General features: G+C 45.8%; 7 protein-coding genes and 1 long non-coding RNA gene across 37 annotated transcripts in view; 4 read left to right on the top strand and 4 right to left on the bottom strand.

Annotated features, from left to right (window-relative positions):
* The window catches only part of LOC120809025 (C-Maf-inducing protein), a 27,304-nt gene extending 17,814 nt beyond the window's left edge, over positions 1–9,490 (top strand). Inside the window, exons 6-21 of the mRNA XM_040162522.2 lie at positions 389–451; positions 554–634; positions 979–1,082; positions 1,398–1,502; positions 2,742–3,173; positions 3,590–3,655; positions 4,845–4,871; positions 4,973–5,021; positions 5,105–5,212; positions 5,312–5,428; positions 5,853–5,993; positions 6,280–6,327; positions 6,426–6,572; positions 6,680–6,785; positions 6,880–6,950; positions 7,074–9,490. Of these exons, the coding sequence (XP_040018456.2) occupies positions 389–451; positions 554–634; positions 979–1,082; positions 1,398–1,502; positions 2,742–3,173; positions 3,590–3,655; positions 4,845–4,871; positions 4,973–5,021; positions 5,105–5,212; positions 5,312–5,428; positions 5,853–5,993; positions 6,280–6,327; positions 6,426–6,572; positions 6,680–6,785; positions 6,880–6,950; positions 7,074–7,127 (1,719 nt within the window). The 3' untranslated portion in view covers positions 7,128–9,490. The remainder of the gene's footprint in view (positions 1–388; positions 452–553; positions 635–978; positions 1,083–1,397; positions 1,503–2,741; positions 3,174–3,589; positions 3,656–4,844; positions 4,872–4,972; positions 5,022–5,104; positions 5,213–5,311; positions 5,429–5,852; positions 5,994–6,279; positions 6,328–6,425; positions 6,573–6,679; positions 6,786–6,879; positions 6,951–7,073) is intronic.
* Positions 9,491–9,548: 58 nt separating this feature from the next.
* On the top strand, positions 9,549–13,503 carry LOC144383694 (uncharacterized). Its single transcript, XM_078082363.1, has one exon. The coding sequence runs from the start codon at positions 10,518–10,520 to the stop codon at positions 11,064–11,066; it is 549 nt and encodes a 182-aa protein (XP_077938489.1). The 5' UTR covers positions 9,549–10,517; the 3' UTR covers positions 11,067–13,503.
* Positions 13,504–13,700: 197 nt separating this feature from the next.
* Positions 13,701–31,046, bottom strand: LOC120809159 (serine/threonine-protein phosphatase 6 regulatory subunit 3). Of its 12 annotated transcripts, none has more exons than XM_078082351.1 (26): positions 30,781–31,046; positions 27,800–27,968; positions 27,463–27,694; positions 26,571–26,757; positions 26,256–26,393; positions 25,239–25,304; positions 24,664–24,776; positions 24,334–24,447; positions 23,955–24,081; positions 23,539–23,691; positions 22,268–22,417; positions 21,912–21,976; positions 20,907–21,022; positions 20,606–20,691; positions 20,305–20,391; positions 19,802–19,899; positions 17,829–17,883; positions 17,440–17,570; positions 17,181–17,296; positions 16,749–16,971; positions 16,552–16,649; positions 16,239–16,446; positions 15,690–15,707; positions 14,417–14,518; positions 14,216–14,290; positions 13,701–14,116 (listed from the first exon to the last, which is right to left on the bottom strand). In XM_078082351.1, exons 3-26 carry the CDS (start codon positions 27,687–27,689, stop codon positions 14,065–14,067), a joined length of 2,805 nt encoding a protein of 934 aa, XP_077938477.1. In that variant the 5' UTR covers positions 27,690–27,694; positions 27,800–27,968; positions 30,781–31,046; the 3' UTR covers positions 13,701–14,064. The 12 variants fall into 12 exon arrangements, with proteins under 12 accessions (XP_077938477.1, XP_077938478.1, XP_077938481.1 ...); XM_078082352.1 differs by having other exon boundaries at positions 14,216–14,287; XM_078082355.1 differs by having other exon boundaries at positions 19,802–19,881; positions 30,781–31,013.
* A 2,010-nt stretch (positions 31,047–33,056) lies between these two features.
* LOC120809405 (chaperone Ric-8A) lies at positions 33,057–44,446 on the top strand. Of its 5 annotated transcripts, none has more exons than XM_040163182.2 (14): positions 33,057–33,309; positions 34,956–35,003; positions 36,563–36,776; positions 37,670–37,818; positions 38,742–38,822; positions 39,337–39,436; positions 39,968–40,155; positions 40,268–40,362; positions 40,451–40,601; positions 40,804–40,899; positions 40,978–41,122; positions 42,523–42,667; positions 43,127–43,246; positions 43,528–44,446. In XM_040163182.2, the coding sequence occupies exons 1-14, from the start codon at positions 33,214–33,216 to the stop codon at positions 43,670–43,672; spliced, it is 1,773 nt and encodes a 590-aa protein (XP_040019116.2). In that variant the 5' UTR covers positions 33,057–33,213; the 3' UTR covers positions 43,673–44,446. The 5 variants fall into 5 exon arrangements, with proteins under 5 accessions (XP_040019116.2, XP_077938473.1, XP_077938476.1 ...); XM_078082347.1 differs by having other exon boundaries at positions 33,084–33,309; positions 40,451–40,622; XM_040163183.2 differs by having other exon boundaries at positions 33,091–33,309; positions 37,676–37,818.
* Positions 44,447–49,206: 4,760 nt separating this feature from the next.
* On the bottom strand, positions 49,207–79,694 carry LOC120809682 (uncharacterized). 8 transcript variants are annotated; one of them, XM_078082330.1, is made up of 42 exons: positions 79,367–79,694; positions 77,945–78,048; positions 77,715–77,765; positions 77,118–77,177; positions 76,189–76,310; positions 75,836–75,933; positions 75,691–75,761; positions 75,488–75,561; positions 75,060–75,135; positions 74,569–74,657; positions 74,311–74,405; positions 73,913–73,999; positions 73,488–73,597; positions 72,764–72,841; positions 72,405–72,478; positions 71,779–71,883; positions 71,243–71,312; positions 71,057–71,138; positions 70,712–70,808; positions 70,203–70,257; positions 69,908–70,080; positions 69,487–69,555; positions 69,312–69,402; positions 69,069–69,155; positions 68,654–68,782; positions 68,398–68,514; positions 66,988–67,163; positions 65,985–66,072; positions 64,918–65,007; positions 64,751–64,817; positions 62,448–62,995; positions 58,776–58,835; positions 58,420–58,523; positions 56,559–57,432; positions 56,075–56,179; positions 55,559–55,595; positions 55,210–55,278; positions 54,602–54,846; positions 52,714–52,834; positions 52,512–52,601; positions 51,696–51,809; positions 49,207–51,610 (listed from the first exon to the last, which is right to left on the bottom strand). In XM_078082330.1, exons 1-42 carry the CDS (start codon positions 79,392–79,394, stop codon positions 51,165–51,167), a joined length of 5,526 nt encoding a protein of 1,841 aa, XP_077938456.1. In that variant the 5' UTR covers positions 79,395–79,694; the 3' UTR covers positions 49,207–51,164. The 8 variants fall into 8 exon arrangements, with proteins under 8 accessions (XP_077938456.1, XP_077938458.1, XP_077938457.1 ...); XM_078082332.1 differs by having other exon boundaries at positions 54,602–54,843; XM_078082331.1 differs by having other exon boundaries at positions 68,654–68,779.
* LOC120809684 (uncharacterized) lies at positions 70,205–72,258 on the top strand. The gene is made up of 2 exons (XR_005710124.2): positions 70,205–70,409; positions 70,590–72,258. It is a non-coding gene; the product is annotated as an uncharacterized LOC120809684 (long non-coding RNA).
* A 463-nt stretch (positions 79,695–80,157) lies between the features above and the next one.
* Positions 80,158–92,784, bottom strand: LOC144382947 (transcriptional repressor CTCF-like). Of its 5 annotated transcripts, none has more exons than XM_078082345.1 (17): positions 91,223–91,411; positions 88,528–88,661; positions 88,033–88,210; positions 87,760–87,902; positions 87,512–87,631; positions 87,227–87,406; positions 86,029–86,244; positions 85,725–85,887; positions 85,312–85,482; positions 85,084–85,217; positions 84,685–84,805; positions 84,223–84,372; positions 83,971–84,131; positions 83,071–83,253; positions 82,838–82,970; positions 82,453–82,737; positions 80,158–81,982 (listed from the first exon to the last, which is right to left on the bottom strand). In XM_078082345.1, exons 2-17 carry the CDS (start codon positions 88,558–88,560, stop codon positions 81,750–81,752), a joined length of 2,604 nt encoding a protein of 867 aa, XP_077938471.1. In that variant the 5' UTR covers positions 88,561–88,661; positions 91,223–91,411; the 3' UTR covers positions 80,158–81,749. The 5 variants fall into 5 exon arrangements, with proteins under 5 accessions (XP_077938471.1, XP_077938472.1, XP_077938469.1 ...); XM_078082346.1 differs by lacking the exon at positions 91,223–91,411 and adding an exon at positions 88,938–90,452; XM_078082343.1 differs by lacking the exon at positions 91,223–91,411 and adding an exon at positions 89,387–89,514.
* Positions 92,785–92,911: 127 nt separating this feature from the next.
* On the bottom strand, positions 92,912–129,530 carry LOC120809291 (rho family-interacting cell polarization regulator 1-like). Of its 4 annotated transcripts, none has more exons than XM_078082337.1 (25): positions 129,237–129,530; positions 111,814–111,937; positions 110,388–110,540; positions 109,275–109,353; positions 109,019–109,042; positions 108,124–108,177; positions 107,078–107,227; positions 106,850–106,913; positions 106,468–106,511; positions 105,868–105,993; positions 105,550–105,698; positions 105,049–105,181; positions 104,664–104,780; positions 103,047–103,172; positions 101,800–101,960; positions 101,169–101,715; positions 99,697–99,827; positions 98,796–98,907; positions 97,700–97,832; positions 97,185–97,346; positions 96,946–97,104; positions 96,600–96,796; positions 95,408–95,491; positions 95,221–95,311; positions 92,912–95,122 (listed from the first exon to the last, which is right to left on the bottom strand). In XM_078082337.1, the coding sequence occupies exons 1-25, from the start codon at positions 129,367–129,369 to the stop codon at positions 95,025–95,027; spliced, it is 3,351 nt and encodes a 1,116-aa protein (XP_077938463.1). In that variant the 5' UTR covers positions 129,370–129,530; the 3' UTR covers positions 92,912–95,024. The 4 variants fall into 4 exon arrangements, with proteins under 4 accessions (XP_077938463.1, XP_077938464.1, XP_077938466.1 ...); XM_078082338.1 differs by lacking the exon at positions 129,237–129,530 and adding an exon at positions 121,000–121,254; XM_078082340.1 differs by lacking the exon at positions 104,664–104,780.
* Positions 129,531–142,291: the final 12,761 nt, after the last annotated feature.

Raw genomic sequence — 142,291 nt, 5'->3', positions numbered from 1 at the left:
GGCGATGTTATCGCGGGGGCTGTGACGATGTTATCGCGAGGCTGTGACGATGTTATTGCGGGGGGCTGTGACGATGTTATCGCGGGGGGCTGTGACGATGTTATCGCGGGGGGCTGTGACGATGTTATCGCGGGGGGCTGTGACGATGTTATCGCGGGGGGCTGTGACGATGTTATCGCGGGGGGCTGTGACGATGTTATCGCGGGGGCTGTGACGATGTTATCGCGAGGCTATGGCGATGTCATCGCGCGGGGCTATGACAACACCTGTGGGCTTCATCCTACAAATCTCCTGCCGCTGACAGCTCACATCAACACTGTTGGCTCCCAGCCTGGATAACTAAGCGATAGGACATGGAAATATTCATCGGTCTCTGTGTGTTGTTCAGGCCATTGCTCCTCTCCTGGAAAACAACCACCCACCACCTGACCTGTGTGAGTTCTTCTGCAAGGTGAGCACATGTGTCAAAGTAGAAGCCTGAATATCTATGGGGAGAAAGGGTTTGAAGCGTTGCACTGTGCTTCCCGGTGATGGTCGTGGCCGTGTGTTGCAGCACTGTCGGGAGCGGCCGCGGTCCATGGTGGTGATTGAAGTGTTCACTCCTGTGGTTCAGAGAATCCTCAAACACAACATGGTGAGAACGGCTGTGTCCTGAGCGGCACGGAGCAGAGAGTCATTAAAAAGAGAAATGTGTTCGCATTTGACCTGTTTGTTAAAATGCAATTTCATGTTTTAAGTCGTTTTAGGATTAAGTTGCTACATTGTCTAAGGCAATGAATGCCTTCAGTTCATCTAAAGCAGTGCATGGGAAGATGTAGTGTAACCGACCAACAGACATAAATCTTTATTGAAATCAGACATGGCAGAAGGATTAGCGCCGTGGCCGTGATTTATTACTCCATCTCAGGAAAACCGACTTTTAAACCTTTTACCTTTCTGATGTAACCCTCCAGTTCGCTCTTCTCGTTTGCCCGACAGGATTTTGGAAAGTGTCCCCGACTGCGTCTCTTCACCCAGGAGTACATCCTGGCCCTCAACGAGCTGAATGCTGGCATGGAGGTCGTCAAGAAGTTCGTCCACAGGTGCGACCGCGTCCCACCCATAGCCGAGTCAACGGGTCCCAGTAGATGGTCAATTTCCTGCTGGGTCACACGCAGACACGTTACTGGCTGCTGGTATATTACATGTTTATCTCAAACCGCATTCTTCTCAGCCCCCTAACGACACATGGAATCTCCATTATTCGCACTCGGAGCAGCACGAGGTGACTGAACTCAGAATGTTCAGGAATCAGGAAACATTCATTGCCGTGATATGTCAGACATGCCAGGGACTTGACTTGTCGGCTGGTGCGTGACAGCAGAGGTATCCAACCTGCGCCCCCGTGTGTGTTGCAGCATGCATGGGCCCACGGGGCAGTGCCCTCACCCGCGCGTCCTGCCGAACCTGGTGGCAGTGTGTCTCGCCGCCATTTACTCCTGCTACGAGGAGTTCATCAACAGGTCAGTCAGTACACACACACACACACACACACACAGTCACCATGGTCTCTACACCTGATTGGTTACAAACCGCGTCATTGGATTGGCCGGAGTGATGCGTTCACACAACTATAGAAGCCCATTTACGCACTAATGTAAGGGGATAAAAAGTCGAAATTATGACATAAAACGTTGTCAAAAAACAAACGCCCCCCTTGGGTAACCGTAGTGGAGCGTAGATGACAACCAGCTACAAGCATCATTTACCATCATTACCGGCACATTAGGAGCAATGCGTCCAGCTCGCAGACCGGTCCGTCAGTCTGAATCTGAGTATCTAATAACTTTACCGAACTATGGAGGAGCCTGCGCACATCTTACCTCATTATTTCCATTTTCCAAAAAGTCGATCCGTATTGAAAGTTGGCGAGATATTCACAGATTTGGACTTTTTTTCCGGTATTTTACAAATACGGACCGGTCTGAGACTAAGAGCCGCTTTTTCTTCATTTAAAAGAAAAATGAATCTGTTTAATATATTTTTTACATCGGCTACTTCCGTATTGTGTTGAAATGCAAGCTGCATTGGTTCCTGCATTGTTGATAGAAAATCATATTTGTGACAAAGATTTTTTTTTTCTCTTATAAAAAAATAGAGAAGGTAATTCATCTGTTGATTTTCTTTAATTATCAAATAAAGTAGGAAGTGATCAGCAACCTCTGAGTAGCAAACTCAGATCTGAGAAAATTTAGAAAATCGAGATGCATCGATAATCGTTTTATCGGTTTAGAATCGAATCGTTGACCTCCTGAATCGGAATCGAATCGTGAGGTGCCAAGAGATTCGGCCTCGCTGCTTGTGTACAAAGTGGCTTCCTCAGTCAAAGTTTGCGATGACCATAAATCCTCCAACGTGGCGCCCTGACAGAAAAAGTCTCTATTGGACATCGTTGCCGTGCTTTTCGGTTTCCTTCCACTGCGCTCCGTCGGGGGCCTTCGAACTTGTTGGCGTCATCTCCTCAGACAGCCTCACCCGGGGGAGGATACTTCTCGGTACCCTTTTCCCCGCCTGCGGCGCTCAGAGGAGCAAGTGACTCTGGTGACGCGTCTCCTGGATACTTTGTCACTTCTACGGTTCCTCAACTCGGTCCTCACTGTCGTTGCTGTCGTACTGTAACACTCCTGTGTCGAGTGTAAGATTTGGCTCTTTTCCGATTCCCTCCCTCCCTCCCTCCCCCCCTCTCCCCCCCCCCCCTGCAGTCGGGACAACTCCCCGAGCCTGAAGGAGATCAGAAACGGCTGCCAGCAGCAGAACGAGCGGAAACCTCCGATGCCGCTGCGCCTGCTGCGCCCCGAGCCGCCGCCGCCGCCGCCTCCGAACGCCATCGTCAACCCCACCCACCCTCAGCCGCCAGCCCCGGCGCCCCCGAACCCCGCCGCGTCCATCCCCTTCTCCTCCTCCCCTCCTCCTCCCCCCCCCTGCGTCGTCACCTCCAGCGAGATCCTGGTGGAGCTGGAGCGGAACAACAACTCGGCCAACGCCCGGCGGAAGGACGGCCCGGCGGCGGTGGAGCGCGAGCCCAACCTCATCGACCGCCTGCTGGTCAGCCCGGCCGCCAGCACGCTGTCCATCCAGCTGCCGGCGCAGGCCGACCGCGTGCTGGGCTGCTTCGCCCTCATCCTCAAGATGCTGTGAGTTCATGTGACCTCACGTGACCTTCTAGCTGCCGACACACAAACGCCCAGAGACCGTCTGTAAAAACACTGGCGTGCTTTCACAAACAGGCACAGCTAGCGTGACGGCGTCCTTGTGTTGGAGATGTGTTGTTTGTTCCGTCATGTGACACGCGGTTTAGATCGGAGGACCTTTGCGAGGCGAGTTGGCGAAGGTGACGTCGGGCGAGCGTCTCGACCCGCAGAGCCGATAGTGGCCGCGTGATCTCGCAACGCGTTTGTAATAAAAGCCCGCGTTGCTCAACTCTCAGAAATGTGACGCCGCTGCGGCCTGCGTCACCCTCGCCTCGCGTTGCTCCTTTATCTGTGTGCTGCACCCTCCTCTGACTCACTCCATCTCCCTTTGCTCCTCCTCCACCTCCACCTTCCGTCAGGTCGGACTACGATGACTGGAGACCCGCCCTGGCCAGCCTGCTGCAGCCCATCCCCTTCCCCAAGGAGTGAGTATCCACACACGCGCTCCTCTGCGATTGTGCACGCGTGTCTTTCTTCATATTCGCTGGTTGCGGCGGAGCTAATTGTAGCATCATTACGTAGCCCTGAGGTGATTTATCCACTTCGTCTTGTTCGTAAGTACGAGAGACTCATTTGGTCATTTGACAAACACCAGCCGTCCAATTACCCGCCCGGATTATGTCTCGTTTGCCGGTTCCGTCGGGCAGCGGTCCTCCTCAGAGCGCCGACACGCCCGCACGCGTAAACGCACACGTGCTGTTAGCGCGCAACGTCGATGTTTGTCCTGCACCTTCTACTTTGGCCGTTTGCTGGGATGTGGAAGGCGCTCTTATTAACCGCCAACATGGCTGATTGCATTGTGGCCAACGATGCTATTTATACCTGACCCAGATACACATTAGATACCGCGTGTGTGCGCGTGTGTGCGTGTGTGTGTGTCTTGTTGCTTGATTAAGGAGCCTCCGCCTGTGGAACACACAGCAGATGTGGCGCGTCGACAGTTGCAGAACTTTAAGGAGAGTTTTAGTGTCCCGTTGATCCAGAGAAAGGCGGAGTAGAGCAACACCGTCACATACTGTAACCCCCCACCCCCCCCCCCGTCCCTTACATCACTCTTTCTCTGCTGGGGCCTGGCGTCTCTGACGTCGGTGCGGTACCTGAACGCCTCTCTGGAGACTCAGGCACCGGGGGCCGCCTCCTCTTCCCCCCTCCTCCCCCCCCGAGAAGCCGCCATAATTGGCGGGTTCTTTTTTTTTCCTAATTGCCCAGCTGAGCGGGCGGACAACTTGTTGTTCCCGCTGGTAAAGAAAACACACCTGTTGCTCACCTGCGCCACTGTTGCCGCCGCCCGCCCACCCCCCGGGGGGGGGGGGGGAGGTCGATGGCGTCATTAAGAGAGACAACAATACTCCCCTGGAAATAAGGAAGGAAATAATGACTCCTGTCGGTGCACGAGGCGCACACACACACACACACACACACACACACAGGCTCTGCACACGTGCGTGCACTTGCACGTTTAAATAACTCGTTGCTCAAGAGAAGAGGCTCGGTGGTGACGGGAGGCGGTTCCGGGCTCTCGACTGGCGCTGCAGTGAAGATTAACCCGTGATGTTTAAGAAGCGGGCCGGATCGCTCACGTCTCTCCCTCTCTCTCCCCCCCCCCCGACGCAGGGCCCTCGCACACGCCAAGTTCACAAAGTAAGTAGCCAAACGCCTCCCGCTCTGATCCAGTACGCTCGCGGCGTCTCGGTCGACGAGCTAACGTCCGCCTCCCCCCGCCTTTTTTGTGTCGGAAACAGGGAGCTGAAATACGTCATTCAGCGGTTTGCCGAGGACCCGAGGCAGGAGGTGGGTCGCCCTTCTGCACGTTCCCGCGGCAGAGGGTTCTGTGCACATTGACCGATGGTGGAACGCGTGTGCTTCTTCACCAGGTACATTCCTGCTTACTCAGCGTGCGCTCGGGTAAAGACGGCTGGTTCCAGCTCTACAGCCCGGGGGGCGTGGCCTGCGATGACGACGGAGAGCTGTTTGCTAGCATGGTGAGCTAGCGTGGGGGCTACACACACACACACACACACACAGAGAGTCGACGTGGCGGGCTGATGAACCTCCCCCCCCTCTTCCTCCTCCCCATCCAGGTCCACATCCTGATGGGTTCCTGCTACAAGACCAAGAAGTTCCTGCTGTCGCTGGCTGAGAACAAGCTGGGTCCCTGCATGCTGCTGGCCCTGCGCGGGAACCAGACCATGGTGGAGGTACCGAGAAGGGTTTGGGGAGCGTGGTGGTGGACGTTGGAGCAGAAGTGGGCGTGGTTGCATCCGTTAGACGCCCCCGTTCGTTTCTCAATAGTAAACCGCGCGTTTGGTCCGGAGAAGGTCGGGGAGTCCGACGAACGGACACCGGCATGTCGGTTCTGTAGGAAAGTCAAACCGCGGTGGAGAGCGGTTCCGCCGCTCTGGTTTCAGTACGACTCCTACGTGCGCGGCGAGAGAGTAGAACGACCCATAATCCATTTTGTCCCGTCACGATGGAAGCGCGGCGACCTCACCGGGGCTTCCGCTCTCCTCCAGAGGAGACACCTGCCACGCTCAGTCTCCTCTGGCTCGGCCCCCGTAGTGCGCTTCATACTGTGTGTGTGTGTGTGTGTGTGTGTGTGTGTGTGTGTGTGTGTGTGTGCAGATCTTGTGTCTGATGCTGGAATACAACATCATCGAGAACAAGGACACCCAGCTGCAGATCATCTCCACGCTGGAGAGCACCCAGGTGGGGCTCCGCATGTACGAGCAGCTGTGCGACCGACAGAGAGAGCTCAAAGAGCTGGTGAGTTCCCCCCAACACACACACACACACACACACACACACACACACACACAGCGAGGTCTGAAGAGAACACGGTGCCGTCCTCGTAGATCCGAACCGAGAACGTCTCGTTCCAGTTCGTTCCATCTCTGCTCACCTGCAGGAGTAAGACGCGTTCTCAGTGACTTACCTCGACCTGCAGTTCCTAAGCGAAGTGAAATGAATGCAGCAGGCGCACACACACACACACACACACACACACACACACACACACACCCTCTACTTAGTTTTCTGTCCGTCTCCCCAGCAAAGGAAAGGAGGTCCCACCCGGCTGACGCTGCCCTCAAAGTCCACGGTGAGACGCCCCTCGCACTGTAACCCTTTCTGCCAACATCCACTGAGATACTTTGCATTCGCTGTTTCGACGTTTGAACGTTTCCCTTTGATGCTCAGGATGCAGACCTGGCCCGTCTGCTGAGTTCAGGTTCCTTTGGGAACTTGGAGAACCTGAGCTTGGCCTTCACCAACGTCACCAGTGCCTGTGCCGAGCAGCTCATCAAGCTGCCGTCACTCAAACAGCTCAACCTCTGGTCCACACAGGTACACGCGCGCACACACACGCACACGCACACGCGCACACGCCAGTGACCAGCCCTGATCTCGTGTCTGATGCATGTCCATGTTCTCTGCTCTCCCGCCTCCCTCAGTTTGGTGACGCGGGGTTACGGTTGCTGTCCGAGCACCTGGCGTGTCTTCAGGTTTTGAACCTGTGCGAGACGCCGGTGACCGACGCCGGCCTGCTCGCCCTCAGCTGTAAGCAAACGACGAGAGGGCGGATTAGTTGAACCCCGAAGACGAGCTCGGCGCGAACGCGGCTAACGTGAAGCCTTTATTTGCCTCTTTTCAGCCATGAAGAGTCTGTGCAGCCTGAACATGAACAGCACCAAGCTCACGGCGGACACGTACCAGGACCTCAAGGTAAAACGGAGCGGCAACTCCCGACACGACGTTTCTATTTTTAGTTTTTACGTTACGACGCGGGCGTTTGTGGCCTCAGGTCTTCGTTTAACCAGCGCGTTTCGACAATGCGTCTCTCCGCAGGCCAAGCTGCCCAACCTGAAAGACGTTGACGTCCGGTACACGGAGGCCTGGTGATCAACCACCCGGCCCTCACACACACACACACACACACACACGGAGGTGACGGAGCGATGTCGCCTCCATCGTTAGACCGCCGCCGAGGAGGAGGAGGAGGAGCCTTCGTCATCTTCAGACGGCCATCAGCAGAAAGGTTTTTTTTTTTCCTAAAACAGTCGCCTTTCACGGACCTCGTCGCTCCGCTCACATCCGTCCCCCGACGCCCCGAAGGAGCCGCGATGTTACTCTTTGTATCTTTCTCTTTCGCCCGCCGTGTTTCACTTTTGGCGTTTGTTTTCATATCCAAGTCCAAAGTCCAAAGTCCAGGTCCAGGTCCAGGTCCAGGTCTCCCTCCCGCTCATGTTGTGAGCCTCTTTTCTCTCTCTCTCTCTGCCCTCCTCCCGCCCTGAAGGCTTGGACCCAGCAGCTCACATTCCAGTTCTCCTCCGGTCCGCTCCGCTTATGTAGCTCGCTCCCGTCCCCCGTCCCCCCGGCGGTTTTCAGGGTCTCCCCCGGCTTCTGGTCTCTTTGGGGTGAGAAAGTGAGGCGCTGCCTGCGAGAGAAGAAGGGGAAGCCGTGAGACTCTTGTCGCTGCAAAAAGATTTTCTCTTTCAAAAGATTTTCTGTGTTTCTCTTCTTGCGCCGGTGAAACTTTTTTGGGACCTCGACAGGAACGAACGGCGACGTTGGTTCCTTTTTTAAAACGTGTTCTCAGTGCAGCACACTGATTATCTCCCATTTCTATCTAATAGGAAAGCTGTGTAGCAGTAGCTGGGGGGGGGGGGGGGTCGGGGACCTCCTCGTATTTATTATTTGTGTTGTTAAAGCCTCTTTTACTCTCTGGAGCCCCGACGGAAGTGAAGCACGGGTTCGCGATAACGTTTATCAGAAGAAGCCCCGATGGGATTCATATAAGACGCCGATCACCAGCTCACAGCCCTCCCGTCTTTATCAGAAAGGACACCTGCCAAACGGTTTTTTTTGGGGGGGGGGGGGGGGGGGGGGGCGTTTTTAGGCCGTCGCCATCAATGAACGGGACAAAATTATTGTACATATCGCTTCGCATTGAGCTATGAGGGACGACGAACGGGAGGAGGGGGGTCAACTTTCGGCCACGTTTACCCGTCTGCATCTCCTATAAATGTCCCATGACCACCCTGTCAGAACCCCCCGTTCCCCTCGGCCCAGCTGGGGCTGGTTTCTCTGCAGCCCGCCCGCCCGTCCCGCCGCCCCCATCGGTTTATTCGCGACCGATTCGGTTTATCGGGCGCCGTGAGAGTTTTCGTCTCTTTTGGGTCTCTTTCCAATCCTGTAGATACACAAATGTAAATAGTTCGGTCCTCCCTGAACCCCCCTGTTTTTACCCCAATCATCCTTTTCCGTAGCGCGCAGCCCGTCATCACTGGGCGCCCGGCGTTGCCTTCATCTTCTGCGTGTGGTTCTTATGTTTGTTTTTTTTACACAAAGTGCACTGTAATCTAACGTGTTTTTCATGATATCTTTATGAAAACGTCTTCGATTGGATCTCTTTAAATCAGACATTTGTTTCCTGGCGTTGTCGTTTTATTTTGCATGTACATGTTTCTGCGTCACCCGGTGTTTTTATTTTGTAATTTTTGTTTTTATAAAAAAAGGTTTGAAAATGTAATAAAAGGGTCTGATCACTATCTGACTGAGGTTAAGGACTGAAATGGGGCGTTCCCGTCCCGTGGCCGGATGGATCCTATTGGTTGAGGCCGTGAGGATTTGAGCGCTTTTGCCTGAAGGATGGACTGAAGCTGCCAACAGCTGAGCTTTAAAGTTTTTCTATTTTTGTCCTAATGCCTGACAGATAATCATATCAGAGCTGGACTTCATTGACTGAGCATTTTGATTTTACGTCCAGCTTCACTGTGGTTTGTTTTATTCCAAATGTCTGAATGTTTGAGGAGAATTTGACATTTTGGAAAGAAATGGGTTTTTTTTTTTTTTTTTTTGAACGTCCAATGAGAGGATTGGGAGCATGAACGTCCTGTGAAGTGGGCGGACCCTCACTGAACTCCTCCCACTGAGTGTTTGAGGCTCCTCCCTCTTGTCCATTGGGTTCTAGAAGGAACCGGCCTGACTATTGAATAAAAAAAAAAAAAAAACTTGATTACCCACAATTCCTTGTAGTAAAAACATGTTTGGCAGCTGGGGGGGTCGCCCATCATGTTACTCTCTTTTTTTAGTCTTTCTCCGCGTTGAATTGCTTCTCCAGCTGAGTTATTATTATTATTATTATTATTATTGCTACTGCTGCTTTGTGGCTGTTGTAATAAAAGTACAAAAGATCTTCAACAGGAAAAATAACTGATGTAAAATTATTTCAATTAAAAAATAAATTGTCTGAATTAAGTCAACTGCTTGTAGAATGTGTTTAAAAAAAAAAAAAACTTGCCAGACACACTTTTAAATTGTATTATTTCTATTTTATTTATTTTATATTGTGCGCAATTGAAATGTGTACACGTGTAAAAACATCCTCTCACCCGCAGGAAGAATTCCCTCCATCAGGGTGGACAGAAGTGTGACGGAGGTACAACACATTTAACCTCCACATCAATGAGAACTACTGTAGTACTACTGTAGTACAGCGTACTGGATTTATTTGAGTAATAACTGGATCAAACGCCAGTAGTAATACTTTAAAAACTATAAGAAATACATAACCTGCTCAGTAGGCCATGCTGATTAAATCATACAACTTAAACGTGACAAATAAAGCCCATTTTGGTTTTCTTCAGTACATTTTTATGTAATTGCTTACTATAAAAATCAGACAAGAAGGTAATAAGCAATAAACCGGATTAAAAACAACAGCTGGAGGTCATGCGCTGACTCCTTATTTCAACCAACTCGTCAAAGTCTTCTCCCCCCTCCGTTTCTATGGATGGAGAGGAACACCGGCAGCTGTCCTCTCCATGCGCCGTCCGCGGACGTCCTAATCTCACGTCTCTTCAGGACAGGAGTCCGTCGTGGAACACCGTGTCTTCAGCTGTAACCTCGTCGGAGTTCTTCATTAGCGGTCAACACCAAAAAAGGGGAACAGATCTATAAAGAGTCCCAACAACTCATGTTTGCTTTACAACTTCCAAGATAAGTCAGCATCTATTTTCATTTTCTCAGTTCTGTGTCCTCCGTCTTTCATAATATAGCAGAAAGAAAGGATGAAGACGCGTGGCTTAAAATCTACAGGAAACATTTTTGGGGTTTCTTCAGTTCTGACTGTTCCGTCAAGTCCGTCAAGCTCCTGAAGTTTGCGGATGACACCACCTTCATTGGACTGATCTCTGGTGGGGACGAGTCCGCCTACAGGTGGAGTCTGACCATCTGGTGTCCTGGTGCAGTCAGAACAACCTGGAGCTCAACGCTCTGAAGACAGTGGAGATGGTTGTGGATTTCCGGCGGAACAGCGCCCCACCCTCCTCCATCACCCTGTGTGACTCCCCCGTCACTATTGTGGATTCCTTCCGTTTCCTGGGCTCCATCATCACCCAGGACCTCAAGTGGGAGCTGAACATCAGCTCCATCACCAAGAAGGTTCAGCATAGGTTGTTCTTCCTGAGGCAGCTGAAGAAATTCAACCTGCCAAAGACGATGATGGTCCACTTCTACACGGCCATCATCGAGTCCATCCTCTGCTCTTCCATCACCGTCTGGTACGCTGCAGCCACAGCCAAGGACAAGGGCAGGCTGCAGCGTCTCATCCGCTCTGCAGAGAGGGTGATCGGCTTCAATCTGCCGTCCCTGCAGGACTTGTTCGCTTCCAGGTCTCTGAAGCGAGCTAAAAAGATGGTAGCCGACCCCTCTCACCCCGGACAAAACCTGTTTGTGCCCCTTCCATCTGGCAGGAGGCTGAGGTCCATCAGGACTAAGACCTCCTGCCACACCAACAGTTTCTTGTCGGGCTCATCAACAGAGCCGGTCCCCCACTGACTGACTATAACATTCCACCGGTCACTCCCCTTCATACTGCACACGTCACTTTGTCGTCACTCGTCACTTGTTCGATAGTGCACTTTATTTTTTAACTTTTAAAATATTTTTAACTTTAACTTTATTCTCTTATTTTATACTAACCCATAGCCTTATTCCACTAACCCATTGCATTAGCATTTCATTTTATTACTTGTGCACTGCTGTCCTGTTGTCTATTGTTTCTACTGTCACGCACCAACCGCCAAGACAAATTCCTTGTATGTTTGACATATTTTGGCAATAAATGTTTCCTGATTCCAGAAATGAAAGAAAGGGAAAGCAGGAAAATGGTGAGGGGTGGGGGGTGGGGAACAGAACTGTTTCAGATGCGACAAGATTCACAAGTTCCAGATTTTCACCAGAACAATGGACCTCAAGTCCAATTTCAACCTCAAAATAAGAAGAAAACCCATATTGAAAGTATCCCAAAACCAAATTAAATACATTTTTAAAACACCATTTAACGATGATTTTAACCTTACAAACTTTAGCAGCTTTCAACTCCGGTGAATACACACAAATCAATTTTATCCAATTACTTTTAGCTTGAATACTTTTTAAAACACACATTTCATTAAATATATAACAGTTTATCTTGCATTTGATGCCATAATTAGTCGACCACTCAAAAGCTCACCGGCTCCTCCTTCAGGCTTTATTCTTTATTCTTCCTGTGAGTGAGTGAGTTCCTCCAACCCGCCCTGATCTCCAGATCGTCTCCACCTGGTGCATCCAGATCCTCCGGCCTGGGAGACGTGACCTAAGCGTTGCCTCGACATTCACATCACGCGCACAAAAGATCCGCGATGAATAAGATGTGCGGCGTGTTCAGGAGCACGAACCCAGATGATTGTCATTAACGCGACGTCGTCGTGTGTTCGCTCCTCAGTTCGCATGGATGCTTGGCTGTGGCAGCCTCATCACGGATTACTCTGCGTCGCATTTCTGCCCATGACGACCTCGTACTTACACGCCTTTAGGTGCCATAAACCGATTTTCATATTAGTTTGACGTTGACTACTATAAGAATATAGAATTTTATGCAATTTCTGCATCTGATCAATTCTACTGAAAGTTATTCTTTCAAAGTCTAGCAAATAGTATATTTACTTTTATTCTGGTGGTACTGAAGAACCATAGTCAGGTAGCTGCGTTATGTATTTTCTTGCTTATAAATGAATATCTAGAACTAACGTTGGCATCATGTGTTTTGCCTGAAACAAAGAGGAGCGACTGACCTTCATCGGCGTGATCAAACGATGGCTGTGACTTCTGTTTGTTTAAACTGGGTTCAGACGGGAAGGATCTCAACATCCGGCCTGAAGACGAGCGACGCCGTTCGACACCAATTGTTCCAACAATTCCTGAGTCTGGAAGTGAGTTTCCTACAGGTGTGAAACGAGCGCTGAAGAACCAGCTTTTAGACCTTCGCGGCGGGACGGTGCAACCGGTCAAATAAAGCCTGAGCCGTGACAGGCTGACCCAACATTTTTAATTCAAATCAATAATGCGACAGAAAAGTGGGTTGAACCATCTGTAGAAAGCTGCTTCCCCTTCCGACGCTGGTACGGTGCAGAAAACTACATTTTCTTTTGAGACCAACCCCCCCCAACCAAGTGTGTCGTCTGTTGGTTAGAAAAAGAAAAAAAGAAAAGTTCCATTTGGCAAAGAGGGGAAAGGAAGCAAGTCCGTGGAAAGGCTACAGAGACGCATTTAAACCGCGGCCTGCAGGTCTGTGCGTCGGGTGTTCTGGAACCTCACGTGGACACTCTGCAGCCCTCAGACCAACACTGGCTTTTTTTTTTTTACTTTGGTCTCATCTAAATCAGCAAACCGCCTTCAAAAGTTCATCGCCTCTTGAAGGCAGACTTCCTAGAGGCGCCGAATCAAGGACAAAGAGGCCGCACGAGGGTTCGGACTGACAAGTCGCACCAAAAAACCAACAACCACGAGCGCGCTGGAAGGTGGCCGGGGAGTTCAGGGGTGCGCGCGGAGCTGATTGGCTGAGGCTGCGCGTTGGCAACAGTTGCAGCAACCGTTGCCTCACATTCGGTGTAATGCGTCTGAACAGAGCCTCACGCTCCAGAACCGCGGCCGAAGCACAACGAGCACCTGGACACCAGGAGCTTCTCAAAGGGGTCGCTTTGTCTTCAGCGGCCTGCTGCCAAGTGCTTCGCTTGGTCTTCAGAACTGGTTCGGCGGCGGCGGTTTAGTTGGGACTCCCGGTTCCCAGTTTGGGCTCCGATGACGTCTCACTGAATCCGTCAGAACCCACGCAGCCATGATGGAAGGAGGGACGGCGTTTTGGTACAGCGCAGTAATAAAACCATCATGTTACTTCCATAATAAATAAAAAAGAATAATAATTACACCCCATAAAAAAAAGCTTGCCATATCCTACTCAATGCAGTGGAATACATAAGAACATTTACAAATAACTGCAGCAAAAAATAAAACAGTGTGGTATTTTTTTAAAGTGTGTGAGCATGCTGCTTAAGAGACTCAGACCGATGGGATCAGAGATCTACCGTTGCATTAGGTAACAGCTGGTTGGGCTTCTGTGGGAATTCATCTTAGTTGTTCCTGTATACATTTCTTTTTATAAAATATTTTATTCATACAATCATTTCTTTAACTAAAAGCAACATTACTATTTCATTTTGAGTGGCAAGATATCAGTTGCACATCATTTCAAGAACAATAGTATATAAACAAATGCAGAAAAAAAAAAATTATTCTGTATCCATTTGAGTATGTCTCTCAGTTTGTCCCGTGTCTGTACACCTGTCTTGTCCGTCAGTGGTGAGCCAATAGGAGTATTGCTGGTCCTGGGGGAGAGGGGAGGGGGGGGGGGGGGTCGGTACAGCTCTGAACAATGGTGTCTCTGCTGGATGGTCAGCGGGAGGTCCCGTGTGTGGCAGAACAGGCTGGACGTCGGCTGGACGTCAGGAGACCCTCACGCCGGCCCGTTGACAGCCGGCTCCGAGGACACGGCGCTCTGGTCCCGTCTGGGAAGACGAGGCGGGCAAAAGACCACGTCCACTTTTTTGAGTAACGGCAGTAAAAAGGAGGAGCTTAGTGTGCCGGTGGCTGCAGTCGAGACTTACTTGGCCTCCTCGTTGGGGGACATGTCCTCCAGAGGACCGTTGGGAAGCTCGACACCAGGCCGACACTTCTCACTGCTTAAAAACAGGCGGATTAACAGATCATTTTTAATTATAATCTCTTCATTAGATTGAAAAAAGTTAATTGTGAGCAGTAAAAAGATGATTTGGTGGGTGTGTGTGTGTGTGTGTGTGTGTCCTCACCCCGTGTTGGGACAGCAGGATGCGGCTGAGCTGTTGACGCCTGCTCTCTCTGCATCCACACACTCAACGTATTTCTCTGCAGAGGCGTTCTTCTCCTCATCGCTGTAAAACACACACACATCAATACCACACAAGGTGATCACAACCAACCGCGACCCCCACAGAGACACAAAGAACACAGTGAGTGACGCATGCTGGGGGGAGGGAGCACGCAGTAAAAAAAAAAAAAAAAAAAAAAAGGGTGAAAGGGTGTCGAAATGGAGCAGCATGTCGGAGAAGCATCAAAATGTACAGCAAATGGAGAAAGTCAACGGTTTGACAGAATGCGCTTTGCAGTTTCAGAGCCAAATAGCAGGCGGTCGCCTGCCGCCCGATTTGGAGGCCGATTAGACCCAAATTGCCAGCCGTCAAGTCTCGCTTTGTGTCAGAGAACCACCAATAATCTTGATGAGGCCTCAAAGCAAAAAACGGCCACACGCACCCGAATAGAACGCAAGGCAGCGGACCAGCTGATGCTGGAAGACCAATTAAAACACATCGCGGCAGCTAGAAAGTTAATAACGGGGCCACTCTGAACCAAAGGAAAACGCTTTAAGATTAAAAAAATAAAATAAAAATTCCCAGTAAGAAGACTGGAAAGGCACGACACAAGTGCTGTCCATGTACTATATTATTGTTATTATTAATATTACATTAGTGATTTTTTACAATCAAGTTATACCTACTCATTTTTTTTCTGATTAAAAAACGATTCTGGATTATTCGAAGAAAACGTGTGTCATTAATTGTAACTGTTGCACCAATGTGACATCATATCCACTCAATTTATCGTCTGGTCAGAACAGGACGAGAATACATTTAATGCTGAGCGCACTGCTGTATAAATGCATTTACAATCAGCAGTGCTTGTGCCGGTCCAGTATTGTGACACTTTTACATTTAATTTGTGCATTTGTAACTTGGATCAACACAAAAAAACCAAAAAAAAAAAAAACCGCAATAAAACTTTTAACGCCGTTTGTTTAGGCCACTTAAGCTGCACTTCCACTGTCATCAAAATGAATAATGTGGCGTTTAATCCGTTCGGCTTGTTGACAGAAGTAAGCCATAAACTAATAAATAAGAACACATGCAGAATGGAGATAATGAAATAAAGAAACAAAAAGGAGCTGAAACCAAAAGAAGATCAAAATTGGGAAAGAAAAGTTGGTGGTTGACGTGACAACAAGACTACATCACGGCTGCAGGCTGATCTCTGATTGGCTGTACATACCGATAAGATTTCAAAACTCTGAAGAAGACCACACCCACAACGCACAGCAAGAGAGAGAGGAGGGGAAGCTCAGTTCAGACGGTTGTTACTCAGACAGACAGACAGACACAGTAGAACGCAGCGTCAACGGGGGACAGGAGGACAGCAGGAAACCTGTGGAATTATGGGAGCGTTGCTGACAGGTGCGCTTGAGTAATTAGTAGAAAGTGGAGCTCAAATGTCATAATGTCACGGCGTCGTACGGAGGAGTTTGACTTTCACTGTCAATACGGTTTAAACCAACTCTCGGTCACGCTGTTTAAGCGTATGATTATGGTTTAAATCCCTTTTCCCCCCCTGAAAGGGTTTTCATTTCTTGGGGAGTTTGTTCCTGTGCCGACGGGAGGGTTTCGGGACCGAGGACGTCGCGTGTGTACGGACTGTAAAGCTCCCGGAGGTAAATTTGTAATTAGCGATTTTGGGCAAAAGAAACACCAACGGTTGCGGCGTCTCCTCGGGGGGAAAACAGACGTGCGTTAGCGAGCCGCGGTGCGCTTGTGTCTGGCGAACCTCTTGAAGACGGCGGTCTCGGTCTTGGCGTCGACAGTGAGGCTGAGCGTCTCCTTCATGGAGCCGTTGATGACCGTCTCCGTGATGCTGCGCTGCTCACAGGGAGCGGCCTCCTCCTCCTCCTCCTCCTCTTCTTTACGTCTCCCACAATCCTTAGCTGAGGCCGAGGGGGGAGAAGCTACACTAGTACCCAGCCAACCATCACGATCTGGGATGGTCGGATTGAAACATTCCAAATTAAAACTCAAATCAGCTATTTATACACATTAGCTAGACTCACCTAAGTGTCACTAGGTCAATATAAACATCTCACCTTCAGGCTGTATGGGTGCGTTGACCCCTAGAGGGTCCATTGTCTCTATGCTGGTTTCCATGGCAACAGGGGAGTTGCACCTCAGAGGGTCTTTGGGGCTGAAAGGAGACATTTCTGCGGTCATAAAAACGTTCAAATTCATTTGTCGCCGCCGCACTCTCGGAAACTGAAAAAAAGAGTCCGTGGGGAGGCTCCACCTGACGGGAGTGAAGTTGGAGAAATCTGCCCAGCCTTCGGAGCTGGCGGTGGCAGGAGGAGTGGTGGAGCTCCACGCGGCCTCCGGGGGCTCCTCCGTAGAAGAGGAGGAGGGTGGGGGGGACAAAGCCGCGGGGGCAGCAGGGTTGCTGGGGCTGGTCGCCGGAGCGGTGGACGTACCGGTGTCCATGGGGATGTCGTCAAAGTTGGCCGTCCACACGGGCCCTAAGAAGAGATTAAGAATTATTAATAAAAACAACAACATGCAGCACCACTCCTACGTGCACAAAACGGTCATTTCAAAAACATCTTACACATCCCAAACATAATTATAAATATTGGCAACTGGGCGGAACAGCTTTAGCATCCTGAGCGCGTCTCGTTTGGCTTCCCGCGTTTTACTGCTTCGCTTGGCGTCGTGTTGCTACACCGACCTGTGTCCACCTCCATTCGGTCATCGGCGCTCGGGTTGGAGGCTTCGAACGTATCCCTCTTCACATCCTCCTCCTCGGAGTCCGTGCTTTCCTCGCTGTCCGTGCTGCCTGAACTCCTGAGATGGACACACACACACACACACACACACACACACACACACACACACACACACATCACGCGTGTTAGTGACGTCTTCATAATACTTGTCGCACTGAGGTGCAATTATCTTACGCAACACAGCAGCGCTGTCCGACTGACCTGGGGCGTCTTTGTGCCTCTGGGGCAAAGGTCACGTCCTTTTCGTCCCAGATGTCCTCCTCGTCTGAACCAGCGTCCTCGAACTGCTGGATTTTCTCCTTACAGCGCGCCTCAAACAAAGCTATATTCGCCTGGGAGCAAAACACACGGGCCGCACACTTTAGACAAACCCGACGTAGACACCAACGCGCACGGCGCCGCCTCGGGCAGCGCCGTGCGCTTTACATGTGGGAAAGTATTTGATCGAATCAGGGTTCTGCTTGAAATCTGATTTGAGCAAAAAGCCAAAACGTGCCACGTTGACAATAATGAAAAGACGTTTTCGTTCGTTGCTTTTAATTTGAACCGTTCTCATGTATGAAGTCAAGATTAATGATCATTGTACTTACACTTTCATTTGTATTCAGTGAAAAATTGATGTCTGATATTCTATCAAAGGGAATACTGCAATGTTAAAGAGAAGAGAGATTAGTTAAATTAGGGTCATTAGGCATCCACAGATATGAGAAACACACAGGCAGACAGGCTTCAGCAGAACATCGGGTCTGATACTGATCTAAAACTCTCCCTCACCCGTCTGCAGTATTAAAGAAATGTGGGTTTTGGTTTATAAACTGGCCAAAGAAAGAAGAGCCCTCATTGAAGGGGAATAGCCGCTTTCACAACGGCTAAATGTGGAAATTCTCCCAAAAAGCGTGATTTAAGTACCAGAACATTTAACATTGGATGTTGTTCATCGACAAGCAGAAGCTGAAAAACAAAGCTCCCAACAATAACGGTCAAACACTGTTAATCTGCAGGTAGCATTGAAGCAGAGACTGTAAACAACCTCCACGGTAAACGACGACTTAACGGATAAAAGATCGGCACAAAAAAAGGAGCAAACTTTTAGATCCCTGATCATGTTATTTTTTGCCGTTGATAAATGTATCTAATGTTCAGCCATTTATAGCGTTTCATCCTAAAAAGGAATAAACGCTTCCACCAAACAAATGAATCTCTCTCTCGCTGTGATTAGTCAGCTGACCGTCAGTGTCCGTTTCAAGTTAACTAAGCAGATTCTGCCAAAGTCACCAGAGATCGGTGACTAGAAAAGCACGAGTGTCAATGTCTTGATTGCGCATTTTACTGAATATTGAAACTTTATTTGATGGTGAAGGTAAACTGCAATTATTCCACGGTCCAGATGTGTGCTGTGGAAGCGATGCAAATCTTTAAGTAAACTAATATCTCATCTAAAAACGATTGTCAGAAGTTCTAAAACTGCTTGAGTGGCTTCAACTTTCCGGTGGGAAACCAGAATGAGAACGTGATGCAGTAAAAAAAACAAGCGCTAAAGACCAAGTCACATTCACACAATCACCTCCAGTCCCACCAACTCAGAAGAGCCTAACCGACCCCACCCACTGGAGCGTCTCCATCCCACCACCCTAAATTGCAGTAAGTCCATTTCATTTTGCTCTCAAACACGACAAATGGGAAGTATTTGACCTGCATGGATTGTTTTTAAGGCTCAGTCGGGTGCGTTGACATTAAAGGCCCAGTCGGATACGTTCTGAGGGGACGGACCGTCACCTTAAAGAATCAGCGGGTACATCAAACCAACGATTCCTCCAAGTAAACACGCCAACCGCTCAACAGATACTACTTCATATGATGGTGATTTAAAGAGTATCATGTAGAACGGACCAGACAGCAAGAAAAGTTCAATCTACCATTGCAACCTGTTATTAGACGGTCACTATGGAGTCAAAAGTTCAGTAAGATAGAACCTCCAGACCCATCTTTGGAAATACACACGTGCATTTTAATCTGGCAGTGTGTGCGCGCGCGAGGGAGAAATATCTGTGGTAAAACAATTACAGGAACGTTAGTATTGATGTACCGCTGGTTTCACTCGGCCAAAAGTCTCATTTTGTCCGATATTGCCCAAAAATTTAAAAAAAAACGCATGTAAAAAGAGAAAAGGGCTCTTCTTCAAACCAAACAAGACCCAAACCAGCTTGCCGTAAGGACGACAGAAAGGGACAGCACACAACCACAACGCCAAAGCTGGACATTCTGGATTCTTCAGTTTGAGCCATTTGCTCAAATGACTTCGGACGCCATATCAAAAGAGAAAATGAGGCCATCCTGAGGTAATCGCATTAGTTTTAATAGTCTAAATGTGACTTAAGATACATCTAAATTATGCTGCACAACATTGAGATTTTAATGTTGGCAAGAACGCTTTGGATAGCAGTGGTATTATTGAATGAGTGTATAGAATAACACCTTTGGCGAGTCGCAAGTGCCCTGTCCCTTCGTTTGTTACACAGCAATATTTAGACAGCAGGTACAGTCAAGCGGGATGAGTACTCACTCCACAACATCGTCCTGTTCAGCAAACTCTTCGTCATTGAAGCCGAACTGCTCAATAAAATTGGACGTCATTTGTTGCATCTGATAATCAGAAAAGGCCTGGCAAAACCCAGGACCAACGATAATGATATAGTCTTGGCTCTACACAAAAGGCGGTCATTACATTTATGTGGTTGTAAACACAAAAAGGAAAATGTTTAACATGTAGGCTAGACAGGTTAATAGCTAAGAAATAAAGAACATGCATTTGCACTCAAATGCCAAACTGCTTTTACATTAGATTTCTAAAAATATCAGACAATTCTTTTTTTATTTAAAGTCAATGTGAATGTTGTTTTTTTTTAACAACATTAGTAGTTAAGTAATCAAAAACATTTTCAAAAGAGATCTAGAGAAGGTTAGAGCTTCAGATGAAAACAGTCAGAAAGACCACAGAAGACACTTGTGGACGAGCTGGGCCCATGTGCGCGTGGATATGGCTGCATTCGAGTGTGTAGGTCTTACTTGTTGTAGAGAGGAGTCCTGGTGAAAGCCGCTGTCTTTAAAGTCCACCTCATCGTCACTGGACGAATGGATGTGGTGGGTATTCACCTACAGAGAGCAATAAGTGAGAATCCCGACAGTTTAGGAGATTGACGTGTACACAGAACACCGGCTGTGGCTTTAAAAGGTTCCTTTCGAATCCAAAACGCTGGGACAAATGAAAAGAAAAAGGGCGCACTGTCTAAGGGCGCAGCACAAACCAACATGTGTAGGGAAATAATAAAGCCTGCCGACAGGGTTAAAAGTCCATGTGGCTACTCACCAGGTCAACAGTGTTTCTCTTGTTTGTGTCGGACAGCTGGCCAGAAATAAAGGCCTCCCATTTCTCCCGGTCCTCCGCTGGGAGCTCTGTGTCACACAAACACACACCAACTGCAGCACTATACACACACACTTAATGAACGGTGCCCTTGTGTTCATTTCAGAAGCCACAAGTTACGTTGTGGAGTCATGCTACGGGAAGATCGCTGGCAACATCAGTTTATAGTCAGCGGCCTCAAACTGAAAGACAGAGGTGAAGACAGACGAGGAACGCAAGTTGCCGCAGACAGAAGAGTCCTTACCGGCGATAAGGTGTTGGATCTGTGGTCCATTGGGGCCTTTGTCGCAGTTGTGAACTATGGAGTTGGCTATTCTGGTGAGGTGACCCATGTAGCCTCGTCGGCGACCGCCTTCCGCCCTAAAACCAACGCATCAATGCAATCATCTGGACGTTCCATTATGAGCAGGAAAGCCACGCATCACAATCCTAACCATCGCGAACCTTCGACCACGCCAACGGCCTAAAACTGACGATTATTTTGATAATCAATTAATCAGTCGATTATTTCTTCAATGAATCGGATTAAACAGCATTAAAAAGCTTTAATTTTCAACCCTTTATTCTAAAACGGAACTGCAAATTCACATTGCAAAAAATACAGGTTGCTCCTTGAACATAATTTTTAAAAATTAAAAAATACAAAATCGGAAGATTTAACAGGATTTGTTTTAACGTCAGAACTAGTTCTCTATACTACACTCAAACACACCCACATGTTCACTTGAAGCTTATTCATTCAATTATTACCATCATTGTAGTGCAAGTTAAGTAAATGCATACAGCTAAAAAACAACCAAGTGCTATGAGATGAATTTCAAATTTGTAAATAAATGCATTAGAGGCTTCTTAGTTGATTTAATGGATCACTGTGTGTCTCCCTTTACAGGCATAACATCAATTACCGTATAACTCACAGTATATGCGCAAGCGCACTGGACTACCGTATATGACAGCATTAAAAAGTACAACACACACAAATATATTTGTCAACAATAACCGTTATGGGACAAAGCACAAAATATATACAAGACAACAGATTGGTCCAAAAGAGGCGAGTAAATAAAAACGTGTCATAGTCCTGCTAACTGCTTTGCTGCCGTGTATTAGCGAGCTAACGCTAGCTTGATGACGAGTAAACGGAAGGCTCGTTACGTTCCTCGCGTCCAAACGGGACAACCGGCCATAAATCTACCACGATAACATAATGATGCATAATTACACATTTGCAGCGGAGCAAAATACTCACTGATCCTTCTCATTGGAGCTCCAGGCCTCGATGATTCTCTGAATGAACTGTCCCTTTTGAAACAGCTGGTGGAATAAAACAAAAAAAATGAGGATATTAAAACAGCCATTTAAGCGTACCCACTTGCATAACATGCTCCTGCACACACAGAAATGCCTGGTGTACAGCCTTCCCTATCTAACGTATTCTCAGACTTGTGTCCTTCTACACAGTACAACGTACATTCTCGCCAACACAAATGAACGGATCACGGCAGGGATTACCCAGATTACTTGTGCCATTAAACACTGCATTTGTCCAATTTGACAATCCGTTGTTGGGTTTACGCTGAATGCATTTTATTACCCATATCTTACATGTTTGATGAGGATGCTCTCCCGGGGGTTTTCCTGCTCTGTGTCCAGCTGGATGTCAGTGGGGGCCGGGGGCATAGCCAGAATCATGGCTGTGCAGATCTCAACTTGAATGTGGAGGAAGTTGTTCCAGATGTATTTGAAATACATATCCTGGGCAGAAAACAAAACAAAATTGGGTCATTAAGAAATTGTTTAGATCGTCCAGATACTAGACTTTTACAGATGTTATTTAGTTATTCTAGATGATCTCAGTATGTACTATGTACGGTGACAGTGACCAACAGACTACCTACCAAACCCAATCTCTAGTTTAACAAATTCATCAAAATATACCAACTCCCAATGTAACTAAAAATTCAAACTGAAATGTCAAGGGAAACTTGCATATGCAAAACTACAGCAGGTAAAAGGCTAAACAGGAACTTCACGTGTACGATTATTTGTAGGTTTTATTATTATTATTATTTTTTTTTTACAGTTGCACACTACCAGATCGTCACAATTAAGGCAGTGAATTCAATAACAAAGAGTGCAATAAAGTTTTCTTCTATAGGAACAAGTCAAGAACCAGTGTGATCAGAGCACGCTAACCGCTGCACCCAGTCATGCGCCTGCACGCGTTGACTGACAGGAGGGCGGGGGCGAGCTCACAGGGGGGGGAGACATGGCCTCACGTGCACAAGCTTGTCAGGGAAAAAAAAAAAGATGGCAGACGCGAAATGTGGAAGTGCTTTGGCAACATTACATAGCGTGTATAATCAATGCTCTGATGGCACCATGTTGTTTTCAGCAAGATTAATATCTTGCTGTAGGCCAATAATCATTTAATGCCATTTGTTTTCAAAAAGCTGAGCAGGAAATATATTTTTTTTAAACTATTTTTTCACACTTTATTTGGGTATTGTGACTATCAATTTAAAGTGTCAGTAGACAGATATACAAGCCCCGATTTAGGAAAGGGTCTGTGGCAGAGTGCGACCAGGCTAAAGCTATTACAGCATCAATGGATGCTGTAGTATACTGTATTGAGTAAAGGAATAGGGTATCAAGTCACCATAATTCATGTTGCACCCCTAGTTTTTAAAGTCTCATATGAGGAAAAACATACCAGAAAAAATACCATTGAGTATCTGTCATTTATAACACATGATCTCAGATCAAACCGTTGTCACAGTTCAGCCTCAGTTCTTAAGATTTAGATTTAAAATGCCACTTGCAGTGGTTTGTAATACAGAAGAAACACCAGGGAAACTAAAACAGACATTACTCACTAGTATGACTCCCAGTGTGTTGAGGTTAATGAGTTCCGTGTTGATGCTGTGCGTGTTGCTCTGCAACAGACTGGCCACCAGTCTAACCACATTGAGCCTGGTGTTGCCAACAGGGGGGTCCAGCACCCCCCACGTTGTCTTCATCACGTTGGCCTGTTGGCAGAGAAGACACTGCTCAATAAAGCCACAAGTGACTGGCAGACACGCAAACTGATTCCTGAATAATTATAGTATGTGGTAGAGGACATTCTGACAGTAGTCTTCAGCTGCTTTCTAAGAATATACTAATTCAAAATAAACTGAAAACATATCAAAATGAGTTAATAATGATCCCTTGCAAACTGCAAAATTGTAACTTCAGTCAACAAGACATTGAGTTCATCTGAACTGCTTGTATCCGGGTTTTTTTTTTTTACCTTTGGGGGTTCGAGTAGCAGCTGGTGAAAGTCTTTGAGTCGGGGTCTCACAGCCTCTAGGATGCTGTGGTTAACGGAGAATGAAGGGTGGGACATCCCAGGGGGGCACTCCATATGACCCTCGAACCTGCAACGTAGAGAGTCAGTTGGGTGAAGCGCCGCACTACTCAACTATGGACACTGGTAGACAAATACACGTTGAGCGTTCTCTCCAAGTGAAGCAGATCCTCTGAATTTACCACCCGTTTAATAAGGTGACTTTCATGTTTCGGTCAGATTAGCACTCATTCAAAACTTTAACTAGACCCTTTGAAAAGTTACTATAAAATCTGTCATCAAATGTACACACGCACGCACACACAAAGGCCACAGGACGTACGCTGGTCTCCTGGTCTCAAATAATGTGAGGAGGATCTGGATGACACTGACGATTGCAGATTCCTTCTTCTCCTTGTCAAAGATATTAGAAAGCAACTGCTCCACAGTCTCCTGCCTGTGGGGGAGGACAGACAAGAGCAGCAGCCTTCAAAGACCTGCAGTTTCCAGTGAAGAGTGGTTTTCTTTAGTAGCCTACTAGGCAAGAAGGACAGTAGCCAGATGACAAAACAAATCAAATTGATGTACATGGAAAATGACTACAGTAATAAGAACCAAATATTGAACTAACTTGCAGTTCTGCATGTCTAAGTTCTTGGAAATGCATGCCTACTTTTCAAGTGTGGACAGAAGTGGGTCCGGATCAGAGGAGCCTTGGACCTGGAACATCTGGTCCCGGCTCAGCCGGATGATCTCACACAGGGACTGGGAGGCATTGGAGTGTCTCTGAGTTAAGAAAGTTGGATTAAATAAATTGTCAGCAACCAGCTGATGCTAAAAGTGAGACATTTTCTTTTCAAATTGGCACCAAATATTTAATGAAACTTTTTTTTTTTCCCCTGGCAAGGCTATATTGTAAACAACAAATCAGTAGTGAAATCTGCAGGGGGAGAGCTAGCTAACATTAGCGGATTTCAACCTGTGGGCAGAAAAGTCCTGATTAGGTAAATAATAGTAACACTGGTATTGGGAGAGAAATTCTAATGTTACACTGATGTGTTCAGAAGTAGTCATGTGATATTTACATTTGCTGAGGAGGATCATCAGGGACTAAAAGTACATAATTACAAAAACAGCAATGAAACAGTATTAAAAAGTGTATATGGAGTAAGTAACAGTAAAATGTATCCTAAATGCAAACTGAACAAACTGGTGACCAATGCAGGAAAGCGCTAGTGTGAAACTCACGTCTTCATCTTGAGACGGTTGTACCATGTCCACGAGTCTCTGAATCACCTTCTCCTCATTCAGCCACTGAAAGAGGACAAAGACGATCACGACGGCACACAACCGAAGCAAGAACACCTTCAATGTCAAGCAGAAGGAATATGTTCCTCCAGCAAGTCAGTATGCTGCTCCAAATCTTTTTTTTTAACATTTACAATTATCCCCTGATCTCTGCGCGGGGGGGGGGGGGGGGGGGGGGGGGGGAGGGCACAAACAGACACATGCACAATACTAAAGATAGTTGCCTCAGAAAAACATTCTGCACATTTTCTGCATAGTCTGAAAATCAGAAGCAGAGACCAGACGTCAACTAGGGCTGTCAGCAAATATTCTATATTCGAATATATATATAGAACTATATATAAAAACACATAACATAACAGCAGCAGCAGCGGCGCAACCCGTCTGCTTTGCGGGGGCGCGCGCCTGTACTGACTGTATAGTGCATGAATAAAACAGACTAGATCGGCTACAACAGCTTCATGCACTGGTTTGATTATTTGCCGCTTCCTGCCAAGGAAAAACTTTGTGGCGGTACGCGCGTGAGAGAGCGAGAAAGAGTGCGATCTGCGGTCTCGGCGATTGGCCAGTTCTTTTACTTATTTTTGTGTAGGGAATATGTTAAATATGTTTAAACTTAAATAAATGACCTATACAAGTGGTTATGTCTTGCTGTATTAATTTGTCCTGTTATTGACGTGCCTAATGCGCAACCAGATATTCGAATATATTTGTGTTTTATTAAAGCGGATATTCGAACGACAGCCTTATTGTCAAAACATTTGGACCTGTCCAAACACTAATGTCGATGCATCCGGGTGCTGCAGCATGCGTTCTCTTTTGTATGAATACTAAACTCTGCCAGATCACAAACAGGGAAATCTCATTTGCTGCCGTAATTTTGTAGGATGGTCCAATTGAAATTAACAGATATGGGATGTGCTAGAAAGTGTTACTGTAGTAGTGCACGCGACCCACATTGAGAACGTCCTGTCGTAGCTGTTGTGGCTCGATGCAGGTGAGCATTCTCAGCAGCAGGTCCATAATGGCAGACGTCCCGATGTGTTTGATCATCAGGTCCACAAAGTCATCCCGCTTTCGCAGAAACTCCACTATCTACAAACACAGGCAAACAAGCCATACACATTAAAATCTGTACACAGGATAAACCAAAAGGGCATGTGACCCGATTACCCACAAATGTTGCGGTTTGGCATTGATTATGAAAAAAGTATTTCAGTGGACTCCCTGGATGCCGTTAACAGATACAACAATCTCTTGACACCCACTTACCTGGTCTGGCTTGCGTCCGATAAGAATGGATAGGACCTTGGAGAAGAAGCTGGCCAGGAGCGGGTTGAGAGGCGGCTCGTTCTGCAGGAAGCCATACAGTTTTATGAGCAGGTTTTCATCTTCTCCCAGCCGGTCGTTGATCTGGCCCACATCGGATGTAAGCAGCTCACATGATATGTTGGGATACCTGCGGGAGAGCAAAAGCGTCAAAGTTTACAAAACTGTAGATGAACTTTTACACCTGCCACCACCAAATATGTGCTGTTAGATGACAGGAATCATAAGCAGGGGATGAAAGAATAACTGGATCTGAACCCTAATGTTCAATTTCAAGTCAATCGGATTCAATTTGGATGCCAAACAAACAACTTTTGTTCTAAAGGCTACCAGAAGTTTGAGTTAGTGTAAATGACCTGAAGACCAAAAAAAATACAAATTTTATCCACAGTTCCAAATAGTCCGCTTACTAGACTTGCTGACCAAGCTTTCCTGCTGATTTCAACAAACATCTATTGTCCCGAGCCGGAGTCTTAAGCACGGATTTCCGGCTTAATTCAATTTATTTTGTAGAGCCCATATTACAAATTGGTCTCAGAGGGCTTCATGATCTGTACACACGTGACATCTTCCATCCTGGAACCCTCATACTGACAGAAAAAACTAGGGTACACACACACACACGTCTTTAAACTATGATATTGTATTTACTTGTTCATGGGACAACTCCTGGCACTAAATGCTCAAAACGATCCAGAGTGTAAAGGAGCCGTTGCAGTGCAGACGAGAAAAAAAATGGTTGAAATGCAGTATGACAAGTTCTTGAAAGGAGACAAAACAGGGCTTTCATTTGAATGGCTAAACCCTTCTTATCCTTTGCTCAATTTCAACTCACTTGTATTTAACTTTCTCCTCAACTTCAGTGCTGGGTTCCTGTGTGATGTAGGTGACCAGGTCCTCCATGCACTGGGGTCTCAACAGGAAGTCAACCAGTTTGTGGTTCTGGGCCTTGCACTCCTGCAGCACATCGTCCTCATCCATCACCTCCGTCAGAGTCACATCTTCCTTATCCAACAGCGTGTCGATGTGGGACGTGGTGTGGAGGTCAAATTTCCAAAACATGTTGGCTTTAAAGGAAAGTGAAAACATGAGCAACGGTGTTAGTAAAAAAAAAAGAAAAAAGAAAAGCGTCCTTCCATGAGAGGTTATCGGAGTATAACAGTTGTGCCTACCTGTGAGTATTAGAGTCCAAACAGCGGAGCTCAGGTTAAAAATAGCTGTGTTCTAGTCTTTGGGAGTTGTGGCCCATTCCAGGTTAGCCAGATGGACAGACGGGGGGGGCGACGGAGGTGATGGACAGACTGACCAAACACACATATAGTGGATTAACAGCACACACACCTGTGAAGAGGAAAAGGACGTCATTATATTGTTAGAGGAATATCTCACCGTTTTGGGATATTATTAGCAAAAAGGAACAAATCGTTCACATGGACGTCTAAGTAGAAACAATGCAGAGTGCGACCATAACAGATAAATGGTCTAAGTCTCAAAGAACTAGCAGGATGGAAAAGCATGTTCAGATTTTCATCTTTCCAAAGTTCCTTGAACACGTCACGTATGACAAATCCAATACCAAAAAACGGTTTCTTCTCCATGTCGCATTTAAAATAAAAAAATTAAACAAAAAGTTAGCTTTAACCAGATCTTGTAAAAACAGTCTACATGCTGCTTAATAGGAGAGGCTGTCAGAATGTGTAAATAGGTAAAAATAGAAATATTACACAGACTTACACTCCTGGACACAAAATGTTGGATGTGTAGATTTCATTGTTTGCTGATTTTTGTAGAGGAAATTGAGAAAATCAACTTACATTTTGCACGTGTATGCCATGAAAAGAGTATTATATCACACATATATTTCAATAGAGGTCATGCACGCTGCAGTAAAAATCAAAGCCACACAGATGAAGATATGATGGGAGCACAAAGCGGCGTGGAGTTCAGACGGTTAAACACACTTCACAAACGGCAGGTTTCCACCCGCCCATCATGATCTAAAGTAGTGGTGTCAAACTCAATCAGAGAGGGACAAAATTCAAAACTGGTATTGCGTTGAGGGCCAAATAAGGGTAACATTACTTGAAACTGGATAGAAAGCGCTTTGGGTAAAGTGCTGAGAGAAAACATATTTAAGTATGCTACATTTTTCATGCATATGTAGCCGTGTCAGATGTTTGGCATCTTTTCTTGACTGACAGTTCATTAAATGCTTGAGGTTAGATTCCGTGCTGGAGGACTATCAGCTCCATATTTCAGGTCCTGTTTCCACATCAAATACAAACGGATTGCTACGGAGGTGCTCCACGTTCAGACCATATCGGAAAGACAGAAATTGGCCGTTACTTGCGCGGTTAGTGCGGATACAGCACCTGTATTTCTTATTGTGCTTGTATGTTAAATTTGGAGAGCTTTACCACGCAACGTTTCTAGTTTATGATGCAGCGATACATGTCAGCTCAGCTGTTCATTAATCAGCCTTTTCTACAGGTCAAAATAGACGTAAGCTGCAAACTTACAAAGGGTGAAAAAGGTGAGGCGGGATAAGCGCGTACAGTAAGAACAGCGGAAATGAAGACACTGTAGAGATTGGCCAAAGCTCGTCACGCAACATTAACATTTGTTAATGATTAAGATCACGACGTCACCTTGTCTCAGTCAAATCTCAGAAATGCTGACCAGCCAGAAACACATTTACTGTACACAACGTATACTACATCCACTCTACACCTCATCATTCACTTCTGCCACACAGCCCAAATGAATCAAGAAAAAAATATATATTCTACATCAAAAACTTTTCAGAAGAGAATTACATTACTCTTCAGCTGCAGGGAAGATGTATTATAACCAGGTTATTACCGTGCATCCAAACCGGTTTCTAAGTTCTGATTTAAAAGCGAACCATTCTTAAACATCTGATGCTAGCCACTGTGAACTCAAAACTAATAACGTAATTGTCATGATCATAATATTTACGTTTGAGTGGTTTCATAATCTTTCTTTCCATGTGAAGAACCTTAGCAACAGCGGTGCACGGCAGGCACAATAAATACATTCATAAATCGTATAAAGTCTCAAGATCGAGGACTAAATTGTGTCCCTCTACCATTATCGCCTGAATCAAATGACAGCGAGATAAACCAACGGCTACAAACAATACAATCACCATGGTAACCGCACGGAAGGTCTATGAGAACCACAGTAACCGTGTCTCATGAGATGCCGCAGTCAGGAGACCACAAAAAGATCGATCTCGGTACTAATCGACAGACGTTTGACAGTTTTCAATGAAAGCACCGCGCGCATGCCCAAACATCGATTTCCTTACTTAAAAATCAACAGAGTTCCAAAAGCTTATACACCAAGACCTGTGGGGGTTTAGTGATGTTTAACACCGTATTCCGAACCAGTTGGTGGACGCCGGTAAACGCAAATGACGGTATTAGTCAGTCGGTACGGTCTTGCCATCTAACAAACGCACGCAAAGTCGGCATTCCTTAAAAAAAAAAAAAAAAAAAAAGAGTTGACGTAGCTTGTCTCATCGAATAACGTCAGAAACGTCTTTTAACTTTGATTGCGTGGTTTAAAACGCAAGGCAAAATGTGGATTCGAGTCTGGCGTATAAAACGATACCACTGAATAGCGTCTTTTTCGTTTTATTGTCGGAGAACCAACGTTACGTTTGCAGTAACGTCAGTGCATTTACATACCAGGGCCCCAAAACAGACTACTGCTAACGCAAAAGAAACGCACCGGCTCAGGCCAACGGGCTAACGTCACTAGCCTCCATTAGCTATTGTTAGCTAACCTGGACACCCAACGTAAACCGGGTTTAAACTATTCGCTATCGTCAAACGTTACGTCGGACTGACCTGATCATTAAGCTATGACACGATCACTAATTGGATGATAGGTGGGCCAAATAAATAACGTTATTAGCAGCACACTAGCTACTGATACGGAAAGTTAAAAGTGTAGCGTTACCCCTGTCCTAGCTTGAGGTACAGCCAAAGCGACTGACAGCGTAGCGTTAAGATGGCCAAGTATGCTCCTTTGCTAAGCAGCTAGCGTTAGCCGGCTATCCACAGACCGCTGGCGGTTACCGTCTCTTCAGCACCAACCAACTGCACGGGCCGGCAAGTGTACCTACCGATAGACCACGGCGAACAACGAGTCTCCAGCGTGTAGCTTATCTTGCCATTAGCCCCGGGTCTTAACAAAACAAACACCGGGAAAACACGAAATTCCGAAGGAAAATAACGCGTTTTAAACTGATTCTGACAGGCGCGAAAAGGTAGATCATCGGAGGGCACTTTTCAAGATGGCGGTTCCGTCAACTTCAGCGGCCCCTTCCCCCACTAGCGCTACCGTGTCTGTCACTCAACTGGTCACTGCAAAGCTATTGGCTGTAATCCCGTCACTCAAAGTACGCCTTGCGGTTTTATTGGCTACAGAGCCTGCCACTTCACCACGTCATTCAATTGAATCATATGTGTGTTGCGGCCCGGAAAAGCGGAGTTTATACTGATTTTATTTACTGTATATATGGTTGTAAAAAAACACCTGGTCAAAGTAAAAGTAAAAAATAAATCTCATTGAGTTATATAGTCGCTTATGGATCAAATTGGGTTAATACACAATATCATGATTAACTCCGCTCGCACGTTTGCTTGGTATTCAAAATCGAACATACTCTCAGATTACCAGTACGCTGTTGGCTTCACGAGAAACGCCCAATTGACAGAGGTTTACGTATCTGTTGTTATCTGAGATGTTTTTCACCTTTGGCCTCGCATACTTGTGGGCGGAGTCTATCGGAAGACCATATTAATGTAACCAGGTAAACACGTTATTCAGCTCTCGCCCTGACGCATGAATACATGAGTAGCACATGTATTGTGATACGAAATACCCCTCAAACAAATGTATTAAAATAAATTACAAAATACACGTGACAGAAAATGTAACAAAACACAATGTATGTGTTTTGTATTTATAATATAATATATTTTTTTCTGAATTCTACATTTTCTCACAATTTGGTATTGCAGAGCATTCAGGTTTGGGCTATATAATAAACACAAAGCTCTGGAGAGCCACACAAAAAAGGGAAGAACAGTTACAGAATCCCAGTGTAACTTAGCAACGCTATTAAAAAACAACAACTTGATTGATGATATATATATTGATGGGACTTAAAATCCCTTAACATCCCATAACCATTGTAAGAAAATATTCATAACATACGAATAGCATCATATATAATGCCAATGTACTATAAAAGTTAAAAATTAATTAAAACCAGTTAATTCAGGTAAAGACCCGATTCCATCGAAGATTGCAGACATAAGCTTGGTTCCATCTATGCTTGTTGATGTTCATTATCTTGCTGAGACATAGTGTCCACCTGGCCAACTGTAGAATGTATGAAAATAAGAAGACCTTCATTATTTGCCTTTTAAATAGGATTAAGTGGATATTTAATGTTTAACAAATGGGCCGCTACTGTCATAGCCTGGCTAACTGAACTATAATATCTGCCTGTAATTGATATGGCATTCTGACACTCAAATCAAGAAGATACAACATAACTTGTAATACAGTGCATGATTAGATGATCAGACGTATTTTTAAAGGGTATCAGGAACATACAAGATCCCGCTTCCTATACCTAGCTACTGGTATATTAGCTTGCTAAACACTGGCTATGCACTAGCCTAGACAGCACGCTAGCGTTATTAGCAGGTTAGCATCGATCGCTAGCTTAATATTCACCATGTGTCTACAATGGGATATGTAGCCAGACCCAGACATAAATTTTACATCAAGGTAGTTGACAGTCAGAGTGAGATACAATATATACCTTGACAATTAATTGAATTGAACTGTTTTTTTTTATTTGTGGAAGTATTTTGAGTATTTTAAAAACAAAAGGACTCCACCCTCAGGTTTTTTGTTACAAATTACATTCGATTTTTTATCGGTCCTACCAAATACAAACTACAAAATACTCAAAAGTAATTGAAATACACATTTCAAATACAAGTAACTCACTTTATCCATATCTAAAATAGTTGCACATATTACAGTTGTGTAAATAAAAGTGTACTGTTGTTTTTATTATCATCATTATCATTTTAATAATCATGAGTATTATTGTTAAGATTGTTGTTGAAGGGATATTCCGTATTTTTGTCAATTTAGGCATTAGGGAAATCGTTTTCTGCAAAAAGCACAAACTCTTGGACCATATATTACACTTGCTAATATATATTGTCCTAATAAAAACAACTATATTCATAATAATAATAATCGTTCAATAAATGCATACAAATTCCTAAAATCCTAAAATCAAGATAAGCTGCAATTCGAACACTTCGCCATTTCTCCTTCTTTCCCCGCGACACCTGAACGCAGCATTCGCGGGGCCTGCGGGCGCGCGCACGTCGTGCCTGACGCAGCCGTCTGTGGGTGGTGACAAACTCCGGCGTGAACATTCCACCTGAGTGACAGGTCACACACACACACACACGCGCGCCGTCCTGCCGCGAAGGTGGATCCGGGGGAGCGCTGCACGAGCTCGATGGCGGTGAAAATGGACGTAAAAGGCGCCATAGAGCAGATGGAGAGGGGAGAGCAGGACACCGCGTTATCGGCTCTGCGGAGCTACAACACGGAGGTTTGTCATCGACGTCGACGTGAACGGAGCGTCGATAGCTGTAGTTGTGCGCCAAAGTAGCCGAGTCGATTTGGATGATGATGCATTTTGTCCGTATTGTGGGATACGTCCTTATCAACATCTCTAGAAATATTAGGTTTTTCCCCTCACGTTTAATAAAAAATAAAATATTTGTTGACGATGAGCCAATATTTTGACGCAATCATTGTGAGGGTTTTCAACACAATTATACTGGAGAGTTATAAACTGAAATGGAAGCGTTGAAATTAAGTATTCAATTTATTTCATTTCTTAAAGTAGATACCAAAGCATCTTTGTTCGTTATTCGGCCACTTGGGGGCAGCGGAATATCCTGTAACGCATTATGATGTTGTTGCATCAAAGCTAGCAGTTATGTGTGTGTGTGTGTGTCCACGTGATGAAGTCACAAAACATCAAAACAAAGACCCAACCGAGGCCAAACATAACCGAACCGCGCTTATAGATTTCCACGTATAGGTCTCCGTTGTATAGAAGTCTATGAGAAAATGACTCTACTTCTCGCTTGATTTATTCCCCCTGTAAATATTGAAAACACAAGTTTATGGTCTCTAAAATCTCTAATTTTAAATATCCGTCAATACCGCATGACATGTATTTTGTACATTATGCTCCATTTAGAGTCAAAAACCCCTAGAGAAGCAGGGGGATGCTTTGGGGCGGGACTACACAGTGATTGACAGGTCTCTACCAGAGATGTATAGGCGCGTGGTCTTGGTTGACCGTACTTACTAAATTAACATTATTGAAAAAGACTTGAAACGAGAGATTGAGGAAGCCATTTTTCAACTGATTCCGATTACAAGTTGATTATAGTATTAATACCAGCTGTACAGTATCAAGATTGATAAGGAACTATGTGATGTACTATCAATATTTTCTATTAGTATTATTCTAACGATGCTGTCCATTGTCTCCTGCCAGTCCTCCCCTGGTGTTTCCTTTTTTATCTGGTAACCCGGGGCAACAGCTCTCCTTTTAAACACGTTAAATCACGTTTATCACATTTCGCAGTGTGAAGATGACAACGGTTTCCGTTTCTGTTAAATGAATCAAATGATTTCAGACATAAAACAATTGATCATTTAAAAAATGTTACAAATTTACAACACATTTCATTAGTTTAATTTAGTATAAAAATAATCCTAATCATCATCATGCTCTTGGAAGCAAAACTGTGTGTCTCCTCCCGGACATCAAGAAGTTCTGTCTGAGGATCTTAGCGGAGGCGAGCTTAGCTGTGATCTGCGCAAAAATAGAGCCCTCGATCTCGACTTGTCCAAGTGCCTCCTGACCTCCTCACCACCTGCTGCAGCTGGAGCGGGACATGCTGCGCGTGCTCCTCTCGGCCTCGACTGCTTTGTGTGGGGGTTGATCTCGAAGGCAATAGGATTAGATTCTCCGATGCAGGAATACAGTCTCTCAGACCCCCCCACCCGCCCCCCCGGTCAAATCCTGCCCGCTTAAGCCTTTAAGAGCTGAGATCAGCTTAGCGCCGAAGGTCCCTTTCTCAGGTCCATTCATTCAGCTTACAAACGTGTGATGACGTAAAGTTCGTATATGTGATACACCCTTTTCATTTGCACCCTCTGCTCCTCATCCTCCAGATGACCCACTGCTTTACCTTCAGCAACGAGGATGCGCTGGATCGACAGGTATTTCATCCGCACAAAGGAGCGAGAGGCTGTGGCTCGGTGGAGGACGGGGGCTGTCCTTCAATCAGGGGGTCTCCTGTCCCGTCCCCGGCCTCCGCTAGTGTTCACGTGTCCTCGGGCACGACTCTTAACTCCAAGGTGTACAAATGTCAGTCACTGACGGGAAGGCGGCCCCGTGTACGGTATCTCCTGCAATCAGCGTATAATCCTTGTGTTTTATATATGTTTGAATCTTATTTTACCTTATTTTATTATTATATTTCACCAATGCACCAAGTGAAAGTCAATTTACCATTTAATCATGTAAACGCACTGCTGCTCATAGTGCACAATGACTATTAGATACATAAGTTACTCCATATTCCATAAAAGTGCTTCAAATTCATATATGTTGACCCTCAAAGGCCAATGCTAACAATGGAAAACCTATTTTGAACCAATAAAAACATTATTTCACTGTATCTTTAAATATAAAACGGTTATTTAAGGCCTTAATAATGTTTCGGGTATCAAACAGAGTTATTTAAGTAATTTCCTGATTTTGGTCACCACAGAAAAGACGAGACTTACCCGTAACAATGCTTTTGAGAGCACATGTCAAGCTTTGACTGTATTCCTTTTCTTATTTTCTTATTCTATTAATATTTTGCCGGGTTCCAATATTAGATAACTAACTTCAGGAAGTCCAGAAAGTACCTAAAGGTCAAAGGTCGTACATGCTCAGCGGGTGGATTCGTGCAGCAGCGGTGAGAATCTGAACCCGTATCAGATTTTCTTTTTTTTTTATGGCCATTAAATTAAATTACTTCTACAATTTCGTGGCAATGCTGCCAAATTCTGAAACGCTCCAACAGGCCGTTTTGATCAGACGCTCACCCGCGTGTGGCTGAACCCTCGTACCAACGTGAGCGTCAACGGCCAGGTCTAATCTGGATGAACGTGTGCTGCGCGGCGTTGAATACCGCCATGACGCTCCAGATCAGCGTGCTTAGTCTTTGATACTAAGCACGGGTGATGTAATCTGAGCGGGTCATTAACGGGCATTATTTCACTGATGAACGCACATCAGATTAATGAGGACGCACGAATGTATGACGGACCGACAACGGCGACGTTTTGAAAAGCAAACTAGTCACTAAATGCAATGAAACAAACGTGAAAAACTTTGGCAGAAAAGTGTTAATATTGTCCGGTACATTGTACCATGTAGAGTAGCTTTTCTTATCCAGCTGCAACCCGGTTCATTTATTATTCATTAGATTGTAGATTCTACATATTCGCCTTGTGTTCTATTGTTAAAACCACCTGAATTACCACAGAACACTTAAATCTATACAAATGCACGTGAGCGTGCCCCATTTTTTAGCTCCGTCAGCACCGTCACCATAGTTACACCTACCTCAGCCGTCCCCATGTTGAGAACCACGTAGATATGCGATATTTCAATTTTATTATCTATTCTTTCAGAACAGGAGTATTTAAATTTCAATAATGACGTATTAAATTGTCTCAATATGTCTGCCTGTAATGTAATTCTTTCATTTCCTTGTGTGATGTAGCTTTTAGGTGGATTGGTCCTGGGTTTCCTGGACAGGGAGCTGCAGCCTTCTTGTCAGCTGGCCTGTCTGGAAACAATCCGAATCCTGTCCCGAGACAAGCTTTGCCTGGAGCCCTTCATCACCCTGCCCGCCATGTCCACTCTCGCCCGCTACGCCGGCATCGCCGTGGTCAGCAGTGCAGCGCCACCCGACAGCCAGCCGGCGGAGGGCCAAGGTAATTCCCGCCGACCCCTCCCCACGTTTCTGCAGAGCTCCAAAGATTTCGCCCTATAAAATATTCACTTTAATGCACCAAGTCTTCTCAAATCTAAAGTGAAACATGTAGATTCGGTGCAAATTTCTGATTTGAATGCATTCAAATTCAATTTAATTGAAACGGCTGTTTGAATGCTGCTTTCCTTTGCAAACCACTCAGAGAAGATGTCGTTAACGTTAAATATGGCAATTTTCAATTACGTAGCCGGGCAACCGCGACTCGTAAAGGGGGAGAGCGGTTTGTCCCCCTTTAAAAGATCTGCCGTTTGATTCCTAGCTCCTCCTTGAGACCACAAACTGCTCCCGAAGACGGTGCCGTCATGTATTGATGGGTGTGGATGCTTAGATGAGTCCTAATGGGCAGGTGTCTCTGTGTATGGCAGCTCCTCTCAACCTAGTATTGAAGAGCCTTACACAGTCAAAAGACTGGTAAAGAGTAATACAATCACAATTCATTCACAATTTACGTGTCCCCGGGAAGCAACGCTACCAGGAACCTGGATGCAGTTCATCCTAATGGAAGGCAGACATCATTATTTTGTAGTTTGTGGGTCCCAACCTCTTACTCTACAAGCGGTCTACACAGAGGTCGGTTGTGGGTCTTTCTCGACTTTGCCGCTCTCTCTCTCTCTCTCTCTCTCTCTCTCTCTCTCTCTCTCTCTCTCTCTCTCTCTCTCTCTCTCTCTCTCTCTCTCTCTCTCTCTCTCTCTCTCTCTCTCTCTCTCTCTCTCTCTCTCTCTCTCTCTCTCTCTCTCTCTCTCTCTCTCTCTCTCTCTCTCTCTCTCTCTCTCTCTCTCTCTCTCTCTCTCTCTCTCTCTCTCTCTCTCTCTCCCCCTCTCCCCCTGGTGGAAGGTGAAGACGGAGGAGGAAAAGGCGCAGCGCAGGTGTCCAGCGAAGAGGTAAAGGAAGTCTCCCCTCCGCCGGAGAACTCTGACCAGGAAGTAATTGCCGAGTCACTCAAGTCCATCTCTAACATCCTGCTGCACAACGAGACCGGGCAGGTGAGTCCGCTGTGTGGCCCCTCCCACGCTGACATCACTTCCTCACGTCGTTAAGTGGAATGTGGTCTGTGCTCATAAAAGGCATCTTTTTGATGGATGCATGGGTGAATGAATGACTGAATTGATGCATGGGTGAATGAATGACTGGATGGATGGATGGATGAATGGGTGGGTGGATGGATGGATGGATGAATGGGTGGGTGGATGGATGGATGGATGAATGGGTGGATGAATGGATGGATGGATGAATGAATAACTGAATTGATGGATGAATGGACGAATGACTGAATTGGTGGATGAATGAATGACTGAATTGGTGGATGAATGGATGAATTGGTGGATGTATGGATGGATGAATTGGTGGATGAATTGGTGGATGAATGGATGGATGGATGAATTGGTGGATGGATGGATGAATGAATGAATGACTAAATTGGTGGATGGATGGGTGAATGGATGAATTGGTGGATGAATGGATGGATGAATTGGTGGATGGATGGATGGATGGATAAATTGGTGGATGGATGGATGGATGAATTGATGGATGAATGAATGACTGAATTGGTGGGTGGATGGGTGAATGGACGAATGACTGAATTGGTGGATGAATGAATGACTGAATTGGTGGATGGATGGATGAATTGGTGGATGAATGGATGGATGAATTGGTGGATGAATGGATGAATGAATGAATGACTGAATTGGTGGATGGATGGATGAATTGGTGGATGAATGGATGGATAAATTGGTGGATGGATGGATGGATGAATTGATGGATGAATGAATGACTGAATTGGTGGGTGGATGGGTGAATGGACGAATGACTGAATTGGTGGATGAATGAATGACTGAATTGGTGGATGGATGGATGAATTGGTGGATGAATGGATGGATGAATTGGTGGATGAATGGATGAATTGCAGGGGGTAGCAGCGGATCTACAGCTGATAAAAGGCTTGGCAGAGAGGCTGCAGCAGTGCTATGATCCCAACTGGATCCATGAGGTATGGACTTCAACTGCGAGCGTAGATGTTTCAATGTGCGAGTCGAATTAGAAGTATGGAAGCTGCAGTTTCGGGAAATACTCAAATAAGTAATCACTTGATTTCCATCGACTTCGTCGTAGTCCTAAAGTCCCCCTTTGTTTTTTGTGACTATGGTTTGAAGCCTCAAGTTCTCCACTTTGACCGTTGCCATTTAGTTTTGCTGCAACCTGTAAAGGAAACAGGGTAATGAAGCAACCAGTTTCCAATATTTGAACATGTTTTTTAGTTTTTATTAACCAAGAGCTTCATTACCCTGAATATACCCATACAATCTGCATTTAGGAATTTGCTATTGCAAATGAGTTAAATGCAAATATGATTCTTAGGATATTATTTACACTTTGAAAGACACATGCACAAAAGAAGTCTTTAGATACAAAACCTACAAGACAGAAAACGCCTCTCAAAGAATCTCTGAAGAGGAGTCAGCGGATAGATGAAAGAAGCCTCCGTGCGTCTGCTCTCCGTCCAGGTGCGCTTCTTTGACCTGCGCATCACCTTCCTGCTGACCGCATTGAGGGTGGACGTCAGGGCGCAGCTAGTTCGGGAGCTCCACGGCATCAGTCTGCTAGGTAACCCCTTCAACGTGTGACCAGTGTACGTAACGCCGGGTTCATTTTATCGGCAAACAAAGTTGTGCAAGTTGTCGTAAGCGACCATCTGCGACCTATCTGACTCGTGGTGAGTTCAGAAACGGAAACCCACAGAACACAGGCGAGATTGGAGCTTCAGTTCACTTGGATTTATCTGAGCCACAAATGGCTCAAAAACACCCAGAATTCAAGTTTTATTGCACCATTGGGCTCTGATTAGATTTGACACCATCATGTGTCGCGATGTTTGGATTCATTTCATGCAAAATACACATTAGCGCACAAATGGTTGTGTAATCACGGTACAACTCTGGAGATGATTGTGTCTTTATTATTATTATTATTGTTTAGAAATGATTGTCGATGAATATACATGGAGTCTCCAACGTAACGAATGATGGTCGTGTGAAACTAATGGGGATTTGTTCATGATAAATCTATAAAGATAAAACAATAAAAGACGCGCATTTAAAAAGGGGTTTAAAGAGCCTCCCCTCCGCGTGTCTCCAGGCAACCAGTTGGATGCCACCCTGGGTCTGTGCTGGCCAGATACACTGGAGGCGGCGAGGGGAGGGTCCGAGGACGTCCCACCCGAACAACTGCCGCCACTGAGTCGGCAGCAGACGGAACTCGCCATCGAGATACTGAAGATACTGTTTACGGTCACGTTCGACGCGAGCAGACGGCAGGTCGACGAGGTACCGCAGACGGTCGGGGGCCGCTAGGTTTTCTCTTTGGGGCCCGTTGTGAATTTTAGCGTTTTTGAACTAGTTAATCGGTAAATAACAGGATTCATTTTCTTATGTGAAGGAAGAGATGGCAGAGTACAGACATCTGGCAGCTATGCTGAGACACTGTCTTATGAGCCGCGCAGACGGAGAGGAGCGAACTGATGAGTTTCACAGGTGCACGCGTCTCTCTTTCTCTTAATCGTGCGTGTAGCCGTCGCCCTTACTTGACGCGGTGCCCTTACTCTCCTCCTCTCGAGCTCAGCCACACTGTCAACCTGCTGGGAAACCTCCCGCTGCCCTGCCTGGATGTGCTGTTGGTCCCCAAAGTGCAGCCGGGCTCCATTGAGTACATGGGGGTCAACGTGGATGCTGTCGACATGCTGCTGGAGTTTATGGAGAAAACACTTGACCGGGTGAGACGCTCCGGTGCAAATGTGGGTTCATTACCTCGGATACAATTATCATTACTGCGAAGGTGTGAAGCGTAACTTTTATTGCAGTAAACAAAGTTTTCTGGGAGGATGATCTTTACCACTAACGTTAGACTTTAACGTCTGAGACGTCGCGGACGATCCGACGGCTTGTAAATCATTTTTTCCTCGTCTTTCTTCCCAGGGACACAAGCTGAAGGAAACCCTTCTCCCGGTTCTAAACCTGCTGACTGAGAGCGCCCGAATTCACCGAGAAACCAGAAAGTTCCTCAGGTCAAAGGTCGGTTCTGGGCTTGGGGAAAGATTTTCCAACGACGAGGAGTCGGGCGATGAGTTTTGATGGCTCGTATGCGTTCAGGTGCTGCCTCCACTGCGCGATGTGACCAACAGGCCAGAGGTGGGCAGCGCGCTGAGGAACAAGCTAGTCCGTATCATGACGTCCATTGACACCGATGTCAAGGACTGTGCTGCAGAGTTCCTCTTTGTCCTCTGCAAGGAAAGTGGTGAGGGAAATTCCTATACGTCGCTTTCTTTCTTTCAATGTTTGTATAACGTGATCATTCCAAAACTAGCTGTGCTGTGAGGATCAAATCTTAAAAACACAAACCTCGGCTAGTGTTATGGTCTAAACCAGGGGTCTCAAACTCAAATCAGCTGCGGGCCAGATGCAGCCCGCTTCAACCGAACGCGGGCCAGACTAGCGTCCGAACGGCATGGTCGACAATAGCACAACTTAACACTCACTTTCAAAAGCAGTCATTGAACCCCACCCTGGGGGATCGGTCCGAATGAGACCACAACACTAGTCCTCCTTTAACTCAGCGGGGGAGACCTAAGGTCATGTGACCGTGGAATTCCTTTATAGCCAAACGTGAAGTTACGTGAATCGAAGCTGCGTAGTGATGGACGGAGACGCTCGTCGGTGACGTCAGATGCTTCATGTGTTGTTAGTGTGAGTCGTAAAGGAAAACTTTATTAAACGAGCGATGCTAACGGTTAGTCACATGATCACCTGCGCGAAAGAGGGCAGGAAACTGAATTTCACCCTCCTGCTCTCTGCACCTCGGCCGACACACACACGACCCGCCCCCCATGTCAGTCACACGCATGCCACGTTCACTGGACAAGCACACAGTAGGAAACCAGAACATCATAACATGTCCCACACAGCAGCTGACAATGGGGTTACAGTATAAAACTTGCGGGCCGCACTAACATTACACTTTCATATTAAGGATGGGGCCACAAAATATCGTCCCGAGGGCCGCAATTGGCCCGCGGGCCGCGAGTTTGAGACCCCTGGTCTAAAGGGTGATGGCTTCAAACAAGGTCTCGTTGCAGCGGTTTCCCAAACTCAAGAACGCCGCGGCCCAGTTTGAAATCTGGAAAATCTTTTGCGGCCCACCCGGACCTTTAATCACGACTCCGATCAAAACACGCGGAAAAGAGCAGCCGTTTCGAGCGAGAGCCTTATTGTTTTATTATTCTGTTCGTTTGAGTTGTTTGTGCTTCATCGATTGATGTTTCACACAACTAATGTGCCGCTAGAATTGTTCAAATAATACTTCAAAATGACAAAAAGATGTGGGATATGTATCTTATCAATTATCAATCGTTTTAAGTAAAATACAGAAATTTGCAACCCTAATGTTAAGACCATGATACGGATCAAAAATAGGTCAGATAAAAGAATAACACGTAATTCAAATCCTAAATATTTTTATATTAATTTCAAACTTTTCAAAATTGAAAATGAAAAACGTTTGATTTATTTATTGGCCTCTCGCGGGCCCACCTGCAGTACCTCTGGTGGGCCGCGGCCCACACTTTGGGAACCCGCTGTCTTGTTGAACTGAGGTTGAAACACTTCCAGGTGAACAGCGCCGTGTTCGGTCCTCTGCAGTTTCTAGGTTCGTTAAGTACACCGGATACGGCAATGCTGCAGGTCTGCTGGCTGCTCGGGGACTGCTGAGGGGGGGCAGAGACTCTGGGGTCTACTCTGAGGACGAGGAGTCCGACACAGAGGAGTACACGGAGGCCAAGGCACAGTCAGTACTACAAACGCAAATGGACCTTTCTTATAACATATATGGTGCAGCCCCAACTGATGGACTCGACCAATGCTTTACAAAAACGTTTTTTCTATTATAATGCAATTATTTTGAAACATCAAGATCATTTCTGGTTTTCCTGTCCAGAATAAAATAGCTGATATTATTTTTATTATTTATTTAACTTGATCAAGAGCTTTCCGAGGTAAACTCTGCAGTTGATGATGGATCGGTGACTTCCTGACACCTGATCCACTACCTCTCCACCCGGCAACTACAAAATGATCCTCTGCAATTGAGGCCCTTAACTGTTTTGTAGTCTGTATTTAAAGGTCGCAAACTGACCTCTACGCCTTGCAGACTTAACTGTTCATTTTTCTTTTGAAAAACATATATTTTTGCTTTTTTTTTTCTGTGCCTTTTGATGTTTCTCTCTTGTCTTTTTCCCCGCTCTAGTATAAACCCAATAACAGGAGTGGTACAAGAAGAACAGCCCAACCCTATGGAGGGAATGACCGAGGAACAGAAGGAGTACGAAGCCATGAAGCTGGTCCGCATGTTCGACAGACTGTCGAGGTTAATAAGAGCAGGACACACGCAAACATACAGCCTTGTTTCATTCACCGTCATTTCCTGGAGACGCACCTCTACCGTCATATAGAAAGTCTTCGCCCTTAATTGTAACGTCGATTATACTGTCCCTGTACTGTTGTTAGGTGGGACCCTTTTGTTTGTCAATCTGTAAATTAATTCGGTGGCGGGTACCATCTTATTTTTTAACCGTTGTGCAAATACCGGGTCTGTCATCACAAAGTGGACTCACGGTTGCATTTGAACCATTTCTCTTCTTCGCGCAGGACTAATTTCATCCAGCCCATGCAGCTCGGCATGGACGGGAAGATGAGCGAGATCTCTCCGGGAGATCTACACAACCTGGTCCACAATCCTTTGTTCCAGCCAGAGGAGCCGGCTCATTCAGACAGCGAAGAGGAGAATGAGTGACGAGAAGCAGAAACGCGTCATTCCTGCAAGAGAAGACCGGTCTCATTATTCTATTTATTCACATCGCGGGGTCCAATCAGCTCCTATTTACTTATTTTATTGGGAAGCGAGTTACAGAAAGATGGGATTTGTTTAGTCAAAGTGAAAAGTACATGGAACTTTAAGCTTTTTTTGATATGTGCTCCACATTTCCTGTCCATGAACACAACGACGGAGATACTTTATTACGCCTTTAGAGGTGGAGAATAATCGTGTGATTTGTAAATGGCCTAATATGAGCGTTAGTATTAGTTACGTATGTTCAAAGATTGCAAACTTGCGTATTTGTTGTTGTTTTGGCTCTATTGGGAACAACAATAGCTGAACATGATTGGTCGGTTAGCATCTCTCAATCAGCGCTACACACACACTTTACACTGCGGCCATTTGTTTGACTATTTCTCGCTCCGCAACTATTTAGTTTCAACTCAACACGGGAGGAGAGGTGGTGTTTTTAAAGCCAAAGAGCTCCACTGTCGGTTTGTGACAACTGTATTTGGGGATTTTAGATGTCTGCTGTTTTACATAAAGATGTTTTATTTTTCAGAAGTGACAGGCGAAGCTGTAGAAAGATAAATCACAATTCAAGTAGAAGGAAATATTTACTTATAATACATAATTACTTATATTGACTACGAAGAGAATCTGAAACACATTATTTTAAAGGGAAAGTCTTTCACGTTGTTATTGTATAACCGTCCGCTCGATTATGGCGTATTAAATGTGAAGAAAATTGTTGTTGTCTCATCCATCCATCTTCAAACCGCGTATCCTTCATTCAGGGTTGCGCCGTTGTCTCGTGTCTATTTTAATGTCTTCGTGGCATTGATTCAACAAGGTGCTGAACGCGTTCTTTAGAAACGTTGGCCCATATTGATAGGATAGCATCTTGCAGTTGATGGAGAATTGCGGGATGCACGTCCGGGGCACGAAGCTCCCGTTCCACCACATCCCAAAGATGCTCTACTGGGTTGAGATCTGGTGACTCATTGTCATGTTCAAGAAACCAATATGAAATGATTCGACCTTTGTGACACGGTGCATCATCCTGCTGGAAGTAGCCATCAGAGGATGGGTACATGGTGCACATAAAGGGATGGACATGGTCAGAAACAATGCTCAGGTAGGCCGTGGCATTTAAACGATGCCCGATAGGCACTAAGGGGCCTAAAGTGTGCCTAAAGAAAACATCCCCCACACCATTACACCACCAGCAGCCTGCACAGTGGTAACAAGGCATGACGGATCCATGTTCTTGTGACGCTACACAAAATGCATGGTCACATTTGTATTTAATTTGTATTCATTTGGAATGAAGAACATGTCTTCACGGTGTGTGGTGCTATCTATGGCCAGTAGGTGGCAGTGCAGCGTCTCGTTGCTTGAGAAGACGCTGACGGAAGAAGCCACACGTCTGCCTGTGTCATTGATTTCTATTTTTCTCAGGTCAGTAACCGGTCAAGTGCATTAGGTAAATTTGAATAAACAATTTTAGATGATCGGATTTAACTACCTAATATTTTTATGAATTACTGGGTTTTGTTTTGTAGCTAATGTTACGTTGCTAAGAAAGACCGACTGCTGAGCGCTAGCTAGAATGCTAGTAGCCCTGCGTAACCTCCTTGTTTTATCTGGCTCCTATACATTGATCTAATTATAAAGGAAAAGTATAATCACTTCGTTATGTTATGTGCTGTGATGTTAGGTCGACTTAGATGTTGTTTGTTTATTCAGTTGACTGCATGTCATGTGTTTAAAAATGTCTATTAGCATGTGTTAGCCCTTAGCTGTAGGGAAGCAGCGGCGCCATCTTCAATGGCGTCCTTCTCACGTACGCCACAGTAGCTGTTGGCACCTTGCAAAAGTCACGGTTATGTTGTCAAAGAGTATGGATTTAATCCATGATACTGATGCAATCCTCTATGGTTTGGTCGGTGAATTTGTATTTTGAAGTATTTTGTCAGTAGAACACACCCTCAACTACCATGCAGCTATGTAATAACACTATTAAAGACAAAGCATCAAATCAGGTTGATGCGCGCGCGTAAATCAAACATCCGCCAGCAAAAATTCGTCTCGAGCGAGTTATTTGCTCGCTTGCGAACCATGAACTTCCTCGCTCGCGAGGAGAATCTCTGCTCGCGAGCGAAGGAGTTTTCTACGCGTTCGCTGTTTTTCTTTCTGACAGTAAGGGGGCGGGGCCAGTCACCATGGTATCTACACCTGATTGGTTACAAACCCCGTCTTTGGATTGGCTGGAGCGATGCATTCACACAACTATGGAAGCCCATTTCCGCACTGAAGAAAGGGGATAGAAAGTCGAAATTATGAGATAAAACGTTGTCAAAACACAAACGACAACTTTATGTAACTGTAGTGGACCGTAGATGACAACCAGCTACAAAAACATCATTTTCGGCACATTAAGACCAATGTAGATCAGTAGAACACGTTCTAGGTGTGAGATTTGATGTCAGGCTTGACAAAACAACTGGGATGTACAGTCAGGGTTCTGTTACAGACAAGTTTGTCTATGTCCCGGTCCTCAAAACTATCCAGTCTATGCTTAGTAATAAAGAAATACTGGGGGCCTTTCAGCAGACAAGTACATAAAGATGGCTTCTAAGACATTGGTGATGGCGCATATGTGAAAAGTAATCGATTATTTTCTTTGGAGAAGAAGGCTTTACAGCTCCAGCTGTACTACGAGACGGCCAATCCCTTAGGGCCCAAAACAGGGTGCCACAAACTGGCTTGCATGTACGTTATTTTGAGAAACCTCCCCCCCCCCAAAATTGAATTCTGTACTGATGAACTTTCAGCTTCTCTTGCTTTTCCACACCGATGACATTAAAAAGTATGGTTTTGATGCCATTCTGAAGCCTCTAGTGGAGGATTTGAAATGTTTGGAAACAGATGGTGTACAAACCCCAGTATCTGATAGTCCATTAAGAGGACGTGTAGTGCAGATCACAGGAGACAATCTTGCACTTCATGGTCTATTTGGATTTGTTGAATCTTTCAGGGCCAAATACTGTTGTCGTGTTTGTTTAGCAGAAAGGGACGCTTTCCAAGGGATCTTTTCTGAAGATCAACCTGGTGTTGTATTGCACTCTAAAGATCTTTATTCTCAACACTTTTTGAGTGTTGACAAAATTGACAATTATTGTCACATTTTGGGTTGAGGAGAGAGTGTTTTTTTTTAAACCACTTGAGTTATTACCATATTTGTGATAACTTTGCTGTGGATATAATGCATGACATCCTGGAAAGGTGTTGGTCAATTTGAGCTTGAACTTGTTTACCAGCACTTGGTTAATACCAAGGAAGTTACAGCCACTAATTTGTGTGAACGGATTGATTCATCGCTTCAATTATGGATACCTGGAAAGAAAAACTCGTCCATCGGCTTTAAAAATGGATGATAGCAATGATCTTGGTTTAAATGCAGGTCAGGCAACACACCTCTTATGTTTGGGGATCTCTTCGACAGTGATTGTTCTGTTTGGCACTGTCTCCTACCGTTGTTACAGATTGTATATATTGTTTTCTCTCCTCGTGTAACTGAAGGCATGGTTTGCTATTTAAAGCATTTCAGCCTTTTCAAGACGGTATTTCCAACCAGACGGTTGATACCTAAGTGACATTTTTTAGTTCATTATCCCAGTTGTTGTAAGAAAAATAGGCCCTCTCCTCCATGTTTGGTGTATGAGGTTTGAAGCCAAACATTGTTTTTTCAAAAAGTCTTGTTAAAAACTTAAAAAATGTAACCAAAACTTTGGTGAAAGCACATCAGTCTCACACGGCCTTTTATTCTGATGGAAACATGTATTTTGGTCGCGTACTGTCACCTTTTCTAACGTGATATGTAAACAATACAACACAGCTATGATTGTACAAGACTATGGTGTGTGTTATAGTGTAAATTACGATTTAAGGAAAATGTTTAGCATTAAACTGTCTTATTTATTCAGTATTAGACCTGTATTGTTAAAATTAACTCTTTAATAGATTTGAAATGTAACTCTCAACTCCAGTCTCACACTTGTTGGTGTTGGGTTTTTAACTCTATAAAGTTTATTTAACACTGATCAAATTTATTTGCGACACTTAGTAGAGTTAATTTTCAAATCTATTAAAGCGTTCATTTAACTCTACACCAGTCTCACACTTGTTTTAACTCTACATAGAGTAAATTTACTGATCAGATTTATTTGCGACACTTGGGAGAGTTAAATTAACTCTTTTAATAGATTTGAAATGTAACTCTACACCAGTGTCAAACTTCTCGGTGTTGGGTTTAACTCTACGTAGAGTGTTTTTAACGCTGAGCAGATTCATTTTTGACACTTATTCGGAGTTAAATTGTTAACACTAATTCTGCCATTGGAAGTTATTAAAGTGCAAACCAGCTCTGCTTGGTTTATTAAATAGCAAAGTCAGAAACCAAATCCTCCAATCTGGACTCAAAATGGGTCTTAATAAAATACAACTGACTAATCAAAGTTTGTCTTTACAGTATCCAAAGTGAAAGTCTGAAATAAAAATACAGAGGTCTTGGCAAAGTAAACATTTAAATAGTGAGCTGAAGAATATATCTCCTGATACTAAAATAATATCAGTCTGGCATTATAAAAAAAGAAAAAAAAACTGAAGACAATTCTCTGGCAAAAACAATAAGTCATCTGATTCTGTTCAACACTCAAATATACACTCACCTAAAGGATTATTAGGAACACTATCGCTGTGTTTGACCCCCTTTCGCCTTCAGAACTGCCTTAATTCTTCGTGGCATTGATTCAACAAGGTGCTGAACGCGTTCTTTAGAAACGTCGGCCCATATTGGTAGGAAAGCATCTTGCAGTTGATGGACCAGGACACATTTTTCTAGTCTTCAACCGTCCAACTTTGGTGAGCTCTTGCAAATTGTAGCCTCTTTTTCCTATTTGTAGTGGAGATGAGCGGCACCCGGTGGGGGTCTTCTGCTGTCGTAGCCCATCCGCCTCAAGTTTGTGCGTGTTGTGGCTTCACAAACGCTTTGCTGCGTACCTCGGTTGTAACGACTGGTGATTTCAGCCAAAGTTGCTCTTCTATCAGCCTGAATCAGTCGGGCCGTTCTCCTCTGACCTTTGACCTCTAGCATCAACAAGGCATTTCCGCCCGCAGGACTGCCGCATACTGGATGTTTTTCCCCTTTCACACCATTCTTTGTAAACCCTAGAAAGGGTTGTGCGTGAAAATCCCAGTAACTGAGCAGACCACACCCCTGAATGCATTGAAGAAACCGCCATGTGATTGGTTGATTAGATAATTGACCTAACCTAAGAGTAGGTTTTGCATAATATGTCACCGCGGTCTAATAAAATGTAGGACCAGGAACTACATCCTGAACATCCATAAAGGTCTGCATCGAATGCAACCCCGATCAGTTGAGGATCATCGTCTCAACTTTCAGGAGCGACGGAACACGTTAAACAAAACAAGAGGCAACGAGATCATGACACAACGTAATCGTTTTAATCATTAACATGTATAGATATGGATTTACACTCTGTTCATAGCTCTGTTTCTATTTGCTTCATGTAGCTTTGTACATATACTGTGCGTGCAAGGCCGAGAGCAACGTGGGGGGTGGAAGTAAACTCTTCCCCCGAGATGAGACGGAGGCTCAGGTTCATCACAGCCGCCCTGAGAGTTCGATGGAGCGAACACACTGCCGCTGTCGCACATCGTCGTGTGGTCATACGGCGTCGCGCGATGGGACGATTACGTGTGTGGTTGTTTGATGGAGGGTGGAACCTAAATCGAGTTGAATGTCACACGCTGATGTGAGTCAACAGATGCATGCAGAACTCTAGTGACCCCTGTGAGATTGTAAAAAGGTGGATATAAAGACATCTTAACAAGTCAGGACATATTTTCATCGCATGGATGGCATAACGGGACCAAAGGTTGTGTTTTGACATCATCTTCAATGTATACAAATTGTGAGAAAATAAACACGTTTTGACATATTTTCTTTCATTGGATAAACTATATTTTTTTATAAAGATGTTGTGTTCATTTCCATTTTTTATAGCAAGAGCATAATTTGTATGAAAAACTAAGCTTTACACAGCCGGACATTTGCCTGGTTTCAAACCTCCCAGTTACCACCTTACGATTTCTTTATAAAGTCGAAGGTCTTGTGCTGTTCCGCTGAATGAATAATTCCCCTGCCGGAGAAAACAACTGAGCCAAATATGGTGACGAGGCTCTTGAACCGATCATATACCGACTGACTGAACTGGACCTTGCGTTTAGTTGTTGGCCCTTCTATAAAGAAAGTGGCATAAGACACGTATCGTTGTTTCGTTTGTCTATTTTTTTTCTCTCAACGGAATATAAAGAATGATCTTAAACAATAACAGGGAATTGTCATGGTGAACTACTGAGGTCCTGACGTACAGTTACATCTCTCCCCGTGAGCTTGATGGAGCCAATGGACCTGGTCCATAAACAGAAATGGCCAATTCATCGGTTTTCTGCCCCCTGCCAACCCGTCTCACCTGTGGTTTAAAGATGGACGGGGATAGGGTGGCAAGAGAAGGGATATTAAACACCTTCTAACACTGTAATATGTTTGTCAATCACATTCTGATATTTTATATCATGCCTTTTTATCATTGAAGTGGTTCTGATTTGTGTTCCAGCTCAAAACCACGTCAGGATGAAGAAGAAAAACATGGCTTCCCTTCATCACACGTGTTACTCAGTGGGCTGACGTGAACGTGGCAAAGACTACTTCCTGTCACATGGTCTGTCCTACCAGAGATGGCATGGCTCGTAGCACAAACGCTGTTACAGTACATGGATCGGGACCAGCGTGAGCGCAGTAATCCACAGCCAACGGACGAAAGTATCACGACAAAGCCCGTTTGTGCGCACAACTTCCAAGCCGCCTTGTGGTCCTGCATGCCAGCGTCCTCGGCAGTCGGTGGTGTTAGTGAGCGGTTCAATGACCCGGCTTTAAGTTCCCCAAAAAAAAAAACAGATGACCAACACAGTGGAAGACTGGGAGCAAATGTAGACCAACTTCCAAAATCAAAGTCACAACGAAACATGTCTACGCCGTTTTCCTGGAACTTGCTCACCTTGGGGGAAAAAAAAAAAATTCAAAAAGAATTCAAGGAAGGAAAAGTGAAAGAATCAACTCATAATGACGTCACTCTGTCGTTTGACACAATGATGAACTTCCACTGCAAGCGTTTTGCCGATGCTTGTTCGGCTGAAGCTGGCTCGGCGCCTTAAACGTGCAACAACACTCCCCCCCCCCCCCCCCCCCGGTCGTGGGACACAGCAGCGGTTCTCCGCCGGCTGATGCGGCACCCGTGCCGTCCTGGGATCAAGTGCACCCGCCCAACGTCGCAATCCCGCCCGCGTTCACAGACCTGTGGCTCCTCCTGAGCGCTCGCTATTCAGACGGAGGCGGCTCAGTTCTTTGGTCTGCCGGCTCGGCCTTCATCGTGTGCGGTTTAGAGACTGCGCGTCCTCCCCCCGCGTCAGCCGTGGCCGGTGACGTGCCGGGGCTCTGCCTCTTGTGGGACAGGGGGCTCACCCTGGGGCGTTCCGGCGATCGGGTTTGCGTTGCGCTCGGGCTCTTTTCGCCCGGCGTCGGCTTTTCGAAAGTTTGCGGCGACGGCGGAGCGACCGGGCTCCTCTTCTCCCACGTGGCGGGAAAAGCGGGCTTCCTCTCCGGGCTCTCGGTTGCGGCAGGAGGCCTCTCGAGGACGGGCCGAGCTGCGAACGTTTCTTGCGGACCCCGAGCTGCAGAGGACGGACGCCCCGGGCCCCGGGTCTCCTCTTCGCAACCCGTCCTCCCCGGCTCCGCCTCGGGCTCCCGTTTCCCCCCGTCACCGGCTGGACGGACGGAGAGCGAAAGGAAACGAATCTATCAAAGAATAAATGCTCTTCAGTTGTTTTGAAGTGTGAACACCTCTCTCACCCTCCGGAGCTATTTTTGCTTCCTCCCTTCCAGATGAATCTTCGGTGCAGGTGGGCAGGTCTCCTCTGTTTCCACGGAAACGGATGGGGGATCTTTGTAACACTGCCTTCAGCTCTTTAAAAGGGAGACAACCAAGAATTAAGTTCCTCAAGACCAAGTTCCTCTTTGATTCGTGAAAACACAGAGAGATTATGAACCTTTCGTTTTAGTGCCCATTGCTTATGATGCTCCTGGTACACGCTGTTTGGTTTAAGTGCCGACCCGTTCAAGTCTGTGCGGGCGCTGTGGCACGTTTCCCAGTGGGGCTACTAGGGTGACACTCGGGTTTTTAAACCAAGGCCAATACTCTGGCAAATATGCAAGAATTGGATAGATGCCACCATAATAATGCTAGAAGAAGAAGACCTGCAGCAGCGATATTGAGGTTCAGTTAAATAAAGTTAAGTTTGAACGAGTCACCATGTGTTTACCATCACGCCTGGTCTTACAGTAAAGACGGGCTCTATGGGCTTTCTTTAAAAATCCAATCATTATCAAAATGATCTAAATAATGACTACGATATTGATGTTTTTTGTTGTGTTTTTGTTTGTAATGTTTCTCATATTGTAAAGCTCACATAGGCAAACAAATGTAAAAAAACCCCAATAAATTCTCAAATCTTCTAAACTTTTGTCGTAGTAGCGAAAACTGATGTGTAAAAATATCTATTAACCTTTTATAAACGTGTAGTTTGGTCTTAACTTGTTTCATATTCCTGACCTTACGGTTATACTTATAATTCAACGTTTCCATCTTTACTAAAGGCAAAGCCTCACCTTGAGTCATGGCCAGAGCGTCCTCATGGACGGACACGGCTCTGCGCTGTGGGAGGGCCTTCGCGTGTTGCCGTGTCCTAGGAAGACTCTCTGGAGGTACACACACACATTCAACGTGTCAAATTGAAAAGTTTCAATGTTCAAGTTTTATGTTTCATTTAAACATATCCGCCCAAACCGTAACACTCGGATTGAGACGTACCATCGGTCGCCGATTGTGCTTTCTCGGAACGATCCTGTGCGCCGGGACACCTCCATGGAGACGGGGCTTGATGAAGCAGCTCGGCCAAGTCGGCACCCTGGAGACGCCCCTGGCTCCCATTCTGCGGAGGGAGACCAGAGGGAACGTGGACATGTGGAGGACCCATGAGGCGTCTTAAGCCAACAATCCTGCAAGCAGTGCATGAGCAGATCGACTCCATGTGCTTCATGACCCAAACACACATGTGACGATGAAAGTCGTGCCTGAAACCTACTGGATAGTTCCCAATGTTGTCATGGATGGAAGCGGAATATCACATCGCTGGCTCCGTTTGTGAATCCACAATGTTCATGTGACACAGGACATATGGAGATGTACCTTTGACTTGTGTACCGACGTCTTCTGTTTTGAACATTCTGCTTGAGAGTGTTCTATATTCCACCACGGGGCCATCTGAACTCTTTCTTCACCGGGGCTTTTTTGTAATCGTACCTGCGGTGAGGTTTATGTTCATGCCGTCTATGGATCTGACATTTCTGCCCTACTTTCAGTTTCCCATATTTGCTTTAAGAGAATATCATCGCATGTATTTTTATCAAAGTTAATTCAATGAGGTAATAAGGATGTTATCGGCTAATACCTGTAACCTGCACCAGCTGATTGACTGGAAACAAAATTCAGTTCAGTTCACGTCCTGTCTTATTTTGTAGTTTTCTGCCACTCGTGTCCCCGGGTAACTTCACGTCCTGCCTTGTCCTGTCGTCCCCTGTGATTGTCTGATCGTTTCCACCTGTGTCCAATCACCAGCCGTGTGTCTCTTGTGGCGTCATTGTCTTTGGTCCCGGATGTTTGGGGAATGTTTGTATTTACAGCCCAGACGCTTCTCGAAAACAAAAAGACTCCAACATAAAAATGGCCGAGGGGCAAAAACGCATACAGGTCCCGGGGGGGGGGGGGGGGGGGGGGGGGGGAGGAAAGGCAGGCAGGAACGAGACACATCCAGGGGCCTGAAGACAAGGAACATCCGGGACAATAGACAATGACGCCACAAGAGACACACGGCTTAAATACACTAGTGAGGTGCAGGTGATTGGACACAGGTGGAAACGATCAGACAATCACAGGGGCCGACAGGACATGAATACTAAAGCTGTGTGTTTAATTTACACTTTAGTTTGACATACAACAACTTTAATTAAAGGGGAAATGATCACAGATACCGTATTGTTGTGTAAACCTAATACGTTGTTGATTCTGAATGCTCTTATTAACCAATGACATCACCAGGTTTACAGGTGCATTGTGGGTGCACGAAATATGTTTGTCAATCATATTCTGTTTCCACGTTCTCATTTTATATCATGTCTTATGTCACTACACTTTTACTGTCCCGCACAAAATCATCAAGCCAACTTTCTTTTTTTTTTACCATTGAAGTGTTTCTGATTTGTGTTCCAGCTCAAAACCGCATTATGACGAAGAAGAAAAACATGGCTTCCCTTCATCACATTCAATGTGCGAGTTCCGCAAGCAGCGTTCGCTGTTTTTTAGTTTGATTAATGTGAAGAAGACAAAGTGCTGAGAGCAGCGATGTTCCGTCGGTGACCATCGGGAACTTGTTATTGCCTCAGTAAAAGACTGAATTCTGCCCTCTTGTGGTCTGCGTTAGTCACTGTAGCCATTATGTCGTCACATTACAAATGTATGAATGATGTTCAGAGTATTTGACCCCGTCAGTTGTACGTTTGAACCAGTCATCATAGCACCAACAAAGTAAAGGCCTCAAGAACATCGCTCCCTTGTTATTGACTTTATGTTTCTGCAGTTTTCGGACGTTTTTTTAAACAAAGAGTGACAGGTGATCAGGTGACAGAGCGCCGCGTCTTACCTCTGCTGCCGTCTCCGTCGGCCCGCCGTCGTGAAGGTGCGCTCTGAGCTGGACCCTCCCCGCCGAGCTCCCGGCGCGAGAGGCGAGGCCGGCAGGAGAAGCCGGGGGGGGCAGCGGGGGCTTGGCCTTCACGGCAGGTTTGGGCGGCAGAGGCCCGGCGGGGCGCTCGGAGGGAACGGGCTTCAGGGGAGGGGGGGAGTCGGGGCGGGTGGTGTCCAGCGCTCTCACGGGATGCCTGGGGTCTGCTGGAAACAAGGTTCAAAAAATTTTTTTTAAAAGCGTGGGGGGGGTCAGGAAATTTCATAACTTATTAATTTATGAATTGAAAAAGAGCTTTAAAGAAATAAGTTATTGATATTAGAACATTAACGTTTTCTTTAATATGTAAAAGGAGAAAATACGCAAAGAGGTCAAATAAACTCCCACAATATATTTTTAGTTTGTATTTTTCTTCTTCTTCCAGTCCGAAAGCAGACATAATATAACATAACGTCGTCTGCCCAATGACAATATTCTCTCCTTGTGTCTCACCTTAAAACGGATTCATCTTCACGGATTCACGTTAACGAAGGAACGTTTTTGTCTATCCAGACAGAGTAGATATGTACCTGATGAAGTGGACATGGTTCGTGGCTTGCTGTGCGTGGCAGGGGGGGCAGGTTTGTCCAGGATAGCGCCTGAGGACAGACGTGGCGTACAGTTGAATCCAAGCTGCACATGTAATAAAGTCTGGGAGTCGGATTAACTGAAGGCGTCGAAGCGACAGCGTTAATGTAAACGAAATATTTCATAAAATGTAGAATGTTACGTTTGTGCTTCATTTACAATATTATCTTTAGAACTACCACAGCAGCTGGCACAAGTTAAACTTGAAATGCATTTCTTGTACGCTTTAACTGAATTACACTGAAGATTCTAAGATTTGTGTTCTCAATAATGACTGAAACGTAAGCTCACCTTCGGAGTTGGCCTTTCTCAGGTCCTCCTCTGTGTTCTGCAGCAAAACAAAGAGATGATGGAAAGTTTGATCAATAGTCTTCTGGAACTTGTAATTCTTAAATCTTAAATATATGCAATCCAGGGAGAGGATGTAACGTGTCCTGCTGGAGGCCCTGCTGTGGTCTGAGTTTCTGCTAAACGGGTCAATTGTGCCACCCGATATAATAAAGTTTGACCCGACGGCACAGTATGAATTTTCTCGCTGGTGGTCTTTTCTTCTTTTTTTTTTACTTTAAAAGGTTCATCGGGGGCATACAGTTATAATTAGCTAATAATCAGTCGACAAGCAAAGGTCGGCCAAGTCACCAATCGGTTCGTGGACTGTGAGTTGAAAGCCACAAGGTCGGCATTTTGGCCGTTTAGCCGCCTGTTTTTTCTTTTGAGGTGAAATGCAACTATTTTTTTTAAACGAAAGAAAAATAGAACTGATTGAGAACGGGACAAACTAACGGGTTACTTTTCACCACTTCCTACCTGGCTCGCCTTGGTTTGGGCTGGTGGGGTTTTGGCCACGCCCATTCTGTGCAGCATCACCTGAAGTCTCTGCTCAAAACTAGATGTGCTCTCAGACGCATACTTCTGGAGGACGGTACATGGAGATGGAAAATGTGGAGAAAAAAAACACTTATCATTTCTAGTCCAGACACGCAGGACAGTACTCGGGATTTTACTGGTTGTAACGGAACCAAACACGCAGAAGCAGCTTCAGTTATTCTGCTCCGAATATCCGGAACAAACTCCCAGGAGGCTGCAGGTCTGCTGAGACCCTCAGCGGCTTCAAATTAAGACTGAAGACTTTTTTTCTGTTTGCTTCAGCCTTTAATTAAACCAGTGCTCTCTCATCTTTGGTGCAGGCGTGCAGATCAAGCGCCTGTATCACAATGTCTCTAATTCGTGATTCCCAGCGAAATGCAAGCGTTGCCCCGCCCTCCCCGTTTGAGCGCGTCATCAAACTGACCTTGTGTCTGCCGTCCTTGTCCTCGGGCTCTAATCCCGTCAGCAGTATGAGGCTCTGGCTCTTGCCCTCCCTCAGTGACCTCTTGGTCACCTTCGCTCGCCTCTCACCGTGCGGAGTCCCCGCTAACCTCATCTCCTTCGCCTGCCCGCCGCCGCCGCCGCTCCGCTCCTGCCCCGGTGGAGGGGAGGTGACCGCGGGGCCGCGGCCCGGTGAGACGGGAGGCGGCTCTTCTCGCGGGTCGGAAAGCGTCGCGGCGGCGGCGCGAGAGGGAGGGATCTCACTGGGGGCCGGCGGCGTGGTTAACGCCGTGGCCGGCGGCGGCGTCGTTCCCCTGGCATCGCCGGCAAGACGTTGGCCGGTGGCGACGGTCCCTTCTGTGACGGCGGCATCATCAGAAACGTTAGCATCCTCCACTGACCTTGCCCCTCTCCCCTTCTCCCTCTCCCTGTCTTTGGCCTCGCGGAGGGGTCGAATGAGGTCTGCAATGGAGGTCCTTTTGACCTTCACCCCCTCTCCTCCTCCTCCTCCTCCTCCTCCCTCGCCCCCTCCTGCCTTGGTGGCTCGGCCGGCCCGAGACCTCTTGAAGGCAAAGAAGTCGCCAAACTTTTTCTTGACGTTTTTGTTGGGGAGAGTGGTGTTGGTGACAGAAGAGGGGGTGGGGCAAGTGGAGGGTGCAGAGAGGGGTGCAACGTCAGCGGATGGGAGGGATGTGTCAATACGCGGAGAGGAGGGAGAGGGGACGGTGGTGGTGGTGGTGGTGGTGGAGGTGGAGGTGGTGGGGGTGGTGGGGGTGATATTGTCAGACGAGGAGCAAGAGGGGGTTGATTCTGAGGGAGTGGCTCGGGCAGGGATTGACTCCTCCCACCGGCCTTTTCTGCAGCAGGGAGACAGCAGAAAGAGCAACAGACAAAGAAGAGACACTCAGTACTACGACTACTGCTATGGGACTCAAGACGCACATCGACGAGGGCCACGCAAACAGCGCGCGGCGCAAAAACATCCCTCGGCGGGCGCCGCTTCCTGCTCCAGCGGTCAGTCTGTCTGCAGCACAGTAGCTAGCACAATAGCAACGGGCTTCCTTGCTGTTTTTGCAGCCGGTGGAAGCGGAAGCGCTATCCCCAATTTTGTGCAAAGACCGTAAATATGCAGGAAGACATGCTGCTATTTCAGCGGCCGCCCACGCTGTTTGGGGATGGAACAGTTTCAGGCTTCAAATCGTGTTTTCTCCCTACTTACACCAGAAGGTCACGATTTGGGGAGTGAGTTCTGTTCCAACGGATGCTTTTGCTTGGCGGCTGTTGTTGAAAAAGGGGGTGACGATGAAAACGTTGAAACGGACGCGTATAGCGGGACACTCAGCAGCAATCAATGCTCAGAATACTTTACGCGTGACACTTCGTACTGCACGGTGTGTGTGTCTACGTGGTATTAAACGGAGGGGGATGAGGGATTTGTTAAGCGCTATAAAACATTCAGCATGCGTTCTACACACAACAAGGAACAAAACACATTTTAGTTTCCAGAGAGGTTTCGTCTTCCTGATTAAACAAAATACAAATGACATGAGAAGACGCTGTGTGCTCCCCTCTCACAGTGAATGAAGAATGAATTCAATTCAAACTATTTCCGTTGCTTGCTAAAGACTCTCAGTGTGTTTGGTTACTATGACAACCGTGAGCGGTTGGTTGGTTGTCATTAGCCATAGCGTGCCGCATTTTAGGCTGAAATATGAATGTGAATGTGTCAGGTTTATTAAATTCCACATAAATTCTCATGGCTTTATAAATCTTCTGTCCTGTTCTTGACTCGTCGCAGGTAAAGATTTCGTCCGCATGTCTGTAAGCGCGTGTGGTCGACTCACAGCGGGTGGTCAGGAATGATCTTCTTGGTGAAGAACTCTTCTACTCCTTCGTCCACTCTGCCCATCGCTTCACTGGCCTCATTCTCCGCCTTTATAACCGGCTCCTGAAACACAAAACACCACAAAACAGCATCAGAATGCAGATTTTGCATCATAGTTTAGATGTTTTTGTGTGTGTGAGAGAGAGAGAGAGAAACAACAGGCGACATCGTTGCTCAGGAGAATCTTTAAAACTCTGCAAAGCCTCATTACATAACAATTACTCGTTTTTCTGAGAATGCTGTTATATTTAACACAATATAGCCAAACAGTACATATACCGTATAAATATTCTTCATTCTAACATAAATCATCACCTCATATTCAGCTTGGAAGCCTAGCGACTGAGAGGCGCTCCAGCGTGTGTCCGGGCAGTTCTATTAGACAAAAGCTGTTAGTCAGACACAACGTCCAAAAACAATCAAAGCAAGCGCACCGTTTGCTGCAGCACGCTACGCGCTCCGCTGCAAGACGCGTGTTTAGTTTGCCGTTTTTAGTGTCTGCACACGGAGCAGCGGCTGGTGGGTCATGCACGGAGGTGCACAAAGCACAGACAGACGCACAAATGCATGCGATCTCATGGTTCTTGTGCATGATCTGACAATAAAAAAAAAAAAAGCAGAATAGTTGTAACCGCTGTGATGCGTTCTGATGAATGGAAAGTTGCTGTGGACCAAGCGATGACCGTTGGGACGTGTGAGCAATATTCTTAACTTGGTCAAATCCAATAAGCGGAAAAAAAACTCCCTTTTTAAGGGCCGAGCAGCTGACAACGTCCTATTTGTTCCTGTTTTTCCTCTTTGGTTGCATTTTTGGTATTACCAATTTGCCGTGACCTTTAGCCCCCCCCCCCCCTCCCTCCCTCGAAGTTGGATCAGCAACACCCGTCGCTCCCGATACACGTCAGGCTCCGTTAGTTCGACAAAAAAAAATCTCTCTGACCGCTGAGCTCTGCCTGTAATTATTTCCCACCACTTTGAATTTAGTAAAAAACTACTTTTTGCAAACTCCTCCTACATACTGGCTTCAATTGTTTGCAAATTGTGCAGAATTTGTTGTCTAGAAGATATTGGCCAAAGACCCTTTTGTGTTGTGCTGTATTTTCAATCCGCATAACTTCCAAACCATGTGAGGTGGCATCATCACATGTGCAGAACACGTCACGGATCACACCCCAAAAAATTCCAATTCAGCCTTTTGGCGTTTTCAGACTTCCTCCGAGAGACCAGAATGCTGTGAAGACGTTGTAGTGTGTGTAAAGTCTGGGGCATTTTTGATGAATGGACATTAATGGGCTCCCATCTTCCGCCCATGTTTTGCACATGGACCAAAATATAATTTTTCGTAGCTCCAACGCACAAATCTGGCCGAAGTGCATTTTGCACGATGGAAGTTCAGGACTGGACCCATTTCCACGCCAAAAATCTGTGACTTTTTGATCGTGTGCGTCGGCATGTACCTGGTACCAGACTATCCCAGTGTGTTTAAACCATTTACACTCTGCTCATTCTCGTCTATTAAGCACCACCTGTGACCGTAGTGACTGAACATGCGTTGAGTTGCCATCCCTGTTCGACGCCTTTCAGGCTCCCCTCACATTTCCCAACGCGCTTCTAATCAGTCAACGCAACACGCAACACGGCTAAAAAGTCAAACTAACAGTGAGCAAATGGCTAAATGACCTACTCTTCTGTCAAGACCTTAACTTTGTTAAATCAGTTGCCAAAATAAAGGCTCGGACTAACAACGGGTTCTTTTCTTGTTAGTGAACACGGCACTTTTCTCCATCTTCATTATTCTACGTCTTATTCATTGCCACCTCCGTCGCAGCCACCTGTCTCTCTCACACACACACACACACACACACACACACACACACACACACACACACACACACCATGCATAGGCTGATACATAAAGTGACATCTACAGCAACACACTGCACGCCCTGCACGCCCTGCAGGTGAAGCTTTACAGCATCTGGAGACAAGAAAACCGTGGAAGAAGATGATGATGCCATTTTCGTTCTTGTCACCAACTGACCTTTTTTTTTTCTTGCTGTAAACTCTAAATAACTCTGACACTGAGGTGAGGTTTTGCGGTAACAACCACGGCGAGAAATGTGGAATCCTCGATGATCTGCGATTAGTATCGGTAGCGGGGGGAAAAAAAAAATGACGAGAGACGTCCATGAGGGTTTTTCAGCCCCCCCCCACAGTAGTGATGGAGCCTGATTGGTGCAGTCTTTGTCGAGTCCACCCGACCCGCAAACACAAACCCAACATGGGTAGAAAGAGACATTCCCGACAATTAAGCCCCATCTTTCTGCTGCTGGACGAGTCGGTGCTGGGTGGGACAGTTCACATGATTCGATAAGTGATGGCCAATAAATCGATATCAAATCAACATGTGATACGAGACTGTTGTCTTATAGTCTGGTACATTTCTAGTCTTCTGATTCCTCGGGTTTAAAGGACACATTGAGTTTTATTTTGTAAAAAAGCTCATTGTGTTAATGTTTTTTTGGTGAAAGCACCCAAACATGTAATAGCGTCAATTTTTTCGGGGGCCATTTGGATTATTTCCCAGAACTACTTTTTAAAAAAAAGTCCGGTCTTGAAATTGTGTCGTTGCACAACAATGTGCTCAATGGCAACATGCATCGTTTGTGTAGAACCATTTGGGCGTGACGCAATAGAGAACCTTTACAAAGAGCCGCTTTTAGCGGCACACGTGTTTCACGTGTTCTAGAGGCTTAAAGAAAAGCATCTTTTCCCTTTTTTCCACAACGGCGTCAGCTCAATATGCCGAGCTGCCTTTTCCCCCCAAATAGGCAGTGTTCTTTGTATCAAAACAACAAACATAACTCCTATTTGGGTGTAGGACTTGTGTATTTTATTTTGAAATATGAAAAAAAAAAAAACTTTTCTTTTTAAAAAAAAAAATAGTGGCCATATGTAACTGACGGCGAAGTGACGACATAATGCAGGCGCAGGCTTCTCTTGGTGTGCTGAGTCTTAGGATTATGTGATTCCTGCAGGAATCACTATCACAACAGGTGATACGCCCGCCATTTTAATTAGCAAATGTTCGTGTAATTTATTTTGGCGAAAGCATGTATTTTTCAGAGCTTTCGTGACTAATGACGACATGAATGTGGAGCCGCTTCCTCCTTTAGGGCGAAATAATGTCGGCGTCAGGTCAACTCGCCAACTCGACCTGGCTCCACCCGGGAACGCTAGATGGTCATGGAAGCCCTTCTTCAATCAAGCTAGCAAGCTAAAAGCCTAACGGGAATCTACATCTTTTCAATTTGTATTTGAATTTGTAAAAAAAAAAAAAAAAAAAGAACTCCAGTTGGTTGGACAATTTACATTAAAGTCAAATACCAAAAAAGTAAATGATTTACTCTTCTACGTTACACACGAGGTGCAATCTGCCCACGCAAGGTCACTGCAGGTGAAGAGACGTCAACCTCCCCCCCGTTATCACAAGTGGAGCACAGGAAAAGAGTCCCCCAATAATATGAACACATGAATAACTGAGTCAGTCAGAGAGAGAGAGAGATGGACGCAGGGAACACGACTCCCAAAATGGTTCGGCTTGTTCTCACACTTCACTGAGCACGACTACACGGAGCGAGAGGATGCAAAGATAAAGATGGCTACCGTCATTGCTACAGGAAGGAGGGATGGACGTGGTGGATGTTTTGCTGCATTAGCCTCAGCATCACGGTCATACGAGCGCTCTGTACTTCTCTTTTTTTTTTTTTTTTTAACCACTGTGTTGTTTCCTCCATCTCCATCGCCTTCTCCCCCCCCCCCCCCCCCGTGTGGTCGTGCCATTAGCTCCCATCAACTTAAACTGCCCTTCCCTCCACCCTTCATCCGTCTCCCGCTTCAGCCGGCGTGTAAATCGCGTGCATGAATAGAAACGACGTGCAAACTGACAGCTGTTTTGTAGGTGTTTGTGTGTGTGTGTGTTCTTACCTGAGGCCTGGGGGAGGGGGGCTGCGTGTGTGTGCGCCGTGGCCTTGGACGGGTGGCAGTGTAGTGCCGTAGAATCTGCCCCTGGGTGGGTAGAGGCTCCATGGGAGAAGCGGGGGATCCGGAGCCGGGGAGGGGGACCGGGCTAGGGCCGCGGCCCGGGACGGGAGCGCGTCGTCTGGGTGAGCCGCCGCGGCCGGCAGCCTCCTCGCCTGCAGCTCGAGCGGGGACGGAGTGCGGGAGGGGGAGGGGGAGGCCGGGAGGAGGAGTGAACGACGCTCCGCTCGCTCCTGATATTGCCGCTGCCGCAGCATCCGCTGCCGCCGCCTCCCCCTCCTCCCTCCGCCTCCTCCCCGTCGGACCCGAGAGGGAGGGGATCGGGGCGAGGGAGGGGGAGGGGCTCAGAAAACGGACTGACAGCGGGGTTGCCATCGGCAACCGGGAGAGGCAGGACCTTCTCCCTCCTCCTCCTCCTCCTCCTCCTCCTCCTCCACCCTGTCGCTCTGCTCCTGCGTCCCTGGTCTGCTGCTCCCAGTCGGCATCCAGGAAGCCTGAGAGCGCAGCGGCGAGACGGATGAGAGGAGACGCGGCGAATCCGGCCCATGCAGTCTGAGCGCTTTTTTTGCGGAGATGCCCTGTATGTAGGGCAGGCAAGCCGCATGCGAAAGACACGAGAGGGGAACGAGGAGGAGGAGGGGGTGTCAGATGACTCTGATAGAGGGGGGGGGGGGCAGTTTGGAGATAATCAGTCGAGCATAAACATGCAGAGAGGAAGCAGAGCAGTAAATTTAAGGCACATTATTCTGTTAAATGAAAGCTATCGTCCAATCAAACAAAAGGAGCGGGGTTGGGGGGGGGGGGAGGGGGGGGGTCGGGAGCTACAGCGTCCTACATCCCCCCCACCCCCACGTTTCCTCGTCATCCCCTCCCCCATCTTTTCTCCCCCCCCGTCTCGTCTCTCCCAGGGTGGAAGTCACGGATGTGAGAGTAAACAGGCCGTGCTCCACTTGGCCAAAGACGGCCGTGTGTCCACCAGGGGGCGCGTCCTGCAGGGGGGAGGACCAGGGGTCAAACGAGACGTGCAACACGAGGTAAAAGGTTTACGGCCTGAGTTGGTTTGTTCCTGACGGCTGGAGTAACAGATTTAAGCACATTAAGCGTCACAAAGGGGTTTCTAGCCTGCAAATGAGAAAGAAAACATGACGAAAAAGGGGGGGAAATAAACAGGGCTGTAAATTGTATATTTTCAAAAATATGTTTCTCCATTTGAATCTTCCAGGCAGTACGTCTACGTCCACTAAATTGGGCGTCATTGCATCTGTTTGGTGGTTTATAACTATAAATATGTTTCATTTTGTGTTTTGCATTTGGACAAAAGTAGCAACGTATTCGAGCACCAGAGTCAATTAAGAAGACCCCAGAAAGGCCCGACCGCTCTCCGTCCCGGCGCTGGTTCTCCTGTGTCTCCCAGCGACACCTCCCGGATCGATCGGTGTCAGCGTTGGCCTCCAGCGGAGCAGAGAGGAGGAGCCTCTGCTGCTCCCGCCGGGGCTCCGACGGCCGTTACCCGATCGGGTGGTCAAAGGCTGCGGTAATCGGGGACCTGGGGTCGGCCCCACGTGGCCCGTCTGTCGCTGGAGGCCCCCCGCTGGAGTTTGAAGGGCTAAGAATCCAAAGGAGGACTTGGTAGCCTTTGTAGAAGCTGCGTTTAAGTGTATGTATTTAAATGAACGTGTGCAGGCGAGACGGGAGCTCCTATCGGTTGGTCGGCGTGCTGCTCAGCCGGGAGAACACCGAGTTTGAGCTCGGCCTCGGCCCTGTGGCGGCGTGCAGAGGTGAAGACAAACAGCTTTGGGGAAAGGCCGAAAAGAATTTCTGCCGAAACAGCAATAAATAGTTTTTGTGATTGGATCTGACGGCAGACATTTATAATAACTACAATATATAGAAAGAGATCAAGAGGTCAGTTGTGAATCGAGTGTGTTTCATAGTCATGGGTTGAAATGGAAACTGAGGTAAATCATGTTTTGGGTGCAAGTTTGTAGCAAAGTTTCTTTGGTACCTTGTGAGTTGCAAAATTGTTCTTGCTGGTGATCATAGAGGAACATTAAGCAGCTTAAAAGACATTTCAGGATGTTTGCTAACACGTTTACCAGATCAACAGCGCATTTTTAGTACATTGTTTTTATTATTACAACTTGCATCTCGTGGCTTTGTAAGAAACACAGACACCCACAAATGCAAACGGCTTCAGCGGGAGGAGGAAAGACACGAAGGAACACATCGTTATTGTGGTTTTATCTCACTCTCAATTGAAGGAGCAGGCCTCAGGCTCTTGGAGTGGAAACTATTCCTCCAAAATGCCGGACTGTACTGGTGATGAGAAAGAAAAAGCACAAGATGCGTAAATGCGACACATAAAGGAATGAGTGAGTAACAATGATGGACGGCCAGGTAGGTAACGGTCTCTCACGTCATCAGTCGGGAAGTCACTGTGGACCAGTCGAAGCTCTGGGACGTCGACGTTCAGGGCAGTAGACACATTTTCTTTTATAAGATTATCCTGTATAGTAAATACAGAAAGACATCAATAGTAATGAGTGGAACATATCAAATATATATATAATATACATATACATACATATATATACATATACACATATATACATACATATACATACATATACATACATATACACATATATACATACATATATATACATATACATACATATACACATATATACATACATATATATACATATACACATATATATATACATATACGTATATGTATATATATATATATTTACACATATACACATATATACATATATATACATATACATAATGTATATGTATATATATATACATATACACATATATACATATACATAATGTATATGTATATACATATACACATATATACATATACATAATGTATATGTATATATATATACATATACACATATATACATATACATAATGTATATGTATATATATATATATACATATACATTATGTATATGTATATATATATATATACATATACATAATGTATATGTATATATATATACATATACACATATATATACATATACATAATGTATATGTATATATATATATATATATACATAATGTATATGTATATATATATATATATACACATAATGTATATGTATATATATATATATATATATGTAAAGATATGTTTTGAGACTTCTTGTTTCCACGGTGTTCCATGACAGGCACAATAATAAACGTGAACATCAATAATAAGCGTGTGCTCTTCATGACCAGGAGGTGAAAACGTGCCTAACTCCATCCTACCAAGGTGCTTCATTGACTGCAGTGGACTACAGGTTACAATGTAAATTCTATAGATAAATTCATGTGTTATTAAAATCTACGGCTGGTCATAAACTTATTAACTAACGTTAAAATAAAGGATTTATTTCCCATGATAAATATAAAATGGATGGACTATAGTAATCAACATCATATTAAGTCACACTAATGGAAATGAAACCACACATTTACCATTTTGTGCTGCGCCGTTGTCAGATCGTGAACAACCTGTTCGATGAGGCTTTCAGCCAGAGAGACACTCAATGTCTGTCTCAGTTCACTAGACAGGCAGACAGGAGACAACAAATGCACACATCAGAGGGAAGACCAATTCAAATGAATCAGCCACTCATTTACAGCCATCAAAAGGTAATATTGGGGTAGTGGCTAAAGGGTAATCGGACGCATCTATGTTCCTAAAAGGTAACTCCACCCAACAGGTGAATGAAGACACACACGGAGCTGATAGATATATAATCTTTTTCCCAAAACGAGAGTTAGGGGATTAGGGCCGTCCCACCGTCCCACTGTCAAAATACCAAGTACATGAGGTCTCCCACGCAGACATTTGGAGCCCTTTATGCACACTTTGACAGACTTTACCTGAGGGAATTACCCACAATTCATAGCATGTATTGAAATAGGCAGGAACCTCTGATTTTCCTGAGTGAAGTCAATCGTGTGTATTAAGTGTGGTTTCTCTCTGCTGACCAGTAAAGGGCAGAAAAAACAAGTCAGACTGTATAAAAATCCATTCAAAAATAAAAACTCATTAGCGTCCCTCGGCGTTCCAAATATGGTACGTTCCATTCATTGGGTGCAAAGAAGCGCAAAGGCCATATTCCAAGAGGGAGACTGCAACATTAGCAGTCCACAAACCAATCTGAAGGTGAACCTGGACACGGTTCTTGAAGGCCTTCTCTGCTTCAGAGGTCCAAAGAAAGGGAATATGGAGGAGGTGAGAGCCGCGAGCGGGGAAGCAACCGTGCTGTAATTCCGGATGAACCTTCGACAGAAGTTGGCAAACCCTGAAGATGTGCCGGGAGTCCGGGACAGACCAGGTAGCGATGGAAGCCACCCCCGCGGTCCGTCCCGCTCGCATTGGGTTCGGCGGGTAGGCTGGCATACGGTATTCCGGCGAGATGGAGCTCAGCCCCAAAACCACAACGACGCTGTATTACATGAAAGTTATTACCGCAGTTTGTTGCTGATGATCGGCCCCATATTCTCCACCAGGGTTCTTGTCAGGAATGTGTCTGTCTGCCTACTTCTCTTGGACACGCACTCCGACAGGCATTCTGACACCCTGGATCGCTGGATCGCTTGTGGACACGTCGCCTCTGCACCCCTCATCAGGTCTTGAGCCAACGCCTGGAAAAACAAGGGTTTGTAAGCGCGACCAAGAGCGGGCATTACCGAGACAAGGCAGAAACCGCCGAGGAAGCAGCCTCAGACCAAGCCGGACGTGGTGTCTGACTAGCGCAATATCATACGTAGGTGCTAAATTTGAAATTCGGAATAATAATATTGTCATGCTCAGCCCGCCTCTGGGACAGGCTCACGTGTCCAAAGTGTCCCCCCCTTGGCCTTTGAAGAACTGTTCAAACCAAACGGACTTTCAAAGAGACCAGAGAGAAACAATGAATTGCTACAAAAAGTGACTAAAAAGATACAAATTCTGTGTGTCCTGCTGAGGTGTCGGGGCCTTTGGCATATCTATAAGATGTTATCCAGCGATTCCCAAAGTGTGGGCCGCGGCCCCCTGGTGGGCCGCGAAGGTACTGCAGGTGGGCCGCGAGAGGTCAGTTACAATAAATAAATAAAGTTTTTTAATTTTCAATTTTTAAAAGTTTGAAATTAATATATAAATATTTTATGATGCGGCACATTAGTTATGTGAAACATTAGTTGATGAAGCACAAACAATTTAAACGGACAGATTAATGAAACAATAAGGCTCTCGCTCTTGTCCGCCTGTCGTTAAACAAACGCGGCGCCCTCTTGTGGTATTAAAGTAAATATACCGCATTTTCCGCACTCCAAGGCGCACTTAAAAGGCTTTAATTTCCTCAAAAAACGACCCTGCGCCTTATAATCCGGAGCGCCTTATATATATGGATCCATTGGTTAATCGGTTGATCCATACTGGTTGTACACGGCTGCCAAACATGCCAAAGCTCGTCTACGACGGCGAGATGCTGAGTGAGATACGGAGCTGCTTTCAGGGCGCGTCGGAGAAACAAAGCTGTCGTTCTCGCCGAGGACTTCGTGAGATTAAAGAGCGAGAGACGGCGCCCTTTTCTCTACAGTAGCTGAACCATCTTAACGGGAACAGAAGTTATTCTAAAAGCAGCCAAAGATTTAAGGCGTGGATGGCTATTTACAACCATGTCATCTAAGTTGATGGATTACTCAAAACATGCATATTTTAAAAAAAACAAAAAATTTCTTCTGCATTCATGATGAACCGCTGCTGTTACGCAGCCCGAGTTATGCCGTTAAGGCGTTTACCTTGTTCTGGAATCTAACACACGACTGTTTCTGGAATATTCTCGTGACCGCCTACGATCGTTACCCCAGCGAACAGCGGGCGTTGAACGTGCACCTGTATACTGCCGTTGAACTCGTTCATTAGCGCATTAGCGGCGTCGGCGAGGGTGCAGTTCACCAAGTCACCATCAGGGGCACACTTCCTGCCGGCCTCGCGCAGAGAGGGAAGCAGCTGCATGCAACGAGACGTTAGGATAGAGAATCAGTCACATGGATGTACTTTTAATGAACAGAGTACTCCAGAGCCTGTGTGTGATTATTTAGTCCAAAAAAACCCGACATAATTCGAAATTCATTCAGTAGCCAGTAACCTTCAAGGATTCCCTCGCGGTGTACAGCATCTCATGTGCAGTCACGATGTCATCCTGGACCTCCTGAACGCTGCAGTGGTTTAGATGTTGGAGGCTGTTCTTCAGCTGCTGACACAAATCCTGGACCTTCTGAAATGGGAGACGACCGAGAAAGACGTGGCTAAAGAAACAGGCCGAGCGCTTCCACGTCAAAAGGAGACCAAGGGGACTTCTCTCTTCATGTAACCCCTCAGCAAACATCTCTTTTAACCATCGGATGTGCTAATCGGACCTTATAATGTAATGGCGTTCTTATGAAATTGACCGTGAAATGAATCAATAAGACACCTAAATTGAGCCCTTTTTTTTTTTTAACACTTTCAGTTTACTACGTTGGAGTTTTGTTAACTTAATAATGTGTTGCTTAACTTCTTACCTTCTCAGACTGGCGAGCTCCGAACCCTTTCTGAGCTTCCACCGTTTCCGACTGTCTCCGGTTGTTTCTGTCCAAACATTGCTGAATCTGCACGCACACACACACACACACACACACACACACACACCGGAGGTGTACAGCAGAGAGTGGCGAAATCTAGGCTTAATACAATTGTGCGTTTGAGATTTACAGCACATTCTCAACTTGTTGTGATCCAGACGAGCGTAAACAATGAACACTGACCCTGTGCAGAGCCTCCTTGGTTCTTTCGGGGTTGCTGCGGTAACTCTGGGTGATGTCAGCCAGGCCGGACACATGCAGCAGAGTGAAGTTCCTACACGACACAGACACACAATATGTTATGTGTGTGTGTGTGCGTGTGTGTGTGCGCGTGCGTGTGTGTGTGCACATGCATGACCTCTCCAAGGCATCAGCCACATCCTGGAGACCTTTGGCGGTTACGTTGTTCCTGTCCCATGTCAAGGTCCTTGAAAGAGAGACAGAGGTCAGTTCAGCTGCATTAAGTCGGCTCCGGAGTCTCCGGCGGCGGCGGGGAACGTCAAGTCCACGCTGCTGAAGGTCGGCGGTGACACCTAGTGGCCAGCCGCGGCCTCACGTCCTAACGTCAACTGAGAGGAGAACCTGAATCGTGCCGGTTCTTGTGGACAAACGACTCGGGCTTATTAAAAGGTAATTGATCACTTAAGCGGATGAATGCTAGAACCGATTCTATTGTTCTTTATTTCTATATTCTTATCCAATAGAAATGAGCACATGTATTACAAGAATAAAACAAAGTGCTTTACTTCTAGCTGGATTGTTTGTGGAGAAAATTCTACCTCAGCCTGGTGTTCGTCATCAGGGCTTTGGCCAACATCTTGGCTCCAGTGTCTCCGATGTTGTTCCCACTGATGTCCACTTCGGTCAGAGCGGCGTGGCCGCCCAGAGCGCTCAGCAGGCCGTGCATGGCGCTCTTCAGCTTGGAGTCGCACATCGATAGAGACTGCAGGGGCTGCGCGCACACAAATCCACAAAGACACGTGGTCAGAGGCGGGCGGCAGAGCCCAAGAGGAAGGAAACGTTTGGATTGAAAAAAAAAACGAGCAAGTAAACTGATCACGCTGTGTCACTCACACATTCTTCGTCCTGAATGAGCTGAGCGATGCGGTGAACGACATCGGTGAGCGCTCTGGCGGACGGGAAGCGGGCGTGAAACAAAACGTGGTTTAGAAACAGAGACCGACCTACGGATCTGAGACACGAGAGTAGATGCTTGCAGTGAAGGTTTGGTTCCATTTGGACTCGGCTGTGGCTGATATGATGGAGGACATTCAAATAAAGGTGAGGGATGTATCCCTTTGTCTTGGGTTTCCTATTTCCTATTAATGTCACTACGTTGTAGCCGATAAGCTTTACTCACCTGCAGTCTCCCCAGAACTGTTCTGATGAAATAAAAAAAACATCTATGGCAAGAAATGTTTAAACACTTTTCTAAAAGTCCTGCTGTCTTCGCCCCCACAGTGTCCCTGATCTCTGCCTCTTTTTAAGAGCCTTTGTAGTAAAGATGTATCTGTTGGGACTACATATGGAATTCAGCGGCTAGACAGATGTTGTGCGACGGGCTGACGCCACGTTCCCCAGACCTGGACTTCACGGGAAAGTTCCTCCCCAGCGCGAGACGTCGAAGGGCGTGACACCGGCCGACGGACAGCACCAGAGTCACCATGTCCTTCTCGAAGCCTGCGGCGGACGGAGGGACAACGCGGAGGGTCAAAGGACTCGGGGGACAAAGGACTGGAGCTCGTGGGAGGTTGGAGTCGCAGGTCAATTGGAGGGGAAAGCGCAGCTCGCTGACCTGGAACTCGTTGTGTTCTCGTTTTGTGTGTTTAAACATGAACTGGACCGACGTCCTCAAACTAGGAGAGCAGATTAACTGCATGCACGTACACGTTTTTACTTTGAGAGTGTGTGTGTGTGATTTTGCGTACCGTTGTCAGAGAGATCCAGACTTCTGATAGACGTGGCTTCAGATATGTGCTCCTGTATCACCTGGGCCCCTGCGGAACGCAGCTTAACACACACACACACACACACACAAACACAGGCATACAGTAGATTGTCTACTGGAGCTGGAAAAAGACGTTTTTTTTTTTGCATTTGTGTGTGAACTCTACCTCACAGCTACTGAGGTCCAACTCCAGCCCGGACAGACGGGTGTTGGTGGCCAGACCCTGTAGTAATAACCTAGTTTGAAACAAAACACACAGGTCTACACACAGCGGACTCACCGTGAGCAATCCGGCTTCCTCTTGCACTATAACCAACCTTTTATAACTGCAGGAAGTGGCAGCAAAGTTACTGACAACAAACACCGTGCCGATTAACTAGAAGCTGAGCTACTTTTCTTTCTACCGTCGGACGTCATCAGCACAGGCAAAGACAAATAGTTAGTGTATTAAATAAAATATTTCTAGAGGAAAGTCTTGTTTTCGAACACGGCCTTATAACTGCACAAAATGAATATTTAAATTCCCTCACTTCTACTATATTATTGTGCAATTTCTATTGTGGTGCAGAACTAGCTTGGCGTGAAAGTCATTGTTCTACCAATAAAGCCGTAATGTGATGTGAATCGTAAAAGCGAGGAAAGACGTTCAACGTTTACTTCAAAAGGGAACACAACGTTACCGCAACACGGGAATAAACCCACCTGAGGGCTTGTGGAGGTAGTTTGGTTGCAGACAGGCCCACATATTGGAGCTCAGTGCTCTGACTGAAGAACTCCCGAATGCTCCTGGTTACCTTCTGCACCTTTCTGCACACAGACACACACACACACACACACACACACACGCACGCTTATAACAAGCCACAAAAACACAAACACCAGCTGACCTGATGAGGAACTCTAATGGGAAATATGGCCTGAAAAGCTGTGCAAAGACACACACATGAAAACAAGGACTCGTGTAATACGTGTGTCCATCGCCTGGATTGTGTTCTTAAATCGTGTTTCACCACTTTGTCGCGTTGTGGGACTGTGAAGTTATGCCATAGGATTAACAAGCCACCAGTGCATTGCTGAAGCCAGTGGACATTCTGCAGAAACAGAGAAGACTGCAGCAAAGCCCGAACTACAGCAATAGAGAGCTTTAGGTTTTGCTACAGAATAAACACGTTTGGATTTGAATTGAACGTTCTATCCTGCTTTATTTTGACTCAACACTCAGCGTTACTTTACGAATGACACAAATCCAACACACTGGTCCAGTTCTGCCACAATGCCGACTTGTCTGATGCAGAGAGGAACCACAGGGACTGAAGAGCGGCGCTGACCTGTGGCTGAAGGGGTTTCTGGCCGCGCTCAGTCGCTTCAGTTTGCAGCATCCGGCGGACAGGGACACAAATAACTGCAGCAGAAGGTTCACAAAAACACAATATGCACACAGTGACACGCGCGCGGCACCCATCGACTTTCAACATTTTGGTATTCGCGTGTCTCCCAGCGGATGGACAATGTTTCGCTGACGTTCGCCTACCGTGACAATAGTTCGGTTTCTTTTCACCTGCATTCCAATTCAGATAATTCAACACAGGAATGCTGTTTTTGTTTTGTTTCGCTCCCAATGGGCTGTGACCGAATGATTTATTATATTCATATTTATTATCTATTGAGCGCTTCCGTGTGAACTGACCGTGTCCAGAGGGCAGCTGGTTTCACTGAGGTCCAGATGAGACAGAGAGTTTGGACCGGATAAGAACCTAAAGAGAAACTGCAACACACACACACACACACAGTGTTTATACATGCTGCTTATGTGTAAGGTGTCCAGACATGCTGCACGGTTTAAACTGCTACTGAGAAGTCTGACGCAGATGTGAAATGTGTAAATCATGTTTTGCGTTAAACCAGCACTACAATGCAGTATTTACATTTAATATTATACAGATTTAGTTTTTTAAAATCATATTTATTGTTGCTATCCTCTCCAAAACGGTTTTGACGATGTTCACTGCCGTCACGTCGTCTCCTGCTAAACCGAACAACAAAAAGCGGCATCACGGGAATAATGTACTTGCCTTTTATATTGAATATTTATTGCTTGTCTTGATCAAAGCGGGTTTTATCACGCTGTTACTCTTATTGACATGTGCACTAAAGCATGTTTACGCACGGCTGCATGCATGACCTGTGCTCCGTTGCGTGCGGCAATATTTGCCTGCAGGACATCGAAGTATCTCTCATTTTATATTATCTACCTTTTCATGATCTCTGTAACTTCCCAGCAATAGTTACACTTCCGGATGTCAATGTGCAGTAAATGCAAGTACGCTATTCTTTGTAGGCAACACTATCTTGTACCCTATTTGACACGAGAAACACACACACACACACACACACACAGAGAGGCGGCGCACCGTTGCGTCTTCGGCGACCAGGATGCCGGGGTTACCCGACAGGTCCAGGTGGGTCAGAGATGCCGAGAACAGCCGAGTGGAGGACAACACCTGACTCAGGGAGCCGAGACCTGCAAGTGAACAGAGCACGCTCATGCACGGGACCGTGAATGGACTTTAAAATACGACGGTCACGCGTGTTGCTCGTGTTGTGCCAACATGACGCCGTCTACACGTTCACGTTGTGGATAAATAACACGATGTGAACGTTTTAGGATCAAGACTTCGGAGGTTGGGGTTCACGTTACGGTTGCTCTTTGTGCCTTTCTCATTTCCCCCCCCCAGCGTGTTCAGGTCCGCTCGTGCCCGTGTGCGGTTTCTGCAATGTGGTGTCCTGTACAGTGATGGGAACGCGAGTGCGTGTGCGTTCGTTTGAGTGTGTGCACCTTTAGCAGTCATCGACACCCGGGATAGAGAAAGCTCCTTGAGTCCTTCAGCCAGATTCTCCAACTCCCGACTGAGAGCGATGACCCCTGGGAATGAAAACGCCACACACGCCTGCTCATTTAGAATAGTTACCTGGTACGATACAGTGGCCATTTCTCTTGTTTGTTTAGACCATTTTAACAGCAAATACTTAGATTGTTCAGTGCAGGAAAGAGAGGCGGATTTAAAAACATCGATGCTGACTTAAGCTAAAAAGACATTTGCAAGATGCTGCAAGAAAAATAGGGCAAATGTTCTTACAGTTAAACCAACTTATCACCAACAAAGCAAAAGTGGCCACTCGGCTCAGGGTGGAACGTCACATCTATGTTCTAGACCTGCAGATTAAAAAGAGCACCTTTGTCTTCGATGGGATTGCCCGAGAGGTTGATGGATTGCAGGGCGGAGGAGTGGTGCTCCCGCAGCGCTGCTGCCACTTTGACCGCAAAGTCCCTGCAGCCGAACAACCAGGTTACTTCTCAATGATTCCCTGTGAACGGCTCTGATCTCTTGGATTAAATGTGTTTGTCCCTCGGACAACGTGCACGTGTAAAACACGAATGTGCTGCATGGCTACAGCACACACACACACACACACACACACACACACACTCACACTCTGAGTCCGCTGGCCTCCAGTGAAAGCTCCTGCAGACTGAGAGATCTGGACAGCAGGAAAATCAACACCTGCTGGATGTCGACTGACTGAAGGGGAGAAGAGACAGAGGCAGACGCCCTGAACACCTTTCACCCGTGGGAGCTAGAGATGCTTTAGCAGGTGGGATGAACTCCTCCTCCAGAGAACAGCTGCGGCTTTGAGAATTTAAGAGGAAACGCGTCCAGCTGGTTCCTCGTCAGGTTAGTGTTTCTGTGCTTTGATGCAAAACAAAGCTGCATTTTTCTAATACGGTCTGACTGAATAAAGCCGAATTCTCTCGCTGTGCCAAATGACCTTTAAAGACTATTTCTGTTACCTGGAACAAGTACTGTGGATTTTTTTTTTTTTTTACTTTTTGCATAAATTAAAGTATAAATTGCATAAAAAACACTTCTGAAACGGTTTCCATGAATAAGATTAAGGGCTCAACACAAAATAGAAGAGCTTACCAGTTTGAGGTCCTTGCAGGAGATCTTGGTAAACCACCGGTTGAAAGACAGAGCTGACACTGCTACGGCCAGGTCCCTGGGAGGAACGGAGGGGAACCTAAAGCCGCTTTTCCACTTGAAACTCACGCTCGGCACTTTTGGGTGTGAGCGGGTTAGCTCGGGTATTTTGAGGCGAGTTTGTACGTGTGCGGCTTTATTGTGGAAGGTCCAGTCGAATTGAAGAAAGCGATAAAAACGGCTGCAGTTCCCGGGTTGAAAAGCGGCCTGAAGGGCTGCAGAATCAACATTTTAACCACCATCTATGTCCTTTTGAAGAGTGCACCGGATGGACAACTGAAGCCGTTATCTATGCTGACAAAACCATTTTTCATTTCATAGATCACAGGTGTGTGTATATATATGTATATGTACGCTGTACGGTGTTACACCTGCTGTCGATGTGGCTGAAGTCCTGCAGGTTGAACTCTCTCCAGTTGTTGATGCAGTAGATGTTGTCAACATCCTGTGGAAACAGTTTAGCTTTGCGTCATTTTGGAAACACCACCGATCTCATTCAGTGCCAGTTGAGCGGCTGCGTGGCAAACGTTTAATGTTTAAACAAATGGCCTTCGACAGTGACGTCGTGTCTCACCCACTGGATCTCCTCCCTGACGGGCGTCCGGTTGAAGTCGCACAGAGCCGCGTAGGTGTCAGAGAATCCTCCTGAGGAACACATGCAGACGCTTTCCATCTGCACGTACAGCAGGCGTCACGCCACCAGGTGGTCAGGTACATACCACAGGGACCGGGCCAACTGTCCAGCTGCTCTTCTACCGCGCTCGTCAACGTGAGGAGCCTCTGCTGGATGTCTGCAGGACTCGTCCTCAGCAGATTTCTAGCAATCGAAGGACAAGAAATGCACTGCAACATATTGACGTATATTAAGCCACACAAGCAGCGGGGGGCTTTGAGCTGTGTCGGCACCCAGTGGCCTGACAGTCGATTCACAAGTGGACCCATTTTATTCAAGAAAAGCCATTGGACCACCAGCATGGACAGCAGAGACTACTTGCCAGGTGGGCCACTCATACGGCGACGGACATCATTATCGTCATTTGTAATACGAATGAGGCTGCTGAGAGGGAGTCACCTTGGAGAGGAATCAGGGAAGACCCTCTTAAGAGAGGCGGTCACGTGACTGACCATGGCCTCAAGATCCGCAACGTGCGACACACCGAAGGACAGAGTGAGTCCGTCGGCCTCCAACACGATCTGTAACATACACACGTGTGTTACCGCTGAACGGGGAAAACGGTAAAAACGTGAGCAATAACCAGCATTATTTTTGCTTTCCATCTTTATGGATTGATATATATATATATATATATATATATACACATATTATTATACATTTATATATACATTTATTCCACCTCCTTGATGAACCAAATGTTAGCTAGTTTGCGATATATATATATATATTATATTATTATATATATATATATATATATATAATATATAACAATATATATATATATTATTATTATACATTTATATATACATTTATTCCACCTCCTTGATGAACGAAATGTTAGCTAGTTTGCGATATATATATATATTTTATATTATATATTATATATATATATAATATATAACAATATATTTTATATTATATATATATATTATTATTATACATTTATATATACATTTATTCCACCTCCTTGATGAACAAAATGTTAGCTAGTTTGCAATATATATATATATATATATAGTATATATATAAAAATAAAATATAACAATATATTTATTATATATTATATATATATAATGCAACAGGCAACATAATGACAAGATCCTGGGACCTGCTTTGATTTTTTTGGGCTTTCCTGATCCCTCAAACTTCACTCCATCCAGTTAAGTTGTGAGGTTTCAGGCTTTTAATAGTTCAGCTAGTGGAAGAAACTGACATTCAATATCAAGGAAATGGAACAAATGCTTAAACGACCTTTACGATAAGCAAAAGAGCAAAGAGTACACGAATTAACACCATTAAAAATAATACATGTATAAATATTGCACCTCTGTGAGACTGTGGATGTTTATGGAGCGAATCTCCAAGAAGCTGAAAGTGCTCTCCACCTGCTCCACAAACAAGAGATTAGAAACGACGGGAGAAAATATCTGTCTACATTTTGGTGCCATTTGTCCCCCTCCCCCATTAAAATGAAGGCAGTTTTCTTTCGGTTTGTGCTGATAACTAAAATATTTGAACATTTTACAGCACACGACTACGTAAGAAATGTTGTGAGAAGAAAGTAGTTTCCATTAAGGAACATATGTGGCATAGCCGCCCCCCCCTCTTTGCGACGCCTCTGCAACCCCAAACTTACAATCCCTCATCTAGTGTCACACAGGACAACTCGAGACACTCGGAAAGAAAAAAACAAAACCCAGATAAACCAACCACACCGGCTGGAATAGCATCAGGGGCATCAGGGGCATCAGGGGTCCGTCCAGCCGCTGTTTGTAACTTTTTTTAACAGGTATTATGGGATGGACGGCATCCGATGAGGAACCTCGCGACTACTTATTTGCGTTAGGTGGGAAAACGAGGAATGAATTCAACAGGAAAGCACACGGCCTCCACCGGCCGTCCCTCCAGCAGGTGTGATTTACCCTGACAGGTGGCTTGCTCACGACCAGGTAACCTCTCCATAGACTCAGCACCTGGGACAGAGGCACACGTGACAAGACGTTACGGGACCAGCAGCTGCTTGCTGTCTTTGATGAATATTTATATTTCAGTAGATAGATTCTAGGTCCATGGAGCCTCCCTCGTTTTATACACATTTAACCCAGATGTGCGGCCTCCATTCCCCGGGAGCAGAGCTGCGTCCGTCACTCACCACGAACCGGCCGGCCGACCCCCCGCCTGCCGCAGCCGATTGGTTCAGGACGATGGGCAGCAGCACGCACACTCGGTGAGGCTTCAGCAGCTCGGACATCTGATCTGCTCACACAAACAAGCGCGGCAAGCTGAGGTGGTTCTGCCTGTGACTGCTGGTGGGAGCAGCGCTGTGGGGAACCTTTAAAGAAAACGCTTGTCTAATTTGTGGAAAGTCATGTGTCAATCGCCGATGGTCCCGTCCTCTTTCTTAAAGGCTCAGATATTTTCGAAACTTCAAAAATCGTCAGCGGGAAATCCATTCGTTTCAACGGCCTTGCGTCGATAAGTGGAGATTAAAGGAGCAACGCATAGAAAATCCAGTTCATCATTAAGTTCATGTGGAATGGATGAGAAGTCAGATTCAGAATCAATGTTCTGTAATATATAGAAACTAACTATTGTCCGTTCAAGTTCTTATCATGTTCTCCAGTTTGTGAGGAACAGAAAGTCGTTACTTTTTTGTCTATTTCTTTTTTAACCCTGGATCTCAGTTGCGTAGTTGTGCTTCAATGTGAACGAAAACTGAAGATAAACAAACGGCTATAAACTGCCAGATGTGCCCCAGTGTGCATTTATTTAAAGACGCATTTTAAATGTAGACATCGGGAACCGTGAAGCCACAGGGAACAAACGCGTGAATAAACGCCATTTCTTGAAATGAATGAAAACGGTATGTTGTACATGAGACAATAGAAGTGATCACATTAGGACATGTTCACACGGAGAAGGTCACCGAGCAAACCACTGAGTCACATCGTTACCATGGAAACGCGGCGGTTAGACCGACGCGTCATGTTCGACCTTTTGTAGCTGCAGACCTGAGTGAGTTACGTTGGATCCTAGAACGCGGCACCGATCGATGACAACCATCTATTGAACAGCTGGTTGAGGTTTGCGATTGTTAAAAACAAGCGACGGGTACGTTTGTTTTTTTTTGGCATTCAACATGTTTTTTTTATTTTCTCACGTTTAGACCTTCTGCCCGGAGACGGACTACAGGAGGACGTAGTCTCGCAATCCGACAGGAAGTCGGCATCGCCGGGTCACTTGGCAGAAATGCAACATGGGACTTTTCCTTGTGATTAATGGGGAGAAGAATCTCCGTGGCAAACAAACGTTTCCCATCCGTACACATGTTGTTAACAGCGAATCCTCTCAAGTCGTTTCCTTCAACAAACAAACATTCTCTTCATCTCGTCTTAACCACGAACCTTATTTCAGACAGAAAAAAAAAAACACGATGACCTCTTGACCGGAAGTGCAAAACAACGGCAAAAGAAGAATGTTTCTTAAAGTAATTCCCAGCGTCACAATGTTCAAATCACTTGAGCAGCATCACAGAGCACCGACACCATGGACGGCGCCGATGAGGCGGACTCACCTCGCTGGCTCTGGCCGACGGCGTACATCCTCAGGCGTGCAGCTGTGACCGTCTACTCCCCCCACCTGCGACACGCCTACGCTGACCGCAAACTGGTCTCGCGCCACATCATCAACACAAAGAGATAACGGGAGGGAAAGCGGCGCCAGTGCGTGTGTTAAGCTCTCGGAAAGAGGCCGGGTGCAGAGACCTGAGGAAGAGCTTCAGCAGCGGCGGCAGTCGACTCGCTTCCCGTGGACGCGCCGCTTCGCGCATCGCTCTTCAGGCCGCGCCCGCCCGCCCGCACACATCCTCTCCCGTTCTTGCTTAGCGTGCACACGTGTTGAACACACACACACAGACACACACAAACACACACACACATCCTGTTCCACAGTGAGACTCACTGAATGTAGCAAAGAAACTGATCTGATGCGTTTTATCAGGTTAAAAGTACGAGTCTTGGTGAATCATTGAAGAAGGGCCTCTGCCAGTGTGATAATAAACGCAGGTTTATTTTGGTGTTTATTCGCACCCGGCTGTGATGGAAGTGCAGGTTTGACACTAAAAGGCGGCGTGTTTGTGCACCGACACGCGAACAGCCAGAAGGAAACAAAACCAGACAAAACAACCAGAGACAAACGCTCACGATGGTGTGCGTGTGTGTGTGTGTGTGTCCCCCCTTTGCTGCCAAAGAGAGAAAAGGTGTTGAACGGTTCTTTGTGTGGGATTAACCGATGTTTTGAAGCCTTTCCACATTCGTTTGCTCTACTGACCTGGAAGAGAATTGAAATGAAGTAAGCGGCAGTCACTTGATATTGGGAGGATTTTATTTTTGGGTCAGCCGTACGGTCTCATCTTCCAACATGCAGACAAAAGGTTTCTCGCGTTCCTGCCTTCTAAACAGGGACGCCTCGAAAAACAATTCTGTCAAAAAAGGACCATGCGTTGTGTAAAACCAAAAGCAGGGCTGTTGTTCCGTCCTCCAGCAGAACAATGAGGACATTTTGGACGCCGTGCCTCACAGAATGAGCCGTCTGATTTCACGGAGACGGCCACCGGTGTCCGTGCTTCCCTTCTCATGGTGGACGTCTTACGTCTTCTTGCTACAGAGGTTAAGTGTCTCCATCTACCGACGACCACTTCTTGAAGCAGCCTGTGGTCAAACTCACAAAGCCAAGTGGCGGGATCGACTCATTTGATCAGCGTTGATTCTCTTGTAGATGACGAGAGGAAAGCCGTGGGCTAAAAACACTGAGAACGCCTCCCCGATAACGGTAAGTCACATATGAGGTTACAAGAAGGCGGGTCGGTGGTTCTTACAGACATCGTACTAGCTGAGCGTCACAGATTCAGCACGCGAGAGAGAACCGCGACGCTCCGCCAGGAAACCTTTCAACACGTGTTAGTGTATTTACCTGCAGGCCGTTAATGATCCCTTACGGATACATAAATGATGAAATGATCAGCTGACAATGAGCCAATCTGCTTTTATTGACTTTAGTGCAGCATGTACAGACTCGGACACGGCAGGAGGCGGAACCACAGCTCACGACAGGTGCATAAACTCATTTTTAAAAAAAAAAAGTACATTATCGGGTACGAAGGGGAGGAGGGGGAACGTCATCTTCCATCCGCCACGAATAAAAAGCACGCGAGTTGGTCCTTTGCAGGAGCCGACTGAGGGAAAGTGTCCATAGCTACTGGACCGCTCAGGGTTCATCGGAACGCATCTTCTGGTGTCCTTTTTCTCACTAATTAATCCCCCGTGTCAACTTCCCCCTCCGTGAGCGAACCGGCCGAGGAGGGAACGAAAAGAATATACGGAGTGGTGGTATCTCATTAGACATACTAGGTTTCATTAAAAACAAAACTACGTATGCATGTAGATGTATGTACATACACACACACGCATACATGTAAAAAGGTTTGGATCTGCGCATTAGCAAGAAGAGCAAGCGAGTCAGCGTGAATGTAGATCATCTATGGTCTCCTGCTGCGAGGTGTGTGTGTGCGAAGCACCGGCACAGGATGTGGCTTTGTGGTAGAAACGAGTAGCAAAATACACAACGATTCACTTAGAGGACTTTCAAACGGGAAAGAAGCATTTTAGAGCCGTCTGTCATTAGCGTGGACGACGTCTGTACGCGACGCAGGAGATGTCAGCGTGTGTTTGTGTGACACCCACAATCCTCAGTATGCAGTTGATGGACATGGATCTGAAGTGTGTGTGTGTGTGTGTGTGTAGAAATATTTACACGCGGCGTCGCTCGTTTTTCCCGCCGCCATCTTTTCGCAGCCACGTCAATGGGGGGGGGGGGCCATGTGGCGTCACGCGGCTGGTACGTGAAGACGGGGCCCTGGGTGTGGAAATGTTAGTGTGCGTCAGCCGGCTTTCACTCATTCACCGGTCCATCATACTGAGGATCATCTCCGGAGTCAGGTCTCCGTTGGCAGCTGCCGCTGCGCTGGCCGTGTCCTCGTTGACGGGCAGCTCGACAGTCTCCGCCCCCTCCGCCGCCGGGGCCGCTCCCTGCTCGGCGGGCGTCGCTTCGGGCGCCTGGCTGTCCTCCTTCTTCACCGTGATGTTCTCCACTGCGCCGGTGCTCTCATCCTCCAGCTGGACGAGAGCAGCGGCTGCAAAGCACAAGAGAGCGACGCTCAAGGGTTACGGCTACAAACACATGGGCCTCATAAGTTACTGGAGACAGTCGCCGTTTGCATTTACAGTCAAATATTAAGATTCAATAAAGTAACACTTGAACACCATTAACCAGGGAAAAAAACCTGGATAGCATCTCCAGTTAGTCTGGTAATAGAAATAGGTTTGCCTACAATTAGGCCTGAGATTAGGCAATCCAGTAACGCTGAGAAATGATTTCATCGTGCGTTTATTTTCTTAATAAAAGCCGTATTGTTTCTTTTAAATGGACATTTTTCATTTAAAATCTCTACCTGATAACATTACCTTAAAATAAAAGAGTGGAAAAAATGTATTATTGAATTTAATCCAGTTAAATCTTGGCCCAGCACCAATTTGAAATGAATTCCTGTTCCTAAACTAAAGGACCTGTGAAAAAGAGGCCAGAAACATGACGTGTTCTCACCAGAAGCCGCTGCCTTGGCGGCCACCCTGGCGGATCTGCTCGGTGTGGGAGGCGGCTTGGGAGCGTTCTTTGGGGGACGGCCTCGTTTCCTCTTGACAGGTGGCTCGTCAGGAGCTGGTACTGGGATGGCAGCGGGGGCCTGGTCCAGTTCCATGCTTTCTGGCTCCTCCTCTTCTTCTTCTTGCAGCAGTGAGGTCTCTTCCTCGCCAACACCTTCTCCGTCCTCTTCCTCCTCCTCCTCATCCTCCTCCTCTTCTTCTTCATCCAACTCAGCATTATCGTCCTCTGCATCAAAGGGAAACAACGCAGAGACATCAGATATAAAGTGATCAGACCCGAGTAAACAACGTCTTGCCCATCACTGCATACGATGCGAAACCCTTACCGCTGTCTTCTTCATCTCTCCTGCTCCTCATCTTCCTCTTCCTCCCTCGCCTTCCTTTCTTCGGGGCTGGGGCTCCGTTCTCGGCATCCTCCACCTCACCATTGCAGTTCTCGGAGTGGCGAACCATGGTGTTCTGCAGGAGCACACCGTTAACAGTCAGCGGTAGCTCTGATTAACTAGCTACTGGTTAGCGCCAACAGTTTGTGCGCGATGGGCAGGAAGAGTGTCGTCACCCTGCGAGTGAAGGTCTTGCTACACTTGGGGCAGACGAAGGCCGTGGGGATGAAGTTGGGGTCATGGTAGCGTTTGAAGTGCATGTCCAGCAACTGCTTCTGCCGGAAGGTCTTCTCACACTGGCTGCAGGCGTACGGCTTCTCCCCGGTGTGCGTTCGCCGATGCATGACCATGTGGCGCTCCTGGACGCAGCAGCACGCGAGACACAGTTACACAAAGCAAGCGTTACACAGTTCTTCCGGAGCGATTGGAGCGCCGAGGCTAAAGCCTTTCGTTTTGCTGAAAATATTTGGGATTGATGCAGAAGATTTATTGTGAGATGAGACAAAGGGAAACATGGTGCCGTGGGGATGCTTCTCTTCAGCATCTACAGAGGAACTATGAGGGGAGGATGGACGGAGCCAAATACAGAGCAAACCTTGAAGACCTGCTCTATAGGAAAGGTCATCTTAAATGACTTCTTAGGTGTGGAGAAGGGAGGTTCCAGCATGTGTTAGCTGGTTTATTACAGCGGTATGAAAACAAAATGAACAATAAAAGCACATTTTTGATCCGAGTTGAAAGATGTTCCCTTGCAATGATTGATTGATCGCGCGAACATTGAACGTGTGATCACAGTGAAAACGTTTAACATCTACCAGCCAACCTAAACAGAGACGGCCTATTTACAGTCGTCCCGAGAGGCTTCTTTCTATCTACTTTCCCCGTAAAGATCTTTGAACGCAGCCTAAAAATGTAAACATTTCAAATTAAATAGATAAACGGACGATAATGATTTTCATCGTTTCAGTGCTGCGGACTTGTTCAAGCGATTCCTGACATTCAAACGTAGTTCCTCATTTGCCCCCAAGCACGGCGACCCAACCGGTCCCTTCCTGAAGAGGTCTCAGGGAACACACCTGGCGGCAGCAGTAGTCGCACATGTCACATTTGAACCTCTTCTCGTTCTTATGGGACTTCTGGTGCTGGATCAGGGCGTAGCGCTCATGGAAAACGGCGTCGCAGTAACGACACTTCTTTCCGGTCTCGATGAAGGAGTGCTGCTTACGAAGGTGGACTCCTTGAGGAGCGCACGGATAGCAAAAGAAGGCACATCAAGGGAATGAACCATCGCTTGTCCACTGGATTTACAGTGTGTGTGTGTGTGTTACCCAAGTCACTCTTGCGTGCGATGACCGTGTCACAGTGTGGGCAGTGGAATTTTGCCACGTTTTCCGTGTGTTTCTGCAGAATGTGCATCTTCATGGTTCCACTCTGGGTGAATCGGGCGTGGCAGATGTAGCACTCGTAAGGTTTCTCTCCTGAATGAGTTGAGTCGGATCAATATTTAGGTTAAGAACTTTTATAATTTAACAGGAGATTCAAAAGAAGGCTAAAATGTAACAATGTTCAAGAGGCAAGTTACACATTTTATTGATTACCCCAAAAGTATAGATTTAAACAATCTGGTTTATATCAGTACATGCTTTAAATGAACGAGGTAAAAGAGGTCAAATGAGCCCCCATCTCTTTAATTGGAACGCGATGTTTAGTCAAAAAAAAACAACCTTAAAAACGTGTTAATCCTCAACTGCTTTAAAAGTGGAGAAGAGAAGAAAAGGCATCGATTTTACCTGAGTGTGTTCTCATGTGTCTCTTCAGCTTGTACGTGTCTCTGCTGGCATAACTGCAAAGGCTGCACTGGAATGGACGTTCCCCAGTGTGGGAGCGGATGTGACGCTTTAGTTTGCTCACCTGCACAACATCCACACACACACACAAGCGCATACATTTAATATTTTAAACCTTCATTTGCAATGCACAGCGTGCGGTCTGTCATCCAGCGCCGCCGTTTTGCACCAGCGCAGGAACTGATGTATTGTACAAACAAGTGTCCTGTTAGTGAACGCTCTCATTAACTCCAGTTCCCGCTAATATTAAGTGGCACATTGTGCAGATGGGACAATCGTGTAGCAAATGTCCAACATTACGCTTTAAAAAACCTCCCACCAACAGACAGAAGCCTGGTTTACCTCCACACTGGCGTAGTCACACATGGAGCATTTGAAGGGTTTCTCGTGCGTGTGTTTGTAGCGACGATGGCGGACCAACTCGCCGCTGGTCACAAACGCCATATCGCAGTCCGTGCACTTGTGCGGACGAGTTCCTGCATGCGTAAAAACACAAGGACAAGAGTCGGGCGGCCGTTGCTGCATGACTTGGTTTCCTCTGATTCTATGAAGACGCGCGGTGGCGTATACCAGTGTGCGTGTTGAGATGGTTCCTCAGCAGGGTCACCGTCCTGAAGGCTCTTCCACACAGGTGACATTTGTGAGGTCTCTCGTCCGTGTGGCTCTTCATGTGTCGGTCCAGGTTGGAGCGCCGAGGGCACGTGTAGCTACACAGCTCACACTGGAACGTCTTCTTCACGCCTGACGCACGTCGTTCATGGAATTACTGCGTTAGAATCTGGCTTTGGAATGTTTTACACAACACTCGCAAGGTGGGCATATAATGCAGCGACCCTCGCCTCAGTTATGGTGATATGTAGAGACGGAATTGACTCCCTAAACATTATCATTATCCAAAAATAAGTAATTAAGCGTGTTAAATATGTTGACCTATTAATCATTACAAAAATGTCACTTGGATTCTGCAGAGCGCGGTGTCTCACCTTTCTTCTTGATCTTGGTAGGTTTGGGTGGCTTCATGTTGCCCACCACTTTCTCAGCATTGACCTCAGACAAGAGGCCCTCCTGCTGCTCCTCCTCAAAGTCGTAGACACTGACATCCATGTCTTTATCTCCTTCACCGTAACGCAGACGGCTCTTCTTGCCCTGGACAAACAAGCGAGCCGTCAGACCTTCTTAATCTTAAGCAGAGAGTTAAAGCAAAGCAGAGAAGGGTCTCACGCCCTTCCCCCCCCCCCCCCCCCCCCCCCCCATAACAAAGGGACTGACACCACACAGCGATCTTGCCTTCTTGGGCTTTTTGAATGCGCCGTGTGGGGGCTGATAGTCCGGGTCTTTGGCCCAACTCGCGTCGTCGTTCTGAGGATGAATAGGTTCCTCCACTTCATCCAGCAGCTGGTTCCCCACCTCCTCATCTTCTTCTTCCTCCTCTTCAGGGTGTGCTTCTCCTTCGTCCTCCTGCTCCACTGTCTCCACCTCCCCATTAGCTCCCACCTTAACCACCTACCCAGGGCATTCAAATAAGAGCAAACAAGGTACAGTTAAGAGAACATTTTGTCATGCATGTGTGCGGGAAGAATCAAACATTCTTTAAATAAATAAATGAATAAAAGGAGCTTGTTGATCCGACCTGTGAGCAAATCAAGCCACCACCTCTGGCTCAAAAGAAAAAAATCCACGCACCCAATCGAAAAATGGAAGATAGATTAGCTTGGGGTGGGGGAAGATGAAAAGAGAACCACCCGCATTTTTTGCAAGGCACCCGAGGGACTCGAACTGCCAACGTTGTTGTCAACCAGCACTGCGAATTCTACTGCAGACTTTATCGAGGGGAAGAAATACGCGTCCTTTCGTCACCAGACGACCGAGCAACATACCATCGCCATACCAATAGCTAACGTGGGCTAGCTCTTATTAGCTATTTGACTAACGTTAGCTACGAAGGCTTGCTAGCTAGCTAACGCTAGCTAACCAGGCTTATATTGGTTAAAAAAAAATCTAAAGAAACACATAACACAATCTGTAGACTACTGCCTAGTGGTCTTATTTCTGCCATTTGATGACAAATGCATATACAGGGAGCCCAAATAAGTATATTTATTATGCTTTATTAACGCTCACAGACTCCCAAAACGCCCCCATGTTCACACTTATTCATTAAATTATTGCCATCAGTACAAGTTAAGTAAATGTATACACCACATACAAGTGCTACGAGATGAATTTAAAATGGCACAAAAACAGTACAACACACAAATATATTTATCAACAATAACCAATATGGAACAAAGCACAAATGATATAGATGACACATTAAAAATAATGAATGGTGCAAAAAAGGCGAGTAAATAACGACGTGTCTTTAGTCTTGCTAACTGCTTCACTGCTGCTGTTAGCGAGCTAACGCTAGCTTGTTCAGCTGGATGAAACGAAATGCAAGTGTAGTCCACCTAACGTTTACTTGGGAGTGGGTCCGTTTGTTCACCTGAAAGCCTTCTGGCAGCGGCAGCGTGTGGCAGATAACCGGGTCCCCGTCCTTTGGCATGGCAGTGGTGTCTACAAAGGTGCCTTGCTGCAGGGCCTCCACGGTAGTGGCAGAGACCGGCACCTGGACCAGCTGAAGCTCCCCAAGACCCAGAGCAGCCTGTTCCTCCATGTTCACCACCTGAGAACAAGGGGACCGGAGGTCAGCACACACGCCACACAACCATCCAAATGAGAACTGAACGGAGGACGCGGTCACAGAAAATGGCTTTAGAGGAGCACCCACCTGAAGTGTGATGATTTGAGTCTGGTCCACTGTGGTTACGGTGGCTTGGTGGGCGGCACCCGCCACCCCACCGACAACACCGAGTGTCGCTGATGATCCCCCCACTGCAGAATCTATGACCTGCAAAATACACTACGCCTTAATGAGCTGTAAGGGACATAAGGACTCCACAGTTTGAGCAATCATTCAATAAGTCTATAACCGTCGATATGTCACATCTAACACAAAGCTCCTGCCAATCAGCTTACCTCAGTCTTCATCTGCAACAGGGTGGGATCCAGTGAGTCCATAACCATCATTTCGACACTTGCCCCACCATCCACACCAACCCCCACCGCTGCTGCTTCCATCAGCTGGTGCTGGGCTGCTGCTTCCATTCCGTCCCCGTGACCTGAAACATTGGTGGGAATAACACATTCAACCAAATGGTCCAGAAGAATTGCTTCAACTAAACACTAAAAATGGACTACTCAATGCAGTTTTTTAATGTGGGACGGTTTCATGTGAAATTGAGAGTGAACCTTGTTCCAGGACGACTCCTCCGTGTCCCTCCATCACGCCCCCGGCTTCTGCAGCTTGCTGGAGGAGGTCAGCCACCATGTCCTGACTGTGAACAGCCTGGATCGAGGGGAAGTCTTTGGGCGGGACCTCCACGCCCCCTGCACCCTCCGTTGGCCCGCTGTCCATGATGGGTAGGAACTGAGACATGTGGAAACAAAAACATTACCTCCCGGACAAGACACGTTTGCTCTATAACAGCAGTGAAAAGTCTCACACCACGACAGAATAAGCACATTTACCCTACAACTCATCATGAAATAGATTCCTTAAATACAGGGCTGCAGAGACACCTTCAGACGCTAGCACGACACTGTAAAACACGGGTAACCACACCGTCTCCGCTCGCGAGCTACTTCTCAACCCAAATAAACAGCAATAAAAAAGTAATTACTGGTCGACAGTAATGCTGCGGAGGGTGGTAACAGCCCTTCTGTTGTTAACACTACTAGTGTTACCTGGAATAACAAGGATAAATTCTCTGCTTTCATGGTTTCCGTAGGCCGGACTGCAGCGTTGTGATACGGCTGCTCTGCCTTTTGCTTGCTGCTGAACCAAAGACCTGCTCTGCTACCTGACTGTCCCTGTCCACCTGATGGGGAGGGGAGGGAAACGTTACACAGCTGCACTGATGAAATCTCTTAAATGCGTCCCAGTTCCCCCCCCCCCCCACCACAAGATGTGCATGAAGAAACAACACAAGGAGAGAAGAAACAGGAGACGTCCTTTCATCTCGGTAAGTGGAGTGACATCTGTTTGTTGAGACAGCTTATCATCAGCTGAGGGGACTTTTGACATTTGGTGTCTGTTCACATGCGAACTGTTTACTACTAATAAAGATAAAATAATCCAGTTATTAGCCAGTTACCTGGTTGAAAAACAGCATTGACGTCTTGATCTGTTGCTTTGAGTGTTGTATTGTATTGTTACAATTGTGTTGTTCTATCAGCGGAATTATTCGCATTTGTGTCTGAATTCCTTAAAATAATCCAGAACGGGATTGTAGCATACTGGAAGTATTTGACGATGCTCTATGTTTCTAGGCAAATAGAAATAATAGAATTAATCAAATCAGCCTTGTGTGCCTGAATGGAAATGAGGACAAATTACATAAATGGGGTTTTGTCTCGTTATTATGGGAAATAGCAGATCACAAAAAAAAACTTGTGCATTTCCGCTCATGGCTCCATCCTCGTCCTCTGAGCAGAAATAAGAGCTTTTAACGCTGTTAAATTGAAAGCACAAAAAGACTCCTGGTTCTGGGAGAGCGAGGAAGACGAGAGACGTTAGATGAAGCGACTTCAACAGCCCACGCACCTCTGACCATGTCAGCGGTTCTGTTTGGGACACTTCTGTCCCGTCTGTGGGACGGACAGATACATTAACTCAGTCATTGAGTGCTTCCACAACCACGACAGCTGCTCTCCACTCTTTTTATTCGTCCAATCTCAGCAGATGCAAACGCATAAATTCCTAAAAAATCGTACTTGCAATAGAGAGCACGGTTAGGTTTGTGTTTATTGGTCACATGGACACATTTTTTGAAAAGCTTTTTACAAGAATCTTTAAGGCAGAGGGGTTTTATTTGTCTGTGGTTCTTGCAAATATTTATTTGTAACCAGCGGTCTAGTCATTTCTCAAAAAATGTCACATGCCCCCTGGTTTTTAGATCAGAAAAAAAAACTTTTGGCCCCACAATTGTTCTGTCAAGATTGTGTACAGCGAAAATCCAACGGTTTGACCACAACTGCCTCTTTTGTCATTATAAATGCGACATACAAAGAGAGGACATTACATCATGTTGGATAATGTGGCTGCAACAATCGCAGTATACGATAACTGTACACAAACGACGTGGTTAATGTGAACTGTATTATCATTACAAGGCCATGTTGTTCAGCACAACGCGGGCTTGTTTGCAGGCTTCCGCGTCCACTCTCTCTAAAGGCCGTCATCGGATGCCCAGCGGCACATTTAAGGCAGTGGCCCGGGGCAGCTGTCGCATTCACGCGGCAGTATTTTTGTAGCTCTCCAAGCCGAATCGTAGAGGGAGCTCTCTGCCATTTATATACATCTGTGGCTACGATGCTCACGGTGGGCTTAGAATAGACAAGCGGGCGGCGGACGCAACAGCAACTGCCAACCCCGGCGACCGCGGCGCCGTCGCGGGCAAGGGAAGCCGGCGATATGCAACATTTCACGATGGAAGAGGACTTATTTCGGGGTGGGTGGGTGGAGGGAGGGAGGGAAGGGGGGGATAAACGCATCGTGTGTGTCCGCTCCTCGGGGATCGGTGGCCGCCGGTCAATCTTTCACTCGAATGCCTCGTCATTCTCTTGTCCGAGCGGCCCCCGGCTCCGCGTCGCCGGCGGGCCAGCGATGTAAAAAAAAAAAAAAAAAACACGCGTAACGACGGAGGCGAATGTGACCGGCTTAGCTGTGCGATGCGGCACATCGAGGTTTTCGCGTGGTTGCTTTTGGGGAACTTTAAGGGTTCTTGGGTGGAGGAAGGGCCTAGTTATCTTCTGAGAAGACTAGCTAGCTGACGCTAGCCGTTGGCTAACGCTAGCTGTTGGCTAACGCTAGCTGTTGGCTAACGCGGGCCGTTGGCTAACGCTAGCTGTTGGCTAACGCGAGTAGCTACGCTTCACGTTATTTGCTTACAGTTTAAGTTGAGTAACGCTAAATAACGCGTGCGCCAATAGCGATATCCCCTCTGTGTTTAGTCTTCAATGTCAATGTTTGCCTTAAACCCGCCGTGCGTCAGCTCCCCCCGTACACGCTAGCGTTAGCTAAGGGCGCTGACTTAAACCCCGCCAGTTCCCCATGTTGTCAAGCCTGTAAAGACGGGAAACAAAGAAGCGAGAAAATGGACGCCTGGCCTAAAGACGCCAAAACCAAACCGAAGTACGCTTAAGTGATCATCGCCGACATTCTGGGAGATGCGTGCGAACTAAAGCGGGTCGAGTGCACATTTATCGTCGCTCGGGTCATTTAAACGTATTTTGACGGGGTTTTCGATAACGATAGAGGGAGACAAACACTCTCTCCCGACGAAGCTGCCCGGAACCCAGAGCCCCATCGTGACACCTAGAGGCCGATTAAAGATCCTGCAAACTCCCCCCCTTAACAGAAAAAGTACTCTCACTTTACCTCTTTTCCTGTGCGTTTCTGTCCTCGTTCAACTCGAGCGAAAGCGGGGGGAGGGGGACGGGGTTCCTGCGCCGCAAAGTTTAACGCGCCCGCGGGAAACGCGGGCTTCTTCGCAGTTTGTTTTAATCCTTCTCCCGCGTTAGCAGAGTAGCCTCTGCCACAAAATGGCAGTTGGGCTCCAGTGCGCGTGTGCGGCCGCTGGGGGGTGGTGTCGAAGCCGCTGCAGGCACCCTGATTGGCCAGGAGGGGCGCCTCGTTGGAACGCGTTGCATCCCCGTTCATTACGCTCTTTGTGGGTCGACGACTCTTCTTCCAGGGACGTGGATGCAGACATGTGGAGGTGTTTATTGGAATAAAGAAAGAAAAAAAAAAACTGTCAACTTTATGAAATATTAATTCATTTAATTTAAAATAATAATTTTATATTATCAATTATTATAATAATTTGATGCACATTGTGTTATCACACAATGTGTTCTCTGTTCTGTTTAATATTTAAATATTTTTAATCAGGAAAAATGTATTGCCAAAATATGTCATACATACAAGGAATTTGTCTTGGCGGTTGGTGCGTGACAGTAGACAGTGTAACAATAGACAAAAAGACAGCAGTGCACAAGTAATAAAATAAAATGAAATGCTATGGGTTAGTAGAATAAGGCTATGGGTTAGTATAAAATAAGAGAATAAAGTGTTAAAGTGTTAAAGTTAAAGTGACATGCCACCGGTCACTCTCTTTCATACTGCACATGTCATTGTGCAGTATGAAAGTCTGTCATTTTTCACTCATCACTTGTTCGCTAGTGCACTTTATTTTTTAATATTTTTTAACTTTATTCTCTTATTTTATACTAACCCATAGCATTAGCATTTCATTGTATTTCATTTTATTTTGATATTATTCTGTTTCCTGATTCCTGAATAATAACATTTTTTTACAGCTGTGGTCTCATCACAGGCAAAGGGCAATTAGTCAGTTTATTAAGGCAAGCGATTCCCAAAGTGTGGGCCCGCGAGAGGTAATTTACAATAAATAAATAAAATGCTTTTATTATTTTATTTATTGAAATTAATATAAAAAACAATGTCAAATGGTGCACCCTCTTGTAGTTTTAAAGTAAATATATATGAGCTCTGGAGAAAATGGTACAAAACATACATTGTCGGTTAACACATTTTTAATCAGTTAAATTCTTAAGGTCATTTAATCATCCCCAGTTTATGCTTTGATCAGAGTTGTGATTAAAGGTTTGGGTCGGCCGCAGAAGATTTTCAGATTTCAAATTGGGCCGCGGCGTTCTCGAGTTTGGGAGCCGCTGATTGAGGCCATTTGAACGTGTTTGTGTACAATCAACAAAGCAAACAAAGCAAATGGCGCGTGAGGCATTTTTTTTAAAGACATTTTAATACGTTGTATATATCTGAAACCAAAATGCTTTTTAGAAAATACAAAATACAAATTCCACTTCCGATCCTGTACAATTGATTTCATTTGTGGGGGGAAATATAAAGTGTGCTGCATTGTTGTTTTGTCAATTCTCCATTCTTAAATAAAGTATATCATCTATTTTTTTGCATCTGTTATTGTCAAACCTTGAGGCACTTAAAACGCGGACAATCCTTATACTGTGATTCCACATGACTGCGAATGAATGAAATCTCTCTCAAACACAGGAGGAAAATTAGATCTTTTACGTGTCAAATTATAGCCAGCAATAAATATAAGTGTCAGCATTAGTCGACTACGAATGCCTTCAGCTGAGGGCACCTCTGTATAATAGTATTGCTTCAATCTTCCAGGTAAATTGAACCATTACTCTGAATAAATATTGCGACCATGGTCGAAGATGGTCGATGCATTACGAGCACAGCAGCTACCGATCGGATTCCTCCGAACGCGTCGCTCAGTCAAAGCCGTTTGGCACGTTGTACGTGTATTAGGGGCCTGAGGCCTCCTGCCACTCACATCCTCCACACCAACTCTAGCTACTGCATTGATTATGCAAATATCAGTTAATCACAATGCATCCAGTGAAAACGTGAATGTCCGAACGTTATCAGTCATATGCACAGATGTTTCCGTCCGGATGAGGAAGTGGTCTCGTCTCATGATACAGAATGAGAATGAGACACAGGAAATGAACAAAAGGCAAAAGTGCAGCGCCACCGTGGAACAAAGGAAACGCACTTAAAATAAACCGGATTAACGGAGCCGTTTCAGCACGATCTCGACTCTCTGGGAACCGCCGCTTCTCTAAATGACACCAGGCTTTTTGCGCCCGTCTACCCATTTACTAAAAAAAAAACCACGTTCTTGACTTCACGCTCGCTGTTTTTTTTTTTTTTTTTTTTTAGTATCCCGTATAAGTTAAATGATGATTTAGGAAAAAAAAAAATCACAATCACGAGGTGCTACTTGAGAATAATGAAGAAATACTCGCGTCGTGAGGTCGTCATCTTATTATACAACAATTGCACGCGGTCAAGACGGTCAAATACTAATCTTCTGTACTTCGTGATGAAAACGTTCCTCGGGTTTTAGTACGTCATTTTTAAGTAAATGGCATAAAAGCGGCAAAAGCTCCGTCACGGCCCTTTTGTAATGTACGATTTCATGCATGTGGAATATTGAATTCTATTCGGTTCTATTAGGATCATTCCTGCTCAAATGTTTAAGGACGTCAACGCGAACACAACAGAGGCAAATACATATTCAACAGAACATCATAAACAATCTGCAACGACTGCAGCAGAAAAGAGTAAAAACGCATCCAATCAAGTACACAAATAAAGACTGTTGGGATTTAAAAAACAAAATCTACACTGACATAATATCGAGCGGCATACCGTCACATACGTATTTCCATTAAAAAAAATAAGATACGTCACTATTGTGGCAATGGCACTGAGTCGCTGAACCACCCTCAGGCAGCTCGACACCGTCAGCCTCTGGGGGGGGTCTTTCACCTGCTGCCACTACACCACCACCGTCCCACACGGGGGCCTGAGAGTCGAGTCGCACCCCCTCGAGCCGGGCGTTAAACCAGCCGGGAGGCCAGAAGTGCTGAATCTGATGATTCCAGGCGCTTGGTCACGGTGCCGGTGGTTTATGCTCCGAGAAAAAAAAATAGATATTCAAGATGTATTTCCTCGCCAACGGCTACATTTTTCAGAACGAAGCAACGTTTCCTCCCGTTAGAAGTGAATCCATCGCGGCGGCGCACAGAGCTGCAGGTCGGCACCGTTGTGCCGGAGGCCCGTCGCGTACTTGTAGAATGAATACGTCGCGGTTTTCCCGGGAGCCGTCGTCACAAATCAAGGTTGGCAAACAAAGACAGCTGAGGCAGATGAGAAAATGAAAAATAAAAATACAGCGTGGAGGACTTGGAATGGGTCACGTTGGCTCCGCTTGGACTCGACTCCGGCCCCCGTGGACCGGTCTCAAGTAGCCTAGACTGCAGCCAGTCGAGAGTCAGCGGGCTTCAGTAAAAGGCAGGACTGGACGCAGTGGACACCTTGTTTACCTTGGGACGTTCACTCCGTGCATGCCTAACCGCGTCACCGGGGGAAACGGTAGCGGCACGCGTCGCAAGAAACGCAACATTTTCCGGGAACTCAGTGGGGCGTGACGCCGGCGATCGCCCGACAAAGCGAGTTCAAATCGCTTGAGACTCAAGTGAACACTCAAGCCTTCGTCCCGCAGGTGTCCCCGCCCGCTCGCATTAGACATTTTTGTGGCCCAGTGTTAAACGGTGTGTGTGTGTGTGTGTGTGTGTGTGTGTGTGTGTGCAGGGGGAAGGGCTTAGAAAGCAGTGCTGGCCATGCTTCCCGGAGCGAAGAGCCTCGGTACGCTGTCCTGGGACGTTTCCACGTGTCTGTAGGCCATCTTCCCCTCCTCGCCTGCTCCGCGTCGGGAACAGAAAACAGAAAAGTAGACGACGAATGAACCAATGCGTTTATCCAACAAACCCGATCATTGTGACAATCATTGTTATTACCGAGCACGAGCAGCGCTTGCTTGGCGGCCTCTCGCACCTCGTCCTTGTCCGTCCGACAGAGGTACACCAGCTGGTCGATGCTCTCTTTGGCCTTGAACGACATGGGGTTGGAACACAGCGGTCAGCGCGACGCGGACGTGCTACGCGGCGGCGGGCGGGCGGCGGGGAGGGGAGGGTGTGTTCGTACCTTGAGACAAGCCAAGGCCTTGCATCCGCACACTCTGGCGTCCACGTCCTCGTCTTCCAGCAGCTCCAAGCAGCCGACCAGAGCCTGAGGAGGGATGATGACGCCGCGCACCGACACGATGGAGGTTCCCGTCATTGCGAAAAAACAAAAACGGACATATCTCAGGCTTCCTGTCTGACTTGACTCAAGAACTCCTGAGTGTGACGGTAAACTTGGTTGGCCTGTATTTCTCTGCAAGATTCACACTAGGCTGCACTGCATTATGACCCCTGTTCACCTCGTAGTCAATATATATATATATATATATTCACGTATTAATACAATGTCTGTCTATTGTTCCGCATCTTTATTGTCGTGGCCATACAGACTTATCGTAAAAGAGGACGGTTCTGTTCTGGCTAAAAGATTTGTCTACAGTTAGCAGGTTCTTCTGCACGATGAAACTCTAATATTGCGCGATCCTCTTTCCACATAGTGACAAATATGTAATATATGAATATGCATTCGGCAAAAAACATTCCTAAGATAAGATTGAGCAGTTGGAAATAACAAAAACTCTAAATGTAACGCTCAATCTCCAACTTGGGGAGCTCCTGTAATGAGGCCTGGCTGTAGTGATGCCTTCGATCGATATTTTCTCTCCCATGTTCAATTTTTACCGGCGTTGCTTTACAGTGACGCTGAAAATAAACAACGTGGGAAAGACAAAAATGTCAGCGTGCAAAAAAATATCATTCCTGACATTTAGTGAGGGACTGTATCTGGATGTCTAAATGACCCCCCCCCGACCCCTCAGAGACTCAACCGACGTCACAGGTGTTTTGTGAGTGCGAGAGTCGACGCTTTAAGCGGCGCTGCCGCCCGTCACGTCACCACGGCAACGTCAGAAGACACGACTCGTGATTGAGGAGATCGATTTCTCAGATTCAAACGTCTCGCGGGCTCCTTTTTCGTAATGTGAGAGGTTATTTTAAACAGGGTTTACGTTTTTTTTTCAATTTCTTTTTTGTTAGATTTAGTCTTGAATGAATGAATTAGTAAATATTCGCTGACTTTGATTGGTCTTGCAGGCCAATGAACTCGGACAGACGTGGTTCATTGGTATGAATTCCGCTTTTTTTCTCCCAGCAGTCTGACATGAGGTGAAAAGGTCAACGATCGCCGCGTACGCGCTACAGTAAAACGCTCTCACCTGCTCTCGGGGCCGGGGCCGCGCGGCCAGGCTCCTCAGCGCGGAGCTGGCGGACGCCGACACTTTGCCTCGGGGGTCTTTCAGCAGCTTGGCCACGGCGTGAAGCCCCTCCCCCTGCAGGCCGCGCTCCGCGGGGCGGCGCAGGGCGCGCACGATCGCGTCCTGGTCCCGCGAGGCCAGGCTCCGCGCCAACCACACTGTCGGGACGGAGGGTCAACGACACTGTCAACGCCGGGTTCCCACGCGGCTGCCGCCCTTTTTTTTTCCCGGGAGGACGCGCCGAAACTGCCAAAGCGTCGAGCTTTTCGGGGGGGGGGGGGGGGGGGGGGAAACGCGCGGCCGATACCTTCCTCTGCCAGCTCCGTGACGAGCGTCTCCATCTCTGCGACGCTGTTGGCCTCCAAGTAACTCCACCACTGGAACAGGGTCACCGTCGCCGCGTCCCTGCTGCCGTCGCGCCGCGGCAACCGCTGGTCCAGCACGCGCTCCACCAGGGTCAGGAAGACTGGCGCAAGCCAACACGGGCAGGTGTTAACAACACGCACGCACACGCACGCACGCACGCACACACGCGCGCAGATTTACCTGTGTCGGCCATGTTGCCGGCCCTCTCGGGCAGGACCCCGGAGTAGGTGGTGGACAGTGCGTCCAGGAAGCTCTCCGCCGACACGCTGTACACGCTGCCCTGGCCCACACACCGTTGCCATAGCGACACGGAACCGAGGCACAGACCCAGCTGGGGCACCACTGAGACAAGAGGAGGCGACGGGGCGGCGATGTGAAGAAAGAGGAAAGATGCGAGGGAGTTAGCCCTTTTTTTATTGTCGGACCAACCTGCTCAACAAGTTCCACCTTGTATTAAGGTACGTCCGGAGTACGTAATGCGTCGTCAATGCGATAACGTATGGACACGGGTAAGGAGCAGCGGCTTCCGTTATTGCATATCCATTTCTTACTGTTCATATCTTATTATTCACTTATTACACTTTACATATGCACATACACTTTTTTGCTATTTTGCACTTCTGGTTGGATGCTAAACTGCATTTTCGTTGCCTCAGTGGCAATAAAGTTGAATCTAAATCGAATCCAATTCTCACCTTCGGACGCCCGGCGGCGCCTGGGCTCGTCCGCGGCGACGCGTCGAACGGCCTCCAGCACCCGAGCCTCCCTCAGCAGTCGGTCCAAGGCGTACATCTCCCGGCAGCGCAGCGGGCCAAACACGCCCAGACGCTGAAGAAGACGTCACGCCCGTTTGCACCGTTTATTGGGTCTCATTGCACACTGCGAGTTCTCAGTAAAGAATATATTAAAGCTTCTCCTCCTCCAAGACGCTTGGTCAGACCTTCCTGCTCCGCTAAGGTATAAGTTAAGTATTAAAAAGGACTTTTGTACTGCTGCTTGATTTGAAGGCCTGTTGCCCTGTTGATTACAATAAATAGGTCTAAAAAATATGTTTATTATTGTTCAGTACTATTTATATTCATTACATTTAAAAAGCAGGACTTATAAGTTACTTAAAAGTTTCTTTCCAGAGTAACTCATTACTTTTGATACACAGTAACTGGTAAGTAATTTAATTACCTTTAAATGAAGTAATTAAATACTCATTTTCAACATGTATCACTGCATGTTAGTCTGTAATGAATACTTTGAGTTCTCTCCAGAACACCGAATCCCACCACATTTATCAGAGGACAAAACTAGTCGGGTGTCATTTTCCCAGAGAAATCTGCCTTTGCTCCTACAGCATTTAGTGTAAAAATACAATACTAATGAGTGAAACGTAATACTTTTCTGTTTCCGTAGTAGTAAAGATCCCACTGCCACTGAAAACAACTACAGCGGCTGAAGCTACATAAAACGTTATTTTGATTTAGTGATTTCTGAAGGAAACTAATGCATTTAACCCTCTTGAAGCGCTCATATGCTTCAAATAAGGTACTGACGGAAAATAATGTTCCTACTTCATCCTTGAGGTATTATGAACACAGCTGTTAGAAGATTAGATTCAACGATTAAAGCGCCTTCAACCTTTTTTCGTCACAACAGCACTTCGGGTTCAACTTCACGAATTCGCCAGAAGAAAATGGGCACTTTTGATGAAGGAAAAGGGAATTTCATACTTGATTCTACGATATTCACGACAAACAATCACACTCATCAATCCCAGAAATGATAAAGAAGTTGTCCTACCAACAGCTGGGTGCTGCAGTTCTTCAGGTGCACCACCAGGCAGCCGTCCAAGGTGGTGCAGCCAGTGGTGAGGGGGGAGGGGGGGCTGTCCCAGCCGCCCTCCTGCAGAGACCTGCGCACGCACACACACACACACACACACACACACACACACACACACACACAGTAGTCCCGTATTTGGTCTGTGTGTAATCAATAACCTTGTTAAAAGAATCAGGTGCAAGTGACTGAGAATGAATGCTGCTTCATAGTAGAACGGTTATAAAACAGTGACCCAACTACTCCGTAAAGCTTCTTTAACTACTTAACACTAATAATCAAATAATCAAAATGCATGACTCCTTTCCTAAGCAACAAATTAGATGCCATTTTTAACTGACGTCATCATTTAAAAACAGGGATGTGACCTCGTGTACGACCACAGGCCGCGGCAAGAATCTGGCCATCAAGCCAATGCACATTAATCCTCCGAAGGCCAAATTGAGGGAGAAGTCATGAAAACCCGTGTTTTTTCAGCCTGTTCTCTCAGCCGCAAACTGATTCTCCACTCGTCTGCTTGCAGAAACACAGCATTTCTTTCACACAGGAACGAATCTTAATTCGTTTATTTGGATTAAAAGTATCCCGACAATTGTGCCAAGGAAGGACTTTTATTAACTTTGGACACTGTCTGAGAGGAGCGTCCATGACAGATGACCGTGAACCCTATTCCTCCATCAATCTTTGCTGCACCTATTTCTAAAAAAAGCGTCGTTTGTGCATTTGTGAGGTGAAAAGCTGCCGACATGATGGGCAGGTTGACTTGATGAAGACTTGATGAAGAGTGCGCGGCGGCCTCGGACAAACCCCCCCCCCCCCCCCCACACATGCGGTTTGGGGGTTTTCCCGAGCGAGCACTGACCTGCCACTTCCGCTCTTCTTGCCCTTCTCCTCTTCCTCCTCCCAGTCGGACGCGTTGAGGAAGTCGAAGCTGCCCAGAGCCGTTTCCACCGCGAGGCTGGCCACGCTGGCCGTCCGGCTGCGCCGGCCGCCCTGCACGCGCAGTCATGTGTCGGCTTAATGTGATTGACGGCTCTCTGAGACGTACGCGCTTAACTTCTGGTGATGATGTATTTGAACTACCGCCGTGGCTCCGTGTGACCGTATCTTATTTGACTGATTCAAATGAAACCTCCCATCCTCATCTCCTTAATCCGTCGTACGTCATTCGTCGACGCTCTTTATAGTCTTTATTTAATGTCTTTATACCTTCTAACATAAAAGACGCCGTGGTCCGTGCATATCGGATTTTTCAAATCATAATGTATTATGCACATTTACAAAATATTCACACGGGGATTTTTGTGTGGATCACACAGAGACGTTATGCCTTCCAGAGATGCTGAACACGAATCACTTCTTCCCTATGGAAGTAAATCTGTGTCATCGGATTTTGAAAGAAAAAGGTGATTGAATTTCTAGCACTGAATATTTATGCATTGAAATCATGTATCTGAATGTTTTTCAACGGTAAAATATTCAACTGCAAAAAATTCAACCGCAAATAATTCAATGCAAAAAAAATTCAATGCAAAAATTCAACGCAAAAAAATTCAATGCAAAAAAATTCGAACCGCAACATCCGGGAACCCAAGGAAGAGCAACCGATTCTAGATCATACGCTGCAGCGGCTCCTATGCGCTCTACAGGCGCGTTCCTGGTTGCAAAACTCCGCCAATCCCTCCTAATAGCTCGTGGAAGCATCCCAGCATCAGCTGTCTATTACTGAATCGTACAGACACAAACCACACTGATGGCATGAAGTTAAAGTTAAAACACTCAACGAAGCCCCGTTATTAATGGACATGGCTGAAATCCGGTCATCATAGTCGACAAGCCCAAGTTGTATTGGGGCGCTCGCTCCTTTTGCTTGACGCACGCTCCGATCTTGAATCTAGAATCGATTGCTCTTCCTTGTGTTCCCGGATGTTGCGGTTCGAATTTTTTTTGCATTGAATTTTTTTGCATTGAATTTTTGCATTGAATCTTTGCATTGAATTTTTGCATTGAATTTTTGCATTGAATTTTTGCATTTGAATTATTTGCGGTTGAATTTTTTGCAGTTGAATATTTTAACGTTGAAAAACATTCAAATACATGATTTCAATGCATAAATATTCAGTGCTAGAAATTCAATCACCTTTTTCTTTCAAAATCCGATGACACAGATTTACTTCCATACTTCCCTGCTACCCGAGGAGCATTTGGGTTTAAAACAATGTCGTTCGCCTCGCCATCAAATACTAATAACAAGCACCGAAGACACAAAAGCGTGACATGGTGTGCCGTCACTTCTACTCGAGAACTAGCTCCGGGAGCCTCGCTCGTCCTCACCTTCAGCGTGACCTGCAGCAGCCTCAGCTCCTGCTCCAGCAGTTGCAGCTCGGGGAATTGTCCTCTGTAATCATCCAAAGAGGAAATCACGGCCACCAGGGCGTCCTCCAGCCCACTGTCCACCGGACCGCCCCCCTCCTGGGGCAGACAATCTGCTCCTGCGCCGCCCTCCTCCTCCTCCTCCTCCTCCTCCTCCTCCTCCTCCACAGACACCCGGCGGGCCACGTACGTCAGGTCCACGCTCTCTGGCCGCGCGTCCGCTCCGGAGCCGGACGAGTCGGCGCGGCGGGGGGTGGTCCCCGGGGTGCCGCTCGGCAGCTCCATCTCGACGTCGCTCACGGAGAGCCCCCCCGACGCCAAAGGCGCCGCCTCCCCGGACTCGGCCGGCCTGTCCGTCGGCGCGGCGCCGTCGGCGCTGTTCTCGCTGATGTGGCTCAGGGAGCGCGAGTAGCCGCGGGAGGAGTGGCCGTCGGTGGTGGTGGCCGCCGCGTCCCGGTCCTCGCCGTCGGGTCCGGTCATCACCGGGGCCGGGCCCTTTTCCTCCTCCCTGCAAGGCAGCCTGGGTGTCAGTTCGTGTCGGTGTGAAACACAACGTATCGATGAAAAGACATCGGCTTATCAGACTCATCACCCGTTGCTCTGTGTTTGGTCTCCGGAGGAGTCGGCGGCTTCCCGGAGCGGGCCGACCCTCGGCGCGGGGTTTGGTGGAGCGGAGGAGCGGAAGGAGACGTCGGGCTGAGAGGAGGACCTCCCGCTCGCAGCTGGCTGGATGTCTGGGGTCACCACCACGGACTAGAGAGAGAGAGACACAGGTGGAAGAGTCATGCAGACTGACAAGTTGCGTCCACGATTCTCCGCACACTGACTTTATGCACGCTTTCATTTAAACAAAAGGAGTTGAGTTACCGGAACCCGGGACATTAAATTGTTAGACTGCACATGCAGCACTTTGTCGAGAGGGGGCGGCTTTGCAGGCGGCTTGGACTGCAGCCATCCAATAATTGTCACTTTAACTGTAATTCATCACTTTGTCGTCACTCGTCACTTTGTGCACTTTATGCTTAATAGTTCTTTTTTTAAACTTTTTTAATATTTAAAATTTGTAACTTTATTCCCTCGTTTTATACTAACCCATAGCCTTATTCTACTAACCCATTGCATTAGCATTTCATTTTACTTTATTTTGTTACTTGTGCGCTGTTGTCTTGTCTATTGTCACACTGTCTACTGTCGCGCACCAACCGCCAAGACAAATTCCTTGTATGTTTGGCATATTTTGGTAATAAATGTTTCCTGATTCCTGATAAACTATGACAAATATATATTTTTTTCTTGAGGAGTTCTAGGTGATCTATGCAGAAACCGCCTGCACCCTGGTTTGCACTGTTAGCTATTAGCGCTGGAAACGCGGTTATCTGCGCGGCGGCGGCGGCTTTACCCCGACTGAAAAAGGGTAATTACTCATTCCAAGAAAGGTATGTCCTCAGAGAGGGGGAAAAAGCTCCAGGTGGAACATAATACACCTGCACATTATTAAACAGGGAAACAAAGTGACATAATAATTAAATAAAGTTAACGGTTGACTAAAACGGCTTTAACAAGGGACCTTGTGACCAGTGGTTTTGTTCTCGTCTCATCTAAAAACAGATGGGAGCAAAGACGAAAAAACAGTTTTACAAGCTAAATAAAGTAAAAGCCACATAAATGACTCTGTTGGACCAACCATCACGGCCCACTGCATGAATCGCCACGCGCTATAGACGCAGGGTTCAGGTGGAGACCCTTCCACTGCTGATCTCGCATGCAAGCCAACGGCCCTCGCGATAAAGAGACCCGAACGGGACGACAAATCCACCATCCCATCCCCGCGTGCCTCACCTTGTGACGCGCAGAGCCGCGCAGGCCGACCGCAGACAGCCGAGGACTGGAGGAGTCGTCGGAGGATTCTGATGAATTAGACCACGCCGTTCCATTCTCAAACTCCTCGTGACGCCGGAGCATGTTCTGGAAAAGAGCAGCGCTCGTTTTAAAAAATAGGGGGGGCTGGACCGATGGGGAAAAGAAGCGCTCGCTTACGTGGCCCCCGACGATTCCGCCGTCATGGAGGCCCAAAAAAGAGCAAAACCAGTTCACTTCCATTCCGGGTCCGGGAGCTGCTAGCAGGCTAATTCTGATCGACGCAAACACCAGTGACACCATCTTCCTTGCGGACACGTCAAAGAGCACGTGTGTGCGTTGATCGGTCGACAGCGGACATATATGAAAATGTGTTGATTGGGTTCAATTGTGACCGTTTCTGAGGCGTGTTGCAATCTGGCGAACCCAAAATACATTACAGGTCATTTGGCAGACGCTTTTATCCAAAGCGACTTACATTACACTTTAAACCCATGGCTTTTTTTCACATTTATGCCCGGGGAGCAATTAGGGGTTAGGTGTCGTGCTCAGGGACGCTTCGACATGGAACATGGGGCAGCCTGGGGGCCGCCTGGAATTGAACCAACAACCTTGTGCTTCACAGCACACCTTCTCTAACCCCTGCGCCACGACAACCCCTATCGACCCCAATCACCTTCATTTGTTCTCTTCACATTTGCTTCCGTTTCATTCACGGCAATGACTGGGACACCAAAACAAACGGCTACAAAAACAGCTGATCAATCATTCATTAAATTGTTTTATACGTTTCTCTATAAATCTATACTTATAATATATTACATTGCACCCACAATCCGGTGGGCAGCGGCGGTTTGAGACATAGGGTCCAACGTCAGGGTGCAGGGTTGTCGAGTCCCAGTTGAAAACATCCTTGAACAGTTTGTATTACCAGTAAAAAGGGCTTCGTAACGCACCACCTGAGCTAAAAAGGTGAACAGCATTGGAAAACCCATTTTACACGTGGAATCAAAAGAGGGGGCTGCGTCCTTCCAATTTCCTTGTAAATTTCAAAAACTGTTTGTCATGAATGGGGGGACAAGATGTTTCCTTCAGTGACGTGGGCTCCAAAGTCGTAGCTTTTTAACGCCTTTTCACACGGGGGCCTTTGCCCTCAGCCGCACAGTGTGAGATGTTCCAAGACTTGAGGATAATTTAGGTTGTAAAAATGTAGTTGTCGCAATTACAGCCTTAACCATAACTCCCGGCGACACTAAAGAGACAAAGAACAATGCTTTTGAGCGAATGCACCTTCTCAAATCTGAAAAGAAGGCGAGAAAAGAACATTGGTGTATGATAAAAAGATAGCTGACGATGAATATTTCCATATTTCAATTGAAATGATTTGATTTGACGGCCAGCTGTGGACTACATACACATGTTAATACGACTGCTGTGCTACTTGAATAAATATGGGACTAAGCCTACTACTGCTCTCTAGGTTTCTACACCACCGTTACTGTCACTCATCAATCCACCAGCGGGGTTTGCGTTTGGACATTCAGGGTGGGGGGGGGGGGTCGGAGAGAGGGGGGGAGGTTCTCCACCGTATTGACTTACTGCAGTGGGCGGCCTTGTCGGCGAGCTGTCGCTACAGGAACAGCTCTGGCTAATCGTGTCTCGGAAGATGTCCAGCATCGGCCAGTGCTGCCGCCCGGTCAGACTCCGAGGCAGAGACTGCACGTCGATGGAGCGGCGGGTCGGACAAAAGGGAAAGTTAAGGGGTTCCGCCGGGTTAAAAACTCCCATTTCCCCCGTCACTAAACCCGGAGACCTGAACTGCTTTTTTTTCCTCACAGTACACAGCCAGTTCCAGACACGATGACAACTATGACTATGACTATGATATTGCACAGAATACCCAATTGTTGTAGACTAGAGAAGTTGCAGCGGGACACCGGGGACGAGTCTCCTAGAAAAGCAAGCAGAACCCTAAAGGACTCACGTAGAAGGCCTGTTCCCGTAAGGAGGGCGTGTCAGGAGGACTCTGGTTGAAGATGGTGGAGATTCTCTTACTGACGGTGGGGACTTTGTTGACAGAACTTGCCACTGATCCCAGGTCATCTTTATCAAATGGACTGACAAGAGTGGGGGGGGACAAAGAGCAAATTAATAAATATAATGTTAAAGGTACAACGAGGAACTCATTCTATGTTGATTTTGGCGTCATTTTACTTTTACTACCCGTTCTCCCTTGGACCTTGGCCTCCTTGTGATTTTACACGGAATCAAACTTCTGGGAACCGCTGACATGCATTCAAAATAACTACATAGAAATCTACTCTCCAATGACCTTGTTTACAGACGAAGGCGTCAGTATGCAACGGAGACCGATTTATAACACGTCAAAACTTTAAGAAATGTTCTTAGTAAACTCAACAGCGCTTCATGTTATTGACCAACAGTAGATTCTCAGTACGCTGAAATCATTGTTGGCCAAACTTACTTCCAGGTGACTTCAAGGCTCAGTTTAATAGTCCCAAGGTCATTAATGTCCACGGCAACCGTCTGGGGGAGGGCAGCAAACAGGTCTTTGGTCTCGCAGCAAACACTCCCCACCGCCACGTGATTGGCTAAGCCCTTCAGCTCCGTCACCTAGGAGACGACAGGAACACGATCAAAAGCGTTGGCTGCCCTCGACGGGGGGTCGGTCGCTCGGGCCGAGGCCGCTGCGGCGTGTCAACGCACTCAGTGTTGAAGGTAAATCTGTGTGATGGGCACAAGGGGGCGATACGGAGTATTCACGCCGTCGTTAAGGACTGACCTTCACGCAGAGGAACTCACTGACGAGCGGCACGAACGCCGTCTCCTCGCTGTCCCACACCTGCTTGCCGTTGAGCTCTATTCTGCCCCGGAGCTTCCACCGCTGCCTGCCGAACTTCATGAAGACCTGAAAAAACGCGTCACGCAGACGTCTCAGACGCGCCGGTTGACGCCTTTTCACGCGAGGCCTTTGCCCTCAGCAGCACAGTGTGAGATGTTCCGAGGCTTGAGGGTAATTCGGGTTGTACAAATTGTAGGTCTTGCAATTCCAACCAGACGTGCCGGTCGTCTGCCCACCTACCTCACATGGTTTCCTGAGTCAATTTGAATCCATCTATTTTTCATGAGTAAATGTGGTAAAACCTTTTAACCAGTTAAAAGTTCCTTAACAATAATGCTATAATTATAATAACAATAGACAGATACAAAAATAACAGTATGAACACAAGACATAAGGAAGTTAATCATTACGTCATTTCGAATGTTTATTTATTGTGTTATAATTTGTATTATGATTTTTTGTGTGTTCATAACTCAGTATAGTATAAGATCCTTAGTATTCGGATTGGTTTGGCTATTAGAACAGATCAGAGAAACTAACCTCATACTGATCACCAGCACACAACCTGGCGAATCCCGCCAGACCTGAAAGACAAATGGAAACGGATATCGAAACGTTTGGAGCTTCAAACACACCGTTCTTCTTCTGCGTCCTAGGTCATTCCAAGGCACCGATCTATTGTGAAGAGATTCGTTTTCATAACACGTCCGTGAAGGTGGTTAGCACGGTCTCCTCACAGCAAGAAGGTCCTGGCTTCTAGTTTATGATTATCATTACATCTGATTTACTTCTGATGACGGGGAAGTAGCTACATTTTGTTTTAATCAACACACCGTATCAATGTATGAAGAGGGACATGTGAGGATTTGTCCTGACGAGGAACCCGGCGTGTGAACCAACCCGGGCCGTGGTTCCTTCTTACCTTTCATTCGGATGTGGAACTCCCCCAGCTGGTTCTCCAACTCGCTCTCCAACAAACACATGTTCTGCAGAGAGGGAGACTTTTTATCCATTTCTACAAATACGAATTGAAGAGCTTTGGTTTGTAAATCCACTCCTCATTTATCTCCCTTCGCTCTGTTTCCGCGACCGTTTCTCCACCGTCTCAGTTTGCGTCCTCACCCTCTCTCCTCCGTCCCCTTCGTCTTACCTCCGTGTACTCTTTGTATCCTTTATTGGCTTCTGCTAAACTTTCTTTGGCCTCCTTGCTGATTTGCGAGGCATTGAAAGCCTTCGCCAGCTTGTTGGCTCCGTCCCGAAGTCTCCTCTGCAGGCAGTAGGCTTCGTAGAGCTCCTCGATCTGGGGAAAGAGGGGCGAGAGGGTACGTCCTTCTACCCGATGAAGCCTTGCCTTGAGGCAGGTTTCAACCATTACACCCAACGCTATGCAAAATGTTTATATAAAGTCATTGCATTCAGAGACTTGAAAGGGAGAGTTTGGGGGATTCGAAGTGGGGGTGTTGTCCGCTGACAGCAAAATGTCATTTTGTTGGGATTTCACGGTGGAAGTAGGCCTCAAATGCAGACCGGGTCTCAAACAAAATCACTTCTTCATAACTGAGATGCCTCGGGAGCAAGCAGGGAATACAACGGCTGGGAAGCAGGAACATCAGAGCTCAGCATCAAAAACCAAAAATGACAAACAGACCGACCACAAGACACGGGAAACACATGGTTTGAATACACTGAGGAGGCGCAGGTGATTGGACACAGGAGGGAACAAGAAGGGACGAGGCAGACAGGCAGGAAGGGAATTTAACCCAGGAAATACAAAGTAAAACAACCCAAACACCCCAACGGATCTCATAAAGGCCCCGGCTAAAAACACGATATACACGCTTACTGCTTTGTCTTTCCAACAAGGAACTAAAGCCATTATTTTGCTCTCTTCGGTGACAAAACCAGTAACTTCGCCTCTGAGGAAACGGACGGCTGGTTTCGCTGCGGCTAGTTAGTGTGTGTTATTGTGTGACTTTGAGGTTTCCTAAAGGGTCTGTCTAATGTCGCTCGATGTAACGGCTAGAAATCTGTTTCACATGGCACACACTTTCAACCGGTATTGATATCTTTGGTTGCTGACAGTGGTGTACGACCCAAATCTAAACCAAGCGGTCTTTACTCAAAAACTATTGTGGGGTCATTTTTGGAATGAAATCATGAGCAGGCTTTGTTTGAGGGGGATCGCGGTGGTCTTACCTTGCTGAGGTGAAACTCCAGTCGTCTGATGTACCGCTCCGTCACCTTCACTTGCTGCCAGAGGGAAGCACAAAGTCACAATCTAATTTGCAACACAAACGCAGCTCTTTGGAAATGTGCACTATACTGAATTACGTCAACTACAGGTGAACATGGGGGACGGTGTTGAATTTGCATCCATCACATTCCCGATACAATATTCCCGAGCGGCAAAACAACTTTTGCATATTAGTGGGGTGAGCGATAAGATTGTGATCCGCTCAGATTCCCCCCCCCCACAGCTCAGCCCAGTAAGGGGGAAACTCTACACAATTTCACGCTGATCTAATTTGTGATATGGCGCGTGAGTTCCATGATCCGTCGCTCTGTTACATCCTACGTACGGAGTGGTCTCAAGTCTCCTCGAGCGGAGAACGAGGTCGTTCTCCTTTCTGCGTACGTCGATTTAAAAACAAATCGATACGCTCTAATTTCCGTAATGAGCACTTTGTTATTTTTAACTACCGTAATTAGAAATGAAGGCATGTCTCTGATGTACCCCCCCCCCCCCCCCCTTGACTCTCGGCAGTTGAGATAAGAACAGTACCTTGCGTAAGGATTCCACCACCCTGCAGAGCTCACGTGCCAACACGCATAGTACTTTGAAGGTGCAAAATACCTTTTATTATAGTGACAATCGACAACGACGACAAAAAAGTTGTTGGATGCATAAGTATTCACCCCCCCCCCCCTCTGACCCCCCCACCCCACTTCTTCTCGGCCAAAGCTGAAGCTCAGTCAATCAGTTTGGATGGAGGTTAAGGGGTTGAAGACATATGCGCTCAACATATGACAAAATGTAGAAAAGGGGTCTGAAGGCCGGATGCGCTGGATGGAAGAATTCTCTGTAGCTCACCTTGTCCAACTCATAGAGGAAACCCTGTGGAGGCAGAGAACATCAGGCTATCAGTGTCTCACGTTCTTTCATTTAGTGGCACAATGTAATGTTCACCTTTGAGGATAATTGGTATTTTCCTTCGTCATGTCTAGTAGACTGAATGCCACAGGTTGAAACAGCACACGCATAATAGCGTAGCGGTGTCTAAATCAGACAGAAGACGAATCTGGGTTGTGCTTTGAGTGCTGAGCCACACGGTGTGGTGAGAACATACCAGCCTCGAGTTCCTTTTTGATTCTTTCATCTGTCGGCTGAGGCTGTCCGACTCCATCTGATGAACCTGCAGGTAGGACCTGAGAGAATAAACACACAAACAAACGCGCAATGACAGACGTATCAAAGTGTAAGCGATTAGGGTGAGGCTCGCTCAAGATACTTTGGAGTTCTCACGAGGACTAAATCCACAAAATTTCCACCACAGCTGATTTCCTTACAAGAAACAACAGGGGTCTCAGAAACTTTGCCTGCACTCTTTACAAGAGCAAAGAAAACGGAATGTTTTAATTCGTTATTTCTTATTGCTGAAAAGCACAAATTTTATTTATATTTCCAGGTTTTGTTTTGTTTTGCAGCATGTTCATATTTCTACCTTGTATAATTTTGACAGGGGATATTTTTATGGAGAGTAAAATAATTTGGGATATTTAAAATCTAAGTTTTTTTTTTAAATATAAAATGACAAAAGCAAAGAAATTCAAATGTTTTGATTTGTTATTTTAATGTTTACTTTGATCACAAGCACTGTCACAACTTTTATTAATTTTTTCAGGCGTTTTTTTGCAGCATGTTCATATTTCTAACTTGTATAATTTCGACTGGATATATTTTTATGGAGAGCAAGATAATTCAAGTTATTTAAAGTTTAAGTTTATTTATTCCAGAATAACATTCCTGTCTGTTTGTATTTATACTAAAAAGAAACATTTAGTTTTAGTGTGTTCAATAAATGTTTATCCTGTTCGGCCGACCTGAAGTGTGTTTTGAATTTTGGCCCCCTGTGCAATTGAGTTGGACACCCCTGGTCTATCGTTTGGAACGGTGTGCAGCATTATTTGATTGGTTTGTGATGGGTCTCTCTTATGAGATGGTATGTGGCAGAATAATCAGGGTTCAACAGGGAGAGCCCTCAAAAAAGGGGACGTTGTGGGCTTATGAGGTTTTTAAAGGTCACATTATTGTAGAAAGTCAGGTTTGTCTGTCCCTTTAAAATAAAAAAACATTAAAAAAGGTGCTACATGAGGACCAGGAAAAGTATCCGGCTCAATCCGAACAGCCTATATTCAGACACTGTAAACCAGCAGTCAGGACCGTGTGACGGTGTACTCACTGAAGGCCTTTCTTCAGGGCCTCGTAGATCTGGTCCAGGCGCTCCGGTTGAGGGACCTTGGGTGGTGGGTTGGACTTGGCGGACAGGTTGAACATTCTACTGGCTCTGCTGGGCTTCCTGCTGAGAGCTGGAGCGCTGAACACCGAGAGGTTCCTGCAACATCAGCAGGATCATCCTTTAAACATCCCCTCCTGACATCAGCGGGATCCAACTCGGTTTTCATTTGACAGCATTGTCGTATCACGTATTGACACTATATCGGTCTGCGTCTTCAACATACATTTATACACGTTATAATGATTATTGATTTTTATGATTATATAAGTTATCCTATTTCAACACAGCGCTTTCTCGTTACGTCAACAAATGTTCCTGTTACACATAATTAACCGATAATGTAATCAAAGTAGTGTCATTGTACCATGATAAATTGGTATGCCGTACATATTCTTATGTTTGTTGTTTAAATTAGTTATACAGTAAACAGATTTATTGCAACAATAAAACAATAATTATTTTCCAGCTACATATTTTGTATCGTCAAAGAAAGCCGTAGAGGAATAGTATGTGCCACGGTTATCCTGGACAGGAAAGTACCAGTTGTCCCAGTCAATTGAGTCCCCAGCCAACAACACAGGGGAATGAAAATATTTCACTTATTAATAGCAACAAGGAGGACATTTTGGTGGAAAAAAAGAGGTAGAGTCTCTGAGCACCAGTTCCTTTAACATTGTTATAACACTACATATGTATTTGTATTAGTGATTAAACTTATTTCTAACAAGAACCAACATATGTCAGTACAAATTTTAAATATTGGGTGAAAAGTGAAAGTGAAAAGCATCTCAGCATATTTTTATTACAAGTGGCAGCAATAAACTGCTATTGTTCCAGTTTATGCCCAAAAACACTATACGAAACATCTTGATTCTTCAAGGTTAAATTATGATAATCCATATTGGACTATTTCTCAACTGTATGAGCACACAAGTTCACTTAGGGCATTTGGGGGATGTAGTGGAAATCTTGCCATTGTTCTGTAATCCACATTACCACTACTGTTGCCGTCTTGTGTGTTGGCACCAAGCGTGACGCTCCGCAGACCGATTAACCTGGACTGAACCCTACCGGCTCTGACGTGGCCAGTCGCCTCACTAAAGGAGCACTTCAACATTTCTCTTTACTAAATCACCAAGAACTCTAAGATGTCTCTTTAGATGGGATATTACATTGACTCATACATATTCTGGAGGCTTAACTCAAAGATGACCCAAACATCCCTTTTTCAATAGGGTACATTTTGGTCTAAATTGGAGAAGCCAATCCCGTTTACCACGTCTTTAGCCCAAAATGTGTCCCTAAAAAGGTATTTATGAATACAACCACATCCAGGCTGTCTCTTGAGATCCAGCTGACAGATGTGCACCTGTAGGTCTTGTCGTGGGTGTTGACTCCAGTGAAGCTCTGGCTCCTAGTGATGGATCTGGAGGTGAGGCGCCTGGTTGGGCGAACAGACAGCGACATGGTGGAGAGGGATCGGGACGGGCTCCCTGCACAGAGGGGAGGAGAAGAACCATCAATAGGCTGATGACAACAGAACTTTACACCCCGTCGCGTTTTGGTCAGTCTACCGATCTGATGGGCGGTTCTGGGATTGGCGCGACGTCAGCTCCCGTTACCCCTGAGAGTTGATTCTGTTCAGACTTCCCTCTCTGGGTTCCCCCCTCAGACTGATTTGGAGTTAACGCGCCGCTCATATATTCAAGCGTTTTCAAATAAAACTGCCTCCATATGAAGCAAATATACTGATGTGACTTCTCCAAACTAAAAGAAGAATCTTGTTATACCAAACCAGAAAGGGCCGTTAAAACACCATCTATTGTTTTGTGATGGTCAGCATCCAGTGGGTCAATGACCCGTTTCCTGCTGGAAACACTGACACATTTGACGAGAATAACCCGGCCTGGTACGATGACGCCCTAAACGTTAGTCACTTCAGTACGCTGCCACCTATTCTACGCCGTACACGTCTGTATGCGATCTCATTCTCACTCCAATTGACACAAACTCATCCTTGAGTGTATTAACAGTGAGTCACTGTGTGACCAGTATGTCCCATGTCCTAATTGGAAGCACAAAAGCAGATTAAACAAAAGGCAGTAGGATTTGTAAAAGGCAGGGCTGATCATCTTCATCAAAAACACTTTGTTATATTTGATGAAATTACCATTGAATCCTGACAGCAATCATTCAATTAAATGCTCGGACAAAAAGTGAAGTACTTATGGCTTTATGGCTGTTGTTACTCAGATTTTTTTACAAGCAGCTAGCTTTACAGGTTGAGTGTTAATTCACTGCCATGTCGAAGGACCACTAGACTCAGCAGCTGTTGAAGCTGGTGCTGATAGATGCTTTCATAAGAAAACAGTCCAGAGAAAACATCTCTGGACTGGGTTTTTGGTTGGGTAATAAAAAAAACAACACACTAGCTACTTCATCAAGATTACCTTTATTAACATTGCCTTTGAGCAAAACCAACATGGCCGGGCGGCAATCGATCAGCCACTGAGTGCTAAGTGGTCGATATTTAAAGGCCAAACACAAGAGCGGATCAAATGATGAACAATGCCTCTGATGTGGTTTCGGTTGCGTTGGAGACTGTGTGTGGGGGGGGGGGGGGGGGGGGGGCGTTTCGCATCACTATCATGTCCGTTATAATAGCTGCCACTCAAAGAGACAGTGGTTGATATCTGGATACATTGTGACAATTGTTTTGTTTTTTATGCCTGTTGCCAGGAGCAGTGGTTTGTTGTTGTGCGTCAGCGGTTAACTTGTGTCAGCTAAAGCAGCGTTTTCCTACTGGGGCTGACACAGTGCCTTGCATCCTGTTTAAAGCCCCATCCACTCCCCTCGTAGCGCAGGAAATGTCACAATCCCAAAGGAAGGCGGATGCAACTGCTTCTCCGGACAGGAAATTGGACAAAGGGAGACAGACCTGAGGGCTGCAGCCATCGGGATGAAGAGCAAAAGGTCAGTTGAACGGAATCACAAGGGATGTGAAGAATTCTTTTCATTGATTGTTGTACAACTTTCATGTCGAAGTTCAAAGACCGTTTGAATGAAGAACAACTATAATTTGACTCTTAATTCACAGAAAAGGTATTGAAATACTAAAAACCCAGTAACCCGAGGTAAACGGGAGTAAATGCGATCACTTACTCCTACCAAAGAATGTGTTTATGTGCAGTGGGACAGCGGTCAACCAGTTGTTGACTTAACCCAATTTAAGTCCCCTCATAGAGGAGCTAGAGGGGAATAGAGAGATAAAGGAAGACAGCACAGTTCCGAGAGGGAGAAGCACCCTGACGGAGACGCACAGCGGAACGGTCCGGTCGGACATCCCATTCAGGCCACTTCCCCCCTTTTGAGTTCATGCCATATCACCGTGTGCTGTCACAGAGGTTCAGCGTCTCTATGAGAGTGCCAACCCAGTGAGTGACAATAAGGAGTCTCTCTTAAGCATTTGGATCTTATACTCAATGAGTTTCCCAGCTGGTATACGTCGTTGCACGACACTTTTATAATAATGACGGAGCCAGATTCTCTTTGGAAAGAGAGTCAAAAATAAGGCAATTCTAAAACCGCAGGTTAATGCTGTTGATGTTCGTTCTGTGGATTGGAGGGACTTTACTGCATATACTGAAGCTGGGGTGGTTAACGTATTAGGTGCATGCATCATGATAGAATAAAGGCTTAACGACTGAAGACAGTGACGGATGGACGAACAGATGGAAGTAATCAAGCCTCACAGATGTATTAAAGCTGCAGGTAGCCCGAATTGGGGATCCCAACGACTAAAAAGTGACTTTTTGAGAAGAAGGTAAACTATGTTAATTCGATTTGGAGAAGAAAAAAAACAGATGTCAATAAACTATAACCAGAAACTGAGTGCCACCAGTACTGAAAATACGTCTTTCGATACCCGTCATGTGAATGGAATCTGTTTGTGCGCTGCTGGCTCGATAACCTCTGCCTCTTTGCACAGCGCTAGTACAGTTACCACTGATAACGCAGTCCCAGGACCATTCTGCTTCTGGTTTTATATAAACAGCACAAGAAGAAAGTCAATTTCTGTTTGATAGATTATTTCTCAATTGTAACAATGTTTATTGGCAATACAATTTGTGGGATGAGCAGCAAATATCCTCTGGCAATGCTTGTTGTGCTGTTGACTCTGGTTTGGCGGGTAAGATGACTGAAGTCTCATGAAACAAAGCATATTGGCAAATCTACAATTACTTAACCACAAGCCCCAGTAGCGCAGAAGAACCATCCACAGCCACAACCTGGGCACCAGCCTGGTCACACGGTACTAGTGGGATGGCATCCGAATCAGCCAATGTGGTTGTGTTGGTCACTTTGGCACGATCGGCCCACCCAGCCTCATCGCACAAGTGTTCAATGGAGTTGAATCTTCCAAACAAGAGTTGACGGCAGAATAAGCGGTTTGGCTTTGGCAGAGAAGATTGGGCCGAACTTCCATGGGCGCAACCCACACGCTCGGCTGCTCATCCCACAAGTGTTCCTTAAGGCTGTGCCACCATTTAAAAGGGAAACATACAGGCTCTCCAACTATTTTCTAGTATAAGATTTGCTTTTTGTGCTGCGTTTAGATCAGTGCACAGAAAGGGATTGATTGCATATACTCTTTGTCTGTGGAAGTTGGGGTTACTGTGGTTGATACTTTAAAAAAGGTACCAAACCGCTGGATCCAGAGAACCGCACCCTTTCCAGTCACCTCATACCCTTAGTGGATAAATGTTCTACAGTCTTCCCACACTGACGACAGGAGCTACCACACATCCACACACAGGAGTCACAGCTCCAGGAGCAATGTTGGGTTAAAGTGTCTTGCCCAATGACACTCTTGAAAAAGGCACCAACAGAAAACCGTCACATTGACAAAGACTGGAAGAACAAAGCATCCCACTTTCTGCGCAGAAACCAGAAAGGTTTTAACAACAAACCATCTCTTCTCCAGCGACCTTCCGATGTAAGCAGAATCAGGAGCCAGTGTGCGCTTACAACAGATTACTTTTTTACCATTACGGACCATTTATTCCCTTTACATTGACCACTCTCTATAGGAGCAAGGCGCTAGGAACCAACACTGTCACATTAACCTAATACAACCTATACATATATGTATCTATACACATTTATCCTGAATATCTACCGTGTGCCAATGTTTACGAAACTTCATTTTACATGCACATGCTTTGCATTTTTTTTAACACGCGTGTCATCTTCTGGTTTTCTAGTTGTCCCTCCGTAGTAGCGTTAGGCCCCGTGTCTCTGTCCCGGTCCCCGTTCGGACAGAGCAGCGGTAGTCGGCACACTTCTCTCCCTTTCCTGTCCCGTAGGAAATCTCTCGCCTTGTTATCAGACTTTCATGAGCTGATCGATCTGCGTCCCATTTAGTTTAATGATCCATTACCTCTGTTTAAGCTTCATCTACCTGAACTTGCACAGTTAAAACACATACTTTTGCGGTCCCTACCTGATCCAAACAGCGCCCCAGTTCAGCCCATTGACAAAAGCGCATCCCGGTAACACCATCTAGTCCGCTCCGAGCCGCGCACTCGGCCTTCCATACGCCTCTGTGGTAAACGAGTGTGTGACACCGCGACTATTGTTTGATGCTCCCCCGGCCTCACGCTCCCAGACCATTCTGGAAAAATCAGCTGCGCAGGACCCAAACACAGCCCATCACCAAGCAGGGTGTCCACGCACACACACAAAAGCGCAGGGTTGCCCGAGGGTTGGATATGAAGGTATTCATTTGATGAATAATCATGGTACACTTACTGACCTACTCATGGCGTCTACGATTCCAGACCAGAGAATTATTTAACAACCATAACAGTGTAGACACCACTAGCAGGAAGTTGGAGGGAATAGACTGAGTTTACTGTTCATTCGCAGTCTCCTGGGATGAACCGTAACTCGCGTTGAGGTCACAAGATTGTTTGGAAAATCCCCATAAATCCAAGTCCCCTTTATTTGGCCTTCATGTAATTTACCGGATGCGAAATTAAGCAGGCCAGAAAGTAGGGACTGCCAATATAAACTCATGTTTACAATGCTTACTGATCTAGTGAATCAAGTGAGAGTTGATTTACTCATGGACATTTCAGAGGATCAGACGCAAGATCCCTAATTAGGAGCATTTGAATTGATGTCACACTGGCAGCTCATAGCGAACACGTCTCATAATGCCATCTGTTTTCATGAAGCCAATGAAGTGAGTTGATTATTTGGGGCTGGATCTAGCCGTTAGTCTGGTCTGGGTCTGCAGCTGGAGAAGCTTGCCAGAGAAGACGGTCGCATCCTCCTCTATAGTGAATCAACCTGTCAAATCATGAAACATGCGTGTTTGCTGTGGAAATACCTTCAGTCGAGGTATAAAAAGGAGGATAATGAGGGATATTCTACCTGGAACTAGAAAGGCACCTGTAAGGACCTGACAGATGTTAACAGACTTATTGAGACCCAAACTAGAAGTTGTGACTGTAGAAATAACACGACGAGAACGGACTGAAACACGTATGGTTTGTCCTGCACGCTAAGCAAGGTGAACGAAGGGTCAGTTGAACATAGTCCTCCCTTCACAAAAACACGGCTACAAATACACCCCCACGCTGAGTACAGTTTCTCAACTCCCTCCCCCACATTACTTTCCTTAGGAAAAGGAAACCCAAGGGGGAGTAACTTCCTGCATGGAGGGCAGGGTCAGTTTATGGCTGTAGTGAGACACAGGAATAACCCACCAGCTACGGAACAAACACGCTAGATAGCTTCCACCAAAAGGACACTAGTGTTTGAGAACACAATGAAGCTGGGAGCACCATGCTATCAGAGCCTAGCATGCCTCAACCTTCTTGGAAAGAATGAGATGAGGAGATTGACGCTAGTATGCAGAGTTCACACATCAAAGGGTGTTTACAGCTGATAGCTGAGAGTTTGACTGCACAAAAAAAAACTCAATGCAAATAAGGAAATGTGCAAATCCCCACATACAGAAACCCTCCTGTTTATATTTGGTCTAAACTTTCGACTGCATCTGTACTCTTAAACATGTCTGCAGGTATAGATGAAAACAAGGCTTAAATGTATCTTTAAAACTCTTTTTCTGGATGGTGCAAAGTGTTGCAGTTACTTCATATTTACATCAGCCGCGCCTTCTTCTTTTTCCGTGTGTGTGTGTCTGTGTGTCTTTTTTGCGGGACTTCAACCGGATTACACTTCCTCCTCACCCAGCTGCTTTCCATCATACCATCGCTGCACAGCATATCTACCCTGGTTTCTCGTCCACACAAGCGTTGTGCGGCTGATCAGCAATTCCTGTTTTCTGAGAATGTTCCAAACTGCTCAAATCGATTGACCTCCGTCGCTGTTTATCTGTTTATCTTCCCATGTCTACCTGCCTCTGCTTTATCTCCCTCACTCGCTGGTCTGTGTTTGCGCTTGGGTCTGCCACCACAACAACACACCACCAACACACCACCCCAACAACACACCACCAAACACAACACAACACACCAACACAACACACCAACACACCACCAAACACACCACAACAACACAGCACACCACCACACCACCCCAACAACACAACACAACACACCACCCCAATAACACACCACCAACATCACCCCAACAACACAGCACACCACACCACCAACATCACCCCATCAACACAACACACCAACACACCACCAAACACACCACCCCAACAACACACCAACAACACCACCACCCCAACAACACAACACAGCACACCACCACATCACCCCAACAACACAGCACACCACACCACCAACATCACCCCAACAACACAACACACCAACACACCACCCCAACAAAACACCACACCACCAACATCACCCCAACAACACAGCACACCACCAAACACACCACCCCAACAACACACCACACCACCAACATCACCCCAACAACACAACACACCAACACACCACCCCAACAAGACACCACACCACCAACATCACAACACAGCACACCACCAAACACACCACCCCAACAACACACCACACCACCCCAACAACACACCACACCACCAAACACACCACCCCAACAACACACCACCAAACACACCAGCCCAACAACACACCACCAAACACACCACAACACACCACCAACACCACCCCAACACACCACCAACACACCACCCCAACAACACAGCACACCACCAAACACACCACCCCAACAACACACCACACCACCAACATCACCCCAACAACACAACACACCAACACACCACCCCAACAAAACACCACACCACCAACATCACCCCAACAACACAGCACACCACCAAACACACCACCCCAACAACACACCACACCACCAACATCACCCCAACAACACAACACACCAACACACCACCCCAACAAGACACCACACCACCAACATCACAACACAGCACACCACCAAACACACCACCCCAACAACACACCACACCACCCCAACAACACACCACACCACCAAACACACCACCCCAACAGCACACCACCAAACACACCACCCCAACAACACACCACACCACCAACATCACCCCAACAACACAACACACCAACACACCACCCCAACAAGACACCACACCACCAACATCACAACACAGCACACCACCAAACACACCACCCCAACAACACACCACACCACCCCAACAACACACCACACCACCAAACACACCACCCCAACAACACACCACCAAACACACCAGCCCAACAACACACCACCAAACACACCACAACACACCACCAACACCACCCCAACACACCACCAACACACCACCCCAACAACACAGCACACCACCAAACACACCACCCCAACAACACACCACACCACCAACATCACCCCAACAACACAACACACCAACACACCACCCCAACAAGACACCACACCACCAACATCACAACACAGCACACCACCAAACACACCACCCCAACAACACACCACACCACCCCAACAACACACCACACCACCAAACACACCACCCCAACAACACACCACCAAACACACCAGCCCAACAACACACCACCAAACACACCACAACACACCACCAACACCACCCCAACACACCACCAACACACCACCCCAACAACACAGCACACCACCAAACACACCACCCCAACAACACACCACACCACCAACATCACCCCAACAACACAACACACCAACACACCACCCCAACAAGACACCACACCACCAACATCACAACAAAGCACACCACCAAACACACCACCCCAACAACACACCACACCACCCCAACAACACACCACACCACCAAACACACCACCCCAACAACACACCACCAAACACACCAGCCCAACAACACACCACAACACACCACCAACACCACCCCAACACACCACCAACACACCACCCCAACAACACAGGACACCACCAAGCACATCACCCCAACAACACAATACAACACACCACCAAACACACCACAACACACCAGCAACACACCACACCACCAAACACATCACCCCAACAACACAACACACCAACAAACACATCACCCCAACAACACAACACACCAACAACACACCACCCCAACATCACGGTTTGCTTCTCCTAACCATCTTTCCTTTACCCTGTGAGGTTTTCCACAGAGGTCAAGGAATAGTAGTTAGGAATAGGCGTTAAGTCCTCAAAAAAATGACGACCTTCAAAATAATAATAATGTATGTATTTTTCAGACTGCAATGCGCCATTAAATAATTATGAGTCAATTAGTTATTGTGTCAAACCAACAATGGCGCATTAACTGGCTTATCCCCGATTTATATATGTAATTAACATTTTTCCAAGGGTAGCCGATCAAGATTCATGCCACACACAGATTTGTTTGTTTATTGAGCTTTCACTGTGTCTGCCACTGGCAGTGATGTACGTCTAACAGTGGGTAGGAGGTTAAAATAGTGATCTTAACAAAAACATGCTAGCCAATCAAATCAATCATTACTGATGTTGATGGGTTCATTTTATTTTTTGGAAGTTCATGGGTATGAGACAGTGCTAAAGACTTTCTACAAACCAGGATGTAGTAATAGGCAGTTAAAATGGCTAATATAGACCGCAAAATAAAACTGAGGCAATGAACAGGTCAGTACAGGTACAGGACAGAAAAAACAAAAACAAAACATGAACATATCCTTGAAACTCAGATGGGGCGTGTAGTAAACAATGGAGAAGTTATTGCCACATAGCAAATCAAATCTAAAGTGAAACTGCGTATTTAAACCAGGCACTGACGTACATGACGGCATGGTCCCTAAGGTGGTCACCTCTATGAGAGATCCCACTAAGCAGGTATCAAGTGATGACAAGGCTTCTCAAAGTAGATGTGAGACTGTTAGCATGTTGCTCTGTTCCAATCCAATCACATTACTGTAACAAACAATCATGGCTTGGACCAAGTTACAGGTTGCGTTGTTCTTTTGGAACTCTTTGTTAACAAACCTGTTAACCAGCAAGAGTAAGTTCATCCTGAGCAACGGAGAGTTAATGATTAGCTGCTGCATACCTCCATATCCACTGTACATGGTAGCCGTTGTGGTTGATGTCCAGATATCGTAGTGAGGGAACAACCCAATTCCACAAAACAAGCAGTCCGTCCTCGTGGATGTACCCTCGGATTCCTCCCGCTCTCTCTTGGGCAAGTGTTTCCCTCTATCCCGGTCTGTTTCCCCCTTTCTCTTCCCCCATAGCAACTGTCCCTGGTGGTAATCCTCACGTCCACTCACCTACTGATCCGCTCTGTGCCTCACACACACTGATAAGAAGAGGAGGGGGAGGGAGGAAAAGGGAAAAAGCGAAGCGATCCTCCCTCCTCTTCTTCCCGGCTGACACACCCAGTCTTCCTGCCCCCCCCCCCTTCTCCCCGTTGTGCGTATTGTTTCAGAACATACAGATCATTCTTTAACCAACATCCTTCCACCACAATATCAATATTCCATTTTCCAAACATAAATCATTTATAACCGTTACAGTATCATTTGGGTTGAGGATTTAAAAGGTTGTTGTCATATAATCTCAAACTGTTGCAATAACCTGAAATGATGCGTGTGTTTTAAAAACAAGTTGTTGAAGAATTATTTTCTACATTTGTAGCTCGAGGCCTTTGGTGAACAAAGAACGTTTTTTTCAGCGTGAGTGTAAATCACACACATACGCAAACACACCTGAAACAAAGCCACATTCTTTCTGTTCATACTAGACCAGGTATGTTTGTTTCCTATCAGCTTGTTTGATAAATTCCTCTCGTTCTTTGTGGATGTTGGAGCTCTGCCGTATTTCTCTATTCATAAAGGTCCTCCAGAATATCAAAGGGGCTCTAAGAAGTTGTCCTGTAAAACAAATCTTATATTTTAGATTTCGTGTGTTTTTCCATGAGATCTAAACAAAACAGTTATGTTCCTCATAAATCATTTTACAGTATTTATAATCCATCATGTGGACGCCTGTTTTACCAGCTTGCAGCCTTCTTCTTCATTCCTTGTTTCTTGGCGCATTACTACCATGAGTAGAATATAACAAGCAGGACGTCATGTAGCAGCATCCCGAGGTTACTTTTTAATACTCAGTGGGGTCCACAGGATTGAGATGCTACCCCCTATATTCCATTATTTATTTATTTAATTTTGATTGATTTTCTAATTATTTGTTTATTAACCTGGTGTATGTTCCTTTGCTAAGAGATTATGTACCTGTGTTGGTAATTGAGTTATTCTGGTTATACAGGCAGAGAGGTCACCTAAGGGGTCCTTGTTTTAGGAGACAAGCGGGAGATTGTTTACGTGCGCTTTGGAAGAGGAAGGAAAAGAGAAAAAGTGTAACTGGCGCTGATGCGCACTTCTTACCCTGTAAAGGAATAAAGTATTCTTCTAAAACTAACACACACCTGTGCTACAACTCTTTCCTTAAAGGTGCAACACATGTTAACATACTTGGAGGGGCATGTCAGCTCTCCTGCTGGCTTCTTCCAAAATGTAGAGTCAGTTAGCTGGAGCAACTTGCGCAGAACAAAAGGGTGAACTCGGACCAGTTTATCGGAGTGAAATGCCGGCAGCAGTAACAGGACGTTCTTGTCATTATGGGGTGAGCCTCCATCTGCTGGTGCGTTCAAGATCTCTCCAACTCCTAATACACCAACGGTGTTTCCCTTATTCTGATGACATATTGTACAGCAGCTATTTGATACTCTCGTGCTTTTAACAACGTGATCCTGACATGTACCCGTGGGGCGTTAGAGAAACTTCATGATCAATGATGACCGGTGAGAAGTTCCTTCAAGTTCGTATTTCACTGTGTAGTGAAACACAAAGAATTAGATTACCAGCTATGAAAAGAGGTTCAATGTAAAGAAATGTACACTAGTTTATGCTAGAATCCGACAGAGAGCATGCGGCAGCGGTCTGGGAGGATTACATGAACGGGAGATTCCAGAAGACTTGACAGTGAAGAGTTATGGAGGCTGGCGCCGCATGAGACTGAACTCACACACACAAAGACATGCACAAAGACACACGTGCGCATGTTCTTATTCAAAAATGTACTGTATAATATTTTTACACTTGTTACGTCTCATTTGAGAAGATGCTTACCTAAAATTTCTTAACATCATCATCGGACGCCCCCCTCCAAAAACTACATGGACAAAGCTGTAAAGATTTCATTTTACAATGTTTGTATCTGCTCTGACATAACACTACCTGCAGTTGTAACTTCCAGGCCGTATGTACTGTGTCAGGGCCAGTTGGCAACCGATTGACGCCGAACTGACTACTACCCCTCCGCCCTTTCCCCGGTTCAGCCAAACTGTTTGCCCGACCACTAGCCGGTTATTGTTTTATTTATTTATTTCGATACATATGTCCCACTATTGTTTTAGCGTTGCCATGCCTCTCTGATTATCGCCATGTTCCTATGATTGCATAGGAGATTTAGCGACCTGCCGATCATATCATAGGAAGGTGGCGACAGATCATGTGACCTGCCGATCATATCATAGGAAGATGCCGACATATCATGTGACCTGCCAATCATATCATAGGTAGGTGACGACAGATCATGTGCCCTGGCAATCATATCATAGGAAGGTGGCGACAGATCGTGCGACCTGCCGATGATATCATAGGAAGGTGGCGACAGATCGTGCGACCTGCCGATGATATCACAGGAAGGTGGCGACAGATCTTGTGACCTGCCAATCATATCATAGGAAGGTGGCGACAGATCGTGCGACCTGCCGATGATATCATAGGAAGGTGGCGACAGATCGTGCGACCTGCCGATGATATCATAGGAAGGTGGCGACAGATCGTGCGACCTGCCGATGATATCATAGGAAGGTGGCGACAGATCATGCGACCTGCCGATGATACCATAGGAAGGTGGCGACACATCATGCGACCTGCCAATCATATCATAGGAAGGTGGCGACAGATCATGTGACCTGCCGATCATATCATAGCAAACTGGCGACAGATCACGCGACCTGCCTATCGGATGATGGGAACATGGCGGTAATCAGAGAGGCATGGCAACGCTAAAACAATAGTGGGACATATGTATCGGACTAAATAAATACAACGAAAACCCAGAGACGGCTGGTGGTCGAGCGAACGGTTTGACCGGGGGGGCAGTAGTCAGTCGATGGGCTGTCAGTGCTCTCTGTCCGCTGGCTTCGGTCGGTTATCAAAACATTGCTCAAATGACCCTTTTCAGACTTAATAAATATAGAATCCCATTTCTAAAGCCGCATTAAGACAAACATCACTTTGTTTACGACGCTGCGCTACTTGCAAGTCGCTGTGGTCTGCTAGATTGTTAATAAAGTTAGAAAAAAACATCACGTCACGAAGATATTCATTTAACGTTACATGGTATTTGCATGTCGCTAAATACTCAACTGAGATCGGCTTATGCCGTTCTGAAAAAGGATCCGACCACCGAAGGATCCTACCACCGCAAACTACTACCGACCACGCAACCTGCCGTCATGGCAAAGGAACCTGCCACCGACCATCGGCACCTGCCATTCTGACAAAGGAACCTTCCACCGACCACTTTTCGCACTCGGCCCTACTGTGGCAACCTCTAAAATGTGGATTCTCGCTATTGACCAGCTGGGGTCAAATCCTCAGGTTCCAAAAAAAAGTATTATTAGAATGAAGCCTTAGTTCTAGCTCTCTGGACATCTTCAACGCGGATTGTTTTTTTGCAATGTAACATTATCAGTGAGTAGAAGACCAATAAAAGACGTCCTGATCTCACATTTCATGATCTCAAACATCAGGGCAGTGCATTATCTTGTCTGCAGCCATCGAATGCATATCATTCTCCTTTTTAAACAAAGACAACTGATCAAAAAGGTTATAAAAATATTACAAACATTCATCAAAGATTGAGACACAATCTCGCAATGGGATTGTCTCCATTTACACCCCACATTCACACTTCTGTTTCTTTGCTGCAAGGCCTTTATTGTGAAGCAGCAGCAGGAAGTGCTGATCGGTAACACTCTTCTTCCTTGGTCAGATTGTCTCTCCTTACAGTTCAACAAGCAGGGAGCAAACATGTAGTGTAATGATGAAAAATGCTACGTTGAAATAGAATCAGTGTGGTCATGAGCTGACGGACTGATCCTACTTCACTTAGCATCACGTGACGGGCTCCGTCTATGTGTGTGTGTGTGGACCCCTGTGAAGTGGGGACTTTCTGGTTAATCTCCAGCTGGCCAATAAGCAGCTTAACTGTCACTTGAGTGCAGCGGGCTAATTACTAGTGTGTAGCCATTCAAATATGGTCACCACAGACGCACACTGAAATAAACTCCATATCAATACAAAACATCACCTGAATCAGAATATCAGAATCTGAACATGACACAATGTAGGTTGTGCGATTTGGAGAAAGCTGCTATCTGCTGGGTCCGTTACACAACGCTGATGGGCCGAATGTGCAGCAGGGAAACTGTCACTGGGTTTGACCAGGTTAAGCTGCTGCACGGGCAGGTACAGAGACACCCAAAGCATCAATGGTTTAATCTGGGACCCCTGACCAGCACTGAGAGGGGTTCCAGAATGTCAACCAGACCACATTGGAACATGTTGGGGGCCAACGATTATGAGACATGAATCTGAAATAGAAACATGTACTATGAAACATGGCGAACAAACAATGAGTATGTTTAAACAATGACGTTGTTAAGAGAAAAAAAGTTGTGCAAGGGTGTGCAACTATGATAGTGTATTCATTTTAGGCTAATCACAACCGTGTGTGGGGACCGAAGGTTACTGTGGTTTGGTTCTGCCATGCAGGTTTTAGTAAATATGATTAGTAGGTTAAGGTATTTTATAATGCTGTCAGTGTTCTTATTGCCACACACACACCCACATATATTTTATATATATTCACATATACAGAGTTATCTGTAGATATAAATAAGCAAAGATAATCATACAGTAATAAAAATAATGCCTATATGGTGTAAGAACAATACCTCCAATTCCCAAGTCCATTACCGCTTTTATTCACATTTTAAAAGCCAAGTAGGGAGAATTTTATGACAACGTTATGCCACTCCACGAAGCAGAGGCTTCTATTAGTTTAGATGTGTCTTTCAAAAACTGTTCGGCATCTTGTAGTTTTTTTAACCTTCTAGGTCACATATAATCTATTGCAATTCGTCCACATTTCAATACTCCCTGCATGAAATTATCTGACAACTGAATACATATGAATGCATATTCTTAGAAGTCTGCTGTAAAGAGGTTAGATGTTTCTCCTAAAGTTTAGAAGAGATTGTGGTTTCTTTTAACTAAAGCCAGACAACTTAACCAGTTATCGCGCATTAATTAACGCAACAATTATTTCATCATGCAGGTTTTTTTTAATGCATTATAATTTAAAAGTCTTTGGACACTGGCTCTAAATACACACAATGAAAAAAAACACACGGAGGGGGAGATTCGGGTCAGTGTTGGGTTGAGAGAGGCGTCATCATGCGTCCCAACCAATGAGAGCATTTTCACTTTTTAGATAGATTTTTAATTGAGATAAGAAATCTAATATCCTGGTGGTGGCAAATAGATTTTTCATATTTGATTTGATTATATAAATATCTAAGTTATATGTAAGTTGATTTACAATAAATAATTTTACTGCTACTGGTTAAAAAGGAGATTAAACAACTTGATTTGTGTTAAAATCACCTTATTTGTGTCTGAAAACCAAATGTTGTTGGACTTTTGTTGATACAGAAGTACTTTTAAAAAACAAGGTGCACAACACACTCCTCTCGAATTCATTTTTCAATCTTGTGCAAAACAATGTAATGAATTGCAGAAAATAATGTCTCCAAGCGTAAAAAATGTCATGTAAAAAATGACAACTCTAACAGTCCAGACTGGCCCGTGCGTGTACGTGTGCATGTCCAGTGTCTTTATGTTCGGTTTAATTGGCTGTTTGTCCAGTTCTTCGAGGAAGTCGAACCCACCAGAGGAAGTCATTAACTTCAAAGGAGCATGCCTATGTGTGTGTGTGTGTGTGTGTGTGTGTGTGTGTGCGCTACATAGCTAAGTCCAACTGACCTAATTGTGTCAATAAATAGCACATGGGAACTGTAACGGTAAGAATGCATTTTCTTCCTTATAGTAGACCACAACTTTGGGGAAAATGTTGGATGGATTGGTTGCATTGTTCCAATTCAAATCTTGGTAAAATGCATTTATCAAAGAGATTCAACTTTGATGGCATGCCATCATAACTGTAGTGAGCAAACCGTTATTACCGGGAGGTGTCAACTCCACAGTAGCATGATTACACTGATGGTGTACCTCACTGAGACGTTTTAGTAAATGATTCCTCTTCACGGCTTGTTTCAATCAAGTCTGTTTACCAGGTGGAACTGCGGGCGTTTAAATGACTGGAGTCCGATGTGGAGGTCAACGCTCAACAATCGGAAAAGGTGCAGCAGCCCTGGAAGCGATGGCCGCCCACCTAGCCCGGGCCTGGAAGCTAAGCTAACCTGGCTAGGCGTGCTAGGCTGCTGCACAGAGAGGAGCTGGAGTGATGCTTGGTTCTCACACACAGTTTCAATGTGAGGATGCCGGTCATATTATTTGGATTCGGTGATGCCGTTTACGTTCTTCATGCTGAAAAACAAATGCACTACGGGAATGTTACACTGCTTTTATTTTGTATGTCATGTCTTTCTTGGAAATGATTTCCTTGTGCATCACTGTGCTGCATAACACAGATAAATGATCCATTATTTAACTTAGTTCCTAGTAAAAGTACACATAACAAATGAATGACAGATGACAAAAACAAATGTGGTGTGGGGGTGACTTTAATTATGAACGACTCAATAAATGAGTCATTTAGTCTAAAAATAAGGTGCCCTGTTTGGCTTTGTTGAGAATCTTTTCATGATGATATGAAAATGTCCCTTTAAAAAAAAAAAAATGGGGTAAATTCAATTGATTTTTATAAAAAAAAAGACAGATCTTTTCTCAAACTGATCTGAAATCTCCACTTCAGTGCACTTACACACACTCTTTCCACTTGTATTCATCGATATAGTGAAGGTTTCTACAGAGGTGGTTGTGACAGAGACACAGTGGAAACGCTTGACTCGAATATGTCAACGAGATCAAACAAGATGTAACACGTTTCATAAAAATGTCAAAAGCAATTCTCCTGATGAAAGTATCAGCTGGGGATATTTTATGGGGATTTAGTCTTAATAAAGGCATTAGAGCATAATCAAACCAGGCCAAGAGGAAATTAGCTCCACCGGGTCTTGTGAGATCGGACTGAAATCCCCCTTCCAGATTATTAGAGAAACAAGTTAGAAAAACTAAGCTACTGTTCTTCAATGACATTTCTTGTATAATTACTCATTTCATTTGAATATTTGAGTGTTGTATTGTTTGTGATAAATCAAGTTGATGAAGTATACATTGACAGGTACACAGCTCTAATGTTCTGTCGAATACGCTCCTACTTTCCACGCATTTGACATTTCTTGTTCCTTCGTTTAATATCTTGATATATTTTCTTCGATTTTGGACAGAAACATATGGCCGTTTCTGGCTTACAGTAAATATTGTGTGGTAACACCAACAGTCAACCGTTTTATTTTGTGGGTTTGTGGGTCAGCTCTAAATATTTTTTAAAAGTTCTTAAAACTGCAGTTCAGCTGTACTCAAACCTTTTGATTCAATGGGACATTATATTAAATAATGTATATGAAATGTTATGATAAACTATAGTATATTTTACAAGCTAACAAATAGGAATGACTTCATTCAGTGATTTAGCCAAACAGTACCCAAACTACGCACACGCGCGCGCGCGCAGTCGCTCCCAAACTGTGGTTGCGAGAACACGCACGCAGCGCCTTTACCGCAGGTCTCACGCACGCGCACACGAACAAGAAAGCGCACAAACACACGTTTGGGTTTTTTTTTCTCTCCGTCTCCAAATCAAGTGGCAAACATCCACAACGGCGGCGAGTCCAGTCCGACCCCGACGGCACGCAGCAAACGCCCGCTGCGGGCGCACCTGGACGCCCGCTGCCACTCTATCGGCGCTCTGCGACGTTGTTACCGGCGGAGACACGTCCCGGTAAGCCGGTTCATCCGCTGAGCAGAGACCCGGGGCTCAGAGGACCAACAGGTGTGCGCAAACGGGGACGTTCGGCAATCGGACAACAAAATAACCACCACAACATTTGAACGGGCGTAACGTTACATGTTTGCCGCGGCGCCTCGGCGGACACGAGTGTCCTCTTGATCCGAGCGAGGAAGGGGCGAACGCGTGAACGGCGTCCCGAGCGCAGCTGCAGTGGTTCCCCGCGGCGCTTCCCCGGAGCGCGTTCTTCCATGCAGCCTGCAGCAGCGCGGCGTCCACCCAACCCGGCGTGAAGCTCCACGCGACTACGGCCAACCACATCCGGGCAGCCCTTTCAGGTTAAGATACAGTGCGTGCACATCCGGTCCAAGCTGGCTGCACGGTAGCTGTGTCTCAACCTGCATCCTCGTAGGCAAGGCAAGGCAATTTTATTTGTATAGCACTTTTCATACACGAGGCAGACTCAAAGCGCTTCACATCATAACATTTCATGCAATAAAGTGAAATAAAATGCAGGAATTAAAAGACAATTAAAAACAGCAAATAAGATTATAAATTAAAATCTTATTTAAATTGTTTAATTAAAGGCACAGGTTAAAAGTGCAATGTAGGTAAAGTTTAGCAGAAGGCGAAGCTGAACATAAAAGTTTTCATTCTTGTTTTAAACGTGGTCAGAGTTGGGGCAAGTCTTAAATCTTCAGGAAGTTTATTCCAGCTGTTTGTTGCGTAGTAACTAAATAATGCTTTCCCATGATTTGTATTTACTCTGGGAATCACTAACAGATTGGTGTCAGAAGATCTTAGTGATCTTGAAGGCTTATGTAGTGGAAGCACATCAGTGATATACTTTGGCCCTAAACCATGTAGTGATTTATATGTGAGCAGTAGGATTTTGAAATTAAATCTCTGACATACTGGGAGCCAACGTAAGGATTTAAGAATTGCTGTAATGTGCTCACATTTTTTGGTCTTTGTTAGAACTCTAGCAGCAGCGTTCTGAACAAGCTGGAGCTGCCTGACAGTTTTTTTTGGGAGACCTGCAAGGAGACCATTACAATAGTCTAGTCTACTGGTTATAAAGGCATGTACAAGTGTTTCTAAGTCTTGAGCTGACATGACCCCTCTAAGTCGTGCTACATTTTTGAGGTGGTAGTAGGCCGATTTTGTTACTGATTTGATGTGACTCTCCAAGTGTAAATCTGAATCCATAATAACCCCCAGATTTCTGGCTTTATTTGATGTTTTCAGCGACAGTGAGTGAAGGTGTTGGGTTACTTTAAACCTTTCTTTTTTAGCACCAAATACAATGATCTCAGTTTTGTCTTCATTTAGTTGTAGGAAATTTTGAAACATCCAGTCTTTGATTTGCTCAATGCACTGGCACAGAAGATCTATGGGGCGATAGTCGTTTGGTGATAGCGCTACATAGATTTGGGTGTCATCAAGCGTAGCAATGGTGGTCAATTTAATTTTTTTGCATGATTTGTCCTAGTGGGAGCATGTAGATGTTGAATAAGGTCGGCCCTACGATCGAACCTTGGGGGACCCAACCTTTGCGGTAGACCTGGGCTGGTCCTCCAACAACCGAGCGGTCTCTGAAATGGGACGGTCTGGCCTATGGGTGACCTGCTTGCGTCATCAGCGTTTTCGTGACGGTTAGGCAGTGGTGCCATTGGAGTGGACTATGAACTGTTGAACCAGCAGGATCCAAGAGCTGAGCCCAAGGTCAGGATGGTTTGACCCAACCTGGCTCACACCAACTGTCAAACCCTTTAAAAAAAAATAAGAGGCAACTTATGACAAATGTAGCATCCCAAAGCACGCTCAGGTGGCCCACTCCTCGCGCATCCGCCCCTCTCAGATGCAGTCAGAGCAGACAAACCCCTTTGTCCAGACTGGACGTGAATTGTGCCTGTCTGGACCTGTGACCCAGACCTGCAACCCCCCTGAAAACGGGGGTTGCGACACTAGAACCACTGCTCTAGATAGGACTCAGACTACTGTGTGTCCTTCAACTCAAGGAGCTGCCACCACCAAAACACCCTGGTAGCCCCTGGTGATACTGCCGCTGTGTGCGTCCTCAAGTACGTCATGGAACTAATGTCCGAAAAAAAGTGTATGTCAGGGGTATGACCATCCTCAAAGGTCTTCAATGCAAAGGTCTTCAATGCAAAGGTCTCCAACGTGACTTCTGCAGTTGAAAACATTCATAATACGAAAACAAGGATGCTGTTCCTAGTGTTTCATTACAGTCCAGTTTATATAGGTATTTTGTATATGTTGGAAAGTGTACCAAAGGTATAAATTCAGCTGTTTGGAAGCAACGACTCTTCTTTTACAGGTGGGGCGGAGGGATGTGTGAGTGAAATTCTGTCATCTTGTATACACATACTTAGTATAAGTATTAAGTTATGTTAAGATGGATATAAATTCTGAACTCTAATCGGCACTATATTGGGGTCCGGAGGAGTAGAAACAGGGAGAAAGAGGAAAGTCGTGTGGACGTGACATTGAGACTGGAGTGTTGCTGTTAGGACTTCACTAAAGTGATGAGGAAAAGCCAGAACGTGTTGGACTGATTCCTTCCTTCTCATACACCAACGTCGCTGATACCATCCTCAAGGGTCTCATAGGCGCACGAGAAGCACTCTGAGATCGGCACATACCAACTGCCACTTCTCAAGCTGACAGCGCTCGTTTGAAAATGGCGGTGCCCCCCCCCCCCCTTTCCTCCCCCACCTCCGTTGACTTGCCCATCGCCCATGATTTTACTGGCCGGGCCTGGAGATCAAAGCAGACAGCATGTGGCCCCTTACTTAAAATGAGTTAGACACCCCTGGTCTTTACAGTCAGGCCCCTGACATTTCCTGGCTTTTTAGGGCTGTATGAACTTCCTGCACAAGAAATGAGGTCAAATTTCAAAACTGACCAGAACGCCAGTCGGGGTTTCACAAAAGTCAAACAGAGAACCAGAACATATGAGTGTTTGTTAGAACAACTTAGTGTGTCCATTTAGTCAGGAACACAATGGGTGTGACTTTACAGTCCTACATAATAAAAGCAGATAAAACTTGCCCAGAGAGGGATTTTATGGTTTTTCCAAAATCTCCTTGGATTATTTGAATTTCCAGCAGCAACAGACAAATATTATTCACCTTTAGCTTTCTTGATAAAAGAGGAGCATTTATTTTTTATTTTTCTAAACAGAAGCCAGTCAGTGGCAGAACCTGTTCCTGCCCTACGCCCAAGCCAGGTTTCAGGAATCAGAAATCAGGAACATGTATTGGTAACATATGTTAGACATACAACAAATTTGACTTGGCGGTTGGTGCATAACATCAGACCAGGACAACATAGTGCAAGAACAAGAAAATGTTTAAGAATCCTCCTATCAATAATAAATGGTTTTAATTGATAGTTCCCAACCCCATTCCAGCCTGATGGTGTGTATCCATATGCTGCTACAGAGATCATTCTGAGGGGTCACAAGACGGGTAACATGATTTTATTTTAAGATACATAGACATAACAACAAGAGAACGACACATTAGTGAAGTACAAACCAACAAACGTGTAGTCAGGATATGGGAGAATGACGTCTACACATCTACCAGCTCTGACTGGGGGATCCCAAGGCGTGCCCAGGCCACTGCAGAGATATCATCTCTCCACGTAGTCCTGGGTCTTCCCCCGGGGCCTCTTCCCAGCTGGACGTGCATGGAACACCTCCCTATAGGGAGGAGCCCAGGGGGCATCCTCACCAGATGAAGTGAATGCAATATGAATCAAACACAATGTAGAGTCATGTAAATCATTTAAACACTGTACACATTGACATTCTGTCACATTGTGATGTTAAAACCTGGGGACGGATGCTAGTCCCAATTTTATCACCAAAGAGGGTTTTTTGGGAGTTTTTTCTCCTGTCAGGTAGTAGATGAGCAACTGAATGTAAGACAGCCGATTGAGGGAAATGTCTTGAGTGTTGGACCACATGAACTGTCTTAGATCTTATGATGTAGTGCGATGAACTGTGATCATTAATGATGTGTTGTAATTAAAGTGTACTAGTTATAAGATGAAGACAAACCATGCATTCTTTGTTACATTCACTCATTGAGGCATAAAGCCAACTGTATCTACATGGAATGCATTGGAATGTGAGGGACAGATAGGACAGAAAGGTCTCAGGTTACAGCTGCAGCTTCACACCTCGATGTGAGGGGGACAGTCCATGAGGAGACACGTTTGAAGGAGACGCCAATGACATTCAGATGCACCCAAGAAGACACACCTCAGGAGTTTTAAAAAGACCAAAGTGGGGAAAGGACTGTTACAATTCTCCTGCTGCCGCTTTGATAAGTCACTTTAGACTTAATGAGGGAATTCTCTATTTTGAGAAATATTTCATTGTTCGCATTGTATTTCACTTTGTAACTGTATTCCTCATCACTTTGTTTAGTTATTAAATACTTTTTGATTTTTACATTTGAGCAAGTTGACTCTTTTGGTTCATCGTTTCCGGCCGGGACGAGAACAAAGGCGAGGCCTCCTTCGAAGGGCTTTCCCAACCCTTTAACAGAAGCATTGAAGCTTCTTTCCTTAGCATTAGATTGTTCAAACAGCTCTTATCATGGCGGCCACTTACACTACCGGGTCATTTCACTCAGTTTGGAACCGTCCATACCAAACCTGACCATTCAAATCCTGCTGACTAATGATCCTGCCTGCAGCTACCAGACAAGAGTGAGCGTGGCTGATTGGCGCCATGGCGGATAAGAGGCTGGGGAAGAAAGGGCCTTGGATTAGCATGCGTGTGTGCGTGAGAGAAAAATGTAAATTTACTATACAGGGGTTTCCCCCCCTGGCTAACGTAACTTCCTACTTGGTCTCAGTAATTTTCCATCACGCAATTCTAAGTCTCATATCATAAAACCCTGATTCTGAAGACATTGATATGGCACGCAGTTCGGGCCGACGAGGATTCCATTTTTCCAGGACAGAGGCAGGTGAGCCGACGGCGGCTGAAGACGAGACCTTTGCTGTCCTTGCCCCCGAAATGGTGGAACGAGCAGAGAGCCTTCACACCTTCCCGCCGCAAAACTAAAGACACACCTCTTCAGAATATCAATAAACTATATATATCACTATCTAAAAATGGCATGTAGTGTAATGCAATGTAAGTTCATTTGGTTTCCCGTTGTCCTTTGTGTCTTTCCCTTGATTTGTTTTGACTTGCCACAAGATGGCAGCCAAGGATCACGATGATCACAGCTCCTCAGTTGTTCTGTGGTGCGAGAAGGAGCACAAGGAATTCATCCATTCCAAATTTTGATTTATTTGAAACTTTGTTTAGATGAATAGTCAATGGAATTCCTCCGTTAATTTCCTGTTTAAATCTATATGAGGAAAATGTCAATGGTTCTTTGGATGTTTATCAGTCAGATCCTCCATACAACGTTAGATGGCTAATATTCTGTATCTTGTTTGGCGAACCCTCTGTGGGTTTGTCACTACAAGTTAGTTATGTCTTTAGGTTCCCTCTAATTATCAGATATGTACATATAACTATAATGAGCTAAGTCCTTATATATGTGACAAGGAATGCTCTACTTACAATTGCAATTGTACTTTTGTATTTATTAATTTATATTGTACTCTTATTTTATACACCACGGCTATTCAGGTACATTTTTAATTAACATGGGCCAGGAAATGAAGATGGGCCATGTTCAGTAGTTTGAAACACTTTTTTAATTTTTGCTCTTGACAATGACGAATTAAAAAAAAAATGAAAGTAGCAAAACAGTAATTTAGTGAATTTGTAATGTTTAGTGACAAGGGAGGTGTGTGTGAAGCCACACTGCTTTCACGGGGGATCGCACAACATATGGAGCCCTCCCTCCTTTTAGCGGTCCAATCAAATGCTAGTCATTGGTTTTAAACTCCCACGTAAATGTGAGTTGCTCAAATATACAGACCTACAGACTATTCCTCTTACTGGAGACCTCGAGGCTTTAAATGCATTACTTGTAATTGTACTGTTGACTTGGAAGGAAAGCTTTTGGATCGTAGTTTTGCTGACGTTCTCAGATTATTTCATGTGAGGAGTGTTGCGTTAACGCCTCGTTCGGTATCTCTGTTCGCAGTATGCAATATAGGATCCGCACTGTTCTGTGTGTTTGCGGACCAGGTCAGTGTGTAATTGTTGTTCTTACATAGATGGAAGCGCTCCCTCTCTCTCTATAATTACTGACTACTAAAGCTTTACATTCGATAAATGTCAGGTTGAGTGCTGGCAGGTTGAGAGGCTCATTCTTTTCACCATCTATCAGATAATATCATAAAGACGTTGCATTGTTGACAACGAGATGGACAGAAAGGAGAGAAGAGGAGCTGCCCTCAGGTTGTCTGTAATTACTGCTCAGACATGTTGACAGTATAATCTAAGTGTGTGTGTGTGTGTGTCAACATATCCATCCCAATGTTTTATTAATGTATGTGGAATTCTTAATCGCTCAACACTTGGCCTGAACATGCATCGAGGAACTAGAAACCCTCTTTGCACCAGAAACATTTTGGTCTGAGATAGGGGGGCGCATATGGAACCAGAGTACAAGCGCATCTGGTACTTCTATATCACGGTTCTTACTTCTTACTTGCATACATGTCCACAAAATGTAAGCTGTTTTGTTTAATCCCACTTATCGTTTGTAATTTTTACATTTAATGTCCATCTGTCGGTTTGCCAATCCTTCCGTCTTGTTCCAGACGTCCCTCTGGATCAAAGACTTTCCCAGGCCAGGAGAGACATAGAATTCTTCCAGTATGTACTGGATCTAACCAGGGCCCTCGTACGAGTTGAAGATGCCTGGAAAACATCTTAAAAAAAGGGCCGTGCAGCAGTCACCTGAATCATTTTACAGAAATAGTCATTCAGTTACCTTAAGGGGATGTGACATGAGAAACTTCCCTTTTTAGTGCATGCTCGCAAACTTCTGAGCATGTGCCGTGGCTACCAGCTCATACACAGGGAAATAAGACAACCCAGTGCTATGATTTAACAAAACATTCATTGGAATATACCACATATATTGTTTATTTTGATTGTTGTCATGATAGGTGTTGGGATAGACCCAAGATCCGAATACTGATGGGACAAGGAACAGTTCAAAGTGGAGCAGAGGTGGAAATGGCATAGGTCTGGGTTGACTGGGGGCTGGAGTGGTGTTGGAAGGTAGCTGGGTGACAGGCCGGTGATCCTTGCAGAGATGGTAGATCTGAGGCAATCTCAGCCAAAACAAGGGTTGAACAAAGTCACAGGTAAACAAGTAACTGACGCTCGTGGCGTGAGGTCAAGTTGGGGTTTTTCTTGTCTCCATGTTTTGTCACGTCATTTCCTGTTTTATTTTGAAAGATTTTAGGTCACTTGCCCTTCCTCATGTGTCACCATTTAGATTGTCTTCCCTGATTCCTGATTGTGTCCACCGGTTTCCCATTACCCTCATGTGTCTTATAGTCTACGTCTCCCTTTGTCTCGAGTGTCTATTCGTCTACCCAAGCCACCACAGACGCAGTGTGCCTTGTCTCGCCTCCTTACGAGGGAATTTTTATAGGTTTCCTATAGTTTTTTTTTTTATATAGCTGCTTATTTTATCGCCCAGTGTGGGAGAGCCTAATAAAGACGGCCTATTCTGTTCACCCTTCTGCCCCGGAGTCCTCTGTTAAGTCCGGGTCTGACACGTGGACCGTCACATTGCCGTGTGCAGGACTGATCATTTGACCACGAGAGGGTGAGCAGCTGGGGTTTAAATAGTTAAACTGGAGACGGGCGTGAGGGAAAACAGGTGGGGAAGTGATGAGAGGTGTCTGTGGTCTACAAAATAAAACAGCGTCAGCTAAATGACATGTACTGTAATGTAATGTCATAAAACCAGCCTCATGGCCCGGGAAAATAAAAACGTCCGTGGACATGACCCTAGCTGAAAACCGCTTCATCTGCAAAAGTTTGGATCTGCTCGTTGTGTTCACCCCCAACAATCCAGCTCCTGACGGGTCGGTGATCAACGCACTGGCCGGACCGATCGCTCAAAGCCAGGAGCTTGAGGAAAACTAAGACGTTAACAATCGTCCCACCAACAGATTTGACAGTGTGTTTAGAAAATGTGCAGGTGCATTCTTGTCTATGACAACCCAGTTTTTTTGTTGTAGCCATAGTCTTATCTCGCTGCTGCATCACCCTCCTCTGGACAGATTAAATAACCCTGAAAGACTCAATCATTCAGGCTTTTTTTAATCTCGATGCAAAGGTAGCCTAAGTAACGTAATTGCTATTGAAGGGTAGTTGAATTTCATATCCAAAGAAGACGTTTTCAATTAAAATGTACTTGAATTTTTTCAATAAAAAACAATTCATACTCTTAAGTAAACTAAACTTGAGATTTCCTGAGTAAAGATTGCAAAGGATTTCTGTGTGGAAATTGTTACCTGCCTTTTATTCAAATAAATATGATTGATTTTTTATTCTTTTTGTCTTGTAATTAAAAGCCTGAAAAGAAACCCTACTCCTAGTACTCGTTTTTCACAAAAAAGGCTCAATTGGATGCTTCACATTTAATTGCAGTTTTGTACAAAATACAAACATATGAATGAAGGTAAAAATTGTTTTACTGCTTCTGTCTTGTGGTTCACATTATCTTGCTTATTCACCACTCAACAGTTTACGTTTACCACAAACCACAAAAATAATGTAAACTTTTGAGGGCGTCTTACAGTTGTCTCATACATTTCAACACGCATCCATTTTAACACCATATGTACCAAACACTCAAAGAAAACTGTAATATAAACAAAGGAGGAAATACACATCACACGAGGGCTCATTACCAACGCTTAATTATATATAAACATCTGTAAATTGACAACCCAGCTGTTCATTTAGACAATGATAAATTACATTTTTTCTCATTTTTGTACAGAAATATACTGTATTATTTATACAGCATTGTACTCCTTTCCTAAATTATGTAAAATAACTATCCGTAATTAAATACCTAGCTTTATATAAAGGTCTACAGTGCATTTTAACAATTTCTTCATTGTTTTAAGGTAAATCATATTAGTTTTATATTAATGTTTACTTTTATATTCAACTCTGTAATTCTGCGTCTCAATTTAGCTGTTTTCATTCCATCAAACATAATGTGGTACAAAGCTGCACTGCCCTTGATGTTGAAACCTTCAGACATGTTGCGACGCCCCAATCAGTCATATCACAGCGAGTAGAAGAACGTACATGTCAATAAATCTGACAAAAGTATATTCAGTAAAGGCCGAGACAGGACTACCATGCATTGCAATAGTCCAGGCAGAAAATAGGATTATGACCACGGTTTAACTTGTACGACACGGGGTGACCGTGGTTAGAGGGGTTCCTCTGGTAAACCACATGGTTGGGGTTGTGTAGTAGTGTCTCTCAAGAAGAAGCGATTTTAGTGATATCCTTTGATTTGATGTAAAGTAAAATACTTGAATTATTGATTGCAATAATACAGGGAAAATCTGTAAAATAACAGTGTTTCTCTGTCTCCAGGACCCTCTCACCCGGACACAGACTCTTTGAGCCCTTTCCTTCTGGTAGGAGGCTGCTGTCCATCTGGACCAAGACCTTTCGCCACAGAAACAGTTTTCTCCGTCCTCCATTGACCCAATGGTTGCTCCTCTGGATGGAAATATGCGGACATACATACATGTTTTAACTTTTAAAAATGTTTGCTTGGATATTTATTTGACTTTCTCTTGTTTTATGCTATCTTATCCTTATATTTCACCAATTCCAGTGTGTGTCATGTGTAAAATACGTGGCAATAAATTGCTTCTGCACACATATGGTTTTGAATAAATTATAAACTAAAACAAATCTTCATTTATGCCTTCCATCGTTTTCATGCATTCCTAAATACCTCTGCAGTATTGATCATGGGTGCGAACATAAGCTGATTAATACTGTCTTGGATTTCCACATAACTGTTGACATGGTTTTTCTTGTGGATGACACAGATTTATTCATACGACTTCTGAGCACTCAGTCACTGAGTAACTCACCCACTCCTAATAGTGTCACAGAGGTTGTAGAGGAGTGTCCACCGAGGTGCGTTTTAAATATCCTTTGGATTTGTCTGAAGGCCTTTTCTCTCTGCTCCTCTCCTCCTTGCCGTTAGAGGCATCGATTGTGTGTTTCTGGGTTTTTACCCTGTGATTTTTGATCACTATTTTGGCCCTCACATTGTTCTTTAGACAGCGATCTGATTACAGCTATAGGTGTGCTTCGCTTTGCAACAAAGTGCTTCAAAACACCTTTTCATCTCCGAGAAAAGCTTCACTCCGGCCCTGGGAAATAAACACGTTTATTGACAGCGTAATCACTCGGTGCTTTCAGCCTGATGCGTGCACAAAGATTCACACACGTGTGCGCACACACAGACAAACTGAGCGTGGAGATGGGTCAGAGGTCAGCCGGGAGTCATAAGGTCTATGATTGGATGTTTACAGTGAAGTGGGCGTCCCCAATTGTCACCTCGCTAAACATCGACCTGAGGAGACATCTTCACTAATGGAGAGAGGCAGACAGACACACACTCACACACACACACACACACACAAAGACAGAGAGAGAGATGACAGAGATAGAGAATTTATATATACTACATACGTATTACTTACTTATGCCCCTCCAAATTCTCATATAAGAGCATTTTCCATAATGGTCAATTATACAGATTGAAATTGTAAAAACGGTTGATGTGAACTGAGTCAAGGAGTCAAGTCTTGTGTTTGCGAGTTTGGTTGGACCCTGAAAGACCCCCAAACCCAACAAGAGGCCTCCAAACAGCTGCAACCACTTGAACGAGGAGTGATCGGTGGCGTGCAGTATCTCTGGATCAAAGACGATGCTGGACAAGCCAGGCGGGGTTATCCTCAGTGCAAGGGAGGAGAACGGGGCAGCAAGTCCTACATTTGCCTCTGAGGGCATTGCAGCCTGCACACATCTTTTGTCCTTGGACCTCTGCATGGCATAAAGGACATTTTGCGAGACAATACGACCAATTGAAAGATGGACTTTGAGTCTGTCATCTTGGACAATCCTATCGCAACACTGGAGTCCATCATTTCGGACTTTTGTCAGTCAAAAAAGTGGCAGGTTGTTCTTCTTTTGATGATGCTGGACCTCGACTGAGCGTCCTACTAAATGTTTATGTCATTTCACATTCATATGAGTTTCAACAAGATGTTCCTGAACATTTGTTCACTGTGGTCTCTAACCTGCAGGTTGCTCTTTAAGACGACACCCAAGAAACAATAATGGCTGCTGGACGATGACCAGCTTTAAAAGTGTGTGTGTGTGTGTTTCTGTCATCGCCGCCGACGATGATGATGATGATGATGATGATGGAGACGGGGAATTAGTTTTCGATTAGCCACAGTGTCAGGTCATGGTGTCACGTCCCATTTCTCTGTCTGTGTGACTGATCAATACCAACATCACACACACTATTAGCAACTCTACTTTTTCTCTCTCTCCCTCTGTCAGACACAATTATCAACTCCTCCCCCTCCTCCTCCTCCTCCCCCTCCTCCTCCTCCTCCCCCCCTTTATCTACCACTCTCCCATCTGTCTTCATTCTTTACTTTTTATCACAAAATGTTTGCATTTTCAAACAGGTTCACGGTATTCTTTCATACCAAAAACCTTTGTGGAGAAAAAGACAATGACTGGCTTCAATCCACGTTCTCACAGAAGCTACCGGGTCAGAATCGGTCAAAAAGGGTCCAAATAGTTCCACAAAGAGACTGAGAAACAGACTTAGTTTGTGCGACCGGTTGGGGCTCTGGCTCACTAGTCACCTTTGTGAATAAATATTTTATCGGGACATGTAGTTGTCTCATAGAGGAGCTTCACATGACCTCTTGTAATAATCGTCATGGACTCTGGACATGTGAGGCACACAGGAGGAGGAACCACCATATAGTGTAAGAGTGTGTCCATTCTTGGTTAAAGGCTCTGGTCTCTCTGACCACCTTTTTCTCTTTGGAGAACATTTTGTCAGACTCACGTAGTGTTCCCGGACACAGCGTGTGTGTAAATTTGACAAGAGTTAGGAAGCTGATCGAGATTTTTAGTTCGTCAACGCAATATTGCAAACGCAATAGTGTAATGACTGTTTTTTTGATATTATGGAACAAACGTCCCCCTGGAACGATGAACTAGTTCAATTTTGGTGGTTAATGGTCAGTGTGACATCATATGCGTTCCATTTTGGTGAACCTGATGTTTCCAACTTCCACACTATGACTAAAACGATAACTGTATGCTGTAACCATATGCTAATTATCTTAATCTCAACACGTTTTGGGAAAAAAAACAAGATTTTGGACGGATATGGATGTGAAATCCAGTTCAACTGGTTACACACAACAGCAATTCGTTACTTTTAGCTTTCGTCGAAGCACCAATGAGTATGATGAGCACCTGATTAACGCTCTCACAGTCTGTTCCAACGGAGCCAAATGGAAGCTTAGCGTCTCCCATCTACTGTCACTGATTACATCAGCAAAATTAAACAATCTGTCATGTATAGCACGAACCGTCTTAGCTTTGATGGAATAATAAATACTATGTACGCAAGAAAACGGTGACAGCTCTTCACGGCTTCGTTCTGTTCATCCGTACATTGAGGCTCTGGCATGAGTTGACACGCTGCGGGCAGATGGAGCTGACGTGACATCACCAGCTACAGGACGGGCCGATGAAGAAGCAGGTACACTGACGGGCACATGGTGCATGCAGGAGGGAAAGGGGATGTTCCATGGAGAACGTTTCAATGAAAACAACAAGAAAGGAAAGAAAGGAGGGAACAATTAATACACCTCAAATGCTTAATCTCAAGGTTCCCAATCGGCTTTATTCAATCTTTATCCAATCAACGGCATAATTTCTGGAAATGCTGAGTTTGAAGGACGCACGTTCGGACTCGTGACGACCAAAAACAAAAATTTTAAGATAATTGCTAGAGAGGCAACGAACGAGGGGTAGACGCATGTTTTGAGGGGCCAAGAGTGAAGAATGATAAAAGCTCATTAGCAAAACGGCTCCTCTCTCACCTCCCGCTGTTACA

The sequence above is a fragment of the Gasterosteus aculeatus genome, chromosome X, assembly GCF_964276395.1.
Source record: "Gasterosteus aculeatus chromosome X, fGasAcu3.hap1.1, whole genome shotgun sequence".
Taxonomy (NCBI): Eukaryota; Metazoa; Chordata; class Actinopteri; order Perciformes; family Gasterosteidae; genus Gasterosteus; species Gasterosteus aculeatus.
The sequence above is the reverse complement of the archived record's forward strand: the minus strand, read 5'-3'. Positions and strand labels throughout refer to the sequence as shown.

Bases quoted from the DNA above. Each gene is read 5' to 3' on its own strand.
- LOC144383694 (XM_078082363.1), top strand. From the start codon at position 10,518: ATGGTTGTGGATTTCCGGCGGAACAGCGCCCCACCCTCCTCCATCACC.
- LOC120809291 (XM_078082337.1), bottom strand. From the start codon at position 129,369: ATGGAAGAACGCGCTCCGGGGAAGCGCCGCGGGGAACCACTGCAGCTG. The intron at 108,178-109,018 runs GTGAGCTACAGA...TCCCTCTGGCAG, and splicing joins TCCTCTATGAGTTGGACAAG to CAAGTGAAGGTGACGGAGCG. The intron at 104,781-105,048 runs GTGAGTCCTTTA...ATCGACGTGCAG, and splicing joins TACGGGAACAGGCCTTCTAC to TCTCTGCCTCGGAGTCTGAC.
- LOC120809682 (XM_078082330.1), bottom strand. From the start codon at position 79,394: ATGTACGCCGTCGGCCAGAGCCAGCGAG. The intron at 77,766-77,944 runs GTGAGTGACGGA...CCTCTGTCCCAG, and splicing joins GGTCGGCCGGCCGGTTCGTG to GTGCTGAGTCTATGGAGAGG. The intron at 56,180-56,558 runs GTCAGTTTGATG...ACCGTCCTCCAG, and splicing joins ACAAGGACGGCAGACACAAG to AAGTATGCGTCTGAGAGCAC.
- LOC144382947 (XM_078082342.1), bottom strand. From the start codon at position 91,504: ATGAACGGGGATGCAACGCGTTCCAACGAGGCGCCCCTCCTGGCCAAT. The intron at 88,211-91,222 runs GTAAAGTGAGAG...CACATGTCTCAG, and splicing joins AGAAACGCACAGGAAAAGAG to TTCCTACCCATCATGGACAG. The intron at 82,971-83,070 runs GTGACGACACTC...GTGCTCCTGCAG, and splicing joins GCAAGACCTTCACTCGCAGG to AACACCATGGTTCGCCACTC.
- LOC120809159 (XM_078082351.1), bottom strand. From the start codon at position 27,689: ATGTTTTGGAAATTTGACCTCCACACCACGTCCCACATCGACACGCTG. The intron at 21,023-21,911 runs GTGAGTATTTTG...CGTTGGTTTTAG, and splicing joins AGCTCCAATGAGAAGGATCA to GGCGGAAGGCGGTCGCCGAC. The intron at 17,571-17,828 runs GTAAGTACAATG...TTTTGCTCCCAG, and splicing joins CACTGAATACAAATGAAAGT to GCGAATATAGCTTTGTTTGA.
- LOC120809405 (XM_078082347.1), top strand. From the start codon at position 33,214: ATGGCGGTGAAAATGGACGTAAAAGGCGCCATAGAGCAGATGGAGAGG. The intron at 39,437-39,967 runs GTAACCCCTTCA...GCGTGTCTCCAG, and splicing joins CCACGGCATCAGTCTGCTAG to GCAACCAGTTGGATGCCACC. The intron at 40,156-40,267 runs GTACCGCAGACG...TCTTATGTGAAG, and splicing joins GCAGACGGCAGGTCGACGAG to GAAGAGATGGCAGAGTACAG.